The sequence below is a fragment of the Bos mutus genome, chromosome 11 (assembly GCF_027580195.1).
Source record: "Bos mutus isolate GX-2022 chromosome 11, NWIPB_WYAK_1.1, whole genome shotgun sequence".
In the NCBI taxonomy this organism is placed as follows: Eukaryota; Metazoa; Chordata; class Mammalia; order Artiodactyla; family Bovidae; genus Bos; species Bos mutus.
In genome coordinates this window covers 62,679,399-62,823,577 of record NC_091627.1, presented here as the reverse complement: position 1 = coordinate 62,823,577, position 144,179 = coordinate 62,679,399, and the positions used below count along the sequence as shown (strand labels likewise).

Here is a 144,179-nt window from a genome sequence, read left to right as displayed (position 1 = left end):
TCAGATGTGAAAGCACTCTATGAAGTCTCTACAACTGAAGCTGGGTGTGGATCTACTAGAATCTAGAAATAGGTTCAAGAAAATAAAGAATTTGAGTATATAACAAAGGTAGCATCTCAAACCTACTGGGAGAGATGGACTTTTAACAAATTAAGCCTTGGGACAACTGAATATTTTGAAAATGACAGATTTACAGTGTACCTGATCATATACTAGAATAGAATCTCAAAATATCAGAGAGCTATTTGTAAATAATTAAATCAAAAAAGTAGAAAAAATGTGTATGAATTCCTTTATAATCTTGGAGTGGGGAAAGCAATAAAGAAGAGACTGGTGACTACTTTTTAAAATAACTTCATGGCATAAAGAAAATGAATAAATAAGTCAGGAAAGATTGCAACTTGGAGAAAATATTAAAGGCTTTATTACATAGGGCTAATCTCACTAATATATAATACTTATTTAAAAATCAAGATAAAAATATAAAAGACAAAAACTGATGAAAACAGAACAAAATAGACAATTCACAGAAAAAAGATATATGAATGGCCTTCAAACAAACAAAAGGTGCTGAGTGTATTATAGGAGAAACGCAGCTTAAAACTACACTGAAGTACCAATTCTCAACTTTCAAAATGACAAAAAAAAAAATTGAAAAGGATAAAATGGTACTACCTTAAGGAGGGGAATTTGGCAATGTCTAGGCAATGGCACCCCACTCCAGTACTCCAGCCTGGAAAATCCCATGGACGGAGGAGCCTGGTAGGCTGAAGTCCATGGGGTCGAGAAGAGTCGGACACGACTGAGCGACTTCACTTTCACTTTTCACTTTCATGCATTGGAGAAGGAACTGGCAACCCACTCCAGTGTTCTTGCCTGGAGAATCCCAGGGATGGGGGAGCCTGGTAGGCTGCTGTCTATGGGGTCGCACAGAGTCGGACACGACTGAAGTGACTTAGCAGCAGCAGCAGCAGCAAATATACATGTGCATTTATCCTTTGACCCAGCAATGCCACTTCTGGGCTTCCCTCCTAGCTCAGTCAGTAAAGAATCTGCCTGCAATGTGAGGGACCTGGATTCAATTCCTGGGTCAGGAAGATTCCCTGGGGAAGGAAATGGCAACCCACTCCAGTATTCTTGCCTGGAGAATCCCATCGACAGAGGAGCCTGGCAGGCTACAGTTCATGGGGTCTCAAGAGTTGGACATGACCTAGCAACTAAACCAACCATGCCACTTGTAGGAAATTACTATGAAATTACATCCTGACAAATGTAAAACGATACAAAAGTAAAATTTGTCATTATAGCACTATTTATTCACAATAACAGTAATGTGAAAACAACTCAAATGTCCATCAGCAGGAAACTGGTTGAATAAATAGGGCACCAACAAATTAGAGCTATCTTCTCCAGTATTCTGGCCTGGAGAATTCCATGGACTGTATAGTCCTTGGGGTCACAAAAAGTCGGACATGGACCGACTTTCACTTTCAACACATTAGAGTACTGACTAGCCATTACCAATAACAAGGGCAAAGATTATGAATTTTTTAATCTGGTTTTTATTTATTTATTTTTGGCTGTGCTTGATTTTCACTGCGATAGAGGCTTTTCTTTTTTCTTATTTTGTCTCTAGTGTGGTGAGCGGGGACTACTCTCCAGTTGCAATGCACAGGCATCTCATGGCAGTGGCTTCTCTTTTGGAGCATGGGCTCCAGTAGTTGTCAGGGCTTCAGTAGTTGTGGCACATGGCCTCAGGAGAGCTCCCGGGCTCTAGAGCACAGGCTCAAAAGTTGTGGTTCATGGGCTTAGTTGCCCTGAGGCATCTAGGATCCTCCCAGATCAGGTATCAAACCCATGTCCCCTGCATTGGCAGGTGGACTACTCACCACTGAGCTACCAGGGAAGCCCTATTTCTGTGAATTGATGTGGGTGTATTGAGCAGAGAAGCAAGAAATGTATAGAGTAAGAGTCTTTTGTTTAGGAAATAGAAATAAGAAATTCATAGACTATTTTTAAATAATATACTCAGTTTTACTTAACAACATATCCACATTAGTTCAACAATAAATATGTTTATTTTTGCAAAAAGAAACAGAAGACATCAACCAAAAAAAAAAAAAAAAGACAAAACTGATTATCTATGGAGCGCAGGAATAAGGTGGAGAGGTTAGGAAAAGCTAGGCTTCTCTGAGCATAACTCTTTACATAGTTTTGATTTTAAAAAAAACAATTTTATTTTGAAATCATTATGTTGAAGGAAAAAATGGGACATGAGAGGGTGGTCGTGTCCCGGGGTTTTGAGTGAGTCCTTGGGATCAGCCACCAGGTGAGAGTTCTTGACTTTGTGAAGAAAAGAATTCAAGAGCAGGCCATTGTAAAGTGAAAAGTTTATTTAGAGAGATATATACCCCACAGACAGACTGTGGGCCGTCTCAGAAGGTGAGAAAACTGGAAAAGAGAGATCACTAAAGAAATCTTTAAAGATTATTCAATCAAATTAAGAAGCATTGTGTGGCAGATAATGTTGGGTTGCTTACCCAGCAGCCATTCCCTTCCTTCTTTGCTAATAGAATTCCAGATTTTCTCAAGTGTTAAGTGGTAAGATGCTTATAAGGGAAGCCAACCCTTCACTAGCCCCAGAAGGTGAATTTTGATTAGTCCAGGCTAGTAATGGTGATTCAACTTCCCTTGCCAGTGATTCATTTAAGAATGAGCATGTGATTGTGGATAATGAGAGGTGAGGCAAAGTCTGTTGTAGCATTTCTGGGAAATTTTCTCTGCTATTTAAAAATAGGTGTGAGTAAGGGATGCACTCTTCTGCCCTTTCAGACCTCAGGATTTTGTAATGTCATAACATGAAGCTTGGAATTGCTGAAACCATGTTGCAATCATGAAGAAAGCCAAGAGAGGACAAAGTTGCTACACTGAAAAATGGACTTCAATTTAATGAAAGTCTTTGGCTAAACTACTTCAGGACATTTTGTAAGAACATGCTTTTTTTTTTTTTTTTTCTTTTAATTGTTTCAGATAGTTGAGTTGGATTTCCTGTTACTTGCAAGCAAATACATCCTCAGTTCAGTTCAGTTCAGTTCAGTTGCTCAGTCGTGTCCGACTCTTTGCATCCTCATGAATCGCAGCACGCCAGGCCTCCCTGTCCATCACCAACTCCCGGAGTTCACTCAAACTCAAGTCCATCGAGTCGGTGATGCCATCCAGCCATCTCATCCTCTGTCGTCCCCTTTTCCTCCTGTCCCCAATCCCTCCCAGCATCAGAGTCTTTTCCAATGAGTCAACTCTTCGCATGAAGTGGCCAAAGTACTGGAGCTTCAGCTTTAGCATCATTCCTTCCAAAGAACACCCAGGACTGATCCCCTTTAAAATGGACTGGTTGGATCTCCTTGCAGTCCGAGGGACTCTCAATAGTCTCCAACACCACAGTTCAAAAGCATCAATTCTTAGGCACTCAGCTTTCTTCACAGTCCAACTCTCACATCCATACTTGACTACTGGAAAAACCATAGCCTTGACTAGACGGACCTTTGTTGGCAAAGTAATGTCTCTGCTTTTGAATATGCTATCTAGATTGGTCATAACTTTCCTTCCAAGGAGTAAGCGTCTTTTAATTTCATGGCTGCAATCACCATCTGCAGTGATACATCCTAACAGATCCAAAAGCATTCTTGACAAAAAAAAAAAAAGAGGGAAAAAAATAGTTCTAAGGAATTCTGGCCAAGATAGTAAATATAAAAAATGATTTCTAAAACCAATTGATTTAATCTTTTTAAAAGTTTATTTTGAAATAATTCAGAACTTACAGAAAAAAATTAGCACAGAGAATTCCCATATACACCCAGAGACCGCATTCAAGTTTTGTAAATTGTCCCAATTATATTTTTTATATTACCTGTAAAGGATCCAGTCTAGATTCATGCCTTGTACTTAGTTGTCATGTCTCATCACACTCTCTAAATCTGGGACAGTTCCTGAGTCTTTGAGTTTCATGCCCTTGACATTTTTGAAGATTATAAAACAAAGGAATTTTATAGACTGTCCTTGATTTGTATTTGTCCAGTAAACCCTCATATCCTACTGAGTGGCACAGTGGCAATTTATTGGTGCTATTAAATTTGATCATTTGCGTAAGATCTTATCTTCTAATCTCCATTATGAAGTTATTTTTCTTCTTTGTAATTAAAAGTATTGTATGTGGAAATACTTTGAAACTATACTAATATCTAGTTACTCATCACATTTTTATCAATTAGTATTGGAACCCACTGATTATTCTTCCTTCAGTCAACTACTACTATGATAGTTGCCAAATGGTATTTTTCTGTTTCTCTCTTACTATAAGAAAAAGCTGTCTCTTATCCACATATCTGATTCATTTGTCTATAACATGCATCCTTTTTAACTCAATGAGTTATATAAATATCAATTTGATGCTCAAATTATCCCAGACTTGACCAGCAGGAGCCCCATCAAGCTGGATACTGTTTCCTCTTGACATCTCCCCATCATTTATTTTTAGGACTTCCATCTTCTCAGCACAATAAGAGCTTCCAAGCTCAACTTGTGTGTTCCCTGTTCCACTCTGGAATCAGAGTCTTCAAGGAAGACTGGTTCCTTTTAGTGACGAGTGGTGTTTAGAAACCAACGTCTGGGTCCTAGATGTGTTCATTTCTACTGGGATATTTCTGCTTCTGGGCCCACTCTGTGGTCAGAGCTAGGAAATATAAATATATACTTTACTTCCATATTTATTTCTGTACTATTCACCTATATTATAAACTGTTAATTCACACTGGTAATGCCAAACCCATTTCAGTACTGCAGGATTCATCTAACATTTTACCTTTTTGTTTTTGTTTCTTCCTTCTCAGTTGGTGATCAGTCTGGCTACCATTATCTGAAATATATTTTCTCATGTATTGAATCACCCATATGAGCCAATCTCCTAACCACCCCCATGCTGCCCCACCACTCTCTCCAATGCTCTCCTCACAATGGCTTGTGATGACCTGCTGCCATAGTGTTATCCCTGTTGCCCTGCTCTGATCGCATCCTTATATGGACCACCATTACATTTTCACTTGTGAAAGCAATTGATTCTGAAAATAAATAGCACAGGAACCTTTTCTTTGCTAATAAACAGATCCTATGTGAAATCAAGAAATCACTCAAGTTTATTTAACTTTTTAATATTTGAATGGTGGTATTCAAAAAAGTATCCAGTCTAAAAACACTGTTGGCTTTTAAAAATACATTTAAAATATCTTGAACAGGCAATAACAGGAGTAAATCACAAAAATATTATACCATGCAAAAACAAAAACCAAACCCATGTATGAAAGGAGTCTTTACATACTGTGTTTTACATACTGTGCCCACTTTGGCACCATGTATACTAAAACTAGAACTGTACAGGAAAGATTAGCATGACCTCTGTGCAAAGATGACACAGATTTATGAAGAATGCCTCTATGTATTTTACCATGCTAAAAAATAATAAACTAGAAAGAGTATATATTATAACATTTCATCTAGATGAAATCTGGAAATAGGAAAAATTGAATCTATAGTAACAGATAGCATACCAGTGGTTGCCTCATTCAGGGGGATTTGCTGCAGAGGGGCATGAGGGGGAACTATAATGGAAATGGAAATTCCATTTTGGGGTGATAGAAATGGTCTATAACTTGATTATAGTATAAATTTGTCAAACACTTGAAATGCATACTTGAAATGCTTTTTATTATATGTAAATTATATTTCAACTAAATTGATTTTTAAAATATTGAAATTATAGAATTCTAAAGAGCTAGAAAGGATCTAAGTGTCTCCTACTTTTTCAGATGATAAAAATTGAGGTCTAAAGAGGCTAAATCATTAGACCAACTAGTTGGAGGATAGACTTAAGTTTTCAAATTTCAACTAGTTCAGTATCTTTCCGTGCCTGTGTCTTCTTTCTTGACATGACAGGATGCCTGACCAGAAAAGTACTCTGCAAAATATCAAATTTGTGTTTTTCCTTTCACAGTACAGGTTAGGGTAGAGAGTGACAGAGGGAAGCTTTACTTAGGATAGGCAAGCAGTAAGGAGCTCTGAATGGACATTCAGAAAGGGAGAGAGGCATAGCAGGACTTTCTGTGTTTTACTATAAAAAATTTTTTTAAACTGCCTCATTTTTTGCAAGTGGTGCTTGCTGTAGAGAAAGGAGAAATGGTGGTTCTGGAACTGCTGCACATTGAATCCTCCTGACCCAGCCCTCCTGTGACTGTGTGTGACCTGCTCAGGTTGATTGTGAAGAGTGGGCCCTTGGGAGGCCAAATGTGGAACATCCTTGGCAAACAAACTAAGTTATCTTCCTTGCTCAGCCTCATAGCAGGAATATAGACCTACAAGGGCCTCATCTACAAGCAATGGACAAGCACTGCCTTTTGGATCAAGGGGGATGGCTTTCCAAAAGTGACAGTGTGAGATGAGAAACTATGGCATTAGCCAATTGATCAGGCTCTAATTAAGAGAACATAGCCCACTATAACCTGCACAAGTCATTGCTTGTGATATCTGGGCAATCTATGGGGGAGTGTTCTCCAGGTGGGATATAATGGGCATCCTGCTAAAAGGGCTTTGGGTGGTTAAGCAGTTGTTTGAAAAAAACAAAAGCATTGCAAATACATAGGTACTTGAGTTTGTGAAGCAGGTTATAGTAATTTTACTGGAAATGTTAATTCATCCATGCAGCAGTATTTATGAGCATATACTTACTGTGTGTCAGTCCTGTGCCAAGAACTAGGGATAGTGGCTACACTCCTAGAGTTCAGGGGGTGGAGATAAGATACTTCACAAAATAGACTGCTGTGCAGTGGGGAGCATGAGTTCCAAGAGGAATTCAGAAAATAGACCCCTAATCTACCCATCAGGTGAGGGGAGGGAAGATCAGGAGATGCCTCTCCAAAGAAAGTAACATTTGAGGTATAGAGCTGAAGTAGAGGCTATTCATAGGAAAGGGATGGCATTGTTCTAGGAAGGTGGAGACAGAATAAAGAAAGCCTGGAGATAGGATTTGAATCTCTCATGGAAAAGCAAGTGTAATAGTTTGATGCACCTGGAATAGAGTCAGAATAGCAGGGAAAGATGGAGAAGGCAATGGCACCCCACTCCAGTACTCTTGCCTGGAAAATCCCATGGACGGAGGAGCCTGGTAGGCTGCAGTCCATGGAGTCGAGAAGAGTCGGACACGACTGAGGGACTTCACATTCACTTTTCACTTTGGTGCATTGGAGAAGGAAATGGCAACCCACTCCAGCGTTCTTGCCTGGAGAATCCCAGGGACAGTGGAGCCTGGTGGGCTTCCATCTATGGGGTCACACAGAGTCAGACACGACTGAAGCAACTTAGCAGCAGCAGCAGCAGGAAAAGATGTGAGATGAAGCCCTGGAGACATAGGCTTTGATCCTAAGGACAATGATGAACCACTGAAGGGTGTTAAATGAGACAGTGGCATGAATACAATGTCTAGAATATTTTTTCTGTTTTTTTTTCTGAAAAGAATGGACCAAAGAGACTTGATATACATGGTGACCATTAAGACACTTGTTGGATTGAGTGAGAATGATGGAGGGAAATAGATTTGAGTTAGGAGAGACAGGACTTCCCTGATAACTCAGTTGGTAAAGAATGCACCTGCAATGCAGGAGACCCCAGTTCAATTCCTGGGTCAGGAAGCTCTGCTGAAGAAGGGATAGGCTACCAACTCTAGTATCCTTGGGCTTGCCTTGTGGCTTGGGCTTCCCTTGTGGCTCAGCTGGTGAAGAATCTACCCACAATGCAGGAGGACCTGGGTTCGATCCCTGGGTTGGGAAGATCATCTGCAGAAGGGAAAGACTACCCACTCCAGTATTCTGGCCTGGAGAATTCTATGGACTGTATAGTCCAAGGGGTTGCAAAGAGTCAGACACAACTGAGTGACTTTCACTTTAGGAGATACAACTTTTCAGGACTTGATTGGGTTTTAGGGATGAGGGAAGAGAGAGAAGTACTGGATGATGCACAGTTTCTGATAGATGATACATCGGAATAATTATAACATTTTTATGCATATATGTGGAGAATAACACTCTAGGCAACCCTTGCTATCCAAACTCAGGAACTTGATATTCAAGAAAATTTTTGGATAATTTCTTTTTGTCTCAGTTCAGTCGCTCAGTCATGTCCAACTCTTTGTGACCCTATGGACTGCAGCATGCCAGGCTTCCCTGTCCATCACCAACTCCCAGAGTTTGCTCAAACCCATGTCCATTGAGTTGGTGATGCCATCCAGCCATCTCATCCTCTTTCTACCTAAACTCCTGGTATTAGTTGAAACTCAAGAACAAATAGATTTGAATAATGTGATTTCTTTGGATTTCCTACCTAAATCTAGGAACAGAATTCAGGATTTAGATAGTAGCGTATTTGTAGTATATTTATTTATTTTTAATATTGTCCTGGTTGTACCATGCAGCATATGGGATCTTAGTTCCCTAGCCAGGGATCAAACCTACGCCCCTTGTAGTGGAAGTGCAGAGACCAACTACTAGCCAGCCAAGGAAGTGTTCCTGGGTTCTGTTTTTTCGTTTGTTTGAATTTGGTTGTGCCGGGTCTTTGTTGTTGCGCACCAGCCTTCTCTAGTTTTGGTGATCAGGGATTACCCTTTGTTGCAGTGCATGGGCTTCTCATTTTGGTGGCCACTCTTGCTGTGGAGCACAGACTCTAGGGTGCATGGACTTCAGGAGTTGCAGCACGTGAGCTCAGTAGTTGTAACTCCTGGGCTCTAGAGCTTGGGCTCAGTAGCTGTGGCACACGGGCTAAGCTGCTCCACAGTAGGTGGAATCTTCCCGACCAGGGATCAAACCCATGTCCTCTGCACTGGCAAGTTGATTCCTATCCACTGTACCACCAGGGAATCCCCTGGTTCTACTTTTTAAAGAAAGTTTTGTTTTGTCATGTTCCTTGTCATGTAGGTTCAATATTTTAGATTTAAAAATTCTATATAATGAGATATGAAGTTTATATTTTAATCAGTTGGTATTTAGGAGAGAGCTCCCAAGACATATGGCATATTAAATGTATTTGTATGACAAATTTAAACTTTTAAATATGAATAGCTCTATTTTTTAGTATTTTAGTTTCACATAATTGGCATGTTAAGAACTAAGGAAATATATTTTCTGTCAAGGGACCAATTTGACAAAAATCTATTATCTTTACAAAAACCAATACAATTTTTAAAATACTCAGTGCCCATTGTAAGATTTCAATAAAGAAAACAAAACAAATTTGATTTTAGTAACAAAACACTTTTAGCAGAGTTTTAAAAGAAAAATTCCATATTCACTTCTGATATAACAAGGACTTTTATCACTATTTGACTTATATGACTATCATATTTTTTTTTCTCAAATTTGACTTAAAATGTATGTGAAAATATCTGAAAAATATCAGTGATGATTCTCTGGTATTCCAACATAGTTTTTCAGAGTCAGAGGTGACAATATATATCAAATGTCAAGGACATTTTGAGATTTGTGAGGTTTCAAAATGTTGAAATATGACTGAAAACTGCAATAATATTTATATGGGATTGGATAATAGGAAAATAATTTTAATGTTTTCTCTCTTAGCAAGAATTCCATCACAAGAGTTCCCTTCCATAAAGCAAAAACATAAGTTTTTCTATAGACCACCAGACACATTTGGACCTCTATCTAGGCTATGTAGGTTTCAGATAAGTTTATACTTACATGTAATGTATCTATCACCTACTTCTCAGCATCTCCTAAACTCTCACAACATCCACCCCTCTTCAATTAATGCCTCATCCCACTCCATTTTTTACTGAAAAAAAAAAAATCCTTTCATTATATATATATGATTTACCTACACCTGCAGCCACCTTTTCCTTGCCTCCTGCATCAAAATTGACTTTGTTTCTGCCTGGATCCTTTGGGTTGCCACCTTGCCAAGAATGCCACTCCCCTCTCCTACATCAGCTCTATCAGGATATGCCATTCCCAAATACGCCTTTTTGGTATATTATTTTCAGCCAAAGGCACTTAAGAAACAGCAGATGCAGAAAGAGCTCCTTGACCTCCTTTTTTTTCTACCTAAAAACAGGCCATAAAATTTCCCAAGAGATACATGTGTTCCCCATCCCGAACCCTCATCCCTCCTCCCTCCCCATACCATCCCTATCACTCTTACATAACTTCTGGATAATATATAAGATAAAATAAAAAATATTTTTAAGTAAAAATAAATAAATAAAAGCATATTGCAAATATATCAGACTGCAAAAACAGTTTGTTGGGCAATTTAATTTGTTTACACTAGTACTTCTTTACTGAAACATATGAGTCAGCTTATAGCATAAAATAAAATATCAAAATATAAATCAGAAATGTAAAATTCAGGATGAAAGTAATGTAAATCTAAAATAGAAAGTTATGATTCAAGAAAAGATACTAGAATGAAATGATCTTTAAGGCTCTAAGGCTGAATATTTGCTTCTAAACTTCCTGGTAGTCAAAGTGACAGAGAAAAAAAAATCAGGTCCCTCATTTTTAATTTTCTAGAATAGGGAAAAAATTATACTACATCTCTAGAGAAAGTAAAACCTTTCCTAGTGTTTTCTCTACAACATGTTTCTTCTAGAGATAAGTTGAATATAATTTAAATCCTGTGTAGTTTACTACTTTGATTGGCAGCTGTTTATTATTTTGAATAAATATTGAAATGTCTGTTTTCATGAAATTAAAAAAAAAATTTCCCAAGAGAAAAGTGTTCTCCATGTATCAGGAAGAGAAGAAAACCCTTATCACCATAGACTGGGAATCAATGCTGAAACAGATCTCTACAAACAAACTTACTACATAAAATAACTCATCTATTTCAGCCTGCCCCCATACATGCCATAGCCACTTTCTTATACTTTACTATACCAGCTCAAACCTCTTTGTCATTTCTTCACAAGTTTATTGTGTCTTTGTCTAAAAGTATAAAAGCTTTCTTCTAATCTGGTCACTTCTTCTTATCTTCAGTCTCTTGTGAAGGGGCCATGTGCATGTAAAAGTTTAACAAAACTTGTATGCTTTTCGCCTGCTCATCTAAACGTCAGTTTAATTCTGAATTTGAACCCAGAGGGTAGAGGAGAATTTCCCCCCTCTCCACACCCATCAGCTTCAAAACATGTCTCAACTCATACTTCAAATCATTCCTCTTGACTCAACATTTACCCTTCAGACACTATTCCATTTTGCCATTCTCCCTCACAGAAAAACTTGAATTTTTCTTCAGCAGTGGTCTTCAAAGTTTTTTTTTTGTTTGTTTGTTTGTTTTGCCTTCCCTGGGAGATTTGGTAAAGCTATGTATCCCCTTGGCACATAGCTTTTCAGTTTTTAGTTTCCCCTTGGCAAACATTTTTAGTTTAACATTTAAATTTTTTCATGCTGTTTATATAGTTGGAAAGGCTGTAATTTCCAGAATATTGTATGTATTGGTGTTTTAACACTGCCACATTGTTCTTTAAAATATATTCAGTACATCTAAATATGATACTCATCATTCACTAAAAAACCAAAAACAATTTAAAAAGCTCATCTTTAGCACACAAATTTTATTATTTAAAATCAATAAAATTATTAATTTTAAAAATAATTATTCATTATTCTTTTTAACTCCTAGTTCTAATTTACTTCCCTCACAGAATTTTACCCTAATATATCTTTTGCTTCAAAGTCTTTTATTGATTACCTGTCATACTTCTTTGAAAAACAGTATATAAAATTAACATGTTTACAGTTTTCCTGTGACCAGAAGCCTCTAAAAGTTAAACAGTGTCTCATGGGTTCATTGTAATTATTAAAACCATAACACAGCAAAATCACACTGAAGTAAAGTTTTATTAGAAATTCTATCTTTTTAAAAAAGTATTTATTTGGCTACACCAGGTCTTAGTTGAGGCATGCGGGATCTTTAGTTGTGGCATGCAAACTCTTAGTTAGGGCATGTTGGATGTAGTTCCCTGACCAGGGATCAAACCCAGACCCCCTGAACTGGGAGCCTTAGCCACTAGATCACCAGAGAAATTCTGGAAATCCTATCTTAATGAAGCAAGTAGACTTTTTTTTAATTGGCTTACATATTTTCTCTCATTTTTTGTCTTTTTTTGGCCTCATGGCTTGCAGGATCTTAGTTCCATAACCAGGGAACAAACCTGGTCCCTTGGCAGTGAAAGCTTGGAGTCCTAACCACTGGATCACCAGGAATTTTCCTGATTGGCTTATATTTTTGAGCATAGCTTACTGCTCAGAACGCTGGGCTCAGCATCAGTTTACATTCCGATTTTTCATTTTTATGTGATAAGAAACTTGTTCACATTACTAAGTAGAAGTAGAAGAAATTGATACAGCAATATCAATCATTTCTTTGGACTCTTAAGTTAATGCCCCAAATGACTCTTGTACTGTCATCACATTGTTATCTGTCATCTTCAATTTGGTTGAAAGGAAAAGACTATGAAAACACCCAATGTTCAAAATAACTTTGAATGTCCGGATTGGGGAGACTCTTCTGAACAGGCACTGTTGGGTCCTGGCTGCAGTCAATAGTTTCTGCTTTCTCAATTCATTGTTCAGTGTTGTGAATTGTCCCCTTTGCTTGTCATCCCTGGACATTTTACATCCTGGGCAACATGCTATTGTTACACAAAGAGATGTATGCCTTCTTTTGTAAGAAAGAGAAAAGGAGTGACTGTGAAAGCTGACATGGGAAAGGGGAAGCTGTACCCGTAACACAGGCCTGCTCTTGGGAGTGGTTTTAGGAAAACACAATTTTAGAAAAGAGTTCATATGAAACTGAGGACCTGAAAATTGGTCCCTTGGAAAGTCTTTGTATGCCCTAGTTTGAAGGCTACTGGTATACACATGCTTTTTCTACTGACTCCTATTCTCTTAAAATCCACCCTAATTGCATCTCTGTCCCCACAGGCCACTGAACATGCTTTAACAATGGCCATCAACAATATCCACGTTGCTAAATTCCAATAAACACTACCTAAGAAATAGTTAAAGCTTCAGGAAAAAAGATAAAAAGAAATTCTAATGTAGCTATTAAAGAATTTACCCTCACAGTGGTCAAACACAGTAAGTGCATTTTATAACTAAACATTAATAAAGACCAGGATACAGGATACACTAGTTTAAGGACAGATCGCCTGGTCCAACTGGCTCCAACCAGGAGTGTCGTGGTGGTGCAAAGCTGCATTTACACAGCCAAGGCTTCAGTCCATTTTCTGAAATATGCTATCCTATTAGAGCTTTGATGAAGCATCTGGCTAGGTATGGACAGCTGAAATGGTAGGAAAAGCTGAGCACTTCGAATAAACCTTGGCTCAGCCATCACCATCTCCCCCACTTTGTAGCAGGTACCATCTGACATTCCAAACTTATTTAGAAAAATACATTTAAAATATGAAGGTAATGCTTGGCAGGACTTATTTAAAAAATTCTCTGGTCCCTAAAGAAACTTCTTCGGGCCATATATAACCAGCTATTGAACACAAGATGCTTTTCAGGGTGAGGAGAGTGGAGCTAACATTATAGCTTATTGGGGAAAAGGTCTTTGAGCATCCAGAACCACCTCTCTAAGGCTTTAAAAACCTTGGGCACTGTCTCCAGAGCTTTCAAAAAGTCTCACAAAATGCAGAAACATGACTGGTGCAGCATCCTTTTGGGAGTCAATGGTACCTTTTGGTAAGGTTTAATTCTCCATCTCATCAACCAAACTGGAAAAGCATCTTTTTCTCTGTGAATAATAGATTCCCGCCACCCCCGCTCCCCAGCCTTTTCTTTTTACGCGTCTCTTTCTCTGTCTAGTAAGTATATAGTTTACTGTTAAACTCCTGACACGTTTTAAAGTCCTTTATCATCTATTTCGTCCTCAATATAAAGCATCAATTTGAAACACTCGCTTTAGATACTGTTTAGAGAGGCTGTGATGAATACCCGCTGATGTGATGCAATGGGGTTTTTTGTTTGTTTAAGAGCCATGGGAAGAAGTCTGGTTTTGTAGTGGAATTCCTTCTTCAAGTCGGGGACGTTTTCCAACAGCAGGTGGCCAGGTGATGCTCACAGCGTCCGCAATGCACAGGTGCAAACGGCCTTCAGTTTTTTGTGGGAAATGTCCCAGTAGGACGGGTTTAGGAGCATGCGCAACAGATGTTCCGTTAGGAAACCGCTGAGCACGTGCACACATGCATGCGCTGTCGGATCCTGGCTCCTGTCAACCGCGGCAGGAGAATCGTGTGTAGCTCACCACCTCCCCCCCCCCCCCGCCCACCGCCCCCCGACGCCTTGACCGGATTCCAGACTCCTGGAAGAAAGGCTGGCATATTTGTTTTTATGACTGGAGTTTTAACATCTGTTTTTCCTTCTTGAATAATTTCCCCCCAAATACAAATATATATTGAATACTCATTGTAAAATATCTAACAATTTACATTCAAAACCCACTAGAAAAATAGGCAAAGAACCAGGGAACAAAGACTTCACAGAAAAATGATTACAAATAGGCCTCAAATATACAAAAATATGTTTAGTATCAGTTGTAATGAAAAAGTGAAAGTGTCCTCTTTGCGGCCCCATGGATGGTAGCTAGCCAGTCTCCTCCGTCCATGGAATTCTCCAGGCAAGAATACTGGAGTGGGTTGCCATTCCCTTTCTCCAGGGGATCTTTTAGACCCAGGGATGGAACCCAGGTCTCCTGCATTGCAGGTGGATTCTTTACCAATGTAGCCACCAGGGAAGCTGCGGAGTTACTGTTATGTACTTACTGGCTTGGCAAACAAGAAAATGTCTGGAGATACACTCTGTAAGAGGATATGGGGAAACAGGCACTGCCTCAGTGCAGATGGAAGAGGAGAATGTCACAACCCTTAGTGTTTACCAAACTGTAGGTGTATTTACACTTTGATTCAACTAAGTCCGTCTTTGAGGAATTCTTAACTATAGTCACACTTGCTTACATATGAAATGATGTATGAGCCTGTTGGTTGTAATTAGGTTGAAAATTACCCAAATAACCATCAGAGGGCTAATTTTAAAAACTGTAATAGATATGGACAGTGGAGCATTATGCAGCTGTGAGAAAGAATGAGGAAGTTCCCTGTGTACTGATATGGAAAGATCTCCAGGATGTCTTCCTAAGTTAAAACACTCTTGTACTTGGGCTTTTTAACTTAGCAAGTAAGATATGCCTTTTGTGTAGGAGAGGAGAATAAGATTTTATGATCCTTTCCTGTTTCCATATAAATAAATTCTGGGAAGATACACAGAAAACAATCATAATTTCTTGTGGGATGGAGGGAAAGACAGGGTGAAGGACTTCTCGATGCATGTGTTATAATTTATTGGTTTTTGAACCAGGTGAATGTTATCCATTAGAAGTAAAAAATTATAACTTTTAAAATATTCAGAAATATGTACTATAAAAGATGAAAACTGTCCCCTTCCTTCTAAAGATAACTACTATTAATAAGACCAAGAGCTTTGGTTTTAAAAAACCCTTTTCCAAGACTTCCTTGGTGTTCTAGTGGTTAGGAATCTACCTGCCAATGCAGGGGATACAGGTTTGATCTCTGGTCCAGGAAGATCCCACATGCCACAGAGCAACTAAGTCCCTGTACCACAACTATCTTCTTCCAACATCTTACTTGATTTAATCTTAAATGTATTTAAAAATTTTAATTATCATACTGAAATGAACTGAACTGAATTATCATACATGTTACTTACATGCTTCAGAAATATGAAGGAAAGGGTTTTTTTAATTTTTATTTATTTAAGGAAAGAGTTTTTAAAATTTTTGGCTGTGTTGGGTCTCCATTGCTGCGTGCAGGCTTTCTCTAGTTGTGGAGAGTGGGGCCTACTCTTGATTTTGGTGCTGGAGCTTCTCACTGTAATGGCTTCTCTTGTTGCAGAGCATGCGCCCTAGAGCATGCCTTCCAGTAGGTGTGGTGCAGGGGCTTAGTTGCTCCGTGGCATGTGGGATCTTCCTGGACCAGGGATCAAATCTGTGTCCCCTGCATTGGCACATGGATTCCTAACCTCTGGACCACTAGGGTAGTTCCAGGAAAGGGTATTTTAAAATCGAAAGCTCTTGGTCTTTTATATTTTTAAATTTATCCACCATTTATATTTGTTAGCCATTTGAATATCCTCTTGTGTGAAGTGTCCATTCAAGTCTTTTGCCCATTTTCTGTTGGGTTGTCTTTTTCTTATTACAGAAGTTCTTTATACTTTCTGAACACATTTCCTTTGTACATAAACACTTTTGGCTTCTTTTTTCACTTTAATTTATTTTGATGAACAATAGGTCTTTATAAAAAATTTACTTATTTTTAATCAGAGGATAGTTGCTTTACAATACTGTGTTGGTTTCTGCTGTATAGCAACATGAATCATTCATAGGTGTACGTGTGTCTCCTCCCTCTTTTTTTTTTGTCTCCTCCCTCTTGAACTTCTCTCTCACCTCCCACTCCCTCCCACCCCTCTAGGTTGTCACAGAGCACCAGATCTGAGCTCCCTGTGTCATATAGCAAATTTCCACTGGCTATCTAATTTTAAAAATGAACAGAAAGTGTTAATTTTAGTATGGTCTAACTATCTTTCTTTTTTTTTTTTTTAATGAGTGGTGCTTTTTCTTTGGTACTGTTTAATCTGCCTTTAAACCTATTTATTGAGTTCTTAATTTCTGGGTTAGTTGCCAAATTTGTCTTTTCTCTTTGAACATATTAAGCATTGCTACTTTAAAATCTATGTCTGATAACTCCACTCTCTGGTTCCCCTTTGGGTCTTTTTTTTCCCTTGATTTTTGAGTACTTCAACTTGTCTCCTTGTATGCCTGGCTATTTTTTTTTTTTGAAATGTGTTTATAGAGATAATTTGAAGCCTCAAAGTAGTGCCCTTTTCCTCAAGAGAGAATTCATGTTTCCTCCTGACAGGTGGCTACGGACACTACCAATCTCAGAGCTACTTGCTGCTGCTGCTGCTGCTGCTAAGTCGCTTCAGTCGTGTCCAACTCTGTGCAACCCCATAGACGGCAGCCCACCAGGCTCCCCTGTCCCTGGGATTCTCCAGGCAAGAATACTGGAGTGGGTTGCCATTTCCTTCTCCAATGCATGAAAGTGAAAAGTGAAAGAGCTACTTAATCCACTCCAAAACTGAGATAATTCAGAATTGGGTGTTAGTGCTTATGAGGCCCTGTTCAACCTACTCCTAGAGTGTGACCCTTTGCATCTCAACCCAAAGCCTGAGGATTTGATTTAGATCATGTTCCCAAACCCCATGAGTCTGTACAAAGCTCTGTTTAGCTTCTCATCTGCATCTTCTGAAACTGGAAGATTGGCAGAACCCTAAATACTGGACTCAGCTACCTAGACTTCCATATTTCTGTTTTCTCCTAAATCTTGGCACATAAGTCTTCATGGCCTTATTTGCTCTTGTATGCTTTCAAACAGATATTTTTAAATAGTCATTTCCAGTTGTCCTTTAGAAAATTGGTCCAAATTGCTTATTCTGCAGAACTTTTTTTTTTTTTTATAACTTAAAAAAGTGCTTCAAGACTTCTTTAAAGGGAAAAAATGGTCTTTAGTTTTATATTCTTTTTTCTTTGGGTTTTGAGAGTAAGACTGGGTCTTGGAGCTTTATTGATATGGTAATTTAAAAAATAATTTGAAATATTTTACAACTGATTTTCAGACAGACTTTTTATAAGCTATTATTGCTCTTTAAACCAGAAGCTCTCAGGACTTAAGTGCTGTGTATTGAGGTCATGGGTGGCAGAGTTGAGTTAGAAATAGAGGGTGGTTGGAGTACCTTCAAGTTGATTTTGATAGCAGGTGTCTCTTTTGTACTAACACTTCTCTGTCCTCATCTCTAGCTCTCAGTAGTGTTTCATGCAGGTGACCACTCTATTCTTCATTTTCTCTGAGACCTTGTTCGTCTGCTCTTTTTCTCTCTCATTTTTAATCTCTGTTTTGCTGACTTATTTTCCTTTTCCCAACCTCTGGTTCCCTAGTGCTTAATCTAGAGGTCTCTTATCTATCTAAATTGTCTTCCCAATTAATCTCATGCAGATCTATGAGGTTAAATATTTTCTGGACAGAAAAATCTCAAATTTACATCACCAGATATCTTATCTTCTATCCCATTACCTCCTTTTTTCCATTAAAAAGTTGAGGTATAACTTACATACAGTGAAGTGCACAAATCTTAAGCATACAGCTCAATGAATTTTACATCCATGCAGCCACCACCTAGATCTACATGAGGCATTTCTATCATGCCAGAAGGTTCCGTTGTGGCCTTTCCATTCAGTACCCCCTTCTCAAAGATCTCTGTTCTGACTTAAGTTTTGCCTGTTCTTGGACTTCATATAAATGGAATCAGGAGATCCAACCAGTCCATCCTAAGGGAGATCAGTCCTGGGTGTTCACTGGAAGGACTGACGTTGAAGCTGAAACTCCAATACTTTGGCCACCTGATGCGAAGAGCTGACTCATTGGAAAAGACCCTGATGCTGGGAAAGACTGAAGGCAGGAGGAGAAGGGGACGACAGAGGATGAGATGGTTGGATGGCATCACTGACTCGATGGACATGAGTTTGGTAAACTCCGGGAGTTGGTGATGGACAGGGAGGCCTGGCCTGCTGCAGTTCATGGGGTTGCAAAGAGTTGGACACAACTGAGTGACTGAACTGAACTGATACAGTGTCTATCTTTTTGTGTCTGGCTCCTTTCACTCAACAAAATGTTTTAAACATGTATCTGTGTTGCTTGGTATATCAGTAGTACATTCTTTTTATTACATAGTATTCCATTATATGAATATTCCACAGTTTGTTTATTCATTTTCCACTTGTTAGATGTTGCTCTTCTCCCAGGTATATTTTACTATTATGAATAGAGATGGTATGTTATGAACAATTTTTTGTCTGTTTTTTTTTTTTTTAAGATGTACATTTATTTCTCTTTATCCCACCACACTCTTGGAAGATCTGTTTGGATAGCTTACATAGTAAAACACTCTAAGAGAGAAACAATGACCTTGACTTTTTCAAGTTCTTAAATTCAGTAACAGTTTTTAAAAAAAGAAACCTAAAATGAAGGGTTACAAATATGTGGAGATAATTGAAATCATCAGTTTACAGAAAATTATAATTTTCCAGTCCTATGTAAATTTTCAAGAAAACTTGCAAATGCAATGATTTTCTTTCTTCCAGGCACTTGCAAATCATTAGCAACTTCTGGATCAGGTGAAGCAATAGGTGCGCACAAATATTTGGTTTCTTTATGCTAGTTGTAATTGCACCAGGGGGACAAACAGCAACATGTGCAGTGGCTGAGACACTCTCAAACCACAGATCCAGTGCCGTCTGTTGACTACTTCAGCCTTCTTCAGTGATCTTATTCTTTTCCTTTACTTCCTGGATACTCAGAGTGTGGTCCTCAGACCAGGAGCATCAATTTCACTTAGGAGCTGCATTAGTTATTTTCTGTTGTATGACAATTTATCCCAATATTTATCAGCTTAAAACAACATACTTGGGAAATAGGATATTCACATGCAAAAGAATGAAATTAGACCTTATCCTACACCATACACAAAAAGAATTTCAAAATATATTAAACACTTAAGAATCTTAAGCTGTTAAAATTAAAAATTAAAATTCTTAAGGGAAAATCTTCATGACACTAGTCTTGGCAATGGTTTATTGAATATGATGCCAAAAGCACAGGCAATGAAATAAAAAATAGACAAGTAGGGGACTACATCAAACTAAAAAGCTTCTGCCCAGCAAGAGCAACAATCATCAGAGTGAAAGGCAACATACAGAAAGGGAGAAAAATATTTACAAACCATGTATCTGATAAAAGGTTAATATCCAAAATACATAAGGTACTATTGCAACTCAATGACAAAACAAAACCACTATCAACAACAAAACCTATTTGCACAACATCACTAATCAGGGAAAGGCCAATCAAAACCACAATGAAACATCACTTCACACATGTTAGGATGGTCAGTATCAAGCAATCAGTCAACAAGGGTTGGCAAGGTTGTAGAGAAACTGAAATATTTGCACACTGTTGGGTAGGAATGTGAAATGTGCAGTTGTTGTGAAAAACAGTATGGAAGTTCCTAAAAAGTTAAAAATAAGACTACCATTTTTGTTCTTGATTTAGTCACTAAGTTTGTGTCCAATCTTTTGCAAAATCCTTTTGCAACATGGACTATAGCCTAACAGGCTCCTCTGTCCATGGGATTTCCCAGGCAAAGAATATTGGAGTGGGTTGCCATTTTCTTCCCCAGGGGATCTCCCTGACCCAAGGATCAAACCCAAGTCTCCTGCACTGGAAGGCAGATTCTTTATCACTGAGCCGCTAGGGGAGCCCAAGATTACTATATGATCCAGCAATCCCATTTCTGGGTATTTATCCAAAAGAATTCACATCAGGATCTTGAAGACATATTTTCATTCTCACACTTATTACAGCACTTTTCACAACAGCCAATAGGTATGGAAACCACCTAAATGTCTATTGTCCAATGAATGGATAAAAAACAGTGGTATATAGGGACAGTGGAATATTATTCAGCATTAAAAAGGAAGGAAATTCTGCTATATGTGACAAAATGAACTTTGAGGACATTATGCTAAGTCACAGGAGGATAAATACTGCATGATTCCATTTATATGAGGTACGAAGAAGAGCCAAACTCTTAGAAGCAAAAAGAATGGTGACTGCCAGGGGCTTGGAGGAGGAGAAATTGGGCATTAAAAGTACAACATGTAAAAAGTTTCAGTTAAAAAGTAAAAATTCTAGAGATCTGCTGTACAACATTGTGTTTATAATTAACAATACTGTAATGTACACTTAAAAATTGTTAAAAGGGTAGCTCTTATGTTAAATATTTTGAGCATCAGTTTCTTAAAAGTATTTTCTAACAGGTCAATCTGCAGAGCTAATTTGGCTAACAGTAGTTTACCATCAGGAGCATGATCCCCAAGGGTATTGTGATTCTTCAATCTCAGGACAAGGGACCATCATACTAAGTACTCAAAGATAGATACTGCACAAATGAAAACAAAATTAGGTCCATAATTTTATGGATGCATTTCCACAATAGGCAAAGTCACTTCAGTTGTGTCCAACTCTTTGCGACTGTATGGATTGTAGCCTGTCAGGCGCCTCTGTCCATGGGATTTTCTAGGCAAAAATAGTGGAGTGGATTGCCATGCCCTCCTCCAGGGGATCTTCCTGACCCAGGGATAGATCCCAGATCTCCTGTGGCTCCTGCATTGGCAGGTGGGTTCTTTAGCACCACTAGTAAGTGTTTTTAATTCCCAAAGGAGAGAGCAGTATCTTACTTTTATGTAATTTCTCAAAAAAATTGTTCTCTGAGAAATCTGACATGGTTTTGACTTAAAACTGAAAATACATCTATTACTTAGAACAATAGAGAATGAAAAGCACTGTAATGAGAAAGGAGGCAATTTCCAAAAGATTGACACCACCCTTCTGTAAGTAGCACATTTCTCACTAGAGGGAGCTCAGGACCCACTGATTAATGGCTAGAGAAGCTAACTAAAATGTCATTTCACTCTGGGATGAATGATTTGTTTGAGTAAATATGACATCAATTTCTAAAACCTGGGAATATTTCATATGCCAATTTTCTTTCAATTATTAATCTCTGCAATTTTAAATTAGATGAATAATGCAAAGTTTCCTAATAAACTTTTATTAATTTAATAAATTAGTATTGTCCTGGAGAAGGAAATGGCAACCCACTCCACTATTCTTGGGTGGAGAATCCCATGAATAGAGGAACGTGGCAGGCTATAGTGTGTGGGGTTACAAAGAGTCAGACATGACTAAGCGAATCTCTGTCTTATTATTGCTCTTTAAAGCAGAAGCTATTCCCTTCTCCAGGGGATCTTCCTGACTCAGGAATCCAATCCAGGTCTCCCACATTGCAGGCAGATTCTTTACCAGCTGGGCCATAAGGGAAGCCCAAGAATACTGCAGTGGGTCGCATGAAGCGAGACACGACTGAAGCAACTGAGCACGTACGAAGACTAGTGCACAGGTGTTCATAGCAGTTTTGTGTGTAACAGTAAACAAACAAAATCCCCCTGATAGTCATCAACAGAAAAATGAATAAGCACAATTTATACATACATACTGGCTTTTCCAGTAGTCAGGCAGGATGTGAGAGTTGGACCATAAAGAATGCTGAGCACTGAAGAATTGATGTTTTGAATTGTACTGGAGAAGATTCTTGAGAGTTCCTTGGACTCAGTCAATCCTAAAGGAAATCAACCCTGAATCTTCATTGGAAGGACTGATGCTGAAGCTGAAGCTCCAATACTTTGGCCCCCTGATGAGATGAGCTGACTCATTGGAAAAGACCCTGTTGCTGGGAAAGATTGAGGGCAAGAGGATAAGGGGAAGACAGAGGATGAGATGGTATCACTGATTCAATGGACATGAATCTGAGCAAACTCTGGGAGATAGTCAAGGAGAGGGAAGCTCAGTGTGCTGCAGTCCATGGGGTTGCAAAGAGTTGAACACAACTTAGCAACTAAACAACACAGCAACAACAATACATACATACAATGGAAAAACACTTTGCAATGAAAAGGAATGAATAACCGATGCATGAAAGCATAGATGAATCTCAAAATAATTACACTGAGTGAAAAAAAGACAAAAGAATACATACCGTAAAACTGCATTTACATAAATATCTAGAAAGTGCAAACTAATCTATAGTGACAGCAGATCTGAGGCTACCTGGGGATGGACAGGATGTGGGGAAGAACAAGAGAGAGATAACAGAGGGCACTGAAGATGTTCAGTCTCTTGATGTTGGTGACAATTTCATAGCAAAACATCAAAGTGTACACTTGACAAATGTGAAATTTATTGTATGTCAATTCTATCTCAATAAAGCTGTTAAAATTTGGAAATGAGAAAAAACAATAAGATAGTATTGTAAATGGGGCTTCCCTGGTAGCTCAGCTGGTAAAGAATCCACCTGCAATGCAGGAGACCCCAGTTGACTCCTGGGTTGGGAAGATCCCCTGGAGAAGGGATAGACTACTCACTCCTAGTATTCTGGCCTGGAGAATTCCATGGACCATTTAGTTCATGGGGTCGCAAAGAGTCGGTATCGTGGGGGCAAATAAGATATATGGTATTATTCATGCTCTCTTGGGGAAAAAAATTCCTAGTGTTCATGAGACAGAGCAAATGATACAAGGTAGCAATGATTATGGGTACCTGGAAAGGCTTTTTGTTCCCTCGTTGCTCTTTCTCTATTTCTATAGGTAATTCTGTGGGGTTGTCCTTATCTCTGCACTTCTTTTTAAACAACAACCATTTTTTCTGATATATATTGTTTTCTTCTGGACCAAAGTATTTAACCAGGCTTGACTGAAGCTTTGATGCCTGGAAGCAACCATTTGATTTTTATCTGTGCACCTATCATTTATGTGCAGATTTTGCTGTGTAGATTTTACTGCTTAGCTTTAAAAGACAATCTCAGATACACCCATACCTGAGTTGTTGTTGCTGTGTTCTTTTTTTTTTCCTGGTCTGTTTGTGTCAATTAAAGAAAATAGTCACAACCTAGAGGTTAAGAGCTATGTTTTATTTGGTGGGAATTTTTAGGACTTCAAGCCCAAGAGACAGCTTCTCAAGTAGCCCTAAAAGAACTGCTCCAAGGAGGTGGGGGAAGGAGTCAGATTTGAATTGATCCTCAGTGATCAATGAGGAATGATTGATCAGAGAAAAACAGTAGAATGGGAAACATTTGAGATCTCTGCAAGAAAATTAGAGATACCAAGGGAACATTTCATGCAAAGATGGGCACAATAAAGGAGAGAAATAGTATGGACCTAATAGAAGCATAAGATATTAAGAAGAGGAGGCAAGAATATACAGAAGAACTATATGAAAAAGATCTTAATGACCCAGATAACCACGATGATGTGATCACTCACCTAGAGTCAGATATCCTGGAATGTGAAGTCAAGTGGGCCTTAGGAAGCATCACTATCAACAAAACTAGTGCAGATGATGGAATTCCAGCTGAGCCATTTCAAATCCTAAAAGAGGATGCTGTGAAAGTGCTTCAATCAATATGCCAGAAAATTTGGAAAATTCAGCAGTGGTCACCGGGCTGGAAAAGGTCAGTTTTCATTTTCATTCCAATTCCACAGAAAAGCAATGCCAAAGAATGTTCAAACTACCACACAATTGCACTCATCTCACACACTAGCAAAGTAATGCTTAAAATTCTCCTGGCCTAGGCATCAACAGTATGTGAACCGAGAACTTCCAGATGTTCAAGCTGGATTTCAAACTGGATTTAGAAAAGGCAGAGGAACCAGAGATCAAATTGCCAACATCCATTGGATCATAGAAAAAGCAAGGGAATTTCAGAAAAACATCTACCTATGCTTCATTGACTACGCTAAAGCCTTTGTGTGGATCACACAAACTGTGGAAAAATTCTTAAAGAGAAGGGAATACTAGACCACTTTACCTGCCTCCTGAGAAATCTGTATGAGGGTCAAAAAGCAACTGTTAGAAACTGACATGCAACAATGGACTGGTTCCAAATCGGGAAAGGAGTACATCAAGGCTATATACTGTCACCCTGTTTACTTAACTTGTATTCAGAGTACATCATGCGAAATGCTGGGCTGGATGAAGCACAAGCTGGAATCAAGATTGCCAGGAGAAATATCAATAACCTCAGATATGCAGATGACACCACCCTTATGGCAGAAAGTGAAGAGGAACTAAAGAGCCTCTTGACAAAAATGAAAGAGGAGAGTGAAAAGGCTGACAAACTCAACATTAAAAAAATGAAGACCATGGCATCTGGTCCCATCATTTCATGGCAGATAGATGGGGAAACAATGGAAACAGTGACAGGCTTTATTTTCTTGGGCTCTAAAATCACTGCAGATGGTGACTGCAGCCATGAAATTAAAAGACGCTTGCTCCTTGGAAGAAAAGCTATGACAAACCTAGACAGCATATTAAAAACAGACATTAGTCAACAAAGGTCTGTCTAGTCAAAGCTGTGGTTTTTCCAGTAGTCATGTATGGATGTGAGAGTTGGACCATAAAGAAAGCTGAGTGCTGAAGAATTGATGCTTTTGAACTGTGGTGTTGGAGAAGACTCTTGAGAGTCCCTTGGACTGCAGGGAGACCAAACCAGTCAATCCTCGAGGAAATCAGTCCTGAATATTCACTGAAAGGACTGATGCTTGAAGTTCCAATGCTTTGGCCGCCTGATGTGAAGAACTGACCTATTAGAAAATACCCTAACGCTGGGAAAGATTGAAGGCAGGAGGAGAAAGTGATGTCAGAGGATGAGATGGTTGGATGGCATCACCGACTTGATGGACATGAGTTTGAGCAAGCTGAGGGAGATGCTGATGAACAGGGAAGCCTGGCATGCTGTGGTCCATGGGGTCACAAGGAGTCGGACACAGCTGAGCAACTGAACTGAACTGAATGCAACAAAGCGCAGGTAGTCTTAACCTCAAAAGTATTTTTGTGAATCAGAGAAAACCAGATATCTCAAGTTAAGGAATTTAGTGTTTTTCTATGTGTGGGAAAATGTAAGAGTTTGGGCTCACTGAAATAATTTCTTTCATATACATCTCAGCTATCTCTGGCCAGTACCTTGCTTTCCTCAGTACTCACTGTTTCAGTTTCAGTTTCACTTCAATCTCTCAGTCATGTCCAACTCTTTGCAACCCCATGGACTGCAGCACACCAGGCTTCCCTGTCCATCACCAACTACCAGAGCTTGCTCAAACTCATGTCCATCAAATTGGTCATGCCATCCAACCATCCCATCCTCTGTCATCCCCTTCTCCTCCTGCCTTCAATCTTTCCCAGCATTAGGGTCTTTTCAGATGAGTCAGTTCTTCACATCAGGTGGCCAAAGTATTGGAGTTTCAGCTTCAGCATTAGTCCTTTCAATGAATATTCAGGATTGATCTTCTTTAGGATGAACTGGTTGGATCTCCTTGCAGTCCAAGGGGCTCTCAAGAGTCTTCTCCAACACCACAGTTCAAAAGCATCAATTCTTCCGCTCTCAGCTTTCTTTATAGTTCAGCTCTTATATCCACACATGACTACTGGAAAAACCACAGCTTTGACTAGACGGACCTTTGTTGGTAAAGTAATATCTCTGCTTTTTAATATGCTGTCTAGGTTGGTCATAGCTTTTTTCCAAGGAGCAAGCATCTTTTAATTTCATGGCTGCACTTACCATCTGCAGTGATTTTGGAGCCCCCCAAAATAAAGTCTGTCACTGTTTCCCCATCTATTTGCCATGAAGTGATGGGACCAGATGCCATGATCTTAGTTTTCTGAATGTTGAGTACTCACTGAAGAGCAGCTAAAGCCGGATCACAGGTATTATTTTCTTCCCAATTGCTCTGGAGAGCTGGAATCACTGATTACTGTGACATCCTTGTTGATTGATACAAGAAATGCTTCATTTATCCTTTGTTTATAATTCTTGTTTGGAGAGAGAATTTCACTCTCCCTTCTTAGAAAGCAGAAGAGCAGATCCAGTCCCAGTCCAGGAGGTGGGCATAATGCCTGATTCCTCGAAAGCGTTTGTTCAAGGGAACCTGTGAGCGCTGCTCTCCACGGCAGAGTCTGCGAGAATTTCTCAGCGACCATCTGCTCAAGCTCACCTTGCAAAGCAAAGAGAACGCTCTACATCCCCATACCTCATCCCTGGAACCCCAACTCTCGAGCAGATTGAAAGAAGCAAAGCACGCCTGCGAGGGGCGAAGCTGACGTCTAAGCTGGGCGGGCCCTATGCAAGCAAGCAGTGGAAAGGCTGGAGCGCCTGCCTGGGTACTTGCCCTAGAGGGGCGGGGTTAGCCGGCGGGAAGAGGAAGCTGCGCCGGGCGGTGGGTCCTCGGCCATGGCTCACAGGCCGAAAAGAACGTTCCGGCCGCGCCGAGCAGATTCTAGTGACAGCGACGGCGCCCAGGAGACATTTGCTGAACCCGGGGCGACGGGGGAGCAGGCGGCCCGGGACCCTGCGGTGGAAGGACCACCGTCTGGAAGAGGCCACGCGGAGGTGGCTGAACTGCTCCGCCGAGGCCGGGGCCGCCGCCGCGGCCGGGCCTGGGCTAGTTCCCGGCACGCCGCGAGAGCGGCTCCGCGCTTGGACGAATCCTCGGACGTCCCAGGTGACGCTGGGCAGCAGAGTGGGCGGCCGGAGCGGGGAGTGGGGAGGGTGAGGCAGAAGTCCGCGGGACTGTCTAAAGGTTTCCGTAACGCGGTGCCTACTACGGCAGCGTTGAATCGGGAGATGCGTGCCTGTGAACACTGGCCTGCTGCCTGTGTGTCCATATTGGGCCGCTTGGGGGCGTAGAAAGAATCCTGCGCGGTTTGGGCTTGTGTTTGCATCATCAATTGAACCCTCACCGGTGACAGCTTTAAGTGTTACTCTTGATGCTTACGGAGAACCTAAATTGTCACCCAAGAGTTAAAAAATTCCTAATACTCTTAGGTAGGCGGAAGTGCTTTCTGTCCCCAATTCTTTTCCTCGGAAACACTTAACCAAACCGGTACGCTGGGAAAACTTAGGTGAGAGACTTTGGGACTTTTTTTTTTAATCGGTTATTTAAAGAAAAGATAAGCATAGCAGTATGTGTCACTAACAATAGATTGCGCTTCCCTTGTGGCTCAACTGGTAAAGAATCCGTGCGCAATGCGGGAGACCTGAGTTAGATCCCCGGGTTGGGAAGATCTGGAGAAGGGAAAGGCTACTCATTCCAGTATTCTGGCCTGGAGAATTCCATAGACTGTATAGTCATGGGGTCGCAAACAGTGGGACACGACTGTGCGACTTTCACTGATTGGTGACTCTGTAGACTACCAATAAAGTGTTAAATGCAATGCAGCAATTTTGAAGTACCTTTGCCTTCTTGAAAATAGGATTCAGACAGCATAAAGTTGTTTACATGAGATGTATTCTAGTTTGAACTGGAGTTTAATAAGAATATAGTTAGAAATAAAACTATATAGTTAGAGAAAGAAATAAAAACACAGAAACAGACTTGGAAGGAACTCGTATAAGTGGGGTCTTGAAGTATAAATACATTAACTTCTGACTCAGACACACATAAAAATATTTGAGATTATATTTCAGTCTAAAAGGAACTTCTAAAAATATTCCATCGTGAACTTAGTAGTAAAGTCTCTAGAAGCAATCAGCTTCTCCAGTTAAATGCCGCTTTTTACCTACTTTGTCTGCAATCCATGGCACTCCAGAATACATAACACCAGGCTTAATGAACTGAGGTTAATCCCTGCTCTGTTAGTATGAGTAGAATATCCAGTTTGTCACCTGTGGATAATGTCACCAGTAGAATGAGAATTCAACATTTCTGATTTGTCACAGGATGAAATACCATGCAGAAAACAAACCTTTGTTGCTAATATGTTAACGCGTGTTTTTTTTATTATTATTATTTTCAAGATGGCATGATTTCAATAAAGTATCTGTAAAAAAATATATATATATATAGTTTTTGGTTATATAGTCTTGAGGTAGGAATATTTTAACCCCAGTATTTTTAGTCCAAGTGATTTTGTTGATTTCTTAGTCATTGTTCATAATCACCTGTTTGTCTGAAGTTTTCATGGTTTTTTTAATATTTTTGTGCTTTAATGTAAGTCATCTGGTTAAACTTTGGTTCTCAAACTTTTTGTTCTTACCCTTTTGGTCTTAAAGTTTACCCTTTATACTCTTTAAGAATAATTAAAGATCCCAAAGAGCCTTTGTTTCTGTGGATTGTATCTATGATGTTTATTGTTGTTCAGTTGCTAAGTCATGTCTGACTCTTTTGTGATCCCAAGGACTATATAGCCTTTCAGACTTCTCTGTCCATGGGATTCTGCAGGCAAGAATACTGGAGTGCCATATCCTTCTCCACGGCGTCTTCCCTACCCGGGGATCAAGCCTGAGTCTCCTGCTTTGGCTGAGGATTCTTTACCACTGAGCCACCAGAGAGGAAGCCCCTATAAGGTTTACCATATTAGAAATTAAGATGCATTTTAATTCTCTTTTAGAGTTAACTCATTACATGTAAGGGTAAGAAACATTTTTATGAAAAATAATTGTTTTCCAAAAAATAGTAAGAATGACATTGTTTTCAGTTTGCAAATGTCTTTAATGTCTGGCTTATCAGAAGACAGCTGAATTCTGAAAGCTGTCTCTGCATTCAGTCTATTGAAATATATTGTTTTGTTTGAAAGTGTGAAGAAAACCACAGATAGGTGATTAAGAGTATTTAAAGCCTTTTTAGTTTTGAGAGTATTCTACTTTGGTATTACAATGAAGCTGAAATCATAATAGGTTTTCAAAGGTTAGTTTGCAACGGATGTCAGCTGAAAAAAAAACACACAATGTGAGAGTTGTGAGTTAAGTTTTGTTTGGGGCAAAATGAGAACTGTAGCCCAAGAGACAGCATTTCATATAGCTTTGAGAAACTGCTCCAGAGATGTAGGGAAGAGGTCAGTATTATATATGATTTTAGTGAAGAGGGGTTGTGCAGTCAAAAACACATTTTATCAGAAGTTTGCTGCCAGTCATGAGGAGCGAATGTCACCATTAATGATTTTAGTACTTTTCTAGATGTGAGGGGATGCAAGAACTGGGCTCATAAAATCTGAAAATACCTGTCTGAAGGCCTGTTCTGCCAGTTTTTCAAAAGCACAGAGTGCCTCATTCCTGATCTCTACCCTGAACTCCTTTCAGGATGTGTTGAAGATCGGTGACTATAGCAGTTTGTGATTTAATCCTTGTATAGGCAGCAAGTGCCAATTTCTATGTGATACGTGGAAGCTGAAACCATATCATTTTGTTATGCTCGATTAGATTAAAATCCATCCATGTGTTTTGCACTCTGAGTGAATCTTTTACCTATTCATGATTGATAGCATCTTCGTTCCCTAAGAGGACTTCCTGGTGGCTCAGACGGTAAAGCATCTTGTTTACATTGTGGGAGACCTGGGTTCGATCCCTGGGTTGGGAAGATCCTCTGGAGAAGGAAATGGCAACCCACTCCAGTACTCTTGCCTGGAAAATCCCATGGACAGAGGAGCATGGTGGGCTACAGTGCATGGGGTTGCAAAGAGTCGGGCACGACTGAGCGACTTCACTTTCACTTTCATTCCCTAAGCAGGGTTCAAACCTGCACTCCCTTCATTTGAAGGCTCAGTCTTAGCCACTGGGCTGCCAGGGAAATCCTTAAGGAGCATTTTTAAGATAGAGTAGTTATTTATGCAACTTAAATCTTAAGGTTATTCACAAATATTACAAAATAATTGTGAACCAACAAGTCCTTTTTTGTCAATAATACCATGAATTCCTTAACGTTTTGCTCATTCAGTCCTGATAACACTTCTATGGGGTGTTCTTTCTTAATCAGATCAGATCAGATCAGATCAGTTGCTCAGTCATGTCCGACTCTTTGTGACCCCATGAATCACAGCACGCCAGGCCTCCCTGTCCATCACCAACTCCCGGAGTTCACCCAGACTCATGTCCATCAAGTCAGTGATGCCATCCAGCCATCCATCCTCTGTCGTCCCCTTCTCCTCCTGCTCCCAATCCCTCCCAGCATCAGAGTCTTTTCCAATGAGTCAACTCTTCGCATGAGGTGGCCAAAGGACTGGAGTTTCAGCTTTAGCATCATTCCCTCCAAAGAAATCCCAGGGCTGATCTCCTTCAGAATGGACTGGTTGGATCTCCTTGCAGTCCAAGGGACTCTCAAGAGTCTTCTCCAACACCACAGTTCAAAAGCATCAATTCTTCGGCGCTCAGCCTCCTTCACAGTCCAACTCTCACATCCATACATGACCACAGGAAAAACCATAGCCTTGACTAGACGAACCTTTGTTGGCAAAGTAATGTCTCTGCTTTTGAATATGCTATCTAGGTTGGTCATAACTTTCCTTCCAAGGAGTAAGCATCTTTCTTAATACTATCTTTGTTTATTGATTAATTGACTGTGTCCTTTCCAGAATCACACAGTGGAAATAGATCCATGATTTAGTTTGAGACTGCAGTGCCCATTATAGTACTTCTTACCACCAGCCTAAATTCAAGAGTTGGATTTCTCCATTTAGTAACTTTGTGATACTGGACATGTTATTTAGCCTTTCCAGTCCCTAGTGTCCTCATCAGTAATAGTATTTACTTTATTGAATTGTGAGAATTAAATGAAATATGTTTTGTAAAACAGACTTCAGTATGCCTAGCACATAGCAAGTATACATTAAGTGTTCTTTTCTTTATCTACTTATTTACTACCACTGTTCATCTTTTCTCTTTTAAATATTCCTTCATTTTTTTGTCATTTACTTTTTTCTCTTTTTGTTTTTTCCCTTCTCTCTTTTTGTTGCATTCTTTAATAGTGTGTATTTCATGTTATTTCACTAGTTAAGTAGATAATGCAAATAGGATATATTGTTGCATATTTATTAGGCTGTTGATTTCAGAAAGAAAGGAAGTTAAAGAAAGGTCTGCATATCTACTTTAAATATGTGGAGTAAAATTAAAACACCGTATTTTACATATGCTATGTGTTGTGTAGAATCTCAGTTATTGATTCCAACATCCTGACTCTTTCTTGTTATATTCAAAAAATGTCCTGTTAGAATCCAGAATGGTTGATCTTTCAGCCGACGAAGAGGATGGAGCACACCATTCTTCAGAAAGTAAAGATGATCAGAGTTCATCTCCCAACAGCTCTAGGACTCTGGAGGATGAGTTTTCATCAGTAGGTCAGTAATTTTTGTAATTTTGGTTAAGAATTTTGTTTCTAATATTAGTATTTTTCTATACCAGTGGTTCTTGTTTTTGATAAAACTCTAGTGAAGTATGGGGCAAGTAAGTTATTACTAATGATTGTCAAGGGACCAAAATTGGCTGTCATTTTCATTACGTAACATGCCCAAGGTCAGATGGGCTTATAAGAGGCAACACTAGGATTCCAACCTAGGGAGTCTACTGCAGAGCCTATATCCTTTCTTTGGTTGTTTTGTTTCGGATTTATTTACTTATTTTATTTTATAATAGCAGTTGTCTTATGTCCCACAATTTTGTGGGTCAAGAATTTGGGCAGAGCTTAACAGACTAACTGTGTTCCATATGGCACTAGCTGAGCAGTTTGGGGCTAGAGAAGGGATCTTGCCTTATACATCTCAGGTTCAGCATAATGTTTACCTGAGCATAGTTAATAATCTATAAATGCTGAAAAAATTAATGATAGAGAGCTGAGTTCCACTCCTTGCCCTGCTTTTAAATAGCTGAGTTAGTCTAAAAGGATATTGAACTACTCTGGGCCCTGGCTGCCTCAGAGCCTGAATTTTTAACCATTGTGCTCTACTGAGTGATTCATGCCATCTTTCAGTGTCTGAAAGATGGTAAGAATTTGTCTATGAGGATGTTTCAGGTACAGGATGCAGCATTATATAAAAACCTAGGGAAGATAACCAGAGTAATGTGCAGAGAGCTAAAAAGTAGTTGTTGGGCTGAAAATGCTTGGTTAAGGTTTAAGAAAGAAGACGAAAGTTAGATACAGATTGAAGTCAGATAATCCAGGGTTTTGAGGAAACTACTGAAAACTTTATGCAAATAGATGACATGACCATTTTTGTGTCTTAGAAAGATAATTCCATTCAAGGGTTGGCAAATTACCACCTGTTTGCCAAATCTGGCCCACTATCTGCTTTTGTGAATAAAGTTTTATTAAAGCCATGCTCATTTAATTGTGTATAGTCTGTGGCTGCTTTTGCACTGCAATGGCAGAGCTGAGAAGTCATTATGGAGACTTTATGACCCAAAAAGCCAGAAATATTTCCTTGGCCTACTCTAATTCAAGGTTCTTAACTTCTCTTGTGCTGTGGACTCTCTTCAGTCTCATAAAGCCTAAGACCCCTTCTGAGCAAAACAAAATGTATAGCTTTATAAAGAAAACAAATTAATTTGAAATATAATTTTTAATATATATTTTTAAAGATTTATTTATAGTAGCAAGTGCTTTATTAACATATGAAGTAACAAGAACCAGAAGTTCTTGTAATTTTTTTTCTTAAACAAGTTCATTAAGCTACAGAAATACTTAGTGATGAAGCCAGTATTAAGAATTGAAGTCTAGTAAACAAGTAAAGTTTTGTCCAGACTCTAGATATGGTGCTGTCCAGTAAAACTTTCTATGAAGGTCCTGTATCTTCACCATCCAGTACATTATCCACGAGCTACACATGGCTGTAAAGTTCCTGGAATGTGGCTAGTGTGACTAAGGAACTGGATTTTTAGTTTGCTTAAATAGTCACATGTGGCTGGTGGTTACTGTATTTAACATGCTGCTATAGAAAATGGCAGATTAGACAGGGTAAGGCAGTACTTGTAAAGTGTTGGTAGCACTGGGAGCCTAAGGAGAGAAGGCAGAAGTTGGAAATGTATTGGATAATTTTTGATTATCGTAGTCCTAAGGTCATACCTGTATAGATAGAGTGCCTGATGAACTATGGAATGAGGTTCGTGACATTGTACAGGAGACAGGGATCAAGACCATCCCTGTGGAAAAGAAATGCAAAAAAGCAAAATGACTGTCTGGGGAGGCCTTACAAATAGCCATGAAAAAAAGAGAAGCTAAAAGCAAAGGAGAAAAGGAAAGATATAAGCATCTGAATGCAGAGTTCCAAAGAATAGCAAGAAGAGATAAGAAAGCCTTCCTCAGCGATCAATGCAAAGAAATAGAGGAAAACAACAGAATGGGAAAGACTAGAGATCTCTTCAAGAAAATTAGAGATACCAAAGGAACATTTCATGCAAAGATGGGCTTGATAAAGGACAGAAATGGTATGGACCTAACAAAAGCAGAAGATATTAAGAAGAGATAGCAAGAATACACAGGAGAACTGTACAAAAAAGATCTTCACGATCCAGATAATCACGATGGTGTGATCACTGACCTAGAGCCAGACATCCTGGAATGTGAAGTCAAGTGGGCCTTAGAAAGCATCACTACGAACAAAGCTAGTGGAGGTGATGGAATTCCAGTTGAGCTATTTCAAATCCTGAAAGATGATGCTGTGAAAGTGCTGCACTCAATATGCCAGCAAATTTGGAAAACTCAGAAGTGGCCACAGGACTGGAAAAGGTCCGTTTTCATTCCAATCCCAAAGAAAGGCAATGCCAAAGAATGCTCAAACTACGGCACAATTGCACTCATCTCACATGCTAGTAAAGTAATGCTCAAAATTCTACAAGGCAGGCTTCAGCAATATGTGAACCATGAACTTCCAGATGTTCAAGCTCGTTTTAGAAAAGGCAGAGGAACCAGAGATCAAATTGCCAACATCCACTGGATCATGGAAAAAGCAAGAGAGTTCCAGAAAAACATCTATTTCTGCTTTATTGACTATGCCAAAGCCTTTGACTGTGTGGATCACAATAAAATTGGAAAATTCTGAAACAGATGGGAATACCAGACCACCTGATCTGCCTCTTGAGAAATTTGTATGCAGGTCAGGAAGCAACAGTTAGAACTGGACATGGAACAACAGACTGGTTCCAAATAGGAAAAGGAGTACGTCAAGGCTGTATATTGTCACCCTGCTCATTTAACTTATATGCAGAGTACATCATGAGAAACGCTGGACTGGAAGAAGCACAAGCTGGAATCAAGATTGCCAGGAGAAATATCAATAACCTCAGATATGCAGATGACACCACCCTTATGGCAGAAAGGGAAGAGGAACTAAAAAGCCTCCTGATGAAAGTGAAAGAGGAGAGTGAAAAAGTTGGCTTAAAGCTCAACATTCAGAAAACAAAGATCATGGCATCTGGTCCCATCACTTCATGGGAAATAGATGGGGAAACACTGCAAACAGTGTCAGACTTTATTTTTGGGGGCTCCAAAATCACTGCAGATGGTGACTGCAGCCATGAAATTAAAAGACGCTTACTCCTTGGAAGGAAAGTTATGACCAACCTAGATAGCATATTCAAAAGCTGAGATATTACTTTGCCAACAAAGGTTCATCTAGTCAAGGCTATGGTTTTTCCTGTGGTCATGTATGGATGTGAGAGTTGGACTGTGAAGAAGGCTGAGCGCCGAAGAATTGATGCTTTTGAACTGTGGTGTTGGAGAAGACTCTTGAGAGTCCCTTGGACTGCAAGAAGATCCAGCCAGTCCATTCTGAAGGAGATCAGCCCTGGGATTTCTTTGGAGGGAATGATGTTAAAGCTGAAACTCCAGTCCTTTGGCCACCTCATGCAAAGAGTTGACTCATTGGAAAAGACTCTGATGCTGGGAGGGATTGGGGGCAGGAGGAGAAGGGGATGACAGAGGATGAGATGGCTGGATGGCATCACTGACTCAATGGACGTGAGTCTCAGTGAACTCCAGGAGTTGGTGATGGACAGGGAGGCCTGGCCTGCTGTGATTCATGGAGTCGCAAAGAGTCAGACACGACTGAGCTACTGAACTGAACTGAACTGAGTCCTAGGGTGTTATTGCAAGATGAAAACTTGCCTTGTAAGGAACATTTTATTTTTTCTTTCATTCTGGAGAGGAAAGAAGAAGAAATGAGATAAGTTTAAGGAAGTATATATAAGATACAGTGTGTTTATTTTTGTTGTTGTTGTTGTTCAGATGATACATCTGTTAGAATGATCCAGTACTGGAATGTCTGCTTTGAGATATTCATTGTTGCAGAGACTCCTTACCCATGGGGCATAGTATTAATCTCTATTTTTTTATATTGAAGTATAGTTGACTTACAGTATTAGTTTCAGGTATACAGCAAACTGAGTTATATATATTTTTTTCAGATTATTTTTGCATTATAGGTTATTTTAAGATATTGCATATAGTTCCCTGTGCTGTACAGTAAGTCTTTATTGCTTATCTATTTTATATATAGTAGTTTGTTCAATCTCATACTCCTAATTTATTTCTCCCTGACACCCTTTCCCTTCTGGTAAACGTAAGTTTTTTTCCTACATCTGTGAGTCTTTTTTTTTGTTCTGTTCTTGCCTCCTTTGTCAAGATTAATTGACAGTAGGTGTGTGGTTTTATTTCTGGGCTCTACTGTAGCTCTGTAGTATTATCTGAAGTCTGGGAGAGTCGTGCTTCCAGCTTTCTTCTTTATCCTCAGGATTGCTTTGGCAGTTCTTTTGTGGTTCCTTATAAATTTTAGGATTATTTGTTCTAGTTCTGTGAAAAACAGTCATTGGTAATTTGATAGAGATTGCATCAAATTTGAAGATTGCCCTGGATAATATCACCATTTTAATAATATTAATTCTTCTAATTCAAGAGCATGAGATATCTTTCCCTTTCTTCGAATCATCTTTCCTTTGTCAATGTTTTATAGTTCTTAGCATTTAGGTCTTTTGCCTCCTTAGTTAGGTTTTTTCCTAGGATTTTTTTAATATGATTTTAAATGGGTTTGTTTACTTTCTCCCTCTGATATTTCATTGTTAGAGTAAAAAAATACAACAGATTTATGTGTATTAATCTTGTAGCCTGACTATGTTACTGAATTTATTTATTCTGATGGTGTTTATGTGGAATGTGTGGGGTTTTCCATATAGAGTATCATGTCATCTATGCAAAATGATAACTTCGTCTCTTCAATTCCAATTTGGATATGTTTCATTTCTTTTCCTTGTCTGATTACTGTGACTAGGACTGCCAAAACTATGTTGAGTAGAAATGGTGAGCTATTTGTCTTTCTCTGCGTAACTTACTTCACTTAGTATGATAATCTCCAGATCCATCCATACTGCTTGCTATAAATGGCATTATTTCTTTGTTTTAATAAATCTCACAAATATCATATGATATTGCTTATATGCAGAACTAAAAAGTGATTCAAATGAGCTACTTACAAAACAGAAACAGACTCTCAAACTCAGAGAATGAGCTTGTGGATTCAGGGGGGAAGGGTGAGGGGGGTAGGTATAGATTGAAAGTTTGGGACTGATGTGTATACACTGCTATATATAAAATAGATAATCAGTGAGGACCTACTGAATAGCACAGGGAACTCTGCTCAATACTCTGTAATAACCTAAATGGGAAAATAATTTGAAAAAGAATAGCTACATATATATGTATAACTGAATCACTTCACTGTTTATCTGAAACTAACAACATTGTTAATGAACTGTACTCCTATGTGAAAGTGTTAGTAGCTCTGTCATATCCAACTCTTTGTGACTCCATGAACTGTAGCCCACCAGGCTCATCTGTCCATGGGATTCTCCAGGCAAGAACACTGGAGTGCATTGCCATTCCCTTCTCCAGGGGGTCTTCCTGACCCAGGGATGGAACTCAGGTCTCCCACCTTGCAGGCAGATTCTACACCATCTGAGCCACCAGGGAAGCCCATACTCCTATATAAAATAATAAATAAATACATAAGAAGCACAATTCTTAGGTTTCATTCCTTGAAGAAAAACCAACTATACATAGCACTGTTGTATAAATTATTACATTTCTTCAAATATGAACAGGATTAAATCTTATGATTATTTTATGAGATGTTTTTCTCCTTTGGGGCTTCCCAGGTGGCGCTAGTGGTAAAGAATTCACCTACCAGTGCCGGAGATGTAAGATACACAGGTTCGATTCCTGGGTTGGGGAGATCCCCTGGAGAAGGAAATGGCACTCCACTCTAGTTTTCTTGCTGGGAGACTCTCATGGACAGAGGAGCCTGCCAAGTTATAGTCCATAGGTCACAAGGACTCAGACATGACTAAGCATTTGAGCAAGAACTATAGAACATATAGTCGTAGTCACCACCTTCAGCAGTGGTTTTACGTTGCTTACTAGAGGTAAGATGATAGAATGTAAAAGCTTGGTCTTTGGAGTCAGGCAAGTACACAGAGCACTGTTGTGTAGAATTATTACATTTCTTTAAATATAAGCAGGATTAAATCTTTTGTGATTATTTTATGAGATGGTAATATGTTTTTCTCCTTTGACCCAAGTTCTTCACAATGTATTAGAATAAATTCTGGATGTGTACTAAGAAAAAAAAAGATGATAAGAATGGACATCCTTTTCTTATTCAGAACTTAGTGAAAAGACCTTCTTTTCATCGTTGAGTATATTGTAGACTATGGGTTTGTCATAAATAGATTTTATTATATTGAGATACATTCCCTCCATACACACTTTGGTGAGAGTTTTTTATCATGAAAGGATACTGAAATTTGTCGAATGCTTTTTTTGCATCTTTTGAGATAATCATGTGATTTTTTACTTCCCTTTTGTCAGTGTTGTGTATGACACTAATTTATTTGCAGATATTGAACTATCCTTGTCACTCTAGGATGAATCTAACCTGATCGTGGTGTATAATCTTTTTCATGTATTGTTGGGTTTGATTTGCTAATATATTGCTGAGGACTTTTGTATCTATATTTATCAAAGATGTTCCACTGTAATTTTCTTTTTTTTTTGGTTGTGTCTTTGTCTGGTTTTGGTATCAGGGTGATGGTGGCCTTCATAGAATGAATTTGGGAGTGTTCCCTTCTCTTCAGTCTTTAAGAAGAGTTTGAGAAGGATAAGTTTAAGCTCCTCATTGTATGTTTGGTACAATTTCCTAATAAAGCTGTCAGGTCCTGGGTTTTTGTTTATATGGAGTTTTTTTTTTTCTTTTAATTACTGATTGTGTTTCACTTCTAGTGATTGGTCTGTTCAGAATATCTATATCTTTTTTATTCAGTTTTGGCAGGCTGTAATGTTTTAGAAACTTGTTCATTCCTTCTTGGTTGTTGAATTTGTTGGCATATTGTTCCTAGTATTCTGTTATGATCTTTTGTATTTCTGTGGTATCAGTGTTATTTCTCCTCTTTCATTTCTTATTTTGTTGATTTGGTTCCTCTCTGTTCTTGGTGAACCTGGCTAGAGGTTTGTCAATTTTGTTTATCTTTTCAAAAAGGCCACCTCTTGGTTTTTATTGATCTTTTTATTGTTCTTTTGATCTCTGTTTTATCTATATCCTCTCTAATCTTTCTTATTTCCTTTTTTCTGCTGACTTTGTTGTTTAGTCTCTAAGTCATGTCCGACTTTTTGTGACTCTGTGGACTGTAGCCCACCAGGCTCCTGTCTATCCGTGGGATTCTCCAGGCAAGAACACTGGCGTGGGTTGCCATTTCCTTCTCCATCTGCTGACTTTGGGTTTTGTTTTTTCTTTTTCTAATTTTTTTAGGTGTTAGGTTAGGTTGTTTATTTGAGATTTTTCTTGTTTCTTGAGGGAAGATGACATCACTATGAACGCCCTGCCCCCACCCCCCCAGAACTACTTTTTCTGTATCCCATAAATTTCATGTGGTTGTGTTTTCATTGTCATTTGTTTCGAGGTATTTTTGACTTTTAGTTCATTGTTGACCCATGGGATTTTTAGCAGCATGTAGTTTAGTCTGCATGTGTTTGATCATTTCCCATTTTTTCTTTCTCTGGTTGATTTCTACTTTTTTCCCTAGAGATTTTTTTGATGTGAATTCTTTTCTTTTAGTTCACCTGTCACCTTACTGGATTGTCCACTGATGTCAGTGGGGTATTAAAGTCTCTTACTGTTATGTGTTCCTGTCAGTTTGTAACTTTACATCTGTCATTAGGTTGGCAGAAAAGTAACTGGTTTTTACACTGTTGAACTTGGCCATTTGATATTGGAATACATTCTGAAATAAATGTGGTTATGTTACACACCATTTTATTGCACATTTCTTGCTTTGTGTTTTTTGCTAATGATTTACTGCTTGCTGTTTATATTTATTTTAGACTATAGAAATGATGCTTATAGACAAAAAGCAAATTTGAGTGATTTTTTTAAACAAGTTCAAAATGGGTCATAAAGCAACTTGTGAAATCAGTAGTGCATTTGGCTGAGGAACTGCTAACAAACATACAGTGCAGTGGTGGTTCAAGAAGTTTTGCGAAGGAGACAAGAGCCTTTAAGATCAGGAGTGTAGTGCCCAGCCATTAGAAGTTGACAACGACCAATTGACAGCAATCATTGAAGCTGATCCTTGTAACAGCTACACAGGAAGTTGCAGAAGAACTCAGTGTCGACCATTCTATAGTTGTTTGGCATTTGAAGCAAATTGGAAAGGTGAAAAAGCTCGATAAGAGGGTGCCTCGTTTTGAAGTGTCATTTTCTCTTATTCTGCATAACAACAGCAAACCATTTCTCAGACTGTGATGTGCAACATAAAGTGGATTTTATAAAAAAAAAAACTGGCAGTGACCAGCTCAGTGGGTTGGACTGAGAAAAAGCTCCAGAGCACTTCCCAAAGTCAAACTTGCATCAAAAAAAGGTCATGGTCATTGTTTGGTGGTCTGCTCTCCGTTTGACCACTCTGGCTTTCTGAGTCCCAGCGAAACCATTACATCTGAGAAGTATGCTCAGCAAATTGTAAGCTGAACTAAAAAGCTGCAGTGGCTGCAGCTGACATTGGTCAACAGAATGGGCCCAGTTCTTCTCCATGAAAACTCCTGACTACAACGCATAATCGATACTTCAAAAGTTGAACAAATTGGGCTACAAAATTTTGCCTCATCTGCCATATTGATCTGACCTCTCACCAACTGACTACCACTTCTTCAAGCATCTCAACAACTTTTTGCAGGAAAAATGCTTCCACACCCAGCAGGAGGCAGAAAATGCTTTCCCAGAGCTTACTGAATCCCAAAGCATGGATTTCTATACTACAGGAATAAATAAACGTATTTCTGATTGGCAAAAATGTGTTGACTGAGACAGGTGCCTATTTTGTTTAATAAAGATATGTTTGAGCCTAGTTATAATGATTTAAAATTCATGATCCAAAACTGCTCAGTTAACTTTTGTACCAACCTAATAGTATTTGCTTTATATGTTTAGGTGATCCTAGATTGGGTGTATATATGTTAATGAGTGTAAATCCTCTTCTAGTATTGATTTCTTTATAATTACACAGTGCCCTTTGTCTTTCTTTATAGCCTTTATTTTAAAGTCTGTTTTGTCTGATATGAGTATTGCTACTACCACTTTCTCATCATTTGCATATCTTTTTCCATCTCCTCATTTTCTATCTGTGTGTGTTTTGCACGCTGAAGTGAGTCTCTGATAGATAGTGTATTTTAGGTTCTTGTTTTTTTATGCAGCCTGCCACTCTTTATTTGGAGCATTTAGTCCATTGACTTTGAAAGTAAAATTACTGGTAGTATGTATTTGTTGCCATCTTAAACCTTGTTTTCCAGTTGTTTTTGTACTTGTTTTCTGTTTCTTCTTTTTGTTTTTCCTTTTGTAGTGTGATGTTTTCTTTTGTATTTTGCTTGAGTTCCTTCCTTTTTTGGTTTTTATGAATCTATTCTGTGTTTTTAATTTGTGATTACTGTGGGGTTCAAATATTGATATGTTGACCCATAACTATATCAACTTGCTTTAAAGTGATAGGCATACAAGTCAAATATGTTGTAAAAAATTTACATTTTTATAGTTCCTTCCCCCACATTTAAAATTTTGATCTCATATTTTACATCTTCATGCTTATTCTTTTGCTGTTCATTGTAGTTATAATTGCTTTTACAAGAATATTTTTTAATCTATGAAGTACATAGATTATTTAAGTGATCTTCAATCCTCTTATGGAAAAGGCAATGGCAACCCACTCTTGCCTGGACAATCCATGGATGGAGGAGCCTGGTAGGCTGCAGTCCACGGGGTTGCTGAGAGTTGGCCGCGACTGAGCGACTTTACTTTCACTTTTCACTTTCATGATTGGAGAAGGAAATGGCAATCCACTCCAGTGTTCTTGCCTGGAGAATCCCAGGGACTGGGGAGCCTGGTGGGCTGCCGTCTCTGGGGTCGCACAGAGTCAGATAGATACGACTGAAGCGACCTAGCAGCAGCAGCAGCAATCCTCTTATGTATTTGGCATCCCATTGTGATTTTCCCTTTCCTATAGATTCTTGTTTCTCTCTTATTTAGAGACATTTCAATATTTCTTTTAGGGTAGGTTTAGTAATACTGAATTCTTATAGTTTTTACTTGTCTGAGAAATTCTTTATCTTCTATTCTAAATGATAATCTTGCCGGATAGGGTATTCAGGAGCTTCCCTGGTGGCTCAGATGGTACAGAAGCCACCCCTTCCATGTGTACATTGACAATGGGCTACGTGATTCAGCCAGGACTACAGCCCAGACCCTCAAGACTGTCTCCACAGAAGTAACTGGTGTTCTCTCCCAGGTTCTATTTGCACTTAGCGTATTTGTATTTGTGGCCCTACTTGGTGCGTGCTTCTGATTGGGAAGTAAGGTGAGGCTTGGGAAGAACAGTGGGGGAGCAGCCATCAGCAGCTAGTTCCTTTTCACCCTTACTGTTAGCAAGTCAGCATGCCTGCACTCAAATAAAGTCTAGGCTTCTCCAGCCCCTCTCTCTGTCCCAACAGATTTCTCAGCTGGCAGGGGTACTCCCCAGACAAGAGTCTGACAGTGTGGACCTTCTCTCTTACATGTCTCTCCCAAGGACATGGGTCTTATCATAATGCCCCCTTTTCTTCCTCTCCTACCCAGTTACATGGAGATCTTTCTTGCAGCTTTGGTTGTGTAGATTTGCTAGTTTCCAGTTGGTTTTCTGTGAGAATTGTTCCACTTGTAGATGTGTATTTGATGTGTTTGTGGGGAGAGATGAGCTCCTACTCTGCCATCTTGATCACCCTCCTAACCACTACTTTTTAGGTCAGATGATATATATGAAAATTATTTATGAGTTATAAATCTGTAAAAATATGTTTTTATTATTATAAAGCAATATACTAACATTATTAATTCATCTTATGTCTGAACAGCATCTGCTATGTGGGAACCCTTGAGCTAGGTGTTAGTTATAGACAGGACAGGATGGAAGAGTCTTCCTTGAGCTTTTATTTCTTTATTGTAGCTTCAGAGAGGATTAGCTTTATGTAACACTAGTTTTCTGACTATTTAGTCCACTGCTTGTGATTTATTGATTAAACCCCATCAAGTCACCGGTAGGTGAAAGTGTTAGTCACTCAGTCGTGTTTACCTCTTTGCAATTCCATGGACTGTAACCTGCCAGGCTTCTCTGTCCATGGGGTTCTCCAGGCAAGAATACTGGAGTGGGTTGCCATTTTCTTCTCCAAGGGAATCTTCCTAACCCAGGGATCAAACCCTGGTCTCCTGCATTGCATGCAGATTCTTTACCATCGGAGCCACCGGGGGAGAGACTGATAGGTGAATCACTTCCAGTTCAAGTGTTTTTGTTTCTGTATTCATGCACTTGAACCTAAGTGTATCATCATAACCCTGGTTCAGTTCAGTTCAGTCACTCAGTCATGTCTGACTCTTTGAGACCACATGAACCGCAGCACGCCGGGCCTCCCTGTTCATCACCAACTCCCAGAGTTTACCCAAACTCATGTCCATTGAGTCAGTGATGCCATTCAACTATCTCATCCTCTGTCGTCCCCTTTTCCTCCTGCCTTCAATCTATCCCAACATCAGAGTCTTTTCAAATGAGTCAGCTCTTCGCATAAGATGGCCAAAATATTGGAGTTTCAGCTTCAACATCAGTTCTTCCAATGAACACCCAGGACTGATTTCCTTTAGGATGAACTGGTTGGATCTCCTTGCAGTCCAAGGAACTCTCAAGAGTCTTCTCCAATACCACAATTCAAAAACATCGGTTCTTTTGCGCTCAGCTTTCTTTATAGTCCAACTCTCACATCCATACATGACCACTGGAAAAACCATAGCCTTGACTGGGTGGACCTTTGTTGACAAAGTAATGTCTCTGCTTTTTAATATGCTGTCTAGGTAACTCCTTTCCTTCCAAGGAGTAAGCGTCTTTTAATTTCATGGCTGCAGTCACCATCTGCAGTGATTTTGGAGCCCCCCAAAATAAAGACAGCCACTGTTTCCACTGTTTCCCAATCTGTTTGCCATGAAATGATGGGACTGGATGCCATGATCTTAGTTTTCTGAATGTTGAGCTTTAAGCCAACTTTTTCACTCTCTTTCACTTTCATCAAGAGGCTCTTTAGTTCCTCTTCACTTTCTGCCATAAGGGTGGTGTCATTTGCATATCTGAGGTTATTAATATTTTTCCCGGCAGTCTTGATTCCAGCTTGTGCTTCCTCCAGCCCAGCGTTTCTCATGATATACTCTGCATATAACTTAAATGAGCAGGGTGACAATATACAGCCTTGACATACTCCTTTTCCTATTTGGAACAAGTCTGTTGTTCCATGTCCAGTTCTAACTGTTGCTTCCTGACCTGCATATAGGTTTCTCAAGAGGCAGGTCAGGTGGTCTGGTATTCCCATCTGTTTCAAAATTTTCCACAGTTTATTGTGATCCACACAGTCAAAGGCTTTGGCATAGTCAATAAAACAGAAATAGATATTTTTCTGAGACTCTGTTGCTTTTTCAGTGATCCGGCAAATGTTGGCAATTTGGTCTCTGGTTCCTCTGCCTTTTCTAAAACCAGCTTGAACATGTGGAAGTTCACGGTTCACGTATTGCTGAAGCCTGGTAGCACATTAAAATTCCCTGGGAACTCTAAAGATTGGGGCAGTTTGAAGGCAGGAGGAGAAGGGGATGACAGAGGATGAGATGATTGGATGGCATCACTGACTTGATGAACATGAGTTTGAGCAAGCTCCAGGAGTTGCTGATGGACAGGGAAGCCTGACATGCTGCAGTTCATGTTGCAAAGAGTCTGGTCACAAAGAGTCGGACATAACTGAGTGACTAAACTGAGGGAGCTGTAAAACATACTGTTGCTCAACTTTGCCTCAGATCAACTGAATTTAGATCCCATATTTTTGATGGGAGCCTAGTTATCAGATTATCAACCTTTCCAGGTGGTTCTAATGTGTAGCCAACGTCAGGAAATGCTAACATTATCCTGAGTGTTTTGAGAAGTTGAAGAGACACCTGCATCATTTTCCTGGTACTATTTTACAAAAAATTCTAGTCAAGTAAGTCACTTGATTTGCTTCTCTTTGTTTTTAATGAGCATGTTGGTTTCTAGTGTTCACCACTTACTGCTTCATAATTAAACAACCACTTCATGATCTTCTTAGTTCTGGTGTCAAGTATATTCTGTAATTTCTAAGAACTGTTTCTCTTTATCTGTTTTAAAAATTAGAGTGTTTTTCATCATGACCAAGTGGGTTTTATTCCAGGGATGCCAGGATTCTTCAATATTCACAAATCAATCAATGTGTTATACCATATTAACAAATTGAAAGATAAAAACCATATGATTATGTCAATAGATGGAGAAAAAGCCTTTGACAAAATTCAGTAGCCATTTATGATGAAAACTCTCCAGAAAGCAGGTATAGAAGGAACATGCCTCAATATAATAAAAGCCATATACAACAAACCCACAGCAAACATTATCCTCAATGGTGAAAAGTTGAAAGTATTTCCTCTAAAATCAGGAACAAGACAATGGTGCCCACTCTCATCACTACTATTTGACATAGTTTTGGAAGGCCTAGTCACAGCAATCAGAAGAAAAAGAAATAAAAGGAATCCAGATTGGAAAAGAAGTGAAACTCTCACTGTTTGCAGATGACATGATCCTCTACATAGAAAACCCTAAAGATGCCACCAGAAAATTACTAGAACTAATCAATGAATATAGTAATGTTGAAGGATATAAAATTAATACACCGAAATCCCTTGCATTCCTATACACCAACAATGAAAAATCAGGAAGAGAAATTGAAGAAACAATCCCATTCACCATTGCATTGAAAAGAATAAAATACTTAGGAATAAATTTACCTACAGAAACAAAACACTTGTATATAGAAAACTATAAAACACTGATGAAAGAAATCAAAGATTACACAGATAGATTGAAAAACATACCATGTTCATGGATTGGAAGAATCAATATAGTGAAAATGAGTATACTACCCAAAGCAATCTATAGATTCAGTGCAGTCTCATCAAACTACCAATGGTATTTTTCACAGAACTAGAACAAATAATCTCACAATGTATGGAAACACAAAAAACCTTGAATAGCCAAAGCAATCTTGAGAAGGAAGAATGAAACTGGAGCAATCAACCTCCCTGACTTCAGACTATACCACAAAGCTACAGTCATCAAGAGAGTATGGACTGGCACAAAGAAAAAAATATAGATCAGTGGAACAAAATAGAAAGCCCAGATATAAATCCACGCACTTATGGACACCTTGTCTTTGATGAAGGAGGCAAAAATATACAATGGAGAAAAGATAGTCTCTTCAATACGTGGTGCTGGGAAAACTGGTCAACCACTTGTAAAAGAATGAAACTAGAATACTTTCTAACACCATACACAAAAATAAACTCAAAATGGATTAAAGATCTAAATATAAGACCAGAAACTATAAAACTCGTAGAGGAAAACATAGACAAAACACTCTGACATAAATCACAGCAAGATCCTCTATGACCCACCTCCCAGAGTAATGGAAATAAAAACAAAAATAAATGGGACCTAATTAAACTTAAAAGCTTTTGCACAATGAAGGAAACTATAAGCAAGTTGAAAAGATAGCCTTCAGAATGGGAGAAAATAATAGCAAATGAAACAACTGACAAAGAATTCATCTCCAAAATACATAAGCAGCTCATGCAGCTCAATACCAGAAAAACAAGCAACCCAATCAAAAAAGTGAGCAAAAGAACTAAACAGACTTTTCACCAAAAAAGACATCAGTTCAGTTCAATCACTCAGTCATGTCCAACGCTTTGCGACCCCATGGACCGTAGCATGCCAAGCTTCCCTGTCCATCACCAACTCCTGGAGCTTGCTCAGATTCATGTCCAGTGAGTTGGTGATGCCATCCAACCATCTCATCCTCTGTCATCCCCTTCTTCTCCTGCCTTCAATCTTTCCCAGCCTCGGGGTCTTTTTCCATTAGTCACTTCTTTTCATCACATGCCCAAAGTATTGGAGCTTCAGCATCAGTCCTTCCAATGTATATTCAGCACTGATTTCCTTTAGGATTGACTCATTTGATCTCCTTGTAGTTCAAGGACTCTACAGATGGCAGGTGAACATATGAAAAGATGTTCAACATCACTCATTATTAGAGAAATGCAAATCAAAACCACAATGAGGTGTCATCTCACGCCGGTCAGAATGGCTGTCATCAAAAAGTTTACAAACAATAAATGCTGGAGAGGGTGTGGAGAAAAGGGAACTCTCTTACACTGTTGGTGGGAATGCAAACTCATATAGCCACTATGGAGAACAGTGTGAAGATTCCTTAAAAACCTGGGAATAGAACTGCCATACAACCTAGCAGTCCCATTGCTGGGCATACACACCAAGGAAACCAGAATTTAAAGAGACACATTGTACCCCAATGTTCATTGCAGCACTATTACTGCGATGAACTAGGACATTAACTAGCACAATAACTAGGACATGGAAGCAACCTAGATGTCGATTGGCAAATGAATGGATAAGTAAGTTGTGGTACAATGGAATATTTCTCAGCTATAAAAAGGAACACATTTGAGTCAATTCTAATGAGGTGGATGAAACCAGAGCCTGTTATACAAAATGAAGTAAGTCAGAAGGAGAAACACAAATACTGTATATCAACACATATGTATGGAATTTGGGATGACAGTTAATGACAATCCTATATTCAAGGCAGCAAAAAAGACACAGATATAAAGAACAGACTTTTAGACTATGTGGGAGAAGGCGAGGGTGGGATGATTTGAGAGAATGATATTGAAACATGTATATTATCCTGTGTAAAACAGATGACCACTACAATTTCAATGCATGAAACAGAGTACCCAAAGCCAGTACTCTGGGACAACCCAGAGGGATAAGGCAAGGGGCTTCTGGATGGGGGGGACACATGTATACCCATGGCTGATTCATGTTGATGTATGGCGAAAACCATCACAGTGTTGTAAAGCAGTTGTCCTCCAATTAAAATAATTTATTAAAAAATAGAATGTTTCTACATCTCCAGTTATATGATCCTTTTATTTCTCAAAGAATTTGGACTAATTTGTGAGAAAAGTTAGAAAATTTTACTCAGTGACTTGGTATTCCTGTTAATATTTTGAAGTACTAGAAATGATTATTTCCCTTTCCATTTTGTTTACCTTAAGAAACCATTTGCTTCCTGAGTGTAGGGATAACTTAGACCGTGCATGAAGAAACTTGTTTTGAGTTGAAAGAGTCAATATCAATGAAGTTTGTAATGAATAAAATAAAAAATAAAATAAGGTTTTATTAAAAGATGTCCTTTAAATATTTTAATCCTGGTAAATAACCTGATTTTTTTTTATATACTTTTTCACTTATATTTGTTTATGTAAGAATTACTGCAGGCCCTTGAGCCTGATCTGAGTGTGTACTGGGTTTCAGTCTCTCACTCCCTGTGTGCCTGGATGCCCAGTGTCTAGGGGCAGGTCACAGTAGGCTGTCCCTTGTACTTTATGTCAGACGGCTCTCCCACCCGTCATTCTGCTCTCCACACTCCACGAGTAACTCCATGCTCAGTCCTCTCCACATCCCTACCTGGGTAATCTCAGAATTTCTGGAAAGGAGAAGTAGCTAGCCCTCAACAAAAAGTCAGCAACAACATGTGATGAATAAGAAACATAAAAGATTAATTGGAGTTGTTTCAGTTTATTTTCTGATGCTTCGAGATTTGCTTCATTTCTTTATGTTATATTTAACCTCTGCCGAAATATCTTCCATTATTGATGCAGATTTTGAATCTTTTAGTTATATCAAAATAATGAAAAAATTGGAAAAATGGTGCTTTTTTCCTTTAATTATGAGGAATATTTCTTTCTTTTGGTATTTTGTTTTCAATGTCCTCCTCTTTGTTCCTTTCAGTAAATATCCCTGATGCAGCTGTTATGCAAGCAACCTACAGAAAATGCAAATTGGCCAGGGCCCAAGAAGACTATATTTCTTTGGATGTAAAACATACCTTCACCAACTCTGGTATGAAGAAAAACAGTGAAGATTCTGAAAGTGAGCCTGATGATTTTAAAGATATAATGCCATTTACCCCAAAGCCTCAAACACTTAGACAAAGAATGGCTGAAGAAACAAGTACGTATTTAATTTGTTTATAGTATATGAATATTAAGGCATTTTTAAGTAGAATATATTATGGTAAGTATATCCATAAAAACATAATGTAGCTTCTCCTATTCTAAAATGTTTTATACCAATATCACTGACATCATGGCTTCTAAAATATTTTACATGTCTGTATCAAAATGTTATCAAAGGGTGCAATAATGCTTACTGTTATCTGATCTCCACTTGATCATTCTTGACAGATTAAAAAATTTGTAGAGTTTTTGATAAAATATTTTTGATATTGAAGACTTCCATTGTCACCTTTATAAGATTTTTTAACGTGGAAGCATCTATAGGGATTTTAGGTGTCATATATTAAAATCTTCCCTGCTCTAGTAAAAAGTTTTCCTCAACCAACAATCATTAGGTCTCAAAGAATATTTTCACATTTTTCATTTATTAAGAGGAATATTTTACCAGATTTTTGTCACTTCAGATAATACCATTTCTGAATGGTATTTTGGTTCCTATTAACCCAGAAATTATTTTTGATACATATTTAGATTCTCAGGCATAACTGAGAATCTCCGATGTTGGAGAAGACTCTTGAGAGTCCCGTGGACTGCAAGGAGATACAACCAGTCCATTCTAAAGGAGATCAGTCCTAGGTGTTCTTTGGAAGGAATGATGCTAAAGCTGAAACTCCAGTACTTTGGCCACCTTATGCAAAGAGTTGACTCATTGGAAAAGACTCTGATGCTGGGAGGGATTGGGGGCAGGAGGAGAAGGGGATGACAGAGGATGAGATGGCTGGATGGCATCACTGACTCGATGGATGTGAGTTTGAGTGAATTCCGGGAGTTGGTGATGGACAGGGAGGCCTGGCGTGCTGCAGTTCATGGGGTCGCAGAGTCAGACACGACTGAGCAACTGAACTGAACTGAACTGATGAAACCAAGTGTTTCATTTTTTCCCAAGCTTTTTCATAAGTGAGACCACCATGTTTTCAGTGAGACAGTGTGATGATAAGTGCAGATTTTGAAGTCAAATTACTCGAATCAAGGCCTGGTTTCAACACAGTCCTTTGATATAGGACTATGTTATATAACCTCCTGCTATCTAAATTACTTTGTTTATAGAGAGAGGATACTAATAATGCCTTCCTCCCAGAATTAGGTATTGGGAAGAAGAATTTAACACATAAAAAGTACTGCTAAGCCACTTATAAGCTCCTGAATTGCTGATTGCTGCTCCTATTAGAATGGCTCAGACAGTAAGGAATCCACCTGCAATCCAATCCAGGGTTTGATCCCTGGGTTGGAAGATCCCCTGGAGAAGGGAACCCACTCCAGTATTCTTGCTTGGAGAATTCCATGGACAGAGGAGCCTGGCAGGTTACAGTCCATGGTGTTGCAAAGAGTTGACACGACTGTGCAACTTTTCACTTCACTTTAATTAGAATGGAAAAATATGGAATATTTATACGTCAACTTTTTTTTTCTAGCAACTAGAAATGAAGAAACAAGTGACGATAGTCAAGATGAAAAAACTCAAGATATTTGGGAGCAGCAGCAGATGAGGAAAGCTGTTAAAATCACAAAGGTAGTAATTTTTTATACCATATGTATTAGTTTCGTTCCATATGTATTTGTGGTAACAAATTACCACAAACTTGATGGCTTAAAACAACGTTTATTCTCTCTCAGTTGTTGAGGCTAGAAGGCTCAATTCAAGGTATTGGTAGGACTGTGCTCCTTTTGAAGCCCCTGGGGAAGAATTCTTTTTTCCCCCTTTTTCTTTTTTTTTCTTTTTTAAATTGAAGTAGAATTGACATACAGTATTTTGTTAGTTTCAGGTGTACAAAACAGTGATTGACTTTTAAATACATGATGAATAAATCACCATGATAAGTCTAGTAGCCATCTTTCACCGTGCAAAATTATTACAGTGTAATTGACTATGTTCCTTAAGCTGTATATTACATCAGGGATCCCCAGCCTCTGGGCCATGAACTAATACTAATACCTTCTATCAGATCAGTGGCAGCATTAAATTAGGAATAAAGTGCACAACAAATGTAATATGCTTGAATCATCCTGAAACTATCCCCCACACTCCTGATCTGTGGAAAAATTGTTTTCCACAACATCTATGGTGCCAAAAAGATTGGGGAACACTGTGTTACATCCCTGTGACTTATTTATTTTATAACTGGAAGTTTGAACCTCTTAATTCACTTCACTTATTTCCCCCTCCCCTTGGGCAACCACCAGGGTGTTCTTTGTATCTATCAGTTGTCTGTTTTGTTTTGTTTATTACATTCCACATATAAGTAAGATCCAAGAGATTGTCTTTGTCTTGTTACACTTAGCATAATACCTTGTATGTCCATCCATGTTGTGACAAATGGCATGATGTCATTCTTTTCTATGGCTGAATAATATTCCATTGTGTGTACACACACACACACACACACACACATGTATATATGAGACTTATCCAGTGGCTCATTGGGTAAAGAATCTACCTGCAGTGCAGGAGACACAGTAGATGTGGGTTTGATCCATGGGTCAGGAAGATCCCCTGGAGAAGGAAATGGCAACCCACTCCAGTATTTCCTGCATGAGAAGAAATCCCATGGACAGAATAGGCTGGTGGGCTAGAGTCCAGAGGGTCGCAAAGAGTCGGACACAACTGAACCACGAAGTGCGTGCATGCGCACACACACGCACATACACACACACCACATATTCTTTATCTGTTTGCATGTCAGTGGACACTTACGTTGCTTCCTTATCTTGGCAACTGTGAATAATGCTTCAGTGAGCATAGGGTTGCGTAGAACTTTTCACATTAATGTTTTTATTTTCTTCAGGTAATTACCTAGAGTGAAATTGCTGGATGATACGGTAGTTCTTTTTTTTCACACGTTGAGGAATCTCCGTGGTGTTTTCCCTGGTTGCTGTACCGATGTACGTCCCATGAACAATGCACAAGGGATCCCTTTTTTCTACACCCTTGCCAACACTTCCTTGTTATCTACGTGGCTATGTCAGGTGTTAGTTGTGGCATGCCCAGACTTTTCTCTAGTCGTGGTGTGCAGGCTCCAGAGCACGCAGGCTCATTAGTTGTGGCACACAGGCTTAGTTTCCCTGCAGTGTGTGGGATCTTAGTTCCCCAACCAGGGATCATACCCACTTCCCTTGTATTGGAAGGCAGCCTCTTAATCATTGGACCACCAGGGAAGTCCCATTTGTTGTCTTTTTGATAATAACTGTTTTAATAGGTATGAAGTGTCTTATTGTGGTATCGATTTGCATTTCCTTGATGAGAAGTGATGTTCAGTATCTTTTCATGTGTCTCTTGGCCATTTTAACTCTTCATTGAAGAAATATCTTTTCCAATCCTCTGTGGATTTTTTGATCAGGTTTTTTTTTTATTGAGGTGTATGAGTTCTTAATATAATTTGGATATTAACTATTTTTTAAATATATCATATGCAGATATCTCCTCGCATTCAATAGGGTGCCTTTTTGTTGATGATTTCCTTTACTACCCAAAATGTTTTTAGTTTGTAGTTCCATTTGTTTATCTTTGCTTTTATTGCCCTTGCCTGAGAAGACATAGCCAAAAAAATATTGCTGAGATTGATGTCAAAGAGCATATCATTTATGTTTTCTTCTAGGAGTTTTATGGTTTCAGAAATGATTTTTGTAAGTAGTGTAAGAAGGTGGTCCAATTTCATTCTTTTGCAAAAATGTAGCTGTCCAGTTTTCCTAGCACCATTTTATTGAAGAGGCTGTCTTTTTTCCTGGAGAAGGAAATGGATACCCACTCCAGTATTCTTGCCTGGGAAATCCCATGGAGAGATGAGCCTGGTGGGCTACACTTCATGGAGTCACAAGAGCTGGGAACAACTTAGCGACTAAACCACCACCACTGTCTTTTCCTCACTGTATGTTCTTGCCTTCTTTGTTATAGATTAACTGACCATATGAGCATGTGTTTACTCCTGTGCTATCTGTTCTGTTCCATTGATTTATGTGTCTCTTTTTGTTCCAGTAATATGTTGTTTTGATTACTGTAGTTTGAAATCTGGGAGCTTGATATCTCTAGCTTTGTTCTTCCTCAAGATTTCTTTGGCTATTTCAAGGTCTTCTGTGGTTTCATATAAATGTTAGGATTATTTGTTCTTATTCCATGAAAAATTTCATTGGTATTTTGGTGTGCATGCTCAGTCGCTTTAGTCATGTCTGAATCTTTGCAACCCTATGGACTGTAGCCCACCAGGCTCCTCTGTCCATGGGAGTCTCCAGGCAAGAATACCAGAGTGGGTTGCCATGCCCTCCTCCAGGGATCGAACCCATGTCCTATGTCTCCTGCATTAAAAGCAGATTCTTTACCCACTGGAAAGTCTGGCATTTTGTTAGGGATTGCCTCGAATCTCTCAGTGGAGAATTCGTTCTTGCTTTGTCTAAATTCTGTTAGCTCCAGGTATTCCTTGCTTTGTGACCACATAATTTCTGTCTCCACCTCCTTTACACGGCTTTCTCTGTGCCTCTGCTTAATGTGTCTCTTATAAGGATACGTGTCATCAGATTTAGGGCCTGCTTGGATAATCCAGGGTGATCTTATCTTGATATTCTTCACTTAATTACAACCCCAGAGACTCTCATTTCCAAACACGGTTATGTTCAGAGGTTCCAGGGGTTAGGACATAGACCTAACTTTGGGAGGCCATCATTCAGCCCACTATACCATGTACATCATGTTCTTTTCCCACTATATTATAAATGCTTTCCATATATTATAAGCCCCTTGAGGCAACTATATCTTTTTTACTTTTAAGTTTACAGTTATAAGTATGTTAGATGCCTAAATGTGACATTCAAACACATAAATAGGGTTAAAACAAAACTAACAACAGAAAGCATTACACTTGGGGTCAAATGTCCTGGATTTGGGTTCTGACTTTACCACTAAAATGCACTCTCCATGAAGTCAAGAATTATTAACTATTTTTTTCAGTATTATATCCCATAGTGCCTAATATGGTGAGAGCTCAATAAATATTTGTATACTCTGAGAAAATTATTTCATTTTTCTAAATCTGTTTTCTCAACAATAAAATGGGAATGATAAAGTGGGAATGATAGTGTTACCTATCTGAGTAGGTGGCTATAAGGCTCAAAATTATAATTATTTTAATTGAAAAATTTTAAAATTATTAAAAACTTTATTTTTAATCTTTTTAGTAGGAGTGCTTTGAAATTTGGTTTGCTCTTTTAAGCAAGAAAATTTTTTACAATCCTCATGTTACTAACACTAAAAAGCTAAGTAAAAGTAAGCTTTCAGTTGTAATTTAGAAGTCTCTGAGCCATTCTGTTTTCTAGTTATTTGCAGTCTGAATTATTTTTTTCACTACTACTAATAAGAACCGAAATATTTGCTTGGTTTTTTCTTCCTTTTTTTTTTTTCTTTTTTGATCAGAGATGTTTTTGGTTGTTTTTCTTTCTTTGTAATGTGAAATATACTGTGTTACAACATGTATTACCTAGGAATGCATTCTTTTGCAAGTAACAGAAAACCCAAATAATGGTGGCTTAAAATGAAAAGCTTTACCTACAAACCCACCAGCAGACTTCTATTTGCTATCCTTTCACTCACCTGGAGTTAGATGGCAACTTCTATCATGAAAAAACAAATATTTGGTTTGTTGCTGTTCTTATTTACTTTATTGAAGTATATCTTATTTATAATATTGTAATTTCTACTGTACAGCAAAGTGACTCAGTTTTATATATACATATATACATTCTTTTTTCATATTCTTTTCCATTATGATTTATCACAGGATATTGAATATAGTTCCCTGGGCTATAGATTAGGACCTTCTTGATTATCTATTCTATACATAAGTTTCATCTGAATCTGATATTTCAAAAGTCCCAATCCGTCCCTTCCCCACCTCCCCTGCCTTGGCAAGCACAAGTATGTTCTTTATATCTGTGAGTCTGTTTCTGTTTCATAGGTAAAACTTCATTTGTGTCAAATTTTAGACCCAGCATTTAAGTGATATCATATGGTATTTGTCTTTCTCTTTCTGACTTCCTTCACTTTGTATGATAATCTCTAGGTCCATTCATGTTGCTGCAAATGACATTATTTCATTCTTTTTTATGGCTGAGTAGTAGTCTGTTGTATTAATATATATGTACCATTTCATCTTTATCCACTCATCTGTCAGTGGACATTTAGGTTGTTTCCATGTCTTGGCTATTGTAAATAGTGTTGTGGTCAATGTTGGGGTGCATGTATCTTTTTGAATTATATTTATCTTTGGATATATGCCCAGGAGTAGGATTGCAAGATCATATAGCAGCTTTAGTTTTTGTTTTTTGAGGAACCTCCATATACTACTGACCATAGTAGCTGTACTAATTTACATTCCCAAGAACAGTGTACATTCTCTACACCCTCTCCAGCATTTGTTATGTGTATACTTTTTAATGATGGCTGTTCTGACTGGTAGTCATGTACATGTAGTCATGTACAGATTTGAGAGTTGGACCATAAAGAAGGCTGAGCACCAAAGAATTGATGTTTTCGAATTGTGGTGCTGGAGAAGACTCGTGAGTGTCCCTTGGACTACAAAGAGCTCAAACCAGTCAATCCTAAAGGACATCAATCCTGAATATTCAATAGAAGGACTGATGCTGAATCTGAAGCTCCATTTCTTTGGCTCCCTGATGTGAAGAGCTGACTCATTGGAAAGGACCATGATGTTGGAAAAGATTGAAGGCAAAAGGAGAAGGGGGCGGCAGAGGGTAAGATGGTTAGATACTATCACTGACTCGATGGACATGAATTTGAGCAAGCTCTGGCAGAGGAGCCTGGCATGCTGCAGTCCATGGGGTTACAAAGAGTCTGCTAGTGACTGAAGAACAACATGCTGACTGGTGTGAGGCAGTACCTCATTGTAGTTTTGATTTGTATTCTTATAATGGTTAGCAGTGTTGAGCATTTTTTCATGTGCCTCTTGGCTGTGTGTCTTTTAGAAAAATGTCTATGTAGATCTTCTACCCATCTTTTGATTGGGTTGTTTTTGTTGTTATTGTTATTGAGTTGTATGAGCTGTTTGTAGATTTTGGAATCTCCCTGTCAGTTGGATCATTGGCAAATATTGGATTGTTCAAAAACTTTGTTCTGGTTTTTTCATGTTTGGCGAACCCAATATTTTCTTCCACACCATAGGCTGTCTTCATTTTGTTTATGGTTTCCTTTGTTGTACAAAAGCTTATAAGCTTGATTGGGTGCTACTTATTTATTTTTGCTTCTATTTCTAATTTGCTTTGACGTAAGAAAATATCTGTACAATTTATGTCAGAGAATGTTTTGCCTATGTTCTCTTCTAAGAGTTTTCTGATATCATGTCTTACATTTAAGTCTCTAAAGCATTTTGAATTTATTTTTTGTGTATGGAGTAAGGGTATGTTCTTACTTTGTTAAATTACATGTGGCTGTCCAACTTTTCCAACACCACTTGCTGAAGAAATTCTTTTCTCCATTGTTGCATTCTTGCCTCCTTTGTCGAAGACCAGTTGGCCATAGTTGTGTGGATTTCTTAGTTATTTTACATTGATCCACATGTCTCTTTTTGTGCCAGTATCACACTGTTTTAATTGCTATAGTTTTATAGGATTGTCTGAAGTTTGGGAGTGTCATGCCTATAGCTTTGCTTGTTTTCCTCAGAATTGCTTTGGCAATTCTGTGGTTTCATATGGATTATTTGTTCTAGTTTTGTGAAAAATGTTATAGGTAATTTGATAGGAATCACATTAAATCTATAGATTGCTTTGAGTAGTATGGACATTTTAGCAATGTTAATTCTTCCAACTCAAGAGTGTGGGATGTCTTCCATTTCTTAAAATCATCTTCAGTTTCCTTTATTAATGTTTATAGTTCTCAGCATGTAAGTCTTTTACCTCCTTGGTGAGGTTTATTTCTAAGTATTATGTGATTTTAAAAGGGATTATTTTTATTCTTTCTCTTTCTGATAGTTCCTTGTTAGTGTAAAAAAAAAATGCAACAAATTTCTGTGTGTTAATCTTGTATCCTGGCTAGTTCGTGAATTTGTTTAACAGTTATAATAGTTTTTGTGTGGGTTGTAACAGTTTTCTATGTATCATGTTACATTTTCAAATGACAGCTTTTCCTCTTCGCTTCTAATCTGGATGCCCTCTATTTGTTTTTCTTGTCTGATTGCTGTGGCTAGTACTTCCAGTACTGTGTTGAATAGAAGAGGTGAGAGTAGGCATCCTTGTCTTGATTTAGATTTTACTAGGAAGTCTTTCCATTTTTCACTGCTGAGTATTATGTTGGCTGTAGGTTTGTAGCTTTTATTACACTGTAGTATGTTCCCTCCGTACCCAGTTTCTTAAGAGTTTGTATCATGAATGTTGAATTTTGTTAAATGCTTTTCCTACATCTGAGAAGATCATGTAGTTTTGTCTTTTCTGTGTCAAATGTGGTTCAGTTCAGTTCAGTCACTCAGCCGTGTCCGACTATTTGCGACCCCATGAATTGCAGCACGCCAGGCCTCCCTGTCCATCACCAACTCGCACATTCATTGATTGATTTGTGCATGTTGAGCCATCCCTGTGATCCTGGGATGAATCCAACTTGGTCATGGTATATGATCTTTTTTATGTGTTGTTAGATTCATGCTGCTAGTATTTTATTAGGACTTTTGCATCTATATTCATCAAAGATACTGGCCTGTAATTTTCTTTTTTTATAGTATCTTTATGTGGTTTTGGTATCAGGGTAATAGTGGCTTCATAGAATGTCCTTGGGAGTGCTCCCTCCTTTACAGTCTTTTGGAAGATTTTGAGAGGGATCAGTATGAGTTCTTTTTTGTATGTTTGATAGAATTTGCCTGGGAGCTATTAGGTCCTGGGCTCTTGTTTGTAGGGAGGTTTTATGTTTTTTTTTAATTGCACATTCTATTTCACTTCAAGTGATTGGTCTTTTCAAAGTATGTTGTTTCTTCTTGATTCAATTCTGGTGAGCTGTTATGTTTGTAGAAATTTGTCCATTTCTTCCAGGTTGTTATTTGTCAGTATATAATTGTTCATAGTGTTTTCTTGTAGTTTTTTTGTATTTCTGCAATATCAGCTGTGATTTCTCCACTTTTTTTTTTTTAATTTTATTTTATTTTTAAACTTTACATAATCTCAGTTTTTGTTGAATCCGCCACAGGTATACATGTGTTCCCCATCCTTCCTCCCTCCTCCCTTTTCTTCTTGGTGAGACTGCCCCAAACATCCAGAGGTTTGTCAGTCTTATTTATTCTTTCAAAGAAACAGCCCTTGTTTTTCCCACAGAGTCCATAAGACTGTTGATTTCTCCACTTTTATTTTTAATCCCTAATTTATTTTCTTTTCTTCTTCTGACTGGCTAGAGGTTTATTATTTTCTTTTCCGATTTCTTTCTGATTATTTTTAGTTTTTTTTTCTCCTGATTATTATTTTTTTTCTTCTTCTCTTTTAGGTTTTAGATTTTTTATCTAGATTTTTTATTTGAGATTTTTCTTGTTTCTTGAGGAAGGCCTGTATCACTATGAACTGCCCTCTAAGTGAACTACTTTTACTACATCCTATAGATTTTTATATGGTTATCTTTTCATTGTCATTTTTCTTAAGGTATCTTTTAATTTCTTCTTTGCTTTCATAATTGACCCATTGGGTTTTTTTTTTTTTGTTTTTTGTTTTTGAGGCAAGTTCTTTAGGCTCCAGGTAACTGAGTTTTTTGTTTGTTTTGTCATTTCTATTTCTGTGGTTAATTTCAGTTTCATGCTGTTGTGGTCAGAAAAGCTGCTTCAAAAATTTCTGTACTCTTAAATTTGTTGAGCCTTCTTTTGTGCCCCAATATGTGGTCAACCACAGAGAATGTTACATGTGCACTTGAATGTATATTGCTTTTTTTTTATATATATATATATATATATAATGTCCTGAAAATATCAATTAAGTCTAAATGTTCTAGTGTATCATTTAGGATTTCAGTTGCCTTATTGATTTTCTGTCTAAAAGACCTATCCATTGATATGAGTAGGGTATTAAAGTCTCTTACTATTGTATTCCTGTCCATTTCTCCCTTTATGTCTATATTTGTTCTGTGTAATCAGGTACTCTTATATTGGGTGCATATATGTTGAATGTAATACACTCTTCTTATGTTGATTTTTTCATCATTATATAGTGTCCTTCTTTATCTTTCTTTATGACCTTTGTTTTAAAGTCCATTACTGCTACCCATGTTTTCTTATTATTATTTCTGTTTGCATGAGATATCTTTTTCCATCCGCTCACTTTCAGTCTGTGTGTTGTTCACCCTAATGTGGGCCTCTTGTAGGTAGCATATTGTGGGCTCTTGTTTTTTAATCTGATCTGCCACTCAATGTCTTTTGATTGCAGCATTTACTCCATTGGCAGTGAAGGTAATTATTAATAGATACATATTTATTACCACTTTATCCTTATTTTCCAGTTGATTTTGTATTTGTTCTTTATTTTTTTTCCTTTTGTGGCTTGATGATTTCTTTTGTGTTATGCTTGTGTTCTGTTCTTATTGATTTTTGTGACTCTGTTGTATGTTTCAAATTTGTGGTTTTACACTCAGTCATGTCCGACTCTTTGCAACCCCATGGACTGTACAGTCCATGGAATTCTCCAGGCCAGAATACTGGAGTGGGTAGCCTTTCCCTTTTCCAGGGGATCTTCCCAACTCAGCGATCGAACCAAGGTTTCCCGCATTGCAGGCGGATTCTTTACCAGCTGAGCCACAAGGGAAGCCCAACTTGTGGTTACCCACACTGTTTTCAAGTATGTTAACCCATTACTATATCTACTTCCTTTAGGCTGATAGTCATATGTCCTCAAACACATTCTAAAATTTAAAAATCTACATATTTTTACATTCCAACTCAGCATTTTATGATTTTGATGTCCTCTTCTACATCTTCATGTTTGTGCTTTTGCTGTTCATTTTGTCATTGCTTTCATAAAAAATGTTTTTGTGAAATTTAATTTAATATGTATACTGGCTCATTTAAGTGATTTCCTTTCTATTTTGGATTTTCTCTTTTTTCTCTTTTCTATAGATTATTCCTTCTTTGCTAGGATAGATTAATATTGCTGTTATTCTTTTAGTTTTTTCTCTGAGAAATTCTCTTTCTCCTGTTCTCAGTGATAATCTTGATGTGTAGAGTATGCTAGGTTGAGTATTTTTTTCCTTTCTGGACTTTGAATATATTTTGCCACTCCCTTCTAGCCTGCAATGTTTTCTATAGGGAAATCAGTTAATAGCCTTATGAGAGTTCCCTTGTAATTAACTCTTCATTTTTCTCATGCAGCCTTTAGAATCCTCTCTTTAACTTTTGCCACTTTAATGATAATATGTCTTGCTGTATGTCTGCTTGAGTTCATCTTGTCTGAGACCATGTGCTTCTTATGGGCTTCCCAGATGGCTCAGTGGGTAAAGAATCTGTCTGCAATGCAGGAGATGCAGATCCCTGGGTTAGGAAGATTCCCTGGAGGAGGACATGGTGACCCATTCCAGTGTTCTTGCCTGGAGAATTCCATGGACAGAGGAGCCTGGCAGGGTACATTTTGTGGTGTTCCAAAGAGTCAGACACGATTGAAGTGACTACTGTGCTTCCTATACCTAGATATCTGTTTCCTTGTTTACGTTTGGGAAGTTTTCATCCAAATTTCTTGAAATGCATTTTCTATCCCCTTTTCCCTTTCTTCCTTTTTCCAGTTATGCATAGATTGGCATTCTTTATATTATCCCATAATTCTCACATTGCTTTCATTTTCTTCATTTGGTTTTCTATCTGTTGCTCTGATTGGGTGATTTCCATTATTCCATCTTCTAGAACACTTATGTGTTCTGCATTATTCATTTTCTATTTATATTGCCTTTAGCTCAGCTTTCATTTTGGCAAGTGAGTTTTCTAATTTTTCTCAGCTCCTCTTTCTAGTTTCTAGTTCCTTTTTAGAGTAGTCTGTATTTCATTTGACAGCCTTTCTTAACTCCTTCAGTATTTTCATTATCTCCTTTTTGAAATCAGTGTTTATTAGACTGAAGAGGTCTGTTTCAATGATTGTTCTTTTAAGGCAATTCTCTTGATCTTTTAATTGAGAGTGGTTCTTCTGTGTCTTCATTTTACTTATATTTCTATTCTACCATCTTGATTGAAGCCTCTGGTATTTTTTTTTTTTTTTTTTTGAGAGTATGCTGCTGCTGGTACTGCTAAGTCACTTCACTCGTGTCCGACTCTATGTGACCCCATAGATGGCAGCCCACCAGGCTCCTCCATCCCTGGGATTCTCTAGGCAAGAACACTGGAGTGGGTTGCCATTTCTTCCTCCAATGCATGAAAGTGAAAAGTGAAAGTGAAGTCGCTCAGTCATGTCCAACTCTTAGTGACCCCATGGACTGCAGACCACTAGGCTCCTCTGTCCATGGGATTTTCTAGGCAAGAGTACTGGAGTGGGGTGCCATTGCCTTCTCCATTTGAGAGTATATTAGATCATAAATAGAACTAGCTTTAAAAACACTGAAAACCAAGCTTTTGTGAAAAATGAGATTTTATAATTTGCCTCTTGCATGTAAGTTTACAGTTCTAAATTTTAAAACTGTGTGATAATTTTAAAAACATTTTATTACAACCATAAAAAATGTCAGAGGCATTTTAAGCTGGTGAGACATTAGTGTATCCAGTCTGCTTTCATGGTATTAATATTTGGAGGACTAATGAATGTTGAAAACAACACAAATTTTCATATTATTTTTAGGGACAAGACATAGATCTTTCTTACAGCCATGAATCTCAAACAGTGAAGAAGTTTGATGCTTCCATTTCATTTCCACCAGTAAGTTTAGAAATTATAAAGAAGAAACTAAATACTAGGTAAGTAATATTAACTTTAAAATTTACATTTGTTATAGACATTTAGTAGTGAAAAAATTAGCACTATAATATTTTTAATTGAGACTTCCCTTGGTGATCCAGTGGTTTAAAATCTGCCTTGCAGTATAGAGAACTTGGGTTCAGTCCCTGGTCAGGGAACTAAGATCCCACATGCAGGGCAACTACTGAGCCTGTGAGCCACAGCTCAGACCTGACACAGCCATAAATATAAATATATATTCTATTAATTATTAAATGATAATATTAAAGAGTTATAGGAAAAATTAGCATCACCTATGTTACTACACTAACATAACTGATCCTTTTTGTGTATGTCTTTCAGTGTTTATAATAGATATATCATGTAGTTAAAATCAATAAATAATATAAAATCCTGCTTTTTTTAACTTACTATTTTTAATCTGCATTTATCTACATTGTTAAATAGCCCTTAATTTAAAAAAATAATATGCTGGAAGTTATGGCAGCAAGATGGCAGAATTAGAAGCCCCAGACCTCATTGCCCCATAGAGATATCAACTGAACAACAGCATACTATCCAAAAAGCATTTATGAGTACCCCAGAAATCAGGAAGTTGTAGTATCCCAGGGAAGCTCAAAGCCCAGCCACATTGTAATGGGTGAGAAAAGCCATTTCATTCCAACTGCGTCTAGCCATTCTAGCAAGCCAGCACCGCTTTCAATGGAGAGAAAAAAAACGGACTCCTAGCTTTTCCTTTGGAAGGAAAAGAGCAGAACATGCATTCTATATTCTAGAGCTACTGCCGAAAGGACTTGTCTCTGTCTCTCTCTTGTCTGTCTCAGAGCACTGTTGGAGAACAATCATACATTAAATGCCTGAGGACCACAGAGGACACGAATGAGCTAAGAAGCCTGTTACAGAGCCAGAAAGCTTTAAGTACTACAAACACCAGGGGGACCAAGAGACTATAAAATCCTGAAAAACCCACGAATGTCTGTAATTAGGAAATCTCTAGAAACCCTGAGGAGAATCATCCCCCATGAAAGGTTTAAGAAGACAGTCTTCCTCACACAACACCATTGGGAATCTTTATCCAGGCTAATTGAAATGCACTTAAGGGATACAGTTTCAAATAGGGGGGAAACTGCCCTTACGTGCATTTTCAAATACACAAAGTACAACATAAAGATAACCAGACATGTGCAGAAGCAAGGAAACCTGGCCCAGTTAGAGGACCAAAATTAATTTCCAGAACCAAAAGAAACAGAGGCCTATGAATTACCTGACAGAGAATTCAAAATGATCCTCTTAAAGAAGCTTAATGTGCCATAAGAGAGCACAGACAACTAAAGAAATCAGGGAGATGATACATGAACAAGGTTGGAATACCAACAGAGATGGAAACTGTAAAAGAACCAGAGGTTCTGGAGCTGAAAATACAATAACTGAACTGAAAAATTCACTAAAGGGGATCCAAAGCAGACTCTATCAAGCAGAAGAAACAAGTGATGACCTCAAAGAATAGTCATTTGAAATTACCAAGTTAGAGTAACAAAAAGGAAAAAAGAATGAAGAAAAGTGAAAAAAGCATAAGAGATTTACATGATGCTATCAAGCAGAATATCATATACTTTATGGGAATCCAAGAAGGAGAAGAGGAGCAGAATGGGACAGAGAGCTTATCTGAAGATATAATGCCCAAAGACTTACCAGCCTGAAGAAGGAAATGGGGATTCAATTTCAAAAGCTAACGGACTCCAACAAGGATTAACCCAAGGAGGCTTACACTGAGACAAACTTTCTAGATACAAAGAAAGAATTAAGTGACAAAACAAAAGGACCTTGTCATGTCCAGGGGAGTCCCATAACATTACCAGGAGGCTTCTCAACAAAGGTCTCCTCTGTTAACAGGCCAGAAGAGAGTAGGAAGATATATTCAAAGTATGAAAGAAGGAAACTGCCAACAGAGATTACTGTATCTACAAAACTATCCTTCATGAAGGAGAAATAAAGACCTCAGATAAACAAAGCTGAGGGAGTTCATCACCACTAGACCTGCCTTACAAAAATTGATGAAAGAGATCCTTCAAGTTGATTGAAAGGATACTGTACAGTAGCATGAGGCATATAAAAATACAGAGTTCTCTGGTAAAGGCAGAATCCTGTAATACTGTGAGCGTGGTATGACAATCACTTTTAATTCAGAAATTGAATTTAAAAGGTAAAAACACAAAAATGATTATGATATTATGTTAATACATACAAAAATGTTTAATGTAATTTGTGGTATCAATAACAAGAGGTGGCAGGGGAGATGTAAAGGAATAAAGTTTTCATATGAGATTGAAGTTAAGATGTTTTCAGTTTAAAAGAGATTACTGGAATTGCAGTATTTTTTGTAAACCCCATGGTAAACATAAAAGAAATACCTATAGAAGATATTCAGTGGAAAATGAAAATGACCCAGAACACATCACTAAAAAAATAAAATAACAAAACCCAAGGCAGCAAGAGAGGAAGTGGGACAAAATAACTATAAGACAAAAAGCAATTTTAAAATGGCAATCATAAGTCCTTCCATATCAGTAATTACTTTAAATATAAATGGATTAAATTCTATAATCAAAAGATGTACAGTGGCTGAATGGGTTGAAAAGAAAAGCAAGATCCAGCAATTCCCAGGCAGTCTAGTGGTTAGGGCCCATGTTCAATCCTTGGTCAGGAAACTAATGTCCCACAAGCCACCCAAGCCAAAAAAAAAAAGGCAAGATACAACTGTATACCATCTGCAAGAGTCTCACTTAGGCTTAAGGGTGTATATGGAATGAAAGTGAAAGTCTTGCAAAAAAGATTCCATGCAAACAGTAAACAAAAGAGACCAGGAGTGGCATTACTTGGAGAAAAGGATTTTAACTTAAAAACTACACGAGACTATAAAAGCCATTGTATAATATAAAAGGATCAATTCATTGGGACAGTATAGCAGTTATATACATATATATGTGTGAGATGGCCTTACTGGCTAATTCTACCAAACATTTAATGATGAATTAACACCATTCCTTCTCAAACTCTTACAAAAACCTGAAGAGGAAATAACATTCCCAAGCTCATTCTCTGAGGTCAGCATTACTCTGATCCCCAAATCCCAAAGATAGTATAAGAAAAGGAAATTAGTAAACCAGTATCTTGATGAATATTGATGTAAAAATCCACAATAAAATACTTGCAAATGTAAGTTAAGAGGGTTATACGCCATGACCAAGTGAGATTTATTCCTGGAATATGAGGGTGTTTCATAAGAAAATCAGTGTGATACACTATATAAACAGAATGAATGGTGAAAACCACACGATCATCTCAGCTGATTACAAGAAAAGCCTTTGACGATGTTAAGCATGCTTTTATGAGAAATTGTTAATACTTCAACATAATAAAGACCATATAGGAGTAATGCGATGGTACCCCACTCCAGTACTCTTGCCTGGAAAATCCCATGGACAGAGGAGCCTGGTGGGCTGCAGTCCATGGGGTCACTAAGAGTCAGACACGACTGAGTGATTTCACTTTCACTTTTCATCTTCATGCATTGGAAAAGGAAATGGCAACCCACTCCAGTGTTCTTGCCTGGAGAATCCCAGGGATGGGGGAGCCTGGTGGGCTGCTGTCTATGGGGTCGCAGAGAGTCGGACACGACTGAAGCGACTTGGCAGCAGGAGTAATGGACAGCTAATATCATATTTAGTCATGGAAAACTGAAAGTTTTCCCTGTAGGGTCAGGAGCAAGGCAGGGATGCCTGTTCTTGTCTCTTGTATTCAACAAAGTATTGCAAGCCCTAGCCAGAGAATTCAGGTGAGAATAAAAATAAAAAGACATCAAAATAGGACAGCAAGAAGTAAAATTATCTCTGTTCACGGATGACATGATCTTACACATGGGAAAACCTAAAGACTGCATTTAACACAAAGAAACAAATACAAACCCTGTTAGAGCTAATAAATCTAGCAAAATTGCAGGATGAAAATCAGTTGTTTCTGTGCACTAACAATGAAAAGTCCAAAAATATATATTTAGAAAACATTTACAAAAGCATTAAAAAGAATATAACTTAGGAATTAGTCAAGGGGTGCAAGTTTTATACACCAGAAATTACAAAATATTGCTGAAAGAAATTGAAGACATAAATTAATGTAAAGGTATCCATGATCATGGTTTAGAAAATTTAATATAGTTAAAATGTCCATATTACCCAAAGCAATCTATAGATGTAATGCATTCTCTATCAAAATCCCAATCCATTTTTTGCAGAAATAGGGGAAAAAATCCTAAAATAGATTCAGGTCAGTTCAGCCGCTCAGTCGACCCCATGGTCTACAGCACTCCAGGCTTCCCTGTCCATTACCAACTCCCAGAGCCCACTCAAATTAATGTCCATTAAGTCTGTGATGCCATCCAACCATCTCATCCTCTGTTGTCCCCTTTTCCTCTTGCTTTCAGTCTTTCCCAGCATCAGGGTCTTTTCCTATGAGTTGGTTTTTTGCATGAGGTGGCCAGAGTATTGGAGCTTCAGCTTCAGCATCATTCCTTCCAATGAATATTCAGGACTAATTTTCTTTAGGATTAACTGGTTGGATCTCCTTGCAGTCCTAGGGACTCTCAAGAGTCTTTTCCAACACCAATACATATGGAATCTCAAAGGACCCAGGAAAGAAAAAACACAAGCAATAAAAGCAAAAATAGACAGTTGGGACTATATGAAACTAGTTTCTGCATAGCAAGGAAATAATAAACAAAGTGAAAAGGCAGCCAACAGAATGAGAGAAGATATTTGCAAACTGTGTATATGATAAGCGGTTAATACCCAAAATATGTAAGTAGCTCATATAATTCAACAACAAACTACCCAACAGAAAGATGGTCAAAGGATTGGAATAAACCTTCCTCGAAGACATACAAGTGTTGAAGGAACATGAAGAGATGCTCAACATCACTAATGATTAGAGAATTACAGAACATAACCTCACTCTAGGGGATCTTCTCAACCCAAGGACTGAACCCACATCTCCTGCAGTTCCTCCATTGGCAGGTGGATTCGTTACTACTTGAGCCATTTGGGAAACTCTGTATGATGTGTTGCAGTGGTGAAGAATCCACTTGCCAGTTTAGGAGATGCAAGAGACACCACTTCAATTCCTGGGTCAATACGATCTCCTAGAGTAGGAAATGGCAACCCACTCCAGTATTCTTGCCTAGAAAATTTCGTGGACATAGGAGCCTGGCAGGCTATAGTCAGTGGGTTCACAAAGAGTCAGACAGGACTCAGCAACTAAGCACACAAACAAAGTAGTCAGACTCTTAGAAACCAGAAGTAGAATGGTGTTTGCCCCATGTGGAGGGGAGTGGAATGGAAAGTTGTTGATCAATGAGTATAGAATTTCACTTCTGCAGGATGAAAGAGTTCTAAAGATCTGTTATACAGCAGTGTGCATATAGTTAATACTACTGTAATGTACTTTAAAATGGTTAATATTGTAAGTCACATGCTTTTTACTACAGTAAAAAATTATAAGCATATAGTAATATTTTGTTAATCCATATAGTTGGTATATTGCATTTCTATGTTAGATGTTTTGATTTCTAAATTTGTCTATTATAAATAATGTGACAGATAATGAACATTTTGTTCCTATAAGTCATTTAAACTGTAATATTATTTCTTTTTTTTTTAAATTTTATTTTATTTTTAAACTTTACAATATTGTATTAGTTTTGCCAAATATCAAAATGAACCCGCCACAGGTATACATGTGTTCCCCATCCTGAACCCTCCTCCCTCCTCCCTTCCCATACCATCCTTCTGGATCGTCCCAGTGCACCAGCCCCAAGCATCCAGTATCGTGCATCGAACCTGGACTGGCGACTCGTTTCATACATGATATTATACATGCTTCAATGCCATTCTCCCAAATCTTCCCACCCTCTCCCTCTCCCACAGAGTCCATAAGTCTGTTCTATACATCAGTGTCTCTTTTGCTGTCTCGTACACAGGGTTATGGTTACCATCTTTCTAAATTCCATATATAATGTAATATTATTTCTTAATATAAATTTCCAGGGAAGGTTAACTGCAACAAAAGTTAGGTTATGTTTTTAAGGTTCTTAGTACAAATACATTTCTAAAGCCTAGCTAACCATTATCTGTTGCTATTAATAGTTATCTCTTGGAGTTCCCTGGTGGTCCAGTGGTTAAGAGTACACCTTGCCAATGTAGGGGACACAGATTCAATTCCTGGTCTGGGAAGATTACACATGTCATAGGGCAGCTAAGCCTGATGTGCCAGGATCCTCTGTCCATGGGATTTGCAAGGCAAGAATACTGCCATTTCCATCTCCAGGGGATCTTGCCTGGAGATTGAACCTGTATCTCCTGTATTGGCAGGCGGATTCTGTACCACTGAGCCACCAGTGAAGCCCATAAGGAGATTAGCAAAAGTTTAATTTTTTTAATTGTTTGATTCAGGTCCAAATATTATGAATTTATTTCATTAGTAGTTAATTCTCTAATTCTAATGTACTCACAGTGTCAAATATAGGTCACAAAACAAAAAAATTCATACCAAATCATAGCATGCTCAAATGTCTTTAATACCAGCTCCTGGGTTGGGAAGATCCCCTGCAGAAGGCAATGGCTACCCACTCCAGTATTCTTGCTTAGAGAATTCCATAGACAGAGGCTACAGTCCGTGGAGTCCCAAAGAGTCGGACACGACTGAATGACTAACACTAACTAACAGATACCTATATTCTAAGGAATACCACAGACTGATCTAACAGTAATTCCACATGGACTCTTGTGTTTCAAATATAAGACCACTAAAGGATCACAAATTACCAAAAAACCCTTCTTAAGGATATGATTAAGAAGGTTGAATGTTCAAACTACCACCAAATTGCACTCATCTCACACGCTAGCAAAGTAATGCTCAATATTCTCCAAGTGAGTCTTCAACAGTACATGAACTGAGAACATCCAAATGTTCAAGCTGGATTTAGAAAAGGTAGAGGAACCAGAGATCAAATTGCCAACTTCCACTGGGTCACAGAAAAAGCAAGAGAGTGGCAGAAAAACATCTACTTCTGCTTGATTGACTATGCTAAAGCCTTTGACTGTGTGGATCACAAGAAACTGAAAAATTCTTCAAGAGATGGGAATACCAGACCACCATACCTGCTTCCTGAGAAATCTGTATGCAAGTGAAGAAGCAACAGTTAGAACTGGACATGGAACAACAGACTGGTTCAAAATTGGGAAAGGAGTACATCAAGGCTGTATATTGTCACCCTCCTTATTTAACTTATATGCAGAGCACATCATGCAAAATGCTGTACTGGATGAAACACAAGCTGGAATCAGAATTGCCAGGAGAAATATCAATAACCTCTGATATGCAGATGACACCACCCTTATGGCAAAAAGCGAAGAGGAACTAAAGAGCCTCTTGATAAAGGTGCAAGAGGAGAGTGAAAAATCTGGCTTAAAACTCAACATTCAAAAAATGAAGATCATGGCATCCGGTCCCATCTCTTCATGGCAAATAGATGGGGAAACAATGGAAACAGTGATAGACTTTATTTTCTTGGGCTCCAAAATCACTGCAGATGGGGACTGCAGCCATGAAATTGAAAGACATTTGCACTTTGGAAGAAAAGCTATGACCAACCTAGACAGCATATTCAAAAGCAGAGATATTACATTGCCAACAAAGGTCCATCTAGTCAAAGCTATGGTTTTCCCAATAGTCTTGTGTGGATGTGAGAGTTGGACTGTAGAGAAGGCTGAGCACTGAAGAATTGATTGCTTTTGAACTGTGATGTTGGAGAAGACTCTTGAGAGTCCCTTGGACTGCACGGAGATCCAACCAGTCAGTCCTAAAGGAAATCAATCCTGAATATTCATTGGAAGGTCTGATGTTGAAGCTGAAGCTCCAATACTTTGGCCATCTGATGCAAAGATCCAAATCATTGGAAAAGACCCTGATGCTGGGCAAGATTGAAGGCAGGGGAAGGGGATGACAGAGGATAAGATGGTTGGATGGCATCACCAGTTCAATAGATGTGAGTTTGAACAAGCTCCAGGAGATGGTGAAGGACAGGGAAGTCTGGAGTGCTGCAGTCCATGGGGTCGAAAAGAGTCAGACATGGAGCAACTGAACAACAGTAACAACAAGGACATTATTAAGACGTCGCTTGTGAAGCTGTGCTGGAAAACTCACCTGAAATGGGACAAGGTCTCCGCCTTGCCTGGAAGCTCCCTTACATCTCTTCAAAGCAGGAGACCCGATGCTCCTGAAAGTGTGAAAAAGAGCAGTGTCCTGAGCAACAGCTTGAAGAGAAATGGGAAGGATTCAGTGGTCCTCAAGATAGAGGAGTATCAAAGAAAAGGAGGTGTTGAGCCTAGCAGGGTCCTGCGGAGCTCCTAGGTATTGAGGCCTTTTTTTTTTTTCCCCATCATTTATTATAGGCTAGACTCTAGTTTCCATGACCCTCTCTCTGTTCCAAATGGCAGTACAGTTGCTAAACAAAGGAGGAACAGCAATGAAACCACCCGAGGCAAGATTAAAGGTCCAGAGAAGCTCGTCAAGATTAGGAGACTGGACCAACTAGATCCTGCACTCACATAGCCTTGTCTAATCAAGACTAGGTTGTGTGCAGCTCCCTTACATCTCTTCAAAGCAGGAGACCCGAAGTGTAAAAAAAGAGCAATGTCCTGAACAACAGCTTGAAGAGAAATGCAAGGCAGTGAAACCACCTGAGGCAAGATTAAAGGTCCAGAGATGCTCATCAAGATTGGAAGACTGGACCACCTCAGACTCCGCACATACCCCACCCTTTGAAACATTGCAAAAGAAAGACTGTTACTGCCTATATAAAGTAAGTACACATATGGAGGAGGAGGGCATTGCATCCCAGTCCAGTACTGTTGCCTGGAGAATCTCATGGACAGAGGAGCCTGGAAGGCTACAGTCCCTAGGGTCACAGAGTGGGACATGACTGAAGAGACTTTGCACGATTATTGTAGCAGGTCACCTAGTTTACAAATTCTGATCCATCCACACTAACTTGTCCTCTAAGACTACCCTGAGATTAGCTGTAGCACCTAAAAATCTCTCCATGTCCTATGCTACCTTTCCCTTTGAAGCCTCTCTTATCGTGGAATTTTCCTTTGCTCCACAGGTCTTATAAACCCAGGTTTATATGATTGTCAGTTTCCTTGGTGGTCTTTATAAGGTAGCTCTGAAAAAATTTTCATTAGACTGCTGCTGCTAAGTCATGTCAGTCGTGTCTGACTCTGTGCGACCCCATAGACGGCAGCCCACCAGGCTCCCCTGTCCCTGGGATTCTCCAGGCAAGAACACTGGAGTGGGTTGCCATTTCCTTCTCCAATGCATGAAAATGAAAAGTGAAAGTGAAGTCGCTCAGTGGTGTCCGACTCCTAGCGACCCCATGGACTGCAGCCTACCAGGCTCCCCCGTCCATGGGATTTTCCAGGCAAGAGTACTGTAGTGGGGTGCCATTGCCTTCTCCCATTAGACTGCTACTTACTATAATAGAAATACATTTGTAATATAAAGCAATTTTTATGTTTATTTTCTATTTATTTAGATTAACATTACTACAGGACACTCACCGCTCACATCTAAGAGAATATGAAAAATATATACAAGATATCAAGAGCTCAAAGAGTACCATCCAGAACCTAGAGAATTCATCAAATCAAACTCTAAGTTTTAAATTCTATAAAAGCATGAAAATTTATGTGGAAAATTTAATTGACTGTCTTAATGAAAAGGTATGTGTCTATAAATACTGAATCATTTCCTTTTTATACAGAAATTCCCTTACCATGCGATTTTTTTTTTTTTTTTTTTAGTTTAAATCCCATAACTAGGTACTTCATCTAGGATTCTTCCTACCTATTTTTGATGTGCTGCTACTGCTAAGTCACTTCAGTCCTGTCTGACTCTGTGCGACCCCATAGACGGCAGCCCACCAGGCTCCCCCGTCCCTGGGATTCTCCAGGCAAGAACACTGGAGTGGGTTGCCAGTTCCTTCTCCAATGCATGAAAGTGAAAAGTGAAAGTGAAGTCGCTCAGTCGTGTCCGACCCTTAACATGGACTGCAGCCTACCAGGCTCTTCCATCCATGGGATTTTCCAGGCAAGCGTACTGGAGTGGGGATAGTGGAATATTAAGTATTCCCTTAATGTTGGACAGTTAGGTGTTTTTGTAATCATTTTGGAACATGTAAATAGCAATATTTACATAAAAATAGAAGAAATATGGACAGAGGTTCATGACATTGTACAGGAGGCAGTGATCAAGACCATCCTCAAGAAAAAACAATGCAAAAAGGCAAAATGGTTGTCTGAAGAGGGCTTACAAATAGCTGTGAAAAGAAGAGAAGCTAAAGGCAAAGGAGAAAAGGAAAGATATACCCATCTGAATGCAGAGTTTCAAAGAATAGCAGGGAGAGATAAGAAAGCCTTCTTCAGTGATCAGTGCAAAGAAATAGAGGAAAACAATAGAATGAGAAAGACTAGAAATCTCTTCAAGAAAATTAGCTATATCAAAGGAACATTTCATGCAAAGATGGGCACAATAAAGGACAGAAACGATATGGACCTAACAGAAGCAGAAGATATTAAGAAGAGGTGGCAAGAATACACAAAAGAACTATCTAAAAAAGATCTTAATGACCCAGATAACCACGGTGGTGTGATCACTCACCTAGAGCCAGACATCCTGGAATGCGAAGTCAAGTGGGTCTTAGGAAGCGTCACTACAAACAAAGCTAGTGGAGGTAATGGAATTCCAGTTGAGCTATTTCAAATCCTAAAAGATGATGCTGTGAAAGTGCTGCACTGAATATGCCAGCAAATTTGGAAAACTCAGTATGGATACAGGACTGGAAAAGGTCAATTTTCATTCCAAGCCCAAAGAAAGGCAATGCCAAAGAATGTTCAAACTACCACACAATTACACTCATCTCACACGCTAGTAAAGAAATGCTCAATATTCTCCAAGCGAGGCTTCAATAGTACATGAACCGAGAATTTCCAGATGTTCAAGCTGGATTTAGAAAAGGCAGAGGAACCAGAGATCAAATTGCTAACATCCACTGGATCATAGAAAAAGCAAGAGAGTTCCAGAAAAACATCTACTTCTGCTTGATTGACTATACTAAAGCCTTTGACTGTGGATCACAACATACTGTGGAAAATTCTGAAAGAGATGGGAATACCAGACCACCTGACCTGCCTTCTGAGAAATCTTTGTGCAGGTCAGGAAGCAACAGTTAGAACTGGACATGGAACAACAGACTAGTTACAAATTGGAAAAGGAGTACGTCAAGGTTGTGTATTGTCACCCTGTTTATTTAACTTATATGTAGAGTATATCATGCAAAATGCCAGGCTGGATGAAACACAAGCTGGAATCAAGATTGCCAGGAGAAATATCGATAACCTCAGATACGCAGATGACACTCCCCTTATGGCAGAAAGAGGAACTAAAGAGCCTCTTGATGAAGGTGAAAGAGGAGAATGAAAAACCTGGCTTAAAACTCAACATTCAAAGTATGAAGATCATGGTATCCAGTCCTATCACTTCATGGCAAATAGATGGGGAAACAATGGAAACAGTGATAGACTTTATTTTCTTGGACTCGAAAATCACTGCAAATGGTGACCGCAGCCATGAATTTAGAAGACACTTGCTCCTTGGAAGAAAAGCTATGACAAATTAGACGACATATCAAAAAGCAGAGACATTACTTTGCTGACAAAGGTCCGTCTAGTCAAAGCTGTGGTTTTTCCAGTAATCATGTATGGATGTGAGAGTTGGACCATAAAGAAAACTAAATACAAAGAATTGATGCTTTTTAATTGTGTTGGAGAGGACTGCAAGGAGATCAAACCAGTCAGTCCTAAAGGAAATCAGTCCTGAAAATTCACTGGAAGGACTGATGATGAAGCTGAAGCTCCAGTGCTTTGGCCACCTGATGCGAACAGCTTACTCATTAGAAAAGACCCTGATGTTGGGTAAGATTGAAGGCAGGAGGAGACGGGGATGACAGAGGATGAGATGGTTGTATGGCATCACTGACTCAATGGACAAGAGTTTGAGCAAGCTCCGGGAGGTAGTGATGTACAGGGAAGCCTGGCAGGCTGCAGTCCATGGGGTCACAAAGAGTCGGACATGACTCAGCAACTGAACTGAACTGACTGAAATAGCAATATAAATTTTTAAAATTCTGTCTGTTTAAGAAAAGTTCTAGAAATTGAATTACTAAGTCAAAGTGTCTAAATACATTAAGGCTTATGAAACATTACTAAATTATCCTTCAGAAAAGTTTTATCAGTTTCTAGTGTATTTAGTTTTTATGTATTTATTTTGATCTCACAAGTCATTTGTTTTCTTAACACACACAGTTTTCTTGTAGTGAATTATTTGTGTCCTTTACCCTGCTATCTTCTTGTTCATACTGTGGGTTTGTTTTTGTGGGTTTTTTTCCTTTTTCCCAGTATATGATGAACAGCTTTCTATTGCTTAAAAATTTTAGTGCTTTATCCTATTTGATGTAGGTATACATTCCAATTTGGTTTGTCTTTTGATTTTGTTGAGATGGTTTTTTGATATTTGTTGTTGTTGTTTAGTCACTAAGTTGTGTCCCACTCCTTTTTGACCCCATGAAGCCTGCCAGGCTTCTCTGTCCATGGGATTTCCCAGGCAAGAATACTGGAGTGGCCTGCCGTTTCATTCTCCAGGGGATCTTCTTGACTCAGGGATCAAACCCACATCTCCTGCTTGGCTGGCAGATTGTTACTGCTGTGCTACCCAGGAAGTCCTTTTTTGATATTAGGTGTGCTTTTTGTTTTTTTCTTTTAAATTTTAACTGAAGTATAGTTGATTTACAATGTTGTGTTAGTTCCTGGTGTATAGCAAAGTGATTCAGTTATATATGTGTATGTTCTTTTCATATTCTTTTCCATTATGGTGTATTTCAGGATGTTGAATATAGTTCCCTGTGGTGTACAGTAGGATCTGGTTGCTTTTTTGTATATAGTAGTTTGTATCTGCTATTCTCAGACTCCTGGTTTATTCCTCCCCATAGATTCATTTTTATCATATTTTATATTCCACAGATAAGTAATATCATAATATATTTGTCTTTCTCTTTCTGACTTACTTCATTTAGTATTATTGTCTCTAGGTGTATCCCTGCTGCTGCAAATGGCATTATTATTTTATGGCTGGGTCGTATTCCAGTGTGTGTGTGTGTGTGTGTGTGTGTGTGTGTATACATATATACAGCGCATCATCCTTATCCAGGCATCATTCAGGGACATTTAGGTTGCTTCCATGTCTTGGCTCTTGTAAATAATGTTGCTATGAACATTGGAATGCCATGTATCTGAATTAGAGTTTTCTCCAGATATATGCCCAAGAGTGGCATATATGGAAACTCTAGTTTTTCAGGATCATATGGAAACTCTAGTTTTTTAAGGAGCCACCATATTGTTTTTCATAGTAGCTGCACCAGCTTATACACCCAGCAACAGTGTAGGAGGGTTCCCTTTTCTCCACAGCCTCTCCAGTATTTGTTATATGTAGACTTTTTGTTGTTGACCTTTGTAACCAGTGTAACAATAGGGGAGAAACTAATCTGGTAATCTTTTAAAAGTAAATTAAAAGTAATGAAGAAAGTAGAGTGTATTTTTAAAGTGATTAGTCTACTTTAAGAAAAGGACAACTCAAGACCCCAATTTAAGGACTTAGTATGTATAAAACAATGATTAACATAAAAATTTTAAAACATCTGATGTCATTGCTAATAGAGAAATGTGTATCAAAACTACAGTGAGGTATCATATCACACTGTTTTTGTTTTATATATACTAAGTCATCATTTCCTTCTTCTCTTCTATCTCAAAAAAGAATTTTTCTTTTCTAGCCACTTTTATCCATGTTTCTGACTCCAGCCAAGTTAGGTTTTATTATTTATGATATTTATAGCTGTTTTGGTACAATGTTTATTTCCTGGTTTTATTAGTATTATAAGTATTGGAAGCTATGTCTATTCCTCACAATGTTCATTTAATTGAGATGTGATAGTGTTAAAAATGTTTCTGTTATATGAAATTTGAGCATATAATGTGCTTATATATAATTATTTTTTATAATCATTTAATGACCACCCACAAAATGTTACTTATGTATGTATTTCAGATTATCAGCATCCAAGAAATAGAATCAGCCATGCACGCACTCCTTTTAAAACAAGCCATGATCTTTATGAAACGCAGGCAAGATGAATTAAAACATGAATCAGCGTATTTACAACAGTTATCATGTTAGTGTTTTTCATGTTCAATGTGATTTTTTCTTCATTAAGCTAAATTGTTAGCTAAAAGATAAAAATATTTCTATTACTATATAAAAAATGTTTATTGTGTATTTTCCCACTGACCTTTCACCTACCCTCTTCTAAAATTCCCAAACCATTTTAAAATCTGGGCTTCAAAATGTCTTAAATTAAGTCCAAATCTAAAAAAATTAAAATTATGACTTCTAATCACTTAGTGTTTGAAAGAAAATATTTATATGACCATGTAATGATTATTTTGAGATGACGACATAAACATATAGACTGTGTCAGAAGCCTAACTTTATAAATTTTCCACAGATTGATTGTGGAAGTTAAAGAAATTCTGGTGGGTTTCAGTATAGAATCATCTATAAGATCTCATTATATTAATAAAGAATTGGATGCAGCCCTTTAATTCTCACACTGATTTTGTATTTGCAGAGATGTCTTCCTTTGATTAAGGTGCTGTCAGGGTATAGTGAAAGAAATGAGACCACAACATCAAGTAGATGATAAAAGCAAAATCAAAATGACTCAAATATATGACATTTAGTTGGTCATAAGTTGCAGTATATGCTAAAATAGGAGATAATATGAATGACGTATTGGTAATGTGTTTCTAGAATTTGACCATAGGGACAGGAAAAAAAAATGGTGAAAACTGCTGAAAAAGAATACAAGGGAAAGAAACTTTATTTTTGTTACTGTTCTTGAGTGCTGAACTATATTCACCAGACAAGGTACATTTTATTAGATTAGCAAACTCAATACCTATTAATATTGTGGTAGAGAGTTAACATTGCAATTTCATTGCATGATGAAATATGCAATTTAAGCATAGTCTATGTATGGATGTTTATATATACAAATATGTATACATACCTAAAATATAACTTTTGTTTTCAAAATGTTTCACTGTATTTCTTTTTAGAATTTACAGTATAAAATCAATTTTATTCATTAACAGACAAACCTGAGACATCAATAAATAAAAGCTTGGCTATGGATGAAAAAACTCAGTGGATTTTAGAAGAGGCTGAATCTCGAAGGTAACTAAAGACTTAAAGCATCACTGAGCAAGTATTTTTCATAGTTTAAATATAGTTAATCATATAGTATAAATGCCTATAACCTGGCATATTAATCTGTGAGAATGGTGTAAAACCAAAATTTAGTTAAACAGTCCTCTACCCCATGGTTTAAAGACACACTTATGTATTTGAATTAGTTAGAAGGAATGTATAAAGTGGTATTTATCAGGTTGGGACTGTCTCATAGGAAGCTAGTCCTAAATACATTGTTACTCCTTTTTCCAAATTATGGGAGTGTCTAACAAGAATAAGAGAGAGAATCAGTTCAGATTAATGAAGTTAAAATATCAAAAATATTAATATAAAATTGTGTGAAAGTATGATTGTTTATTTCTGGGCATTTTAAGTAATGATGACTTTTACTTTTTGTTTTAAAGCATTTATTTTCATATTTTATTTTTGGTTTATTGCAAAATACAGGGCACGAAGAAGACAAGCAAGGGTTCTTTCTGGGAATTGTACTCATGAAGAAGGAACATCTAGTGATGATGAACTGTCTTCAGCAGACATGATTGACTTCCAAAAAAGCCAAGGTCAGTTATCAAGTTTCTGATGTGTCTTAATTGAAGTACTGAAATGATAGAAAATCTTTGCCATGATTGCCCTTATATTAAGCTATCCAAAATAGTTGGGAAAATTCAGAATAAATAATACTTTTTTTTCCTTATTAGACTTGTCTTTAACTCTGAAAGAATGGATAAAATGGAGAAGTAGGATGAGTATTCCTGCATCTTTATAGTTTTTTCCCCTCAACCTTTTTCATCTCCTGTTATAAATGAGCCATGAACATTTTTGGCTTCATTTCTCTGCTACATACTTTCTATATTATCATTTCTTTCAGTTCTTTAAAATACTTATTTATTTTTCTAGGTCTTTTTGTTTGTTTGTTTGTTTTTGTGTTTTTGTTTTTTTTTGTTTTTTTATCAATTTTATTTTATTTTTTCTTTCAGTTATCAAAATTAAAATACTTATTTATTTGGCCGTCCCTGCACCAGCCCAGGTCTTAACTGTGCCAGGTCTTAACTGTGGCTTGTGGGATCTAGTTCCCTGACCAGGGATTGAACCTAGGCCTGCTGCATTGGGAGCTTGGGGTCTTAGCCACTGCACCACCACGGAAGTCCCTATTTGTTGTTCAGTCGCTCAGTCATGTCCAGCTCTTTGCAATCCCATGGACTGCAGCATGGCAGGCTTTCCTGTCCTTCACAATCTCCCGGAGTTTGAATTTGAATTGAATTTATAGTAAAGTCCATTTTTAGCATTGTAAGGAGGTAAAATATGTACAGCTGAAAGAATGTAGGCTTTACAGTCAAATAGATGAGTTCAAAGAGGGAATCTATTCTATGTGACCTTAAGCGAATTACTTGACTTCACTGTATCTGATATTGTTGTTTGCTTTTTCTTTGTCTGTAAACAGATAGGCTAGAAACACTTACCTTTTAGGGAAGATAGTTATGATAATGACATGAGATAATGTGTTTATAATGTTTTGGCATATAACAAGGGCTTAATAAATGGTAGATTTTATCAGTATCAGTTGTTATTAAGGTGTTTTTTTTAAATTAAAACTAATTTATATGTTAATGTCAAGAATAACTTTCAACTCAGTTGATTACATAAGTTATACATAACTATGTTTATAGGAATCAAACTTAAAGATCACAAATGTAAAATGTGTAATATACAGAGACTCATTTTCTTCACAGGTGACATTTTACAGGATCATAAGAAGATTTTTGAAGATGTACACAGTGATTTTTGTAATATCCAGAATATTTTATTGAAATTTCGACAATGGCGAGAAAAGTTTCCTGATTCTTATTATGAAGCTTTCATTAGTTTATGCATTCCGAAGCTTTTAAATCCCCTAATACGATTTCAGTTGATTGACTGGAACCCTCTTAAGGTATATGAGCTTAACGTGAAAAAAATAATCCTGATCACATTTAGTTACTTCAGTCCTCTTGTTATCAGGTTAACTATAATATAAAATACCTCACCTTTAGGGATGGAATTAATAATCATGCTTTGGAGTAGTCATTTACCATTTCTTGGTTCTCACTCTGTTTTAAGGCTAACACATCAGTAAAGGAAACACTTTAAAAAAATCTTCTGTGGTAAGTTGAAGATCACTCAAAAAATAAAGGTAATATTAGACCATAAGACAGAGAAGGCAATGGCACCCCACTCCAGTACTCTTGTCTGGAAAATCCCATGGACGGAGGAGCCTGGTAGGCGGCAGTCCATGGGGTCGCACAGAGTCGGACACGACTGAGTGACTTCACTTTCACTTTTCACTTTCATGCATTGGAGAAGGCAATGGCAACCCACTCCAGTGTTCTTGCCTGGAGAATCCCAGGGACGGGGGAGCCTGGTGGACTGCCGTCTATGGGGTCACACAGAATCGGACACGACTGAAGTGACTTAGCAGCAGACCATAAGAATTTTACAATCTGAGTGAAATTCAAAATAGGTACCAAGAGTTATGACGTTGGAGATGACATAATGGGAATACTTGGCTAGGAAAGCTACAATGAAGATGAGGAATTTAAATGAGGATTTAAAGGGTATATAGAATTTAAACAGGAAGAGAGCAAGGAAGAAAAAGGTGTTTTGTAAAGGTACATGGGGAGAAATAGTAGTTTTGTAGAGACTGCATAGATTGTAAATCAAGAGATACGAACTTGTTTTGATAGGTAATGGGAGGAGTGACGTGATGAAGGTAATGATTTAGGAAGCTCTGAGCAATAGGCTAACTTGGAGCGTAGAGAGAAAGAGGTGAAGATAACTGAAAGGCAGTTGCTGTAGCCCAAGTCCAAGGAGATGAGTTCCTCACACAGGGTGATAGTGACATAGCAAAGAGGAAAGAAAGGGTTGATTACAAGTGATTTTATGAAGAATCAATAAACTGCTGCGAATAACCCTAACAAAACACATCAAAATAGTGACCCCAAGGTTTGGATTCTAAGTTATTAGGACAACGGTAGTTCCATTCATAGAAATGGTGTCTTTTCAAAGAGGGAAAAGGTTTTCAAGGAAGTTTTACATTATAGACAATGAAATGATGATGGGACATCCATGTGGTTAAGCAAACAGAAATGAGAAAATGAAATTCTAGGAAGAGAGGAGAGCTGAAAATAAAGACTTAACAAAGGGTGAATCCCTTTTGCTTGACTAAGGCGGATCTTCCTCTGCCCTAGTCATGCATGCCTTTAGACTTTCTGTTAGGTTCAGGGCCATACAGTGTTCTTAGTTTAGGAACCAGGCTTATCCCTAAGGTAGCTGGTTGGACGACAGCCTAGTTGTTAACCACTCAAGCTGAATTGAGTATTCTGTCACACATAGCAAAGATCTGTTCATTCAGTCATTCAACAAATAGTAATTGGCTATCTGCTGTTTGCTTAATAATAAGATAAGCCACATGCAAAGTATACATTTGTGCCAGTGAGACTTGGGAGAGCCAGAGTGAATTTTGTATAAGGTAAGTATATCTTTAAAAGCAAATTCCATGGATATTTTAACTGCTATTGTTATAAATGTATATTTTGTTCCTAACAGTACCTGCCATTTAGTAGGTCCTAAACACAGGGGGGGCATTTCTGGACATCAATAAACACGTGAAATATAGTATCCTGTCTCACTGCCTAGACATCATGTGTTAGTCATGCCATGCTGTCTAGCCTTGGTGGTCTAGTACTGTATGTGCGTGAGTGCTGTCGCTTCAGTCGTGTCCAACTCTCTGTGACCCTATAAACTGTAGCCCTCTGTATATGTTGGGTTAAAATATGGAATTATTCTCCTTTGATCCTTAGAAAAGCTCTGGTAATTACTGAAAAAGTTAACTATATAAAGATAAAAATTAAGAATTTATTTATAACTTGGATAATTTTATTTATAAGTTTGATTCCATAGGTTTAAAACAGATGCCATGGTTTACATCTATAGAAGAATTTATAGATTGCAGTATGGAAGATTCAAAGAAGGAAGATAGTTCTGATAAGAAAATCTTGTCCACTGTCATCAACAAAACAGTTATTCCTCGACTTATAGGTACTGTTTTGTAATCTTGATAAAATTAAATTGTTCTTTAGCTAAGTATAAGATCCGTCATTTCTGTTACAGTCACAAATTTTTTTCGTTTTTGAACACAACTGTAATATACAGTAGAAATCAACAGATTTAGAATTTAAGCTGATTAAAAACAGCTTGTTTGTGCAAGTGACTGGCTATCAAACTCCTGATCCTCTTGGACCTTTAGTATTTGTGACATTCACATTACTTTAATAGTTACTTTTATAAGTCATTTATTAGTGGCACACTTCCATCTCTACTATGTGTATGTCTTTCCCTTAACTTCTCCCCTTACGTTTCTTCTTCTTTTTTTTTTAATTTTTATTGGAGTATGGTTCATTTACAATGTTGTGTTAGTTTCAAGTGTACAGCAAAGTAAATCAGTTATACATATATCCACATTTTTTTTTTTTAGATCCCTGTCCCACGTAGGCCATTACAGAGTTTTGAGTAGATTTTCCTGTGCTGTATTGCAGGTTCTTACTAGTTATCTGTTTTATATATAGTAGTGTGTCTAGTCAATCCGAATCTCTCAATTAATTCTTCCCCACATTTATCCCCTGGTAACCGTAAGTTTGTTTTGTACAGCCATGACTCTACTTCTGTTACGTAAATAAGTTTGTTTGTAGCCTTATTTTTAGATTCCACATAGAAACCATGTCACGTGATATTTGTCTTTCTTTGTCTGACTTACTTTACTCAGTATGACAGTCTAGGTTCATCCATGTTGCTGCAAATGGCATTTTTTGTCTTTTTTATGGCTGGGTGATAATATTCCATGGTATATAATGGAATATTACCACATCTTCTTTATCCATGCCTTTGTTGATGGACATTTAGCTTGTTTCCACGTCCTGGCTATTGTAAATAATGCTTCAGTGAACATTAGGGTGAGTGTATCTTTTCCAGTTATGGTTTTCTCTGGGTTATATGCCCAGGAGTGAGATTGCTGGGTTATCTGGTAGTTCTGTGTTCAGCTTTGTAAGGAAGCTCCATACTGTTCTCCATAGTGGCTGTTGCAATTCACATTTCCACCAACAGTGTAGGAGAGTTCCCTTATCTCCACACCCTCTCCAGCATTTATTGTTTGTAAATTTTTTGATGGTGGCCATTATGACCTGTGTGAGGTGAGGCTTCATTGTAGTTTTGATTTGCATTTCTGATGTTGGTCATCTTTTCATGTGCTATTTGGCCATCTATATGTCTTCTTTGGAGAAATGTCTGTTTAGATCCTCTGCCTTCTGAGTTACTTATTGTTTGATATTGAGCTGCATGAGCTGTTTGTATATTTTGGAGATTGATCCTCTTGTTAGTTGCTTTGTTTGCAAATATTTTCTCTCATTCTGAGGGTTATCTTCTTGTTTTGCTTATGGTCCTTTGGTGTGCAAAATCTTTTAAGTTAAATTAAATCCCATTTGTTAATTTTTGTTTTTATTTTCATTGCTCTAGGAGTTGTATCAAAAAAGATCTTGCTGCAATTTATATCAAAGAGTGTCATGTCTATGTTTTCTTCTAAGTTTTTTTAGTGTCCGGCCTTACATTTCGGTCTTTAATCCCTTTTGAGTTTATTTTTGTATATGGTGAGTTTCTTCTTTCTTTAAAAAAACATTACTACATTTCCCTTACTCCTCCTACTAGTACTCAGAGCTGTTGGGCACTGATGTTTGTGCCTCAGTCTGAATTTGTTTTATCTGAAATTATACTTGGTAAGGATCTGTTCCACCATGTCACTGAGAATGGATTCTGACTGCAAAGTCTGCAAACTCTTAAAAACTAAAGCAACCTGCTTTATATTGCTTCTCAGCCAACTTGACTAAACTTTAAAGATTTTCCTCAGAATAATTTACAGTGCAATCATGGGGTATCTTGGAAAGATAGTGCTTTTAACCATTTACTTTTAGCTATTAAGCATTATTAATGATAGCATAGAATATATATGCCTCATTTAAGTATTTATCTGAAAATTCCAAATACTTCACTTTCAGTTCAGTTCAGTTCAGTCGCTCAGTCGTGTCCGACTCTTTGCAACCCCATGAATCGCAGCATGCCAGGCCTCCCTGTCCATCACCAACTCCTGGAATTCACTCAGACTCACGTCCATAGAGTCAGTGATGCCATCCAGCCATCTCATCCTCTGTCATCCCCTTTTCCTCCTGCCCCCAATCCCTCCCAGCATCAGAGTCTTTTCCAGTAAGTCAACTCTTCCCATGAGGTCGCCAAAGTACTGGAGTTTCAGCTTTAGCATCATTCCTTCCAAAGAAATCCCAGGGCTGATCTCCTTCAGAATGGACTGGTTGGATCTCCTTGCAGTCCAAGGGACTCTCAAGAGTCTTCTCCGACACTACAGTTCAAAAGCATCAATTCTTCGGCGCTCAGCCTTCTTCGCAGTCCAACTCTCACATCCATACATGACCACTGGAAAAACCATAGCCTTGACTAGACGGACCTTTGTGGGCAAAGTAATGTCTCTGCTTATGAATATGCTATCTAGGTTGGTCATAACTTTCCTTCTAAGGAGTAAGCGTCTTTTAATTTCATGGCTGCAGTCACCATCTGTAGTGATTTTGGAGCCCAGAAAAATAAAGTCTGACACTGTTTCCACTGTTTCCCCATCTATTTCCCATGAAGTGATGGGACCGGATGCCATGATCTTCATTTTCTGAATGTTGAGCTTTAAGCCAACTTTTTCACTCCCCACTTTCACTTTCATCAAGAGGCTTTTGAGTTCCTCTTCACTTTCTGCCATAAGGGTGGTGTCAACTGCATATCTGAGGTTATTGATATTTCTCCCAGCAATCTTGATTCCAGCTTGTGCTTCTTCCAGTCCAGCGTTTCTCATGATGTACTCTGCATATAAGTTAAGTAAGCAGGGTGACAATATACAGCCTTGACGTACTCCTTTTCCTATATAAAACCAGTCTGTTGTTGCATGTCCAGTTCTAACTGTTGCTTCTTGACCTGCATACAGATTTCTCAAGAGGCAGGTCAGGTGGGCTGGTATTCCCATCTCTTGAAGAATTTTCCACAGTCTGTTGTGATCCACACAGTCAAAGGCTTTGGCATAGTCAATAAAGCAGAAATAGATGTTTTTCTGGAACTCTCTTGCTTTTTCCATGATCCAGCAGATGTTGGCAACTTTATGGTAGCTCTTTTTGAGCTTCCTGGTTAATTGCATACTGTCCTCTAGTGCCATCTATATCTGGGGTGTTCTTCAATGGCCATGTATCACTCATGAGTATCATATTAAATAGTGCAGATGTCAGATGTTTTTTTCTTTCATCACAGAAAGTTCTTTCGGACAGTGCTTTTCTGCTTGATTTTCAATCAAAAAGAACTAGAAGAACAAATCCAGATCTCTTCTTAAGAGCACCAGATCTCTTATCAGAGTAACTTCTGAATATATCTACTTGGCAACTCAAATTCCAAATGCAAAATCACATTTCTCATCTTTGTTTCAGACTTGTTCCTCTTATATTCCTTCTCTAGAAAGTGGTACCTCCACCTACCCACATATTCAAACCAGAACCTCCAAGTCATCTACTCCTGCTTTTTTCTTACCTCTTTATATAAGCAATTGCCACATCCGTTACTTTTTTCCTTTTTCTAACCCATTTTCTATACTTAAGCCATGGTGATCTGTCTAAAAAGTAAGTCTGATTCTGTCATACCTCACTTAAAACACTTTATTCTAAACTGCCTTTAGGTTGAAGTCTAATCTCTTTAACATGGACTTTTCTAGGACTTTCAGGATTTTGTCTCTGTTTAGTAGTTCTCTAGCCCCATCTTTTGCCAAGCTCAATTCCTTCATCCCCTCATCTCCACCTCTACTGGTGGAGGTAGAAGGAGAAGCTATCTTCTCCCTGGCTTTTATGTCTTCTACACTCCATCCACCTGACAAATCCCTTAACCCTATACCTCTTTCATCTAGCTAACTAACTCCTCTTCATCTTTCAGAACTCTATATAGACATCATTTCTAGGAACTGGGTTAGGCATACCTTTTCAGGGTTCCTGATGTACTCTAATCCTTAGGATGGTACCTACATTATAATTGCTTACCTAAGCAACTATACATATATGTATATAATATATTTGTATTTGACATTAGACAAAATTGTTCTGAGGCAACCCTAATCTTACTGCTGTATTTCTAATAGTTAATGCTAGGCACATAGTAGACTCTAAGATTATTACAAGCCTAATCTTCTAGATGCCTGAGAAATCAGTTTTATATTTGATTTGGGGTATTTTTTTAACCTATTTAAATTTAAAAAAATATTTAACTTATATTTTACAAGAGTCAAGCACAGTTGTTAACTTCAGCATATACATCAGTAAACAAAATAATAATCCCTGATGTTATGGAGCTTTCATTCTGTGAAGGAGATAAACGATGAACAAGTAAAATCTATAGTGTGTTAATTACAAGGGCTGAGGAGAAAAGTAAAGTAAGGGGGAAAGATACAAATTATGAAAGAGGAGTGCAATTTAAAATAGTTTGGCCAGGGAAGGGCTTCCTGGGAAGGTCACAAATGAGCAGATTTCCAAAAGGAAGTAAAGAAGTGGGCCAAATGAATGTCTGAGGTGACAGCATCCTAAACAGCACATGCAAAGGCCCTGAGGCAGGGGCTATCTTGATTTACTTGAAAAACAGCAGATAGGCCAGAGTAACTTTAGTAGAGTGAGCAACAGGGACAGTAAGAAGAGGTTAGCAGGATAACAGTGGCTGTGTCATATGGGGCCTTGTAATCATTTGTAAGGACTTTTACTGTAAGTGAGCAAGAAGCAATTGGAGAGTTTTGAGCAGAGAAGTGACAAGATCTGCCCTATCATTAAAACAGACTTATTCTGGTTCCTGTGTTAAGAATGAACTGTATGCAGATCAATTATGAAGCTTTTTCAGTAATCTAAGCAACAGTGGTTTGACTTGAGTGTTAAAAATGGAGGTGGCTGGAAAGTGGTCAAATTCTGTATATATTTCAAAAGTATTAACACTAACAGAATTTGATATGGATTGTGGAACAAGAGAGAAAGAGAGAAATCAAGAATGACTTAAGTGGTTTTTGGCCTGAGCAGCTGGAAGGACAGAGTTGCCATTTTCTCAAATGGAAAAGACTGAGAGGAGCAAGTTTTGGGTGGGAGGTACGGCAAGAGCTCAGTTTGACACCTGTTGGGTTTGAGATGCCTATCATCCAAATGGAGCTGTCAACTAGGCTATTAAATATATGAGTCTAAAGGACAGATCCACGTAGGAGATATAAATTTGGAGTGCATGTAAAGCCACAAAACTGACTTGCCATACTAAGGGTATAAATAGGAAAGAGAAGGTAAGTGACCTGAGTCCTGAGGTCCAGCATTTAGAAAGTAAACAGGAATACAAGCAAGACAATAAAGGAGACTACAGAGGTCAGTGAGAAACCAGCAGTATCCTGGAAGCCAAGTTTAAAAAAAAAAATGTTGTAGTTATTGCTGTTAAATCAGATGGAGACTAGAATCAGCCGTTGGATTTCGCAATGTGAAAGTTAACTGTGACTTGGTAAGAGTAGTTTAGGAGAACAGCTGGAGGTAAGGCCTAACTGAAGTGAATTCAGGAGTTTGAGGAAAGAAATTGGAGATAGAAAGTTTCAACAGTTATTGAGTAATTTTGTTGTAAAATGAAGGAAAGAAATAGGGCAGCTCTAGAGAGGAAAGTAGAGTCAACAGAGGGATTATTTTTAATACAAGAGAAAAAATTGTAGAGTGATGGAAAAGATCCAGTAGAAGTGATGGTGATACTGAAGTGAGAGGGCAGAATTCCAGGAGCAGAATCTTCAAGTAAGCCAAGGAGTCTTTTGTACAAATAAAAGGTTGGCATTAGCAAGGAGGCTAGTGCTTCATCCACAGAAATGGGAGACAAGTTAGAACTTATGGGCGCAGATGCTGCTAGATTCATAGATGCTATGGTAGGAGCTTGTGGAGCTTCTCTTCTGATTGATTCTGTTTTTCTCATCAAATTGGGAATTAATCAACTGACAGTGAGAGCAAGGGTGGAGAAACGAAATCATAAGAAATAATCATCTGGAAGAGTAGAGTCCGTTAACTGAGAGCAAGGAGGAAGGAGAAGGCAGGAAATAACTGTCTTGCAAGAGGGAAAGAGAATGGGCCAGAGAAACAAAATGTGATTGCTGGACAGGGTTTTGGTCTCACTGGAGTGTCATGGTGATCAATTTAAAGTGTACTTTTTTCCAGTCATGTTTTAACTGCATGGTTGCAGACACCAACACTGTGACAAGGTGATTTAACTAGAGTTGCAGTTGAGCCATACAAGTTCAGCAAAATGCAAAAAAGACAAGAAAATTGAGTATGTATGCAAATACATAATGTACTGATTGGCATTGATTTTTTTAAACCACAAGAGGAGGGAAGTAGCATTTGCAAAAGGCCTCAATTGTTTATATGTGACCAGCAAAGTAGTCTAGTAACTAAACTGTGCACCACTGAAAATTTGTTTCAGGCTTTGTAGAATTCATTTGGGATCCCTTGTCAACCACACAGACAACAAGTTTAGTAACGCAGTGCAGAATGATTCTTGAAGAACATTCCACTTGTGAAAATGAAGTTAATAAAGGCAAACAGGTAATAATGTCTAGAATTATGAATTTCTTGATTTACTTTTAAATCAATATAATTTATTATAAATCTTTGTTTACAGCCGATGCAGAAGTAATTATCAGAACACTATTGATGAAAAATATTTAGGACCGACCATTTTTTGCTCAATATAATTAGTAATATGAAAGGATACACCTTGATATTTCCAAACATTCTTACAGGAATGGTAATCATTATAATGGAATACACAAACATGCAGTAAGACCCAGATTATTACCTTCATTCTCATTAGCGTATTTCTCTCTGTTCAATGGTCTGATTTGTTCAACAGGTCTCATGGCCCAACTACCTGTTTTTCAGGTTTGTGAATGTACATTGGCCCTGCAGAGATGAACAGGCATAAATACGTTAGTACACATTAATTGCTTCTAAAAGAAAATAAAACTAATTACATTTGTTCTTTTGGCAAACATCTAGTAATAGTATGACCTTACTTTAATTTTAAAAGTAGATTAACATTCAGTATTTTAACTAGTTATCTGTAATCTGCATAGTCAAGAACAGTTAGCTCTTTGAGGATTCAAAATTTAATAGGATAGATTTTCAGCATAATGTAGAATTGAGTTTTACTGAACATAAAACATAAAGAGGAAGGAACTTTTCAGAGGCTGTGGTAAGAGTTTCTTGAATCTTTTATTGCAGTACTCTTTTTTTAAATCATTTGTTTGTTGATGATAATATTGTAGATTGATGCGGTTGAAAGAGTAAGACAATTTTATGTTGAGTTTTAAGAGAATTAAGAGAGAGATTCACAGACTGGAGGATACCCAGAGTGGAATAATCAAAGTAGTTGAAAAGCAAGGAGACATGTTATATTCATATTCTGTGCACCAATAAGTCCCAAGTAATGAAGGAAAGAAGCTGTAAGAAGAAAACGAGAGAAGAGGATACCAGCATGATTCTGCCTTCAAGAATCATGTAATCTTAGAGGAAAAAAGATACATATAAACTGTTATTTGAAGTAGGAAGTAAGTGGGAATGAAAAGACTTACTTGTCTAATTCCTGCTATGTACTCGGTACTCTGTTAGGTCTTGTTCCTGTGTCAGCCCACTTAGTTCCAGCAATCCTGTTAAAAATGGGTGATAGGGCTTTCCTGGTAGCTCAGTGGTAAAGAATCCGCCTGCCCGTGCAGGAGACATGGGTTCGATCCCTGGTCCAGGAAGATCCCACATGCAGTGGAGCAACTGAGCCCGTGTACCACAGCTGTTGAGCCTGTGCTCTAGAGCCTGGGAGCCGCAATTACTGAAGCCTGTGCGCCCATGCTCCGCAATGAGAGAAGCCCATGCACCACAACTGGAGAGTAGCCCATGCTCACTGCAACTGGGGAAAAGCCTGAGTAGAAGCAAAACCCAGAATAGCCAAAAGTAAATAATTTTTAAAGAACAGATGATAGCTTCATTTTACAGATTAAGAATCCGAATCACAGAAACCTGTTCACAGTAATACCTTGAGTTAGAACTAATATTTGTACCTTGGTTAGTCTTACTTTGGGCATCCTCAGAGGCTCAGCGGTAAAGAATCTGCCTGTGATACAGAAAACACAGGAGACATGAATTGGATCCCAGGATCGGGAAGATCCCCCGGAGGAGGGTATGGCAACCCACTCCAGTCTTCTTGCCTGGAGAATCCCATGGACAGAGGAGCCTGGCGGGCTATAGTCCATAGGGTTGCAAAGAGTCAGACACAACTGAAGCGACTGAGCACACATGCACTGTCTTACTTTAAAACCCAAGCTCATCTCACTGACCACATTGCCTCTCCAAGAGTGGTCAGATAAAGTGCTGTGAAACTTCACAAAAGAACCAGGAGAGAGAAATGTCAGCAGTGAAAGAATGTTTATTACATGTGACATTTGAGCAAGGACCTAAAGGAAAGAATAGGATTTGAACATTGTAGCAACTGAAGGAGAAAGGGCATTTTCCACTCACCTCCAACAGGATAAAAACGTGAAAATCATGCAAGAATTAGATTCAACCTGAAAGAAGATGTACTTGGAGATAATGTTTATGTTTGATGAAGGAATAGATTTATTTTGTGTTGTTACAAAGCATAGTATCAAGACAAGTATGTTAGAGCAAGCAAACAGCTATATAATCCTATATTTGCTCTCTACATGGAATTATGTAATTATAGCCTAAATGTAAATAGTGCATTTACATGTAAAGTTTTTTAAACACTTCCACATTTTCTCATTTGATCCTCAAAACCTTGTAAAACATGTTGATTTTAATTATATTTTTACAGGTGAGGAAGCTAGGGCCTAGAGGGCCAAGTCACTTTATAAGATCACTTTTAACAGTGGCAGACCTGGCATTTTGTAACCACTAAAGTCTTTCAACAGTTTATGGATTCATTCATGAAGTTTTTATACTGGTAATCTTAATTCTGGAAACCCTTCTACTATGAATGTTGGAAATGGGTTTTTGGCTTTACTAGGAGACTAGAACTACATCAGGACTGTTCAGCTTTGGCATTCTTGGCATTTGGAACCAATCTTTCTTTGTGTGAGACTCTTCTGTGCAGTAATCTCCCTGGTCTCTACTTACTAGGTGCTAGTAGCAGTTCCCAGTCTTGACAACCAAAAATACCTCTAGACTTACAAAATATTCTGAGGCGTGGCAAAGTTCCTCCTAGTTGAGAATCAGTGTACTATGTAATATTCCAGGTTAGTAACACAGATTGCTGGTGAGCTCACTCTGTTTTTCTTAGTGATATTTAAAGAATTGAAGAGAATGAGAAGGGCTCCAGAAGCATCAATCAGACAGCACAGTTCCTGATTTTCAAGTGAAAAGTAAATGATTCTGTAAGCTAATACCTGGTGAGAATAGCTTTAATTCTGGAGTTCTAAAATAGATTATTACAGAGATGGATTATGAACACTTAAAATAAGAAAGCAGTGATTACTGTAACCTCTCATTGATGGGGTTCCTAAAACCAAATATTTGTCAAAGCATATTCTTCCATATTCCTAATATCTCAGTTACTTCCACTAAGTAAGGTACCGTACAGGTACAGTATATAATTATTTAAATATGTTATAATTTTCTTACAGATCAAATGTGGGGGGTGGGGAATAGGGTATAGTTAGATACAAAGAAAACCAGTAAAAGTACACCTAAAGAATACTGATTCATAAGGCTGGAATCCTCTCAGTTGTGTTCTGTTTGGTATTTTTATTGAATTGGAGTATGTAAAATGCTAATGAAATTTCTCAATGACAAAAGACTAGGAATTCTATCATAAATCTATGGATAACAGAATTAGAATCCAAAAGAATTTCAAAACACTGAGAAAAGGACTGACTCTCAAAATATAAAATGTAAAAAGAATATACATAATGTCCTACCACTGTGTTCAAAAATTCAACTGCATAAGTAAAAGATGGGAGAGGCACAACTTTAAAGCAACACAGGTAAAACAGAGGGGATTGTAGTCATCCATAAACTCAGTATGAGTCAGCAGTGTCACTTGAGGAGCAGAAAGACTGATGGAAGTTCATCCTTCTAGGTGTCTGCTCTTTTGAGTAAAATTGTTATATGTGCTTTCTTCATTCCCCTGGGCTATTTGCATTTAATTTTAGGTTAAAGTATATTAAATGGAGAATGTCTAAGATGGTATGGGAAAGAGAAAATTTAGAAAAGTGAGATATCAATCTTAAAATCTGAAGTTTTCATATGGAAGGATGATTAGATTTGTTTTGCATAATCTTGAGAGGTATACTAAGAGCAATCTGTGGAAGGTGTAGGAGAGAAGTTTGTTTCTCATTCTTAACTGTAATCTAATGGCCCTTGAATCAAGGAAAATTGGAAGTGGTCAAACAGATGGCAAGAGTGAACATCAACATTTTAGGAATCAGCAAACTAAAATTGACTGGAATGGGTGAATTTAACTCAGATGACCATTATATCTACTACTGTGGGCAAGAATCTCTTAGAAGAAATGGAGTAGCCATTGTAGTCAACAAAAGAGTCCAAAATGCAGTACTTGGATGCAATCTCAAAAACGACAGAATGATCTCTGTTCGTTTCACGGTAATCCAAGTCTGTGCCCCAACCAGTAATGCTGAAGAAGCTGAAATTGAACGGTTCTATGAAGACCTACAAGACCTTCTAGAACTAACACCCAAAAAAGATGTCCTTTTCATTATAGGGGACTGGAATGCAAAAGTAGGAAGTCAAAAAATACCTGGAGTAACAGGCAAACTTGGCCTTGGAGTACAGAATGAAGCAGGGCAAAGGCTGATAGAGTTTTGCCAAGAGAATGCACTGGTCATAGCAAACACCCTCTTCCAACAACACAGAGAAGACTCCACAAATGGACATCACCAGATGGTCAACACTGAAATCAGATTGATTATATTCTTTGCAGCCAAAGATGGAGAAGCTCTATACAGTCAGCAAAAACAAGACTGGGAGCTGACTGTGCCTCAGGTCATGAACTCCTTATTACCAAATTCAGACTTAAATTGAAGAAAGTAGGGAAAACCACTAGACCATTCAGGTCTGCCTTAAATCAAATCCCTTACGATTATACAGTGGAAGTGAGAAATAGATTCAAGGGACTGTATCTAATAGACAGAGTGCCTGAAGAACTATGGATGGAGGTTCGTGACATTGTACAGGAGATAGGGATCAAGACCATCCCCAAGAAAAAGAAATGCAAAAAGGCAAAGTGGCTGTCTGAGGAGGCCTTACAAATAGCTGTGAAAAGAAGAGAAGCAAAAAGCAAAGGAGAAAAGGAAAGATATAAGCATCTGAATGCAGAGTTCCAAAGAATAGCAAGGAGAGATAAGAAAGCCTTCCTCAGTGATCAGTGCAAAGAAATAGAGGAAAACAATAGAATGGGAAAGACTAGAGATCTCTTCAAGAAAATTAGAGATACCAAGGGAACATTTCATGCAAATATGGGCTCAATAAAGGACATAAATGGTATGGACTTAACAGAAGCAGAAGATAGTAAGAAGAGGTGGCAAGAATACACAGAAGAACTGTACAAAAAAGATCTGCATGACCCAGATAATCATGATGGTATGATCTCTCACCTAGAACCAGACACTGTGGAATGTGAAGTCAAATGGGCCTTAGGAAGCATCACTATGAACAAAGCTAGTGGAGATAATGGAATTCCAGTTGAGCTATTTCAAATCTTAAAAGATGATGCTGTGAAAGTGCTGCACTCAATATGTAAACAAATTTGGAAAATCAGCTGTGGCCCCAGGACTGGAAAAGGTCAGTTTTCATTCAAATCCCAAAGAAAGGCAGTTGCAGAGAATGCTCAAACTACTGCACAATTGCACTCATCTCACATGCTAGCAAAGTAATGCTCAAAATTCTCCAAGCTAGGCTTCAACAGTACATGAACCGAGAACTTCCAGATGTTCAAGCTGGTTTCAGAAAAGGCAGAGGAACCAGAGATCAAATTGCCAATGTCCGTTGGATTATTGAAAAAACAAGAGAGTTCCAGAAAAACATCTATTTCTGCTTTATTGACTATGTCAAAGTCTTTGGTTGTGTGGATCACCACAAACTGTGGAAAATTCTGAAGAAGATGGGAATACCAGACCACCTGATCTGCCTCTTGAGAAATATGTATGCCAGTCAGGAAGCAACAGTTAGAACTGTGCATGGAACAACAAACTGGTTCCAAATTGGGAAAGGAGTACGTCAAGGCTATATATTGTCACCCTGTTTATTTAACTTATATGCACAGTACATCATGAGAAATGCTGGGCTGGGTAAAGCACAAGCTGGACTCAAGATTGCCGGGAGAAATATCAATAACCTCAGATATGTAAATGACACCACCCTTATGGCAGAAAGTAAAGAACTAAAAAGCCTCTTGATGAAAGTGAAAGAGGAGAGTGAAAAAGCTGGGTTAAAGCTCAACATTCAGAAAACGAAGATCATGGCATCCAGTCCCATCACTTCATGGCAAATAGATGGAGAAACAGTGGAAACAATGACAGGGTTTATTTTGGGGGGGCTCCAAAATCACTGCAGATGGTGACCGCAGCAGTGAAATTAAAAGATGCTTGCTCCTTGGAAGAAAAGTTATGACCAACCTAGACAGCATATTAAAAAGCAGAGATATTACTTTGCCAACAAAGGTCCGTCTAGTCAAAGCTATGGTTTTTCCAGTAGTTATGTATGGATTTGAGAGTTGGACTATAAAGAAAGCTGAGCACTGAAAAACTGATGCTTTTGAACTGTGGTGTTGGAGAGGACTTTTGAGAGTCCCTTGAATTACAAAGAGATCCAACCAATCCATCCTAAAGGAAATCAGTCCTGAATATTCATTGGAAGGCCTGATGGTGAAGCTAAAACTCCCAACTTTGGCCACCTGATGTGAAGAACTGACTTACTGGAAAAGATCCTGATGCTGGGAAAGACTGAAGGTGGGAGAGAAGGGGACGACAGAGGATGAGATGGTTGGATGGCATCACCAACTCAATAGACATGAGTTTGAGTAAACGCTAGGGATTGGTGATGGACACAGGGTCCTGGCCTGCTACAGTCCATGGGGTCGCAAAGAGTCGGACACAACTGAGCGGCTGAACTGACTAACTGACATACTCACCAGAATTGCAAGCTTTTAAAAACCCAAAAATACGACTTAGTAAAGGTGTAGGGGAACAGGATTTCTCATACTGACTAGTGAGACTATAAATGGGATACCCGTATTTCAGAAAACAACTTGGCATTCTCTCCAAAGTTGACATGAACTGGATTCTGACAATTCCATCTCTACATATATACCCATTAGAAATATATGCCCATGCATACTAAAAGACATGCTCTACAGGAATTTATATAGTAACATAATTCATAATAACCCCTAAACCAAAGACCAGCTAAATAAATGTTGTCAGGCAACAGAATACTGTGCTGCAATGAAAAGGCACCAGCCACTACAGTATGCAACCACATGGATAAATGAAGTTCTCTTGTACCTAATTTACAGTTGCTTTAACACCTAGGTCTTTGAGTGTGTACAAATTTGCACTATTCTGTTAAAATTGCTTCTTTTGGTTCATACATTTCTTTTTATTTCGTTCATACCTTTCTTTCTATGACTATCAGTGATGCTTTTACATTTTTTAAAAATAGGATTTACTTAAATCAATTGTTTCAAGAATGAAGAAGGCAATAGAAGATGATGTTTTTATTCCTCTGTATCCAAAGAGGTAAGAGTTGCTAATTTCTAGATTTTATGAAATAGTTACTCCTGGAATATAGATTCATTTAAGAGTATAATGTAGAAGAAACTAAACATACTGTTTTCAAAACACACATACCTGTTAAGATGCAAATTGATATTTCAACAAATATTTCTTAATCACCTTTTTTATGCCGTGTATGATATAATGATATTCCTGAGAACATGACAATTGGCATAGCCAGGTAGTTAGAAACACAGATTCTGGAGTGCAGATTCACCATTCCTAGACACTTGGCCTTGGGTCGAGACCAAGTGTCTTTCCATGCATCAGTGCCTTTGTATATAAAATGGACATTAAATTAATGCCTATCTCATAGGACACTGTGAAGATGAAGAGAGTGCTTAGAATAATACCTGACATGGAGAGCTGAAAATAAGGCCTAGAATATCACTGAGGGACCAGAAACTACATCTTCAAAATATATATTTACTTCTAAATGATCAGAGAGGTAGTATTTGATGCATATTGGTAGATTTGCTAAGAAAGCATCAGTTGTAGTAATGGATTATGGACTGAAGCTCACTCTCCAATGAGTACTCACATGATAGAAGAGTTCTATGGAAAGGAAAAAAGAACTAAGCTTGCTAGTTAATTTGAATCCTAAAAGATGCCTGCATGTAAAAATTCACCCCAATTAAGGTTTGTTGACTTCCCAGATTGCTCAGTGGTAAAGAAACCACCTGCTAATGCAGGAGATGCAGGTTCAATCCCTAGGTTGGGAAGATTCCCTGGAGGAGGAAATGGCAATCCACTCCAGTATTCTTGCCTGGGAAATCCCATGGACAGAGGAACTTGGCAGACTACCTTCCATGGGGTCACAAAAGAGTCAGACATGATTTAGCAACTAAACAACAACAACAATTAAGATTTGTAATGTTTTAGAGACATCCGGGGTCCCCTGATGGCTCAGTTGGTAAAGAATCCGTCTGCGATGTGGGAGACCTGGGTTTGATTCCCTGGATTGGGAAGATCCCCTGGAGAAGGGAAAGGCTACCCACTCCAATATTCTGGCCCAAATAATTAAATGGACTGTATAGTCTGTGGGGTCGCAAAGAGTCAGACATGACTGAGCCACTTTCACTTTCAGTGTTTTAGGTAACTAATATATCTGCACAGTTAAAAAGTAAGAATGTGTATTTAAAATTTTTACTAATGTTTAAAATGAAAAGTCTTATTCTCTCCTGCTCCTGACCTCCATCCACCCAGTTTTTGCCTTCTTTTCTGTACACATGCAAGAATACTCACTGTTGGTAATTTTTTTTTTTTTTTTTTTACCTTTTTGGAATTTCTCTCTGCAATTAGAATTAAATACTTTAGATAGAATTTTAATACTTACAATACAATTAGAATTAATCTTATTTCCCCCTCTTTTTTATAGCAAAGTAAGTATATTGTAGTCATAACCATTGTTTTGTGCCTTACTTTGACTTAGTACATCTTTGAGATCTTTTTGTGTCATCCACAGATTGTTTCCTCATGCTTTTTTAGCTGCACCATATGCCATTATATGGCCGTGTTGTAGTTGATGAACATGTAAGCAGTAAACCATTACTAACAGTGTTGTGAATAATTTTATGGACATAGTATCCTGTACATGTGCAAATGTATCTATAGAAGGCATTCTCAAACATGGATTTGTTGAGTGTGAGTGTACGTACATTAGTAATTTTATTAGATATCACCAGAACACCTTTAATTATATTGTTAAGACTTAGTTTGGTTGATTAAAAAAAAAAAGTAACCATTCAGTTCTTTAAACTCTGTTTCTGAAAGATGAACAGTCATTTGCATTTTCTTTCTTTTGCTTTAAATTAGTGCTGTAGAAAACAGAACATCACCACATTCAAAGTTTCAAGAAAGACAGTTCTGGTCAGGTCTAAAGGTAAGCAGAAAACTGCAAAAATAAAAAAAATTTTTCTTTCCAAAAAAGTTTACTATATAGTGAAGATCAGAAAAATTCTTCTGTAAAGGACCAGACGGTAAGTATTTTAGGTTTTGTAGGTCGTGTAATGTCTGTTGAACTGTTCAGCTCTGTCACTGTATTGCAAGCAGTCATGACAATATGTAAATAAATGAGCATGTCTGTGTTTCAGTAAAACTTTACTTTATGGACACTGAAATTTGACTGTCATATAATTTTCATGTCTTAAAGTTCTCTTTTTTTCAATCATTTAAAATTATAAAAGCCATCCCTAGTTCACCAACTCTACAAAAACAGACCATAAGCTGGATTTAACTCATAGGCCATAGTTGTCTAACCTGGGTCTAAACAGTAAAGGATGAAATCGGTGCTGAATCAGTGGCAATGGGGACAGTAAGGAAAAGATTGGTTCAAAAGATTTTCAGGATGAAGCATAGAAAGAACCCAATGACTGATTACAGAATTAATTCTACCCTGAAGAATGTAGAGTGCTAGCCAAGTTTCTGACTTTGGCACCCTATTAACTTATGGTGGCATTCTTTGAGGGCATTGGAGAAGGAAGGAAAGGTTTGGAAGGAAAGAAAGATAAGTGGACATAGTGGATTTAAGATATCTATGGGATAAAGGGAGGTACTTGAATACATGAGTCTGAATTACAGGAGACAGATCTGAGCTGGAGATTTGGGAGTTGATCACATTTAGGCAGTGTTTGGAGGCATGGTCATGAATGACAACCTCTGAGGAGAAGAAGCAGTGGGCAGACAAAGTGAAGTCTTCAGACAGGCCTTAAGAATAAGCTGTTAAAGTAAGAATGGTCACAAGAGAGTGGCATCAGGAGAACTAAGTGAAGGACTTCTGAGAACAAAGTATTAATGCCACTGAAGAGAATTAGAAGGAAGACTGAAAATGTTTACTGGGTTTCATAGTTATAAGGTCATGAATGACCTCAGCAAGAATAGTTCTGATAGGGTGGATCAATGCTTGTCATGTGATTGGGTCAGGAAAAAGGCTTTTCAGGAAGAGGGAGCAACATCAACAATGACATTGTGAAAAAGCATTGCATGTTAGTACAACTGGATGAAGTTTAGCACTTACGTAATAAATTTAGTAATGGAAAGAAAGTGGAAGCTACCATAGAATTCACATAAAGATCTGCATTTACAGGAGAGAAATGCAACCCGTATTACTTTGATTAAAATTTTATTAGAATTTCTTAAAAGGATTTTACCCCAAATATCTCCAAACTCACAGGTTATTATTAATCTTATTTTCTATATTAGAGCAGTGAGGTTCTCAGGTTTGATTGATTTCTCAAGGTCACATATTGGTGACAGTACGGCTGGCTTTAACATCAGTGCTTTTATGAATCCTGGGGTCCTGCAGTCTTATATCTGATGGCCCCAGCCTCCAAGAGAGAACTGATTGAGAAGGAAGATTATTGATCTGGAAAAGCTCCAGCAAGGTAATTTGAAATAGATTTTGAGCGATTATCCTAAGAAAAAATGAAGATAGGATGAAGAAATATATGCAGGTTGAGAAGAATCGAGTGTTTATTCAGAAATGTTTTCTATTCTAAAATTGACGGTCCCAACAGTGCTAATTGTGCTGAGAGTTTTACAGTTTGACCAGCTTTTTGTTTGTTGGAGACTATTACAGTTTTCCTTTGGAGAAAAGGTACAGAGTCACTTGAAATTTTGTTGTATTTTAGCTCTTTGGCAATATTCTTCTTTGGAATGAACTCCTCCCAGAAGACACCTTGCAAGAGCTAGGACTAGGGAAGCTGCTGAATCGTTACCTTATTATAGCTCTTCTCAATGCCATACCTGGCCCAGATGTTGTTAAAAAGTGCAGCCAGGTAAGTTGTGTAGAAATTGATCATCATTTTATCATTTTTAAAAGTTATTAAAATTAATTTTATAGCAAAATAAGTTAAATTGTGTTACTTACATAATAACAAATTAATTTAACAGACTAGAAATCCGGGAGAATCCAGTATTTAAAAATTAGTATACTGGTTAACTGTTTACAAAATGACTGTTGGATCCTCACCTCTCACTTAAATACCAATGTAAATTATAGGTAAAGTAAAAAATTAAGTGTAAAAAAAATAAAACTATAAAATACTGTACCAGGAAGATAAATGACTATACCTGATGTTAAGGGAGTCCTTTCTGAACTTTAATGCAAAAAAAAAAAAAAAGGTGAGAAAAGGTAATAGATTTGATAAGATTTTCGGTCAACCAAAAAACATAAACAGAAAGGTATCAGGACTATAAAAAGGATTGCATTTGAGTCAATTCTAATGAGGTGGATCAGCCTAGAGCCTATTATACAGAGTGAAGTAAGTCAGAAAGAGAAAGACAAATATTGTATATTAACGCATATATATGGAATCTAGAAAGATGGTACTGATAATCCTATGGGTAGGACAGCAAAGGAGACACAAACATAAAGGACAGACTTTTGGACTCAGTGAGAGAAGGAGAGGGTGAGATGATTTGAGAAAATAGCATTGAAAAATGTAGATTACCATATGTAAAATAGATAAACAATGGGAATTTGATGTATGACACAGGGTACCCTGTGACAACCTGGAGGGATGGGATGGGGTGGGGCAGGAAGTGGGTAGGGGGTTCAGGATGGAGGGGACACGTGTATACCCGTGGCCGATTCATATTGATGTATGACAAAAACCATCACAATATTGTAATTATCCTCCAATTAAATAAATAAAGGTAGCAGGATTATTTGATTATTGTTAAAACTCGAAGATGGGTTTATTGGGCTCACTATACCTGTTCTTCCCTTGTGGCTTCCCTTGTGGCTCAGGCAGTAAAGAATCTGCCTGCAGTGTGGGAAACCTGGGTTTGATCCCTGGGTTGGGAAGATCCCCTGGGGGAGGGCATGGCAACCCACTCCAGTATTCTTGACTGGAGAATCCCCATGGAAGAAGAGCCTGGTGGCCTACCATCCATGGGATCACAAAAGAGTTGGAGCAACTAAGCACAGCACATACTTATTCTTTCTCCTGTTGTTTATGTTTGGAATTTTCTATAATAAAAAGTTAAATAGAAAGAAAGTTGAAAAACAGAAAAATAAGTTATAATGTGCATAACGAGGATAAATACCCACATTTTTTTAAAAGCTCTCTACAAATCTGTAAACAATTTGAATGTGCTTACTGAAAATGACCAAAAGGCAAAGCAATCCCCCCCCAAAAAGAATATGCTAAAATAACCTCTAAACATGTAGAAAATATTAATAGTATTAATTAATATAATAGTATTAATATAATCAGAGAATTGATTATTAATTCCCAGTATTGTCATAAACACAGGAAAACAACAGTCCCACATCTGTCCAGGAACATCATTCATCTAGAAAGTGTGGAGAGGCAATTCTGGGAAATAGTTTCTGCACTGTGAGAAGAGGAATACAACTCCGGAGACTCTTTTGGCACAATCAATATAAAACCTTTAAAGTTCATACCCTTTTAAGGAACTTCCCTAGTGGTTCAGTGATTGAGAATCTACCTTCCAACGCAGGGCACTTGAGTTCGATCCCTTGTCAGGGAACTAAGATCCCACATGCCATGGGGCAACTAAGCCCGTGCACCACAACTAGAGCGCCTGCATGCCACAATTAGAGAAGCGTCCCACCACAAAGAACCATCAGCCAAAATAAAAAAATAAATAAAGTCCACATGCTTTTACATAGCAATTTTACTTCTAGGAAATTATCCTAAGTTAAAAAATCAATGGACATAATTTTCTAAGAATGTGGGAAAATATTTATATTCTTATATAAGGTTTTTTTTTTTTAGTATACATGTATATGTAATGTTAGATAGCAGTTCCTGAAAGTGTGAAAGTCAGTCGTGTCCGACTCTTTGCAACCCCATAGACTGTACAATTCATGGAATTCTCCAGGCCAGAATACTGGAGTGGGTAGCCTTTCCCTTTTCCAGGAGATCTCCGTAACCCAGGGATCGAACCAGGCCTCCCACTTTGCAGGCAGATTCTTCACTAGCTGAGCCACAAGGGAAGGCCCTAAGACTTCTTTCCAACCCAGGGATTGAACCCAGCTCTCCCGCATTGCAGGCATATTCTTTATCAGCTGAGCTACAAGAGAAGCCCAGGAATATTGGAGAGGGTAGGCTATCCCTTCTCCAGGGGATCTTCCTGACCCAGCAATCAAACCAGGGTCTCTGCATTGCAGGTGGATTCCTAGACAATTCCTAGAACTGTCTAGCAGTTCCTAGACAACCATTATTTTCCCAGCTATGGTTTTGTATCATGTAGTTTGTATCGTGTAGTTTTTAACTACATTATTTATCAGATATTTCAATTTTCATCCATCCTATTGTGTTTCAGATTTCAGTTTAGTTCTCTTTGACCAGAAAGCTCTACTGTGCAGTAGAGGATATATGACATTGTCTTCACAGTTTGTGGCTAGAAAACCAGACCAAAACAGTGTGGCTTTAAGTCCCAGGATCATTTATGGGAAAGCTAGATAGTTCCTTCAGAATTTTATTGAGCCTTGTGATACAAAACAAGGGAAAAGCAAGTGTAAATGACATTAAATTCCAGATCGGTTAAGGGCTGGTTTTAAAACTAAAAAGATATAGTTTGCATAACAAGACTTATAGGACTTTCTGCCTTAGGCAACTAGTGTTATCTGTTTTTTTCTAGATAATTGAAAAAAGTGATTAAGAAATAGGATAAATCATTTTCAACTGTGTTTTCCGTGTTGACCAGCTAGATTTATTTTAGAAAACATGCATTCCAGAACTTTCTTTTAATGTATTTTATTTATATACATATATATATAGTACAACTTTCTACTTTCTAGAGGTACATACTGATCCTGACCTTAGCAACTAACATAACCAAGAATTTCGTTAGAGAGTATGATCTCAGATTTTTCCTTGCTCCCATTCTCTCTCCTTTTTAAAAAAAATTCTTCCTTCTCCAACAAGGAAGTTTTCCTTTTTGTTTACATTTTTTGTTTTTTTCCAAAACTTTTTCCCCAAGTCATGTATTACCTTTAGCATGATGATAGTAAGTGTTGTTTGAGAGGTTTTCCCCCCACAAAGAAACAAATGAATGTACATACATTGACTCCTTATGCTGCCATTGACATTTAAAGCAATATATTAAATTAGAAGAAAATTGTAATAATTTTTTTATACAGTATATCTTAGAATGACCTTGATTTCTTAACTCTAATTTATTCATATAGATTATACACAAAGTCATCTAATTTCATACTGTGAAATCACACTAAATATACCTATTTTATACAGTTGACCTTTGAATAGCACAGATTTAAGCTGCATGGGTCCACTTCTGTGTGGATTTTTTTCCAATAAATATCAGTACATACCAGAGTACTTCACAATCCATAGTTGGTTAAACTTGTGGATGCAGAACCACAGATATGGAGGGCCAACTGTAAAGTTAATACACTGATTTTCATCTGTGCATAGGTCACTGTCCCTACCTCCCTGCATTGTTAAAGGGCCAAATGTAGGTTTGTTAACTAAGTGTTTTGTGTCTACACATTTCTGGTGTTTAGTTATAGATTATGTTTTGTACAATTTAATCACTCAGGAATACAGAGTAATGAAAATATTACAAGTACTAGTAAGTATTTATAAAGAGTAGTCTCCTTTAAGCTTTCAGTATCCAAATACGACTTTTTTTTTATAGTATAAAACCTAAAAAAGAAAGGGGAAATTCTCAAAAGTTATTTAACCATGAACAAAAGAATATGGAAGAATAATACAATATGGAAGAATATGGAAGAATATGGAAGAATAATACAACCAACATGAGTAGTGTGTATGTCAAAGTCATTCAGTCGGGTCTGACTCTTTGTGACCCCATGGACTGTACAGTTCATGGAATTCTCCAGGCCAGAATACTGGAGTGGTTAGCCTTTCCATTCTCCAGGGGATCTTCCAAGGAATCTTAACATGAGTAGTATAAGGATTAAATGAGATTATGTTAAAGTACTTAGTTAATAACTGTCATTAAAAATCAACCATGTGTTTTGATTATCAGATAGCAGCATATTTACCAGAAAAGTGGTTCCAAAACTCTGCCATGAGAACATCCATTCCCCAGCTAGAAAATTTCATCCAGTTTTTACTGCAGTCTGCACGTAAATTATCTAGAAATGAAATCAGGTAATGCATATTTTATTTGTACCTCCATAAGCGTTATTTAGGCTTCTGTTCTTGGCAATTTTTAGAAAGATTTGTACTTTACTTTTAAAAATCTGAAACTGTCACTGTAGAATTAGGAGATGTTTTCATTTGCAACTTTAGAATCACTCAGTATTTTACTTTTACACCTCAGGCATATTAGTTCATATGTTTAAATGCAAATCTCTTCCAAAATAAGCACTTCCAGAAAACTGTATCACAGGAGAATTTAGAATTAAAACTGTAAGTCAAAAGCCTTTTATTTAAGCATGTTTTTAATGTCTTTCTAATTTTCCTAGCCATTTCAAAATCTCAATATTTGTTAAGTATAGATCTGCAACCTGGCATTTACCCAGCAGTAGCTGGATCTCATTCACAGCACTAGATGTTTAAGGACTTGAATACAATGGTGTTGGCAAACCACCTCAAAACACAAACAAACAAACAAAAAACTCAAATTGTAACATTTGATTATATCTGTGGGACCATGATAGTCCATATAAACTGCTGATAGCAGCACACCATTGTTCAGATTTCTAATAGATTTCTTCTGTGCTTTTTCTACTTTTTTATAGTCATTCACATTAAAATTTGTCAGAATATATCCACTAATAGTCTCTGATGGAATTTCATGATAATGTGGAGAAGGTAGCATCTAAATACTTTATGCAATATATTTTAGATATTGGCATCAGAAGTTTTTGTTTCAAATTAACTGCTGATGTTTCACTGTGCCCTTATACATTGCATTTCTAAGAGGGAAAATGCCCTTTTGTTGTTTTTTTCAGGGATGAAGTCAAAGAAATAATTCTTATTCTGGTGAAAATAAAAGCTTTGAATCAAGCAGAATCCTTCATAGAAGAATGTCACCTAGACCATCTTAGATCAGTAATTAAAGAATTTGAGTAAACTTTATAGGAAAGTACTAAAATGAGATTTTAATATAGTCACACTTGGCTGTTTTGCTTGTAGAAAAAGAAAAAAAGGTGTTCCCTTTTCTTTATTCCCAATAATGGAGGAGAGAATTTCCTAAACCAAAAGAATAGCACTCTGTCCCTCCATTCCCTCTATCTTCTGCCTTCTGGTATCTTGAAAGACTGAGCCTCCCCTTTATGAGTGTTTGCAGGAATTAAATACACAGGAACAGTAGGAGTTTAACATATTTCCATTTGATTCTTCTGATGACTTTTCCAGTTTAAGAAAGGACTTGAAGCTTATTGTAGCTGTTTTGGCTTTGCTGAGTCTTCTGTCCTGAACCATAAAAACATCTTTTAGTTCTCTCCATTTTAACAATCTCTGTTTTTAACTCATTTGTATGAGTTAAAATGAAAATCTTAATTGGAATGAATTACTTAAAAAGTATTCTGATTAAGGCATTTCAGAGCTACTAATGCTTATCAGATTGTGCTTCAGAATCTATACCAGTATATTGTTCTAACACAAGTCTGAGAACAGCCAATGAATCTCTGCCAGCAGTATTTTTTTTAACTCATTTGTACTTAATAGGTGAAAAAAAAAATCTTATTTTAATTATTTATATTGACTATTAGAGAGTGACTTCTTGTTTTCTTGGCCATTTGTAATTCTTTTTGAAGTATCTATTTTTTTCCTTATGGATTTGTAAGAGCTTTATATTTTAAAGATACTGATGGTTTGGCAGTCCAGTGGTTAGGACTCTGCACTTTCACTGCAGAGGGCATGGGTTTGACCCCTGGTCAGGGAATTAAGATCCCACAAGCCACATGGTATGGCCAAAAATGAAAACAAAACAAAAAGATGACTGACGTAGTGCCCACACTGTGTTACAGTTTTCCTCATTTGCTGTTTTCTTTAAATGTGTGTATGAGTTTTGGTGTACTAAGTTATTGCTTGTTTGGTAGTTACTACTATTTTTTGCTATGCTTTTTTGTGTGTTTGTCACGGTGGTGGTAGGCTTAGAGAGGAAACAAGTATTTTAAATATTCAGAACATATGATTCATTTTTTTAAAATGTGTGTGATTAAGAATGTGAGACAGGGTCATTGAATCAAAAAGAAATTGAGAACATTTTTCACAATAAGTTTACTGATAATTTTTCTTAAATCTATTTGTTTAAATAACTTTCAGGAAGTCCTAAATGTATTCTGCAAATTGTTGCCCAAAAGATAAATCAGGAAAAGTTGATTATATGTCCAGTTTAATAGTTTGAATAAAGAACCAGCCTTGAACTCTATATGTAGGGTTTGAGCATGTGGCTTCTAACATCATCAACACTAGTTTTGAAGCTGCATGTAATAAATTTTCTCAGAGTGGTATGTGATTTCTACCATAGTGAAGATTCATGATTCACTAGTATGAACAGTTTCTTAAAGTTTATTTTAGTTATACAAATTATACAGAACAGAATCTCATCTAGAAAATTCAAGCCATTGCTAAAAAAAGTCGTTTTCTTACACAATTATTATTCCCAGAGGTAACTGCTGTTTTCACTTTGTTATCCTTTCAGAACTTTTCTCTACTTAAAAAGTATGTACACATATGTCTATACACAGCTTTATTTTTATATGTGGCAAATATTTTATTGTGTATTAAATTTATAATTTTTTATTGTTACACCTGAAATTTCCCTATGATTTTTGCCTTTGTAATTAAAGGTGTGTTAGATGATCCCTTACATTTTTTACTTGGGTAGATAGATTTCTCTTGCTTTTTGTAGAATTGAAAATATTAGAACTACTTTTTGATGGGGAACACAGGTATACGATGGGGAACACAGGTATACCTGTGGCGGATTCATTTCGATATTTGGCAAAACTAATACAATATTGTAAAGTTTAAAAATAAAATAAAATTAAAAAAAAGAAAAAGAAAATATTAGAACTACTTTTAAAACTGCAAATTGATTTAAACTCCCAGTAGTTTTGAAATTTCATTATGCTTGGGGTTTGAATCTCAGGATTTTTATCCATCATATACTGTAACTAAGGATATTCAAAAACATTTGTGAAGACTGCCTAATCCTCAATGCAGAGTTCTTTTTTTTTCCCTGTTACTGTGAAATGAATGAAGAAATGGAATGGAATGAAGAAGAGAAACGCCAACTAACAAAAACAAACCTTTGAGTTAACAACTTACTTCACACCTCAGTTCTTTCTCTGGATTTTTTCAGGTTTTTGTTCACTTAAAGAATGTAAAATTTTTACAGAACCAGATAAATTACCTTTTTGTTTTTACTTTTTTATATGGCTTTTAGGAACTTTTCAGTGGCCATGAAAATATACCTCAGAACAGTTAGGTTATTTTATGTAGATGACTCTATAAAATCTGAAAAAATATTATGAAAAATAGACCAATATTCCTCATGAATATAAAAATAAAAGTCCTTCAAATACTAACAAACTGAACCCAGCAATGTATAAAAAGGAAAATAATAATACATTATGACCAAATAGGTTTTATTCCAGGAAGAGAAGTTCGGCTTAACATTAGAAATTTAATCAGTGTAATTCACCTATGAACAGAATAAAAGAGGAAAACCATACGATCATCCAGTGATTACAGAAAAAGCATTGGACAAAATTCAACACCCTTTCCCAGTACAAAAACAGGAATATAAATTATTTAATAAAGAGCATCTGCAAATGAACATCCATATTTAGCATCATACTTAATGGTAAAGTATTAATGCAAGGAGGTCTACTCTCACCTTTTCTGTTCAGCATTGTTCTGTAGGTCCTAACCATGCAGTTGGTCAAGAAAGAGACATAAAAGTTAAAACACAAGAGTTGAATCATTATTCTCAAGTGACAAGACTGTTTACATTGAAAACCTTATGCACTCTACCAAAAAAAAAAATCTGGATTTAGCAACATTTTACAAAACTCAAAGCCTACGGATGTACTAGTGATCTAATTGGAAACAAGTTTTAAAACAATAATACTTCAGTAGCCTTGGAAAACATCACATATCTAGGAATAAATCTATAGAAAGACTGTGCACTGAGTAGTACACAAATTGCTGAGAAAAAAAATGTGTAAACCTAAATAAAGAAATAGACATCATGTTTATAACTTGGAAAACTCAGTTATTGTTTCAGGTATCTTCTTCTTATATTGATTAATATCAATTGTTATGCAGTCCCTATCAAAATTCTATCAGACTTTAAAAAAAAAGAACAAAATGATTGATTAAAATACATAAAAATTAAAGTTTAGATGTACAGAGACCTTAAAATAGCCAAAACAATCTTGAAACAATAACAAATTGGAAGACTTGTTCTTTCTGAATTCAGGACTTACTATAAAGCTACAGTAATCAAGTCTTTGGTATTAGGATAAGAATAAACTAATACATCAGTGGAACAGAATCAAGAGTCCAGGAACAGACCTAAATATAAATAATCAATTTTTGACCACAGTATCAAGTTAATACATCATAAAAGGAGAGTATAACAATATTGGTAGAACAGTTGAATAAGAAATAGTATGAACCTCAACCCTTATTTTCTACACACCCACACAGATGAATCAGATCTAAATGTAAAGCCTAGAGACAAAAGCTTGCGAGGACAAACATAGACTGTCTTTGACACTGGAATAGAGAAAAGATTTCAGGGGGTAGGGCACAGAAGACACTAACCAAAAAAGAAAAAAAGGATAAGTTGGACTTTTTCAAAATTTAAAATTTATTCAAAAGTATTCTGTATCTTAGAGCCACAGCAAGACGGAAGGAGGGGCACAATCATGATAAAAGTCAAATCCCATACTCGCCAGGTGGGTGACCCATAAACTGGAGACCAGTAATATCAAAGAAGTTCTCCCACTGTTTTGAAGGTTCTGAACCACATGTCAGGCTTCCCACCCTGGGGACCTAACAAATGGACTGGGAATCCCCAGGGAATCTGACTTCGAGGGCCAGAGGGATTTGATTACATGACTTCTACAGGACTGGGGAAAAGAGAACCTCCAGGCTTAGCAGGCACAAACAAAACCTTGAACACACCAAGACTCAGAGGAAAGAAGCAGTGACCTCCCAGGAGACTGAACCAAAACAACTTGCTGGTGTTGGGGGGGTCTCTTGTGGAAGTGTTGGTCGGCAGGGGCTCACCACGGGATGGGGGCACTGGCAGCAGCAGTCTGGGAAGGTCACTCTCTGTGTAAACCCTCTTCAAGGTCACCATTAACGCGGCCATGGAGCTGGGTCACCTCAGGCCAAAACTACCAGAGAGGGAGTGCAACCCCACCAAAAGCTTTACTGAGCAAGACCCTGCCTACCAGAGAAAGACCTAGTTTTTCCCACTATCAGCCTCTCCCATCAGAAGGATTACATAAGCCTCTTAACCTCCTCCATTAGAGGGCAGACAGAAGAAGCAAGAAGAACCACAGTCCCCTAGTGACTAACAAACCACATTACAGAAAGTTAATCAGCCCGAAAAAGCAGAAAGTTATGTCCTGGATGAAGGGATAAGATAAAACCCCAGAAAAACAACTAAATGAAGTGGACATAGGTAACCTTCCAGAAAGAGAGTTCAGAATAATGATAGTGAAGATGTTTTAGGATCTCAGAAAAAAAATGGAGGCAAAGCTTGAGAAAATGCAAAGAAATGTTTACCAAAGACCTAGAAGAATTAAAGAACAAACAGGTGAATAATACACTAGAAGGAATCAATAGCAGAATAACTGAGGCAAAAGAATGGATAAATGACCTGGAGGACAGATTGGTGGAAATCACTGCCGCAGAACAGAATATAGGGGGGAAAAAGACAAGAGACCTCTGGGACAACAGTAAATGCACCAACATTTGCATTATAGGGGTCCCAGAAGGAGAAGAGAGAAAGGACCTGAGAAAATATTTGAAGAGGTAATGGCTGAAAACTTCCATAACACGGGAAAGGAAATAGCCAAGTCCAGGAAGCACAGAGAGTCCCAAATAGGATAAACCCAAGAACACACCAAGACACATAATAATCAAGCTGACAAAAACTAAAGACAGAGATGAAATATTAAAAGCAGCAAGGGGAAAATGACAACATACAGGGGAACTCCCATCAAGCTATTAGCTGATTTCTCAACAGAAACTACAAGCCAGAGGGAATAACATGATACATTGAAAGTGATGAAAGACCCTACAGCAAAGAATACTCTATCCAGCAAGACTCTCCTTCAGATTTGATGGAGAAATCAAAAGCTTTCCAGACAAGCAATAGTTAAGCAAATTCAGCCACCAAACCAACAAAGGCTAAAGGAACACCAACAACAAATGCTAAAGGAACTTCTCTAGGCAGGAAACGAGAGAAGGAAAAGACCTACCTACAGAAAATAAACCCAAAACAATTAAGAAAACGGTAATAGGATCGTACATATTGATAATTACCTTAAATGTAAATGGATTAAATGCACCAACCAAAAGACATAGACTGACTAGGTAGATGAAAATATGTGTATGTATGCACTTCCATTTACCACATCACTCTGCTTGCCCCCCCCCAAATTTTATTATTTTATATTGTTAGGTTAATCGTATTCCTATTATGACTTGCAGGTGTAATTATCTTTTATTTTTTGTCTGGCTACTGATTGTGAAAACTGATACACATCTTTGACTGTAGTGATTATGTAACAATTACTTAATACCATTGTATCATGATTGGTCAACCGAAGAATAATAGAATTCCGTATCACCAAAGCAACCGTTTAATAGAAAATCTGTAATCACTTTTGAACTGTGGTGTTGGAGAAGACTCTTGAGAGTCTCTTGGACTGCAAGGAGATCCAACCAGTCCATTCTAAAGGAGATCAGTCCTGGGTGTTCTTCAGAAGGAATGATGCTAAAGCTGAAACTCCAGTCCTTTGGCCACCTCATGTGAAGAGTTGACTCATTGGAAAAGACTGTGATGCTGGGAGGGATTGGGGGCAGGAGGAGAAGGGGACGACAGAGGATGAGATAGCTGGATGGCATCACTTACTCGATGGACGTGAGTTTGGGTGAACTCCAGGAATTGGTGATGGACAGGGAGGCTGGCATGCTGCAATTCATGGGGTAGCAAAGAGTTGGACATGACTGAGCGATTGAACTGAACGGAATCAGTTTTTAAAATCCATATGCATATCAAAATTATCTTGGAATTTTTTGAAAAATACAAATATTCAGGTATTATTTTTTCACCAGAGCTCCAGATATGTTTCTGATGAGCAGCCATGTTTAAAAACAACTGGACTGTATGAAGACCTTTTACTTTTATCTAGTTTGTTTCACTTTTTCTATTTCATATTCAGTGCCCCCATTTCCTTTAGTTTTCTAGTTACTCTCTTCTTTTTTTTTTTTTTGATGTTCTTTCTCAAGCCTTTATTAATTGTAGTAGAGAAACTTTTGTATACATATATATATATATATAATATGTATAGTATATATATTTTAGAAAACTTACTAATTTTTGCCTAAAATTTATGACATTTTGATTCCATTTGACTTAGTATGAATAGAATGCTACATTTCTAATTTAAAAAAATAGATAAGCAACAAAGGTTTACTGTAAGCACAGGAACTATAGTCAATATCTTATAATAACCTATAATGGAAAATAATTTCAAAAGTAATATATATCTATATGTATAACTGAGTCACAAAAAAACAGCTACTTTTTGAAATTTAGTAATATTTATCTTTTTGCCAGCTTTTCTAAATGTCCTATGGACATCTGATAACAACATATGAGATATAAGATTAATATAAATGAATATAAATAGAAATATATTTAAATTATTAATGACATCATTCAAGATGCTCCTAGTCTTATTTTTTTCTGCAGTTGATAAAATAGTCTCAAATGTTAATATGTCTCACTGTGATTTATATATATTTTTTCTTTTCCCTTAAATTTATTCTAATTTTTGCTTTATATATCTTTGTTTCTTTGTTGTTAGGTGTCTCATGATTTATGAGATATATCATCTTTGTGAATTGTACCTTTTATCATTAAAAAGTTTCATCTTTGTTTCATTTTAAAATAAATGTTTTTTTAAAAAGTATTCTACATCTTAGGTCTGCTGGGAAGTACAAATTAAAACTACCAGTTCACATCCACTAGAATGACTGAAAAAGACTAATATCAACAAATGCTGCCAAGAATGTGAAGCCATTGGAACACTCCTAGGTCGCAGATGGAAGTGTAAAATGGAAAAACTGCTTTGGAAAACTGTTCATCAATTAGTTTACTAACATTAATTAGTAATTAATTAACATTTACTAACCATACAACTCAACAGTGTCACTCTTAGGTGTATTTACCTAAGGAAATAAGAATATGTTCATAAGAAAAGCTTAAAAGAGTTTTGATAGGAGCCTTATTATTTACAGCCCCAAACTGTAACCAAAATGGATAAGAGTTGTAGATTCATACAATGGAAAACTACTCAACATTAGAAATAAACTATTGTATACAATCAGTATACCTGAAAACATCATTAAATGAAAGAAGTTAGGTAGGAATACATTCAAAGGGAAAGCCAAAGACCTGTGTATTTTATTGTATATTAATTATGCATCAGTTTTTAAAAAATACCGTGTAAGTCAGACAACTATCTAGAATAATGAACTGTCTCTGGTAGTGTTATGAATGGACTGAGCACCACTGAAGATCACATTAATTGCCCTTCCTGTGACAGTTTTCAGAAGTCATCAGTGGATGTTAATGGAAGAAAACTGATAGTGATATCCAGAGATATTTTTAACAACACAGTCCACCAGAACAGTGGTTTCTTACTCTTTTCTGCCCAAACCTAACCCTAACAAGTTTCCATCAAGAATTGTGCTTTAATTGAAACATGTATATTACCGTATGTAAAATAGATGACCAGGGCAAGGTCGATGCATGAAGCAGGGCACTCAATGCTGGTGCTCTGGGACAACCCAGGGGATGGGGGGGAGGGGCTTTCAGGATAGGGGACACGTGCACTTATGGCTGATTCATGTTGATGTATGGCAAAAAACCACCACAATATGGTAAAGTAATTATCCTCCAACTAAAATTAATTATTTTTTAAAGATGGTGCTTTAGGATCACTGCCCTGGATATTTCAGTATGGCCTGCTAAACAGAAATGTCACAGGCAGATTCTGTAAGACAGTCATAAACCAAACATTTATGTTATGATACCTTTAAACTTGAATAAGTTTCATGGAGTTAGTCCAGAGAGATTTTACAGGCTTCTTACAAAATGTCAAAAGAACATTAAGGTTGTCTATTCATTTGAATATTTTCATGCAGTGGTTGCATGACAGAATTAAATGTCTATGGAACCACAGTTCCCAAACTGATCATAGATGCCCTGTGGCAGCACTGTGAACTCAGATCCATTGTGGGACATTAAATTTTCAAGGAAAATAGCAGTACTTGACACCTTGTCAGAACCACTGGCACTTATACCCAAAGGTTGTTCAGTTTCAACATTAGATTATGTGACATAACTTTAGAAGATATGTATTTTTGAAGCTGGGTTTTCAGAGGTTGCTGTAATAAAAAGCAAATACCACATGAAATTCTGTATGGATATGAGTTGATAGTGTTCAATCTTATTCCAAGATTTGGTAAGTTACATAGTGGCCAGCAGATGAATACAACCTCAATTAGTAATTATTTAAGGATGCAATAAAAATAATTTACACAATTTTTTAAAAATTTTGTTATCAGGACCGCAGTGGTTAAAAAGTGGCACCCATCATTTGACAGGAGGTTTAGAAAAGGCAGAGGAACCAGAGAACAAATTGCCAACATCCGCTGGATCATAGAAAAAGCAAGAGAGTTCCAGAAAAGCATCTATTTCTGCTTTATTGACTATGCCAAAGCCTTTAACTGTGTGGATCACAATAAACTGGAAAATTCTGAAAGAGATGGGAATACCAGACCACCTGATCTGCCTCTTGAGAAATTTGTATGCAGGTCAGGAAGCAACAGTTAGAACTGGACATGGAAAAACAGACTGGTTCCAAATAGGAAAAGGAGTTCGTCAAGGCTGTATATTGTCATCCTGTTTATTTAACTTATATGCAGAGTACATCATGAGAAACACTGGACTGGAAGAAGCACAAGCTGGAATCAAGATTGCCGGGAGAAATATCAATAACCTCAGATATGCAGATGACACCACCCTTATGGCAGAAAGTGAAGAGGAACTCAAAAGCCTCTTGATGAGAGTGAAAGTGGAGAGTGAAAAAGTTGGCTTAAAGCTCAACATTCAGAAAACGAAGATCATGGCATCCGGTCCCACCACTTCATGGGAAATAGATGGGGAAACAGTGGAAACAGTGTCAGACTTTATTTTTCTGGGCTCCAAAATCACTGCAGATGGTGACTGCAGCCATGAAATTAAAAAGACGCTTACTCCTTGGAAGCAAAGTTATGACCAACCTAGATAGCATATTCAAAAGCAGAGACATTACTTTGCCAACAAAGGTTCTGTCTAGTCAAGGCTATGGTTTTTCCTGTGGTCAAGTATGGATGTGAGAGTTGGACTGTGAAGAAGGCTGAGTGCCGAAGAGTTGATGCTTTTGAACTGTGGTGTTGAGAAGCCTCTCTAGAGAGTCCCTTGGACTGCAAGGAGATCCAACCAGTCCATTCTGAAGGAGATCAGCCCTGGGATTTCTTTGGAAGGAATGATGCTAAAGCTGAAACTCCAGTACTTTGGCCACCTCATGCGAAGAGTTGACTCATTGGAAAAGACCCTGATGCTGGGAGGGATTGGGGGCAAGAGGAGAAGGGGACGACTGAGGATGAGATGGCTGGATGACATCACTGACTTGATGGATGTGAGTCTGAGTGAACTCCGGGAGTTGGTGATGGACAGGGAGGCCTGGCTTGCTGTGATTCATGGGGTCTCAAAGAGTCGGACACGACTGAGCGACTGATCTGATCTGATCTGATGGAGATAGATAAAGGATAGGGCACCCTTTTAAAGTTTCTCCAAAACTAAAGGCTCTGTGAAGTAAGAATGTGAGAACTACTGATAATATTCACTGAAAAGCAAAGAATGTTTCTGGATATATTTGGACTTCTTATAGCAAAGCTATACAGGAATACATAGAAATACCACCTCCCTATTATGTTCCAGTTTTCAGGAACACTGCTGCTACTAAGTCACTTCAGTCGTGTCCGACTCTGTGCGACCCTGTAGACGGCAGCCCACCAGGCTCCCCCGTCCCTGGGATTTTCCAGGCAAGAACACTGGAGTGGGTTGCCAGTTCCTTCTCCAATGCATGAAAGTGAAAAGTGAAAGTGAAGTCGCTCAGTCGCGTCCGACCCTCAGCGACCCCATGGACTGCAGCCTACCAGGCTCCTCCATCCATGGGATTTTCCAGGCAAGAGTACTGGAGTAGGGTGCCATTGCCTTCTCCGTCAGGAACACTAGAACTTTTAAATTATAAAAAGGCTATTACAGGGACTTCTTGATGGTCCAGTGGTTAAGACTCCACACTCCCGGCTTCCCTGGTGGCTCAGTGGTAAAGAATCTGCCTGCCAGTGCAGAAGACACAAGTTCCATCCATGATCTGGGAAGATCCCATATGCCACAGAGCCACTAAGCTCATGTGCCACAACTATTGAGTCTGTGCTCTAGAGCCTGCAAGCTGCAATTTCTGAACCCACATGCCCTAGGGTCCATGCTGTACAGCAGAGACGCCACCACAATGAGAAGCCTGAGAATCACACAACTAGTGAGTAGCCACTGCTTGCCACAACTAGAGAAAAACCCACTCAGTAATGAAGACGGTGTGGCCAAAATTAAAAAAAAAAAAAAAAAAAAAGACACCATGCTCTCAAGACATGCACTGGTTTGATCCCCGTTTAGGGAACTAAGATCCCTTATGCTGCACAGCACAGCCAAAAAAAAAAAAAACAGCTATTACAGTTAATTAAATTTTGTATATATATGACTGGTAGGGATGACTATATAGAACTTCTCCATCTTTGGCTGCAAAGAATATAATCAGTCTGATTTCGGTGTTGACCATCTGGTGATGTCCATGTGTAGAGTCTTCTCTTGTGTTGTTGGAAGAGGGTGTTTGCTGTGACCAGTGCATTTTCTTGGCACTGTATTAGTCTTTGCCCTGCTTCATTCCATACTCCAAGGCCAAATTTGCCTGTTACTCCAGGTGTTTCTTGACTTCCTACTTTTGCATTCCAGTCCCCTATAATGAAAAGGACATCTTCTTTGGGTGTTAGTTCTAAAAGGTCTTGTAGGTCTTCATAGAACCATTCAACTTCAGCTTCTTAGCGTTACTGGTTGGGGCATAGACTTGGATTACTGTGATATTGAGTGGTTTGCCTTGGAAACAAACAGAGATCATCCTGTCGTTTTTGAGACTGCATCCATGTACTGCATTTCGGACTCTTGTTGACCATGATGGCTACTCCATTTCTTCTAAGGGATTCCTGCCCACAGTAGTAGATATAATGGTCATCTGAGTTAAATTCACCCATTCCAGTCCATTTCAGTTCGTTGATTCCTAGAATGTCGACGTTCACTCTTGCCATCTCCTGTTTGACCACTTCCAATTTGCCTTGATTCATGGACCTGACATTCCAGGTTCCTATGCAGTATTGCTCTTTACAGCATCGGACCTTGCTTCTATCACCAGTCACATCCACAATTGGGTATTCTTTTTGCTTTGGCTCCATCCCTTCATTCTTTCTGGAGTTATTTCTGCACTGATCTCCAGTAGCATATTGGGCACCTACTGACCTGGGGAGTTTCTCTTTCAGTATCCTATCATTTTGCCTTTTCGTACTGTTCATGGGGTTCTCAAGGCAAGAATACTGAAGTGGTTTGCCATTCCCTTCTCCAGTGGACCACATTGTGTCAGACCTCTCCACCATGCCTGCCCGTCTTGGGTGGCCCCACAGGGCATGGCTTATTCTCATTGAATTAGATAAGGCTGTGGTCCTAGTGTGATTAGATTGACTAGTTTTCTGTGATTATGGTTTCAGTGTGTCTGCCCTCTGATGCCCTCTTGCAACACCTACCGTCTTACTTGGGTTTCCCTTACCTTGGACGTGGGGTATCTCTTCAGGGCTGCTCCAGCAAAGTGCAGCCGCTGCTCCTTACTTTGGACAAGGGGTATCTCCTCACCGCTGCCCCTCCCGACCTTGAATGTGGAATAGCTCCTCTAGGCCCTCCGGTGCCTGTGCAGCCGCCGCTTCTTGGACGTGGGGTTGCTCCTACCGGCCGCTGCCCCTGGCCTCGCGTGGGGGTAGTTACTCTCAGCTGCTCCTGCGCTGCCACAGCCTGGCACTCTTGGCCGTCGCCCCTGACCTCAGACGTGGGGTAGCTCCTCTTGGCCGCCGCCCCTCGGTCATGGGGTCCTCCTGGCTTCTGCCCCTGACCTCAGACGTGGGGTAGCTCCTCTCTGCCGCATTCTGAATACACAGAACTGTACAAAACAGATCTTCATGACCAAGATAATCACGATGGTGTGATCACTGACCTACAGCCAGACATCCTGGAATGTGAAGTCAAGTGGGCCTTAGAAAGCATCACTACAAACAAAGCCAGTGGAGGTGATGGAATTCCAGTTGAGCTATTTCATATCCTAAAAGATGATGCTGTGAAAGTGCTGCACTCAATATGCCAGCAAATTTGGAAAACTCAGCAGTGGCCACAGGACTGGAAAAGGTCAGTTTTCATTCCAATCCCAAAGAAAGGCAATGCCAAAGAATGCTCAAACTACCGCACAATTGCACTCATCTCACACGCTAGTAAAGTAATGCTCAAAATTCTCCAAGCCAGGCTTCAGCAATACATGAACTGTGTTCAAGCTGGTTTTAGAAAAGGCAGAGGAACCAGAGATCAAATTGCCAACATCCGCTGGCTCATGGAAAAAAGCAAGAGAGTTCCAGAAAAACATCTATTTCTGCTTTATTGACTATGCCAAAGCCTTTGTGTGGATCACAATAAACTGTGGAAAATTCTGAAAGAGATGGGAATACCAGACCACCTGACCTGCCTCTTGAGAAACCTATATGCAGGTCAGGAAGCAACAGTTAGAACTGGACATGGAACAACATACTGGTTCCAAATAGGAAAAGGAGTTCGTCAAGGCTGTATATTGTCACCCTGTTTATTTTACTTATATGCAGAGTACATCATGAGAAACGCTGGGCTGGAAGAAACACAAGCTGGAATCAAGATTGCCGGGAGAAATATTAATAACCTCAGATATGCAGATGACACCACCCTTATGGCAAGTGAAGAGGAACTCAAAAGCCTCTTGATGAAAGTGAAAGTGGAGAGTGAAAAAGTTGGCTTAAAGCTCAACATTCAGAAAATGAAGATCATGGCATCTGGACCCATCACTTCATGGCAAATAGATGGGGAAACAGTGGAAACAGTGTCAGACTTTATTTTTTTGGGCTCCAAAATCACTGCAGATGGTGACTGCAGCCATGAAATTAAAAGACGCTTACTCCTTGGAAGGAAAGTTATGACCAACCTAGATAGCATATTCAAAAGTAGAGACATTACTTTGCCAACAAAGGTTCATCTAGTCAAGGCTATGGTTTTTCCTGTGGTCATGTATGGATGTGAGAGTTGGACTGTGAAGAAAGCTGAGCACCGAAAAATTGATGCTTTTGAACTGTGGTGTTGGAGAAGACTCTTGAGAGTCCCTTGGACTGCAAAGAGATCCAACCAGTCCATTCTGAAGGAGATCAGCCCTGGGATTTCTTTGGAGGGAATGATGCTGAAGCTGAAACTCAAGTACTTTGGCCACCTCATGCAAAAAGTTGACTCACTGGAAAAGACTCTGACGCTGGAAGGGATTGGGGGCAGGAGGAGAAGGGGACGACAGAGGATGAGATGGCAGGATGGCATCACCGACTTGATGGACGTGAGTCTGAGTGAACTCCGTGAGTTGGTGATGGACAGGGAGGCCTGGCGTGCTGCGATTCATGGGGTCGCAAAGAGTCGGACACAACTGAGCGCCTAAACTGAACTGAACTGAAAAATGCTGATAATCATTTCAACATATGAAAGTAAAACTATTAAGCTATAATTTGTATAGTAGTTACATCTCATAAAATACTAGAAAAAATTTTAACAAAAACAAATGGTTGAAAAGCTTTATGGCATCTTTTTTTAAGGCAAATGTATAACAAATCATGTTCAAACACAAGCTAGTTAATGAAGAACTTTAGGTTCAAAGGGCCATATATTCTGCATCCCTAAGAAACTGTAATCAGCTTCTCAACGTGGTTGAGCATTTTCACATTGCATTTTGCTGCCACAAAATTAGTTGTACATTTTTGAGTGTTGATCTATCACTAAAAGATTTAAGTTAGGAGACAGAAAGAAAATGTTTTGTAACTGTATTAAAAAAAAAAAAATCTGTCGATGAACAAGGAGCCAGGTGTCAGTTTCCTATGGGAGGAACATTCTCACGGAGGTACTGGAAGGCCAAGTCGGTCCACTTCATCTCTTGTTCTTTAACAGATTCTGTGGTGCCTCCTTTGTCCCGTTCAGGTTCACGAAGCTCATTCAGTGGTATTGCAACATCCTCGTGAGGCAGCTTGTCTTCTCGCCAAGCATCGCCAAACTCAAGATCCTTCCAACTCTCTGTACTTCACTGTTCATTCTCTTGCAGCTTTGATCTTGTCAGACCTCTGTATTAGAGCTCCGTAAACTTGTAGTTAAAGAAGGCAATGGCAACCCACTCCAGTACTCTTGCCTGGAAATCCCATGGACGGAGGAGCCTAGATGCAGTCCATGGGGTTACTAAGAGTTGGACACGACTGAGCTACTTCACTTTCACTTTTCACTTTCATGCATTGGAAAAGGAAATGGCAACCCACTCCAGTGTTCTTGCCTGGAGAATCCCAGGGACAGGGGAGCCTGGTGGGCTGCCGTCTATGGGGTCACACAGAGTCAGACACGACTGAAGGGACTTAGCATAGCATAGCACCCCTCCTTGATGTGGCAGCTGTCTTGAAAAAAACAGCTTTGTTCTCAGTGTGAAACTTCACTCCCTGTCTCTGGATGGTGCAGTTAGTTCAGTTCAGTCACTCAGTCGTGTCCGACTCCCCGCGACCCTATGGACTACAGCACACCAGGCCTCCCTGTCCGTCACCAACTCCAGGAGTTTACTCAAACTCATGTCCATTGAGTCAGTGATGCCATCCAACCATCTCATCCTCTTATCATCCCCTTGTGCTCCTGCCTTCAATCTTTCCCAGCATCAGGGTCTTTTCAAATGAGTCAGTTCTTCACATCAGGTAGCCTAGAGTATTGGAGTTTCAGCTTCAGCATTAGTCCTTCTAATGAACATTCAGGATTGATTTCATTTAGGATAGACTGGATGGTGCAGAGCAGACCTCTGCACCTAGACTATAGACCTGGTCTATACTCTAGCCTCTCAGGGGGTTTCTTGAAAACTGAACCAAAGCACTCATTTCTGTCTTGCCTAACTTGAAACTCAGGACAGAAAAGCAGAAAGCATTGGCCTAAAACAGTATAAGGCAAGCCAACAATCCACAAGTGCCTGGGTCAAAAGATTACAACTGAGATACATCTAAGGTCTATGATACAACAGATCATCTAAGGACTGGGAGAAAAAGCTGAGGGTGGGGAGTTACTTTGGGCACTTAGGATATTCAGAAGTATATATATAGGGAAATTTAGAAAGCCACACACATCCAGAATAAGAAACATGCTTTAAAAAGACTCCAAAGACCCTAAGTTTTCAACTCAGGCTAATTGTTAGGCTTAGCGCAAGCCCGGTTTATTGTTGAGGGAGTATATTAGAAAAATGACAACCTGCAAAAACAGAGAGAGATGGGTTTGTTTTAGCTCCTGACTTTTAAAAAAACCTATCAAAACACTATCTAAAAAAAGGTAAGAAACATTTCAGCGATCACACACAAGGACTATATTGTTTGTAAAAAATAATTTTAAGAATATCATTAAGCAAATGGACTACTATAGTCCAATAATCAAAATAAAGAAAGTCCTAGGGAAGGAGGGCAAATCTGATTTCCAGAATCACATTAGAATGTTTAAATGTCCAATTTTCAACAAAAATAATCAAAATACATTCAAAGACGTGGGAATGCATGCCCATCCAAAGGAATAAATTAAACAGAACCAATCACTGCAGAAGCAGATATCAGAATTAATAGACAAAGACTTTAAATAACTGTCTTAGACATGCTCAAGGAACTAAAGGAAAACACGGACCAAGAACAAAAGGAAATTTGAAAAGGGATATATGAACAAAATGAGATTAGCAATAAAGACACAGAAATCATAAAAGGAACCAAACAAATTCTAAGGATGGAAATTACAATAACTGACACCTTAAAAAAGTGCTAGAGGAGTTCAACAGCCAGTGTGAGCAGGCAGAAAAAATAAATCAACTAACTTAAAACTAGGATAATTACAATGATCATGCCTGTGGAGCAAAAAGAAAAAAAGAATGACGTGAACACAGTCTACAAAATTAATGGGACCATCAAAAAGACCAACGTGCATTATGAATGTCCCAAAAGAAAGGATCAGAAAGAATATTTGAAGAAAGAATGGTCAAATACAGCCAACATTTGATGACAAATATGAATCTCCAAGTCCAAGAATCTCAATGAACTCCAAGCAGTTAAACTCAGAGGCGCACACCAAGACGTATTATAATCAAACTGGCAAAAGACAAGGAGACAATCCTGAAAGCAGCAAAGGAGAAGCAACTCATGATCAAAATATCCTCAGTAAATTTAACAGACAAATCTCATCAGAAATCAGATGCCAGGAGATATTTAATTTGCTGAGAGAAAAATACTGTCAACAAAAAATACTCTTATCTAGAAAAACTGACCTTCAAAAAGTATAAATAAAGGCACTGCCATATAAACAAAACCTAAGACAGTTCATTACAACTAGACCTGTCCTACAAGAAAGGCTAAAGGGAGTACTTCAGGCAGAATGTAGGCAGTAACTTGAATCTACATCTAGTTTGTGATAAAGACCTCTAGTAAAGGTAAATACATGGGAAAATATAATAGCTATTATTGTTGTAATTTTGTTTGGTAACTCTGTTTTATCTCATACTTAAAGAAGACCCAGGTTTGATCCCTGGGTTGGGACGATCCCCTGGAGAAGGAAATGGAGACCCACTCCAGTATTCTTGCCTGGGGAATCTCATGGACAGAGGAGCCTGGTGGGTTACAGTCCATGGGGTTCCAAAGAGTCGGACACAACTGAGCGACTAATAGTTACATGACTTAAAAGAGCAGTGCAACAAAATAATTATATTATCAGGCACACAATATATGAAGATGTAATTTGTGACATCAATAAAGGGAGAATAGAGCTTCATAGGACTAGAAATTTTGTTTGTTGTTGAACTCAAACTGATAATCAATTCAAATTAGACTATATAATGTTGACTATAACCCTCATAGTAACCACAAAGAAAATATTTAACAACTATATGCAAAAGTGAAATGAGAAGGGAATCATAATGGTTCACCACCAAAAAATCAACATAGAAGACAGTAATGAGAAACAAAAAATGTATAATACATAAAGACAACAAGTGGCAGTTCTTCCTTATACTAATTACTTTAACGGTAAATGAATTAAATAAACTCTCCAAACAGAAGGCAAATATCAGCAAAATGGATAAAATCAAATGATCCAACTATAGGCTAAGGACAATATGCTATATGCTAAGAGACTCACTTTAGCTTCAAAGACACAGATATGTTGAAAGTGAAAGGACATAAAAAGATATTCTATGTAAATAGTAAGCAAAGGAGAATTGAGGTGCGTATACTAGTATTAAGCAAAATAAGACTGTAAGCCAAAAATTGTTTTAAGAAACTAAAATGCATATTACATATTGATAAAAATTCATCAGGAAAATAAAATTTATACACAAAATGACAGATGCCCCCAAATATATGAAGCAAACATTGACAGAATCGAAGAGTAAAGTAGACAGCTCTATAAGAATTGTTAGAAACTTCAATATTCCACTCTTGAAAAATGGATAAAACCTTTAGACAGAAGATCAATGAGGAAACAGAAGATTTCAACAACACTATAAACAAACTAGACCTAACAGACAGATAAAACTCTCCATCCAACAACAGTAAAATATGTTTCTCAAGTGCACAAGGCATGTTGTCCAGACCATATGTTAGGCCACAGAACAATTTTTAGTGCATTTTAAAAGACTACATACAGGGCCTCCATGGTGACTTAGTGGTGAAGAATCTGCCTGCCAATTCCCTGATCTGGGAAGATCCCACATGCTGCAGAGCAACTATACCCCTGCAACCATTACTGAACCTGTGCTCTAGAGCCCAGGAGGCACAACATGCTCCTTAGAGCTTGTGCTTTACATGATAAGCCACCACAATGAGAAGCCTGCACACTGCAACTAGACAGGAGCCCTCACTCACTGCAACTACAGAAAACGCTCGTGCAGAACAAAGATCCACCACCGCCAAAAGCTGAATAAATAAATAAATAAAATTATTTTGTAAAATGTGACTTTATTCTATTTTTAAAAAAGACGGAAATCACACTAAGTATCTTCTCTGACCACAATGGAATGAAGAAATCAGTAACAAAGGAAGTGGAAACTTCACTTGTGGCATATTAAATGTGGCAATTAACGTTCTTTAACAACCAATAGATCAAAGAAAGTATAAGGGAAATTTCAAAATATGATCTAGCAATTATACTCCAAGATATGTATATACCTGGAGTATATGTTTTTAAAATATTAAAAAAGAACAAATACTGTATGATTCCACTTTTAAGAATCAGAATAGGTAAATTCATAAAGTGAGTAGATTAGAACTTACCAGGAGCTGACACAGAGAGAGGAATTGGGAGTTACTACTTACTAGTTACAGCTCCTTTCTAGAGTGATGAAAAAGTTTTGAAGATAATGGTGATGGCCGCACAATATGAAAGTAATTAATGCCACTAAAGTTGCATATTTAAAAATGGTTAAAATGATAAATTTTGTTATCATTTTTAATATCAATTTTTATTATGGTTATATATATATATTACAATAAAAATTTATTAAGATCTTTTTTCTGGGGGAAAATTCAAAAGAATTTTAAAGAAATTTTACAGAGTAAAAAACATGACTGGCTATGTTGTTATAAGCACATGTACTTATGAGCCAATCATACATTTGCACAGCTTTAGTCTCGAAATGTACCATTCATCTGCGCTTCTACCAACGCTGAAGTGTGTTTATCAAGGTAAAAAATGAACAAATTTTAATGGTTCTCTTCTGACAAGAGAAGAAAATGTAGGGCATAGACTGTTAAAATTTTGAGAGGCTATCTCAGCAAGTAATCTAAATAAGTGAATGATGGTATATATGTTGCTTTCTGAAAGTAGGTGGCTGTGTAACTGTTAGTGAAAGAGCAAGATAGCCCTGAATGTTGAGAACCCCAAGGACTAATATCTGAAAATTTCTTCAAAAGAAATCTATTACTGGGGAAAGTGGCTAAATAGGTTAATTTGTCAAATAAATTATTCAAATAACCACCAAAGTATACCACAGGGAAAAGAAAACCTACAAGGAAGGAGAAAACAGGACAAGACGCAAATAGTAGAAAATGTCAAGAAACATATGGATGAGATATTAAGCCACAAGAAGAACAGGACAAGAAACAAGCAGAGCAAAATTTTAAAAGCTGAAAAAACATGAATGGACTGGCAGACTTAAAAAAGGCAAACCAAGCCAGCAGTGGAGAAAGATGAGAACCAATCCAGTTAACCTCAATTGTTAGTCGGCAGATCAGCAACTAGGGGGTCAAGGACAGTGGCTAAACTAGTGAGAACCTGATGAAACTAACTGAAGTTTCAAACAGGGTATCCCTTTCCCAGCTCCCCACAATTGCTTGTCTGGCCCTCCTCCACATCAGTTAATTTTAGGAGGTTTCTCTAGAGAAGCTAGAACAGTTTTCAGGACTGCAGGCACTTGTGTGTGGGGGAGAGGATGGACAGGATGGCCATAAAAATACAGTGTGCCAGAAATCTCATTCTTTTTCTTCAATATGGTTAAGGGTAGAAAGACCCTTAGCCTCCAGGAAGGAGACTGGAAACCTTTACTTTGGAGACTGACCAAAGGAAGATACTCATGTGGAGTATCCTTTTGTAAACTCTCATGGAAGCTGAAGCAACTATGATCCAAAGAACTTCATTATGCTCTCCCTGCAATAATGACAATGTTGGGACTCCCTAGTGGTCCAGTGGTTAAGAATCCACCTTCCAACGCAGGGGACACTGGATCAAACCAGGGTTCAATCCCTGGTTGGGGAACCAAGATCCCACATGCCAAAGAGCAACTAAGCCCTCGCGCCACAACTAGAGGGCCCACGCACAGCAACGAGAAAAGTCAGTGTGCTCAAGCGGAGAAGCCCTCTCATTGCTCTGACACCCAGCACAACAAAAAAGGCAATCTTGTCCTTTACACCTGCAAACAGATTTTTCAAAAGTAAATGTACTGTTTAAGAATGTACGTTATGTAATAAACTAAAAGAAATGCAAGGGAATGATTAACACAAAGTTGGGATACTGCCTACATGTGGGAGAGGGGACGGATGCAATTACAGACACACAAGTCTTCTTAGATTCTACTAAATGCTCTATTTCCTAACCTCCTTTGATATTACAAATGTTTTACTTTTTAATCTGGTGGTGGGTATATAATGCTCATTTTATTATTACTCTTTCAATCATACACTTTTTTGTATTTATAATTTATTTCACAAATTCAAAAAATCATCCTACTGACTTCCTTGTTCAGATCCCAAGCTCAATGAAGAGCATTCCAGTAACAGTTTGATGCTATTATAGCTTTGCCTCCATTAAAAGAACGGACATCAGACCACTTGGCACGCACATTTTTCTTTTTAAAATAATAAATGGGTGTGATGACTTTTTAAATAAAATTCATAAAAGAACGCTTAATTGATTTAATGACTATGTCTTTATATATGAGATTAAATTGGTTTCTAAATAAATCCTCTGAGAGTCAGTATATCCTCTGCCAGTAACCAAACCCATTCTCAGATCAGGAACTTTTCGATGCTTCAATTTCATTCCATATTGCAGCTTCAATCTTTGATGTGTCATATTCCCTCATCATATCAAACTCAAGCCATGGCTGACTCCACTTCTGGGCTTCTTTCATTTGCTCTTCGGTTAAACAAAGGTCAAATCTGATCCCTTTAACATTAAATTTTGGACGTTCCCAGCGTTTGGACCAGGGTTTTGGCTTCATTTTTACTTTTAGCTAAGGAAGATATAAGAAAAGGAACAAATTAGGCTGATAATTGCCAAGAAAAGTTATTCTTGAACTTCCAGTTCCAAATGTACAACTTATACCTGATTAATAGGAACTTCTCGGCTAGGTTCTTGTGCTACTGGCTTCATGTTCATATCAAAAGTGCTGTATTCAGGAAGGGCATCTCGCAAGTACAGCAAACTATCGTCAAGCCGTTTCTCTAATTTGACAACTTGGATCTCCTGGATTCGAGGATTATAAAGTTCAAAGCAAATCTCAACACCTAAAAAGAGAAAACATATTCTTACAATCTAAATTCAGATTCCTGCATACACCTCATACTACAATAAAGACTATTTCATGAAGGAATTAGCTCAGGGTTTTTGCATGTAGGAAATGTGATATAAATTTGTAACCTTTAAAATGAAGATTATTGAAAGAAATAGAAATAAATCCACTAGATTAAAAAAATGAGAAAACCTGAGTTAGAACGATAAAGTCTAAAGAAAAATGTCTTCTATAAATATAATGAGCCATTTATCTCTTTGATTTTGGCAGTATTAGTTGGAAGTTGGAATAAATTCTTCACTCATATTCTTGTTTATTTCCCAATTACTTTAATAAAACTGGATCCTCTACATTTAAAGCAACAGAATTAATGATTCAAAAGAGTAAGTACAATTTTTAAGTTCTAATTTTGATTAAGAAGTCCTCGTAAGATGGCCTAGATTTGTAAATATTCTGTGCCCTCTATAGGAGGAACAGCTTTGAGTGTTTCCAAGATGCTGATATAAAAGGTTAATATATACAATCTGTATCAGGAACATTTAAAGGGAAGTGTGTATTCTGACCCAAGAGAAATATAGATAGTAAAACATAGGATCAACATTAACATCTAGTGTTAATACCAGGATTTAATCAAGTTTCACTCTACATCTATTCTGTTATAGGCACTGATTTAGGAGCCGTGCCTACAGCAAAATCAAAATAGGTAAAACCCTTCTCTTATCATAAAGCTTATGTTCTAGTTCAGTTCAGTCACTGCTCAGTCACGTCCGACTCTTTGCGACCCCATGAACCACAGCACGCCAGGCCTCCCTATCCATCACCAACTGCCAGAGTCTACCCAAACCCATGTCCATTGAGTCGGTAGATGATGGCAAACAATAAATAAAAAAACCAGCAGGTAATTTCATATAGTGAACACAATACAGGGATTATATTGTGACTGAGAAAGGGGCAACTTTATTTATCCTGAACCATGCAGCATGTGGGATCTTAGTTCCCTACCAGGGATTGACAGCAAAGCATCAAGTACTAACCACTGGACCACCAGGGAATTCCCAGGAGCAACTTTAAATAGTATCGTCAGGAAAAGTTTCTTGGAAAAGATAGCATTTCAACTGATACTACAACGGGCCAAGAATGCTCCAGGCAGAAAGAACAGCAAATACAAAGGCTCTGGGCTCTTAACAAACCTACCATGTTGGAAAAACCAGAAAAAGGTCCATTTGGCTAAAGTATAGTAACTTGGTGGATCAGGAAGGTAAGCCAAGGATACTGCACAGCTGCAGGCAGGAGATGATGGTGGCAAGGACAAGAGTGGTAGCAACGGAGGTGGAGACACAGACACAGCTGGGATAAAGTTTCTGGAGATTAAGCCATGAACACTTGCTGACTGGATGTGTGAAAATGGATAACTAAAAAAGCTCCTAAGTTTTGGGTTTAAGTAAATGGGTATGGAGTAATACAACTTATGGAAATAGAAAAGAAAAAACAAAAAACAAACCTGTGAAAAGAACACATTATGAAGGGAATGGAGTTCTGTTTTGAGCTTGCTTTAACAAGATACCCAAATGAAGATGTCAAACAGGTATGCGAGTATCTGGAATAAGGAAAGGGTCAGTCATCAACATAAATCCGGGAATTAATACCACATGAATGGTATTTAAAGCCAAGGGACTAGGAAGAATCATCAAAGTAGGAAGTATCAATGTGGAAGGTACAAGCAGGTCACAGTCAAAATGTTAATGGTAGAAAATGGCAAGACAGAGCTAATACTTTTGAGAATTCTGTGTCAAGTGCTTCATATACAACATGAAAATTAACTGACCACAACCCAGGGAGGTAGATCTGATGGACAGAGTGCCTGAAAAACTATGGATGGAGGTAGTGACCAAAACTACCCCTAAGAAATAAAAAAGACAAAATGGTTGTCTGACCAGGCTTTACAAATATTTGAGAAAACAAGAGAAGCAAAAGGCAAAACAGAAAGGGAACTCAGTGCAGAGTTCCATGGAATAGCAAGGAGAGATAAGAAAGCCTTCTTAAGTGAACATCGCAAAGAAATAGACGAAAACAATAGGATGGGAATGACTAGGGTGCCGGGGAAACATTTCATACAAAAACGGGCACAACGAAGGACAGAAATGGCAAAGACCGTAACGGAAGCAGAAGAGATTAAGAAGAGGTGGCAAGGATTCACAGAATAACTGTACAAAAAGATCTTCATGACCCAGATAACCATGATGGTGTGGTCACTCACCTCGAGCCTGACACCCTGGAGTGTGAAGCCAAGTGGGCCTTAGGAAGCATTATGATGAACAAAGCTAGTGGAGGTGATGGAACCCCAGCTGAGCTATTGCAAATCTTAAGAGATGTTGCTGTTAAAGTGCTGCATTCAATACGCCAGCAAATTTGGAAAACTCAGCAATGGATACAGGACTGGAAAAGGGCAATTTTCATTCCAATTCCAAAGAAAGGCAGTGCCAAAGGATGTTCAAACTACTGTACAACTATGCTCATTTCACATGCTAGCAAGGTAATGCTCAAAATCCTTCAAGCTAGGCTTCAACAGTACCTGAACCAAGAACCTCCAGATGTACAAGCTGGATTTAGAAAAGGCAGAGGAACCAGAGATTAAATTGTCAACATCCACTGGATCATAGAAAAAAGCAAGAGAATCCCAGGAAAACATCTACTTCTGCTTCACTGACTATGCTAAAGCCTTTGATTGTGTGGATCACAATAAACTGTGGAAAATTCTGAAAGAGATGGGAATACCAGACCACCTGACCTGCCTCCTAAGAAACCTGTATGCAGTTTAAGAAGCAACAGTTAGAACCAGACATGGAACAATGAACTGGTTCCAAATTGGGAAAGGAGTACGTCACAGCTGTATATTGTTATCCTGCTTATTTAACTTATATGCAGAGTACATCATGTAAAATGCCAGGCTGGATGAAACACAAGCTGGAATCAAGACTGCTGGAAGAAATATCAACAACCTCAGATATGCAGATGACACCATCCTCATGGCAGAAATCGAAGAGGAACTAAAGAGCCTCTTGAGAATGAAAGAGGAGAGTGAAATAGCTGACTTCAAACTCAGCATTTGGGACTTCCCTGGTGGTCCAGGAGGGCTTCCCACGTGGCTCAGTGGTAAATAATCTGCCTGCAATGCAGGAGACCCAGGTTTGATCCCTGGGTTGGGAAGATCCCTTGGATGGGGGCACAGCAACCCACTCCAGTATTCTTGCCTGGAGAATCCCATGGACAGAGGAGCCTAATGGGCTACAGTTCATAGGGTTGCAAAGACATGACTGAAGCTACTTAGCACGCATGCCTGGTGGTCCAGTGGCTAAGACTGAACTCCCAAAGAAGAGGGCCCCAGTTTGATCCCTGGTCAGGGAGCTAGATTCCACATGCCACAACTAAGACCCAGTGCAGCCAAATGAATAAAATAAATTGGAAAAAAAAAAAAAAACACCTCAACATTCAAACAATTAAGATCATGGTGACCAGTCTCATCACTTCATGATAAATAGATGGGGAAAAAATGGAAACAGTGGCAAATTTCATTTTCTTGGGCTCCAAAATCACCGTGGACAGTGACTGCAGTCATGAAGTTAGATGCTTGCTCCTTGGAAGGAAAGCTATGACAAATCTAGAAAGCCTATAAAAAGCAGAGATAGCACTTTGCTGGCAAAGGTCCATAGAGTAAAAGCTATGGTTTTTCCAGTAGTCATGTACGGATGTGTGAGTTGGACCACAAAGAAGGCTGAGCGCTGAAGAATTGATGCTTTCAGACTGTGGTGCTGGAGAAGACTCTTGAAAGTCCCTTGGACAGCAAAGAGATCAAACCAGTCAATCCTAAAGGAAATCAACCCTGTATATTCATTGGAAGGACTGATGCTGAATCTGAAACTCCCATATTTTGGCCACCTGATGGGAAGAGCTGACTCACTGAAAAAGACCCTGATGCTGGGAAAGATTGAGGGCAGAAGCGGGTGCCAGAGACAGATGGTTGGATGGCATCACTGACTCATGGATATGAGTTTGAGTAAACTCCCAGAGATAGTGAGGGACAGGGAAGCCTGGCATGCCGCAGTCCATGGGGTCGCAAAGAGGCAGACACGACTTAGCGACTGAACAACAAACTACTGGGAGATAGAAACTATTATCGCAATTAAAAAAAAAAATCTACTGAGGTCTATCTCACCTTTGTTCGTGTCTTTCTATGATAAGATTTCTCCAAGTACACAACGTGATTAGAGGCACAAGTTTCTGTGATCATTTCTGCTGAGATCCTACATGCACAGCACCATAGGATAAGGGAAACATAAACCATTTTCATATGTTCAATTTCTTTCAACATAGTACTTCACTGCCGGGGACCATGAAGCATACAACTTTAAGTATGAAAAGTTTACTGTTCTTACCATTTTTTTTTTTTGGCCTTTTATTTCTTTAAAAAAAATCTTTTTTAGTTTTATTCATGTTTATTTTATTGAAATATAGTTGCTGTACAACGTTATGGAAGTTATATGTGTATAATAAGGTCATTCACAATTTTTAAAAGTTACACTCCACTTATAGTTACGGTACAGTGTTGCTGTTGTTGCTCAGTTGCTAAGTCGTGTCCGACTCTTTGTGGCCCCAGGCACTGCAGCATGCCAGGCTTCCCTGTCCTTCACCATTTCCCGGAGTCACCATTTCCCGGAGTTTGCTCAAACCAGGACAATATCAACCACACTTCCCGTGTTGTACAACATATCTTGTAGCTCATCTTATACACAGGTTTGTACTTCTTAAATCTGCCACCCCTATATTGCCCCTCCCCCTTTTCTCTCCCCACTAGCTACCACTGGTTTGTTCTCTGTATCTGTGAGTTTGCTTCTTTTTTGTTATATTCACTAGCTGTAGTTTTTAGATTTCACATAGAAATGATAACTTGTCCTTCTCTATCTGACTTATTTCACTTAGTGAAATAGGACTTCCCTGATGGTTCAGACAATAAAGAATCTGCCTGCAAGGCAGGAGACCCGGGTTCAATTCCTGGGTTGGGAAGATTCTTTGGAGGAGAAAATGGCAACCCACTTCAATCTTCTGGCCTGGAGAATTCCATGGACAGAGGAGCTTGGAGGGCTGCAGTCCAGGGGGTCACAAAGAGTCAGATAAGACTGAGGGATTAACACTTTCACACTTTCAATATTCTCCAAGTCCATCCATGTTCCTGCCATTTTGATTCATAATTTTTCTAGAATTTTACCACACATTCCCCTATCTTATTGGCATAGCAAAAATAATTTTGCCTTAGAAAAAATTCCTCCAGTTCTTATTAATTGTGGTGACTGTTATAATATAAAGCAAAATGGGGGCCATTCATTTCAGGAGAAAGTAACTTATAAGGACATTATTATGTTTATCTTAATGTTTTCAAGGGTTATTTGGTCCAAAAATAAATGTCCCTACACTGTTTAATAGTCACTTGTCTCATATTTTGATGTTGCTATGATTTGGAAAGTCCACTTCTAATGGTTGTTGTCTCTGTAACAAAAGAAGCCTTTGGAAGCAACCTCAGTTCTCATACGTTTTTAGGCCACAGGCTCCATGTCATCCCTCAGAGTTCTCTTTTACTTTCAGGTTCCAGATGTCTTATTCCAGAATGAAGAAAACAGAAAAGACTCCTGAGATAACATTTTCCAGAAAATGAAAATAATGAAATGAAACCTACCTTGTCCTTCAATAGCATTCCTAAGGATAAAAGTAGCTCCAAGTCCTTTTCCCGATCTCTGGATGCAAATCCCCAGAAACTGGCTGGTTTTTCCATTGGCATATGGGTCAGCAGTAGTAACACGAAGAATGCTTCCTACAAATTCAAAGGAGAAGTGAACTTTTACATGAGATGCAGAGTCGAACAACAGTATTTCCACATAACTCCAAAACTTCCAAAATATATTAATATAATATTAGAAATAAGTACCTCATATGGGCAAAACCTGTTTGAAAAACAATTTCATGTATCATGAAAACTAACCCTCCTACCACTAATGATAAAAGTATCCAGCTCTTACTGACCAACGTAGAACTCTGGAATGTGGAGTATTTTTCTCCTTTCTAACATATCTTTTCTTTCTATTTGAAATTTCAGAGGATTTGTTCTTCCCCTTGGAGGAATGAATTCAGGACTCAAGAACCTATGAAAAATATAAAGTAAAATAAATTAAAAGCAAACTTAAAGACCATTAAAACAGAAACCATTGTTTTACCAAAAAAAGTAAAAGATTAGGATGCTGACATGTTTTATTCTTCTTCTCTAAATAAAAAAAGTCCACCTTATTTCTATAATTGTTGTCAATTCTCATGAAAACAGCTAACAATTCCTGAGTACTCACCAAGCATTGTGTTAAGTTTTATTAAACATGATTTTGGTGTCATCATCTCCTTTTCACAGATGAAGAAAATGAAGCTTGGAGACAGTAAATAACAGATTTATTATTAAATTAGCTATAAATATATCATTAAATGTAGGCATGTCTGTCAGATTCCAAAGTCTATAACCTATAGGCTTCATGTTGAGTTGTACATGTTACAGTAAATTATGTTGGAAAAGATATAAACATATAAATCATCAACTGCAAACTAACTTTAAAAATAATCTCCCTATTCTCAAACTGATTTTAAACTAATTATAAAATGTTTAATCTATAGAAAAGTATAAATGACATTACAATGAGCATACCTGTCCCTGTCACCCATCTCAAGAAATAAATTATCAATACAGTTGAAGCTCCAGTGTACCCTCCCTATCCCCACAGTTAATTTTGTTGTTGTTGTGCATTAGTTGCTAAGTTGTGTCTGACTCTTCAGTGACCCCATGGACTTGTAGCCCACCAGGCTCCTCTGTCCATGGGATTTCCCAGGCAAGAATACTGGAGTGGGTCGCCATTTCCTTCTCCAGGGGATCTTCCCAACCGAGGTATTGAACCCAGATCTTCTGCCATTTCCTTCTCCAGGGGATCTTCCTGACCCAGGGATCAAAACTGTGTCTCCTACATTGGCAGGTGGATTCTTTACCACTGAGTCACCAGGGAAGCTCCACAGTTAATTACTATGGGATAATTAATTTGATGATGATTATTCCTAAGAATTTCTTCCTTTTCCTCAATTTCCTACTTTAAAATGCTTCAAACTTACCAAAAAAAATGAAATACAATGAACACTCATATATACTTCATGTAATTTCACCAACTACCAACATTTTGCCAGATTTGCTTTATATATAATTTTTTCCTGAACCATTTGAAAATGTCAAATAGTAAGGCATTTAGTCCTTCAATACTTTAGAAGGCTTCCACTAAGATAAGAATTTTCTTACATTTATCACAATACCTTTATGACACCTAAGAACTTCAGCATTAATTCAATAGTATAATCTAACATAGTTCATATTTAAATGTGCCTAATTGGTCCTGAAAAAGGTCTTTTATAGCTTCTGTTGCCCATTTCAAACTATAATCAAGCTTCACACATTATATCTGGTTTTTATTGTCTTAAACTAGTACTCTTCCATATCCACAATTTGTAATGATTTTTTTCTTTGAAGAGTCAAAGCCTATCGCGTTATAGACCACTGCTGGATTCTGGATTTGTTTATTGTTTCCACATGCCTAGACTGAGGTTAAACATTTTGGTAAAAATACTACCGAGGTGATGATGTGATCTTCTTATTCTATCACATCGGGAGACACATGTCAGCTTGTACCACTATTTGGAAAACCAGATTTGATTGCTCTGTGAAAGTCAAGAATTTCCCCTATACATTTTTTTAAACTTTACATATGTATGAATGTATGGGCAATATAAAAATGCTACAATACTTGTCAATTCTTCTGCAGGTTGCTTTTTCACACATCGTATTTGTGAAGTTCATCCATGTTAACTCTAGTTTATTTATGTTCCATTGCTGTGTAATAGTGCATTGCGTGAATGTATTTGCCCATTCACCTCCTGAAGGATATCTAGGCTACTTCTAAATTTTTATTACAAACATTACTTTTGTGTTCATTTTTGTCTCCTTGTACATATTACATGTCTCTCAGTACATACGACTTTCCTTAAATTGTATACTATCTGGGTGGAAAGGTACAACCTCAAATTTACTAAATCTTGTCAAATTATTTATCAAAGTAGTTATTCCCATTTAACTGAATTATATTAAGTGTTGCCATTTAAGAGAAATATTCCTTTTCTACCTTAAAAAAAAGTACAGAGAAATATTTTCTGAGTCTCTCAGTTCCATGAATTCAAGTTTATTTCAACTTACAATCACAGGATATATAAAATGTTAAACACAAATGCACACACAGAGATAATCCAATCGACAATATAGAACTCTTTCATATAGCCTGTGGGTGTTGGTCGCTCAGTCCTGTCTGACTTTTTGCCACCCTCATGGACTGTAGCCCACCATGCTCCTCTGTCCTTGGAATTCTCCAGGCAAGAATACTGGAGTGGGTTGCCATTTCCTTCTCCAGGGGATCTTCCCAACCGAGGTATTGAACCCGGATCTTCTGCATTGCAGGCAGATGCTTTACCATCTGAGCTACTAGCAAAGCCCTTCATATAGCTTAAATCACACCAATTTTCCCCCCTAATATTTGCTTTTTAATAAAGTTGTTATACAAGTTTACAGAAACAGTTTCTGCAAATCCTAGATCATCTAAATTTACATGTACTCCAAAGTTACCACTGTACCAGGTTTTTAGAAAATATTTATTTTTAATTAATTGTTTGGCCCTGCTGGGTCTTAATCGCTGTAGGCGGGATATTCCATCTTGCAGCCTGTGGAACTTTAGTTGCCACATGTGGGATCTAGTTCCCCGACCAGGGATCCGAACCAGGCCCTCTACATTGGGAGCACCCAGTCTTAGCCATTGGACCACCAGGGAAGTCCCTTAACCAGGATTTTAAGCACACTGTTTTGAAGAGCAAATTTCAAGCACAAATTAGCGGAAATTTCTACCACTGTATCGCTTTTGCAGGGACACTAAAATACGATAAGTTGGGAAACTACAACAGGCTGTTTGGGCCAATCCATTTCCACTTAGGGAAGTAAGATCCGTTCCTTAACATCAACAGGTAAAATACGACGTACTTCACAGAAAAACTCTTGGTACAGGCCAAAGAGCTTCCAGTCTGGGGAATCTCTACTTGAAGTTCTGATCTAGTATGACTGCAGAAAATGCTGGCTTGGGAGAGCCAGGAAGACAAACCTGAGCTAGGTGTGCTTCCCAGATTCATGAATTCTGCACACAAGCTCTTATCCTGGGAGTTCCAGATCCTAGGATAAGACCCGCTTCAGACTTCAGAACCAACTATAGGTTTGAGAACGCACAGACCCCAAAATGCAAGAATCGCTTCCAGGTCGGGTGGCCTCACCTGCTTTCCCGGCGCTGGGGGCCGCGCTTGTCCACTATAACCGGTTTCGGCGGTGGCTGGAACACGCCAGGCTCAGAAGGTCCAGTGATCTGCCGCCGGCCCGGCCCCGCCAGGACCCCTGCAGGGGCACACCACAGAGGTCAAGACTGCTTCCCGCAGCCCAGAGCCCCTGAAACCTCGCACTCTCCCCCCAACTCCCGGTCCCACGAGAGGCTCCTCCGAGGTCGCCCGTGACTTCCAGGCTCGCTTCTCCCCTAGCCTGACCCGAAGCTCCTTCTGCCCCCGGCTAGCAAGCTCCGCTGCACTTACGGCTGGCGACAGAGGTTGACACAGGGAGTAGAGCCCTGGCGGATCGAAAGCTCGGGCCCAGACCCTTTGCAGCCGGGCAGCCCCTTGCGATAGAGGCCGCCATGCTTGAGCTCTCTGTTGAGACTACAACTCCCAGTGATCAGTGCGACAAGGAAGCGGCCGCCTACGGCCAGATGGCAGCTTCTACAGGACAAAATAGTCAAGTCTTTCTCTAACCACCCGAGCCCCGTGCTGCACAAGGGCCTGACTATCTTAGGGAAAGAGCACTGTATTTCTCTACAAGGAGATCCAACCAGTCCATGCTAAAGGAAATCAGTCCTGAATATTCATTGGAATTCATTGGAAGGACTGATGTTGAAACTGAAACTCCAATACTTTGGCCACCTGATGCTAAGAGCTGAAAAGACCCTGATGCTAGGAAAGATTGAAGGCGGAAGGAGAAGGGGACGACAGAGAATGAGATAGTTGGACGGCATCACCGACTCAATGGACATGAGTTTGAGTAAACTCCGGGAGTTGGTGATGAACAGGGAGGTCTGGCGTGCTGAAGTCCATGGGGTCGCAAAGAGTCGGACACTACTGAGCAACTAAACTGAACTGAACTATATTTCTCTAGTTTTCCGTAATGTGCCAAGTTATATCTGTCCACCCGGGTGTTCTCTCAGCCTAGAAAGCTTTCCTTCCTCTTGAATCCTCAATTATTTATCTTCAATTTCTCAGGCAAGACTTCAGCTTGTCAAAATTCTCATTATAGACTCTCATCGTTCCATTAGCAACTCTGATGTCATTTACAATTTTAATTATTAATTTAATTTTTAATTACTTGTGTATTTATTGGATTAGATTCTAACTCCACCCTTATACTGCAGGCTCCTGAGGGTGTGAAGGTTGTCTTTTTCTCACCATTTTCTCTCAGCATCTAGCTGGTCCTCACTCTTCGTTGAATGCAAAGAAAAAAGAAAATAGTTGTTGACAGAAGGAGTGGCACAAGTCTGAGACTACAGAGAGCATTACTTCCCTAAGGAGCTAAACTTGAGTTTGGACTGGACAATTGTAGGTAGTCATAATATTACCCTGAAAACTGGGTGCACCTTGAGGCAGGAGGTAGATGGTTCCCCCCAGGATAAAGCGGTAAGAGATTCATTCCCCTTAGACTGAAACTCTAAGAGTAGCAGGACAATCATGGACGGAAGAGCCTGGTAGGCTGCAATCCATGGGGTTGCTAGGGGTCGGGCATGACTGAGCGACTTCACTTTCACCTTTCACTTTCATGCATTGGAGAAGGAAATGGCAACCCACTCCAGTGTTCTTGCCTGGAGAATCCCAGGGACGGGGGAGCCTGGTGGGCTACTGTCCATAGGGTCGCACAGAGTCAGGACACAATGGAAGCGACTTAGCATGCATGCATGCATTGGAGAAGGAAATGGCAACCCACTCCAGTATTCTTGTCTGGAGAATCCCAGGGATAGAGGAGCCTGGTGGGCTGCCATCTATGGGGTCACACAGAGTTGGACCAGTCTAAGGCGATTTAGCAGCAGCAGCAAGGGAGAAGGCTGAGCCCTGCCTGGATCACATATTTCTCATTCTCAGCCAGTAGAGAATTCTCTTTCACAACCACACATGCACAGAAAAGGCTCCTTGGAGGCCACAAGGGTGTTCTGTCAAGGGATGTTCCCTACTGAGATGCATTTTTAGTAAAATTCATCTTTGCTAAAAGATGCATGCATGCTCATGGGATGATCCTGAGACATACCAAATATGAACTGTGAACCACGCAAATCAAAATGATCGGCCAAAGGAAACCCAGAAGAAATACCCCATAAAAGTAATTCAAACTGCCAGAGGGTGCAACCCAGACACTCTCCCTCTGAATGTGCCCTTGTGCCTATACACATGTACTGAACTCTTTTCCCCTTAATAAATAGTTTACTTGCTTCACTACTTTCCTTTTATGCAAAGCTGAAGGGCCAGGGCCCTTGTCACTGACCACTGGTCTAGTGGCTATGATCTGGTACTTTCACTGCCACAACCCAGCCTGAATCTCTGGCTGGGAACCCAAGCCCTGCTCCAAGCCATTGCGGGTGAGGCCACCCGAGATCATATCTGGTGCTGAGACCTGGGAATTCAGAAAGTCAAGGTAAATTGCTGGCCTCGCCCAGCTGTGGCTTGAGGCCCCTGACTTTTGCTCCTGCCTTCTTTCTCTCACTCTCCCCTTTGCTTTCAAGACCCGCAGGGCATAATCTCTGTCAGTTCACAGCATTATGGCTCCCCCAACACAGGGGGTGGCCGGGGAATTCCCCAGGCAGTGCAGATTCAAGTAATGCTTGGGTGACACAGCTGACGCTGTCCTCTGAGACATGGTACAAACGTGATTTCTGACTGTGCAGGAATCCGAGGGGTCTCTGACTCTCACTTCCTCTTGCTGTCTCACTCTCACTCTTCCCCTCTCACTCGCACAACAAGGTCTCTTTCTCACTTCTTATCTCTTCACCCTTCTACAGAATGATTTCCTAGATATCATTCCTAAACTGCATCCTCACCACTGTCATACTTGGTGCCGTGATGGACAAAATTGTCAGACGAGTCTCAATTCTACCTTAGCTGCGAGGAAGACAGGGCAAAGGATTTTGGGTTCTTCTGCTGTCTGGTCTCTCACCTTACTCTATGTCCAGAAATCTACTATGAGAATTCTCTGCCTCCCAGCCCTCAAGCCTTGAACCACGTGCCATCTTCCATGGCACCCAACTCTAATTTCTCCAAGGGGTCCTCTTTGCATCTACTGGACCCCTTCACTCCAGGCCTTGGCAGCCTCCACACTGTTACAGATAGCCTGTTGGACCGGCTGCTACCCAGAAGCCCAAATTATAAACTTGGTAGATGCTCAGTCTTGAGGAATACACCCCAGCATAGGAAGACCTATCATAGAACATAAGCTGTATAGACAAGGGATCCCTCCTAAGAAAAGTCCTGACAACCTGTCTACACTAGAAAGCCCTTCTCTGGCTGTAGTGGGTTGGGCGTCCTGTACAAGGTATCACAGGGGCCAGAGATGTCTGGTCAGAAATCGATGGAAGAGTAGAGGAGTCTTGAAACTCCATCAGGTTTGAAGGGAATTTGGGGGACGCCCTGAACCCCATCAGGTTAAAGTCTTCAGTAAATGTATCTGGGACACTACATTCCATTCGAAGAGTGCTGTCTTGTTCTCTGTTTCAGGTTACTCAACATGGGAGGATCCCTCTACAAGCCAGAAGAAACACTTCTGGAGTGTATCCCTAAGAACTGGTAGTTCTTTAAAATCGAAGGGTTAAAAAAGGAGAAACTTAAGTTCTACTGTAGCAGTGCCAGGCCTTTTTGTAAGTTGGGGAATGGAGAAAAATGGTCTGAAAACGGGTCTCTAAATTATAATGCTGCTGCTAAGTCACTTCAGTCGTGTCCGACTCTGTGCGACCCCATAGACGGCAGCCCACCAGGCTCCCCACCATTATGCAATTAGATCTTTATTGCCACAGAATGGAAAAAAGTGGAGCGATATTCTCTACGTTCAGGTTTCCACGGTCCTTTCATGGTCCAAAATCCCGCCCTGTATGGCTTTCGTAATGTAAAACCTGGAGAACCAACCAGAAGATTTTCCCGACATTTTGGTTGATCCCCTTCTAAGCTCTTCCAGGGCCGGGGAGGAGGGGGAACTGAGCTTTTCCTGCTCCAAACCTAGCTCTTCCTGCTCCTGAAAGTATTCCCACCTAAGTAGTCCACCCTTATATTAGGAGAGCTTCCCTAATATCAGATGGTAAAGAATCTGCCTGCAATGCAGGAGACTCGGGTTTGATCCCTGGGTGAGAAAGATCCCCTGGAGAAGGGAATGGCTACCCACTCCTGTATAGGGTAAGGGAGTTAGAGAATGTGTGGTTCGGTTAGGAAAAAGAACCAGACCGGCCCTTTACAGGAACAGATCACCTTTAATGAGGCGAGAAGGGGCAGCAGTCAGATTAGGGAGCTGCTGCACTAACCCAACAAAAGAGTAAGTATATATAGGCATGTATGTGGAAATCGACTGTCTTAAGGGGGCCTGTTTTTCTCCAAGGTTGTTCGGAGTAGTTGTCTCTTAAACGGCTGGGGCAAGGAATTCTGGAGATTGGCCAGAGACTGGACCGGTTGGGTGTTGGGCATAATCAATCTTAATGTCCATTTTTTTTTTCCTTCGGGTGAGAGAGTTCTTTGTTTTGCATAGCATGGTGGGGAGGACCTGGAGGGGAGTTTTAACACCAGGCTATTTTGAGCCATGTAACTTTCCTTCACTCTCCAGTATTCTTGCCTGGAGAATCCCATGGACAGAGGAGCCTAATGGGCTACAGTCCACGGGGTCACAAAAAGTCGGGCACGACTAGAGAGACTTAGCATGCAGCCAGCAGAAGTAAAGAATTATTTCTAGTTGTATAATAATGTCGATTAGTTTGCTGTTACAGAGGTAATACATACTTGAAGGAACTGTGATTTGATTTTCCCCTGCTTACAGTGAATATGTTGTTTTTGTCTCAACAGTGGTAGAAGATATGGGACTCCTGAGACAACAGACTTTACTACTCATGGCGCAAGAAGGAGGTTGAGCTTCAGCATGATTGCAGGGTTTCCTTTGCCCCTAAACTCCGCACAGGAGTCGCAATGAACACGGATGGATGGGGCACGTGCAATGGGTTTGCTTTACAGCTGAGGAACACTGAACTTAGTAAATCCTTTGCTTTTATAGCAACAGTAAACAAGCCTGTGTCCTGGTGAGACATGCTTTTATCCCTTGAGATTGCTCATGTAAACTCAGTCTTGAGAAATGGTCTGAATGGCATACCCAATGAGACACATAGGAACTCAAGAGACCCACAGAAAATTCTCTTCAAACAATACTTACTCTGTGTGTGTGTGTGTGTGTGTGTTTGTGCAGTCTCTTCAGTTGTGTCTGACCCTTTGTCACCCTGTGGACTGTAGCCCACCAGGCTCCTCTGTCCATGGAATCCCCCGGGCAAGAATACTGGAGTGGGTTGCCATGCCTCCTCCAGGGGACCTTCCTGACCCAGGGACCAACCTGCATCTCCTGCATTGCAGGTGGATTCTTTACCGCTGAGCCACTGGGGAAACCCCAATACTTACTTACATTTCCTAATGTGGGGGGTAAAAAAACAAGGAAAATCTACCCTCTACTTATATATCCCAGCAACTTCATTGTTAATTTAGTTCTACAAACTAGATCTGTCTAAAATTGAGAAAGGTGTATGGGCAGCCTCTGGAACCACATTTAAAGTTCAGGTGATAATATATATATATATTTTTTGCATTTCTTTTCCATGGATGGTCTTGATCCCTGTCTCCTGTACAATGTCACGAACCTCATTCCATAGTTCATCAGGCACTCTATCTATCAGATCTAGGCCCTTAAATCTATTTCTCACTTCCACTGTATAATCATAAGGGATTTGATTTAGGTCATACCTGAATGGTCTAGTGGTTTTCCCTACTTTATTCAATTTCAGTCTGAATTTGGCAATAAGGAGTTCATGATCTGAGCCACAGTCAGCTCCTGGTCTTGTTTTTGTTGACTGTATAGAGCTTCTCCATCTTTGGCTGCAAAGAATAAAATCAATCTGATTTTGGTGTTGACCACCTGGTGATGTCCATGTGTAGAGTCTTCTCTTGCTTGCTCTTTGGAAGAAGAGTTATGACCAACCTGGATAACATGTTGAAAAGCAGAGACATTACTTTGCCAACAAAGGTCCGTCTAGTCAAGGCTATGGTTTTTCCAGTGGTCATGTATGGATGTGAGAGTTGGACTGTGAAGAAAGCTGAGCACCAAAGAATTGATTCTTTTGAACTATGGTGTTGGAGAAGACTCTTGAGAGTCCTTTGGACTACAAGGAGATCCAACCAGTCCATTCTGAAGGAGATCAGCCCTGGGATTTCTTTGGAAGGAATGATGCTAAAGCTGAAACTCCAGGACTTTGGCCACCTCATGCGAAGAGTTGACTCATTGGAAAAGACTCTGATGCTGGGAGGGATTGGGGGCAGGAGGAGAAGGGGACGACAGAGGATGAGATGGCTGGATGGCATCACTGACTCGATGGACATGAGTCTGAGTGAACTCTGGGAGTTGGTGATGGACAGGGAGGCCTGGCGTGCTGCGATTCATGGGGTTGCAAAGAGTCGGACACGACTGAGCGACCGAACTGAACTGATAATATTTTTGAAATTCACAAAAATACTCCTTTAGTGACAGCTAAAGCTTCTTACACATTGTCAACCTCATGATTTGGGATTGCAATTGCTCTCTCAAGTGGGGTCACCCAGGGGCCTCCATTTCCCAAGTTCTCAAGGACAGTCCTTCAGGTTTCCCAGTGATGGAGTGAATGTCTTCTGTCTTTGAACATGGTGAGCATTTCCTCACAGAGCCTGTCCACTTCTAAGCCCTTGCCTCTTCCTCAGTACACTGTCAAACAAGAACAAGTCACAGAAAAGCTTGGAATAGGACAGATATCCACAGCAGAGCATCCAAACTAAGGTCATAGGCAGACTTGGCTGCAGAAACATGTAACACAGTGGTCTGTGTATGTTAGTGGGATGTTTCCCACTGTTTGTGCTTAGTCACTCAGTCGTGTCTGACTCTTTCTCACCCCACAGACTGTAGCCTGCCAGGCTGTTCTGTCCATGCAGATTCTCCAGTCAAGAATACTGGAGTAGGTTGACATTCCCTTCTCCGGAGGATCTTCCCAACCCAGGGATCAAACCCAGGTCTCCTTCACTGCAGGCAGATTCCATACCAGCTGAGCCACCAGGGAATGCTACTAATACTTATTGGTATGTAGGCCATGAGTGGTTCCCAAACCTGCTCTTCCCTCTCAGTCTTTTGGACTGGATTTTTCTCTGTACTTGTTTCCTGGATTTCTGGATGTTCCCAAACAATCTATCACAGGGATCTCAAATTCAACATGTTCCAAATTGACTTAATCATTCTCTACCTATCCAGATCTTCTCTTGCATGTGTAGTTCTGTCTTGATGGATGAAATACTGAACCACCCCACTGCCCAAACTACAACCTTGGGAATCCTGGTTGACACTTCCATCTAGCTTACCCTGGATCATCCTTCCAAGACCAACTCTTGTTGATTTTATTGCATAAATATTCCTTATGCCTGTTCTCCCCCTCAGTTCTTTGTCATTTCTCTGACTCAGCTCTTCATTATTTCCTCAGTAGACTTGCAACAACTTCTTTAGTAATCTTTCCTCCAGGGTTTGTCAGGGGAGATGCTACTGGCATTTTGGGAAATATAGGTGTTCATTTGTGCAAGATGGTTCCAGCATCTAATGGTTGCATGCATGAAATGTCAGTGGTGCCATCTAGTTGTAAGAACCAATCTCTGCTCCCACAAGTGGTGATAGAAAGGAGTTAATGCTGATCAGAGACCCAAGAATACCAAGGGCAAAATAGAGCCACAGGAACCATCAAGGCTGATCTGAGCCAAATCTAAAGGTGGGGACCTGTACCCTTGATGGGGATCCTAGGGTAGGAATGCAGTGCCCCCTAGGGGCTTTAGATGTAGCAGACACTGCATCTCTCCCCCATGCCTCATCCTTCTTTGTCTTTGCCTTTCAGATTTTCTTCTTCTTACTCTACACATTATCCTCAGAGATTGTTTTTACCTGAAAGATCCAAGTGTCATGGAAATGCCAATTTCTACCAGACACACAACTCTTGCCAAGATACCTCTTTTGACCTTGAAATTTTGTATATATTGAAATTTAGTATATAAAAAAGTGGCTCTTCAAATCAGTTCTGAAAGGTAAATGAGTCAACAAATTGTATCCATACATACTGAAGGTAATTGAGATAGATCCTTAACCAATTATAGAAGTATGTTCCTGAAGGTTAAAGAAATTAATATAAAAATTATTAAATTATAGAATAAACTTAAAGGTATATGTATTTGAAGATTCCAGTTTGATGGTGACATAGGAAGATCCTGGATTCATCTCTTCCCACAGACACACTGAGTCTATA

The 144,179-nt window shown here is 38.6% G+C and overlaps 2 protein-coding genes, 1 non-coding gene and 1 pseudogene across 10 annotated transcripts; 2 read left to right on the top strand and 2 right to left on the bottom strand.

The window, feature by feature from the left end:
• The first annotated feature begins 5,386 nt into the window (after nt 1-5,386).
• On the top strand, nt 5,387-5,494 carry LOC138990030 (U6 spliceosomal RNA). Its single transcript, XR_011466207.1, has one exon. It is a non-coding gene; the product is annotated as a U6 spliceosomal RNA (small nuclear RNA).
• Nucleotides 5,495-27,032: 21,538 nt separating this feature from the next.
• On the top strand, nt 27,033-112,699 carry GCFC2 (GC-rich sequence DNA-binding factor 2). 8 transcript variants are annotated; one of them, XM_005889037.3, is made up of 17 exons: nt 27,034-27,354; nt 31,835-31,960; nt 49,092-49,313; nt 50,791-50,888; nt 62,150-62,265; nt 71,913-72,099; nt 76,538-76,661; nt 77,644-77,725; nt 78,188-78,300; nt 79,471-79,670; nt 81,664-81,814; nt 88,328-88,449; nt 95,593-95,669; nt 97,521-97,587; nt 99,335-99,481; nt 103,692-103,816; nt 104,623-112,699. In XM_005889037.3, the coding sequence occupies exons 1-17, from the start codon at nt 27,084-27,086 to the stop codon at nt 104,741-104,743; spliced, it is 2,349 nt and encodes a 782-aa protein (XP_005889099.1). In that variant the 5' UTR covers nt 27,034-27,083; the 3' UTR covers nt 104,744-112,699. The 8 variants fall into 8 exon arrangements, 5 of the variants coding, with proteins under 5 accessions (XP_070235620.1, XP_005889099.1, XP_070235619.1 ...); XM_070379518.1 differs by lacking the exons at nt 62,150-62,265; nt 71,913-72,099; XM_070379519.1 differs by lacking the exons at nt 88,328-88,449; nt 95,593-95,669; nt 97,521-97,587; ... (1 more) ...; nt 103,692-103,816; nt 104,623-112,699 and having other exon boundaries at nt 27,033-27,354; nt 81,677-81,813.
• Nucleotides 112,700-118,650: 5,951 nt separating this feature from the next.
• On the bottom strand, nt 118,651-125,646 carry LOC138989900 (anaphase-promoting complex subunit 13 pseudogene; annotated as a pseudogene).
• Nucleotides 125,647-125,792: 146 nt separating this feature from the next.
• Nucleotides 125,793-136,254, bottom strand: MRPL19 (mitochondrial ribosomal protein L19). The gene is made up of 6 exons (XM_005889038.3): nt 136,141-136,254; nt 135,832-135,949; nt 132,469-132,587; nt 132,125-132,259; nt 126,210-126,391; nt 125,793-126,117 (listed from the first exon to the last, which is right to left on the bottom strand). Exons 1-6 carry the CDS (start codon nt 136,241-136,243, stop codon nt 125,896-125,898), a joined length of 879 nt encoding a protein of 292 aa, XP_005889100.2. The 5' UTR covers nt 136,244-136,254; the 3' UTR covers nt 125,793-125,895.
• Nucleotides 136,255-144,179: the final 7,925 nt, after the last annotated feature.

Excerpts from the sequence above, each read along its gene's own strand:
- GCFC2 (XM_005889037.3), top strand. The coding sequence starts at position 27,084 with ATGGCTCACAGGCCGAAAAGAACGTTCCGGCCGCGCCGAGCAGATTCT. Across the intron at positions 49,314-50,790 it reads AAGAATGGCTGAAGAAACAA|CAACTAGAAATGAAGAAACA; the intron begins GTACGTATTTAA and ends TTTTTTTTCTAG. Across the intron at positions 78,301-79,470 it reads TGACTTCCAAAAAAGCCAAG|GTGACATTTTACAGGATCAT; the intron begins GTCAGTTATCAA and ends TTTTCTTCACAG.
- MRPL19 (XM_005889038.3), bottom strand. The coding sequence starts at position 136,243 with ATGGCGGCCTCTATCGCAAGGGGCTGCCCGGCTGCAAAGGGTCTGGGC. Across the intron at positions 132,260-132,468 it reads CATTCCAGAGTTCTACGTTG|GAAGCATTCTTCGTGTTACT; the intron begins GTCAGTAAGAGC and ends TTGAATTTGTAG. Across the intron at positions 126,392-132,124 it reads GAATGCTATTGAAGGACAAG|GTGTTGAGATTTGCTTTGAA; the intron begins GTAGGTTTCATT and ends TTCTCTTTTTAG.